Here is a 144,179-nt window from a genome sequence, read left to right on the forward strand (position 1 = left end):
TAAGAGCATGTATATTATGCCCAAACCGGCAGTTCTAGCTGTGGCTAGGGATAGGGATTGTTCGTCTCCAGCTTGTGGAGGGAATGTAGTTGAAGCCCAGATAACAGCGGGTTTAGTCCATGCAGGACTGCTCTTGGTCTGACGTCACACGCCGGGAGTACGTGGATTGATCCATTATACTGCTTGAATACAAGCGTGATCTAAGCGATGCTGTATATGGTCTGCCCTGCTCAGTCCTGCATGGACTAAACCCGCTGGCTAGCTTGCTGTTATCTGGGCTTCAACTACATTCCCTCCACAAGCTGGAGGAGGAAATACACGACTAGGATGGACAATCCCTATCCCTAGCCACAGCTATAACTGCCGGTTGAAAACGATGCATTGACCGACATCGCAGAGACTGTGTCTGACAGCGATAAGTATATGCTGCAGCTGAAGTTCCTCCATATGCTATTGGAGCTATATCGCATAATCAGCACCATATTACGGTCAAATTCTGATGTCTGCTAATGTCGTTTTGGTCGGCACAATTATCGCCTGGGTGGTTCGAACATTCATTACATACCTGCAGCTGATTCGTTACTCATGCTTATGTGGTATACACCAGTTGGATCATTCGTCCCGGTTTCCCCTTTACTGGATGGGATTACACTCAGCCCAACATTTGCATTAGTCATACGTGTTCATATTGGAGTGAGTATTTCTGTATGACTGCAACCTATGTAATTATCTTGGTTGTGATTATATGCAACGTGGTTTGGGCATAATATACATGCTCTTACATGTGGGCTAATCCATTTTTGACCCGGCCGGGTGTGTGACGTCTATGTATGTTTGTGATTCATGTATGTGTTTTGATTTTTGTGTTGTGTCACTTGGTTATTTAGACATAGGACTGCAATTGTTGCTACCTTGTCATATCTAGTTAATCTTGCTAATAAATTTTGATATTTCTATAATTATGCTGAGCCGAGTGCCTGTCTTTCCAGTGGTTATTTTCTGATCTCCCCCCCCCCTTTTTTTATTTTCTCTTTTCCTCTTCTGTTTATTTCATTCTTTGATTATATCATACAGGATATAACACCGGATCAGCACAGGATAAGTAAGGTAATGTATGTATACAGTGACTCCACCAGCAGAATAGTGAGTGCAGCTCTGGAGTATAATACAGGATATAACACCGGATCAGCACAGGATAAGTAAGGTAATGTATGTATACAGTGACTCCTTCAGCAGAATAGTCAGTGCAGCTCTGGAGTATTATACAGGATATAACACCGGATCAGCACAGGATAAGTAAGGTAATGTATGTATACAGTGACTCCTTCAGCAGAATAGTCAGTGCAGCTCTGGAGTGTAATACAGGATATAACTCAGGATCAGTACAGGATAAGTAATGTATGTACACAGTGACTGCACCAGTAGAATAGTGAGTGCAGCTCTGGAGTATAATACAGGATGTAACTCAGGATCAGTACAGGATAAGTAATGTAATGTATATACACAGTGACTCCACCAGCAGAATAGTGAGTGCAGCTCTGGAGTATAACACAGGATGTAACTCAGGATCAGTACAGGATAAGTGATGTAATGTATGTACACAGTCACTCCACCAGCAGAATAGTGAGTGCAGCTCTGGAGTGTAATACAGGATGTAACTCAGGATCAGTACAGGATAAGTAATGTAATGTATGTACACAGTCACTCCACCAGCAGAATAGTGAGTGCAGCTCTGGAGTATAATACAGGATATAACACCGGATCAGCACAGGATAAGTAAGGTAATGTATGTATACAGTGACTCCTTCAGCAGAATAGTCAGTGCAGCTCTGGAGTGTAATACAGGATATAACTCAGGATCAGTACAGGATAAGTAATGTATGTACACAGTGACTGCACCAGTAGATTAGTGAGTGCAGCTCTGGAGTATAATACAGGATGTAACTCAGGATCAGTACAGGATAAGTAATGTAATGTATATACACAGTGACTCCACCAGCAGAATAGTGAGTGCAGCTCTGGAGTATAACACAGGATGTAACTCAGGATCAGTACAGGATAAGTGATGTAATGTATGTACACAGTCACTCCACCAGCAGAATAGTGAGTGCAGCTCTGGAGTGTAATACAGGATGTAACTCAGGATCAGTACAGGATAAGTAATGTAATGTATGTACACAGTCACTCCACCAGCAGAATAGTGAGTGCAGCTCTGGAGTATAATACAGGATATAACACCGGATCAGCACAGGATAAGTAAGGTAATGTATGTATACAGTGACTCCTTCAGCAGAATAGTCAGTGCAGCTCTGGAGTATTATACAGGATATAACCCCGGATCAGCACAGGATAAGTAAAGTAATGTATGTATACAGTGACTCCTTCAGCAGAATAGTCAGTGCAGCTCTGAAGTGGGTGGAGTAGGACGTGTGGAAAGAGCTGCTGAGAATTCCGTGCAGGCCTTGGATCCAGGGACTTTCCTTATCCTATCTGCCCAGGCCTCATACCATCTGCCTGGGCTTGGAAAGTACCCTGAGGGGGGTTCCATCCTAGGATGGAGCCTCAGACCTCTACCTCCCGGAGCATGCCAGCGGGGGGTAGAGGGTCATCCCAGCTGGCTGGGAATATGCAAACGGTCGCGCGGGTGAGGAGATCATCTCGGGGCAAGGCTATCCTGGCTCCCCCCGTGGCTGGAACCCTGGATAAGAGTATGGAGACGCGGTCCGGCATGGTGATAGAGGTGTTGTCGTCTGGAGAGGGACCAGCACTGTCCGGACATTTGGATGACGGTCATGTGGAGGAATGGGGACAGCTGAGGACCGGAGAGATGGTGGAGAACTTCAGCTCCCGTCTGGCTATGCGGTTGGAGGAGTATCGGGACCTCAGGAAGTCGCTGCAACGGCTCCGTGCGGACTTGGCGGTCGCCAGAGGAAGGGCTGCAAAAGCCACAGGAGGTAAGAGGTCCCGATACCGTTTAAATGTGAAATCCTTGTTGGAGGAAATAAAAGAAGTGGAAGAGAGACGTGAGGAGATTTTAGCAGGCGGAGGGGTGTTTGGAGAAAAGTTAAAAAAGGAAGAGAGGTTTGCCGAGATGGCAGCACCTATAAAAATAGAAAGTATGGAGGAAGACACAGCAAAGGAAAATGTGGTGGAGGCAATGGAGCATGAGAATGTAAAGTCTAGAGAAGGCACAGATTCTGAGGCACCCAGGAGCAGTGAGGAGGAAGAGGGTGGACACACAGCTGGGAATAATCAGGAGTGTTTTGAAACTGACAGTGAGCGGCCTCCAGGATTACTCACTCAGATCCGTAATGTGGAGTCGCCTATATCCTTCCAGGGATTTTGTTTTGGTGCTGAGTTACCCGCAGAGGAGGAAAAGGAAAAGAAAAAAAATTTAAGAAGAAAAAAAAGGAAAAGGAAAAAAAATCTGCTAAAGGTTCATTTAAAATGGTGTATACAGCAAGATCCTTCCTGTGCTCTGAGCCAGATGAAAGTCAGGATCAGGGCACAGGTCCCGCAAGACCCCCAGCTCAAGCCTCTGCAGTGGGGCTGGAGCGGGAATGCGGGGAGAGTGTTACGGGTCCGGCAGTAGAACACGTGGTGGTCAAAATGGCGCCGGACGCCAACCCCTGCAAAGGGGGCGGTACTGGTGGCCTGGTGACGCCAGGGGGTGTGTCCCCGTGTCCGGTGAATGGCGAGACTGGGAAACTGGTCTTTGATGCGAGTCAGGGGTCGGGAGAACGGGTAAACCAGAAACCGGATGTGGTGTCTGAAAGCCGGAAGTCTGTCGGTGTCGCTGAAAGCCGTCAGACGTTCCGGACAAGGGCGGTCACAGAGGTGGCTCCGGCTCTGTTGGCCACTCCTCTGTGGGAGGGGGGAGTGGTCCGGCGCCGGAGGCGGCTCCAGTGACGTCAGTGGCTCCTTCGTCCGCATCGCTGAAAAGTGGTGTAGGCGAGGAGGGGGCTGCTGGCGTCGGGGGCGACGGTGGCCCCTTTCCCAAAAATGTTCCGCGCATAGAACAGATGGAGGTTAATGAGGCGGAGGGCACAGCAGGGACACCGCTTATAACATCTGGTGGCGTCCCTGCAAAGGTGCCTGATGATGCGGAGACTGAAGCAATGTCTAATCAAACAAAATGTACAGCAAAAATACATAACATAGAACCAGGCCTGGCCAGAACGATGACTGCAGGGGGACCTGGTGGGTTAAATGAAAAAGTTGCGGCTGTGGATGTGGAAACTGCTGGGGGTATGCAGGTGTCTGTAAATAAAGTTGCTGGAGTGTCTGCTGGTAATGGGGTGTTGAGTGCTGTGTCTGTAGGTGGTGGGGATGGGGTATCAACCAGGGGCAATGGGCCTGGCGCTCCTCTTGCTGTGACTTCCGGCAGGTCTTATGCTGGGGTCGCAGCGGGGGGACAGCGGGCCCACCCATCTTCATCCTCAAGGTCTGGGGACGGTAACTTGCAACAACGTCTCTTGGACGCTTTAAGAGAGGGAAAGCAAACCCTAACCATAGGGGGAGTGCAGAAGGACCTGTCTTTCTGGATAGACAGATATGGTCTAAATGCCTTCCGAGAGCAACGAGGAGATCAGTGGTCGCTCCCAACAGCCGGTCAGGCTGTAGCCAGGAGGAATGTGGTCCGTCTCCGGTGGCGTGGCAATGATGCGTGCCCTCCCAGAAAGAGGGTGGTGGAGCTGCTGCTGGGGATGGGCTTCAAGGCGAGTGACATCTTTGCCTTGATACATCCTCATGGCTCGGTCGAGTTTGACATCAGCTTTGTTCACCTAGGGGGCCTTGAGGTCTTCTGGGGGAACTACGAGCTGATGAAGGACGAGCCTGGCTGGCGAGACTTTGCTGCACAAGCAATTTCTCGCCAAAGTGGTCCCAAGAGAGTGACCGTTCTTACCCGTAATGAGTCACTCTCTTGTATTGATATAATGACCTTGTTGGGAAGGTACGGAGAGGTAGTAGAGATGCCACGGAAGAACATGGATGAGTTTGGCATCTGGTCAGGGGCCTGGACGTTCATGGTTAAATTAAAGCGTCTGGGACAGACGGTGTCCCACATACCATCGTCTGCTTTCCTGGGAAGAGATCGGATCCTTGTCTTCTACCAGGGGCAGCCGAAGTTGTGTCACCGGTGTGGCGACCCCTCACATTTGAGTGCAGGCTGCAAGGTGCAGAAGTGTGCTCATTGTGGGGGGATTGGTCATCTAGCCGCATCCTGTGACCGTATTCGCTGCAACCTGTGTGGTGACTTAGGTCACCCGTTCAGTCGGTGTCCTCGCTCTGTTGTCAATGCTTGTTCCAAACCTGCGGCGGATGAAAGGAGGGAGGCCTCCATGGGTGAGGGTGCGGGCAGGGACGATGGGGCACAGGGGCAAGGGAAGAATGCAAAGAAGGGTCCCCCTTCTCGCCAGAGAAGGGCGGAGAAGCGAAGGAAGGAGAGGATTTGGAGGGCGCTCCAGGAACCTGGGACGACCTCTGATTCGGATCTGGATGCCCCCCCTGAAGCTGATGCCCCTGGGGAGGCCGAATTGAACGGGGAGATGAGGAGGATCCAAAGGGAGCAGAGGGCTGAGGACTCTCAGTCCTCCCACTATGAAAGTGTGGGAGAGGAAGAGAGGACTCAGCCTACAGCAAAAGGGACACCGGGCAAAACCCAAGGGCCAAATACATCTGGCCCCGCCCTGGCCCAGGAAGGTAAATCCTGTACCCCCCTGGTGCGCTCTGCTGATCGATACCATGCTCTCGTGGACATTCCAGCCTCTCATACTAAGAGGGAGGGCATGGTAGGGCACCCTAGAGTCGTTGAGCCTCCCCTGCTGCAGGGGCCGTTGCCCCCAGAGGGGGAGGTTGACCCGGTACTTGGGGATGAAGATGGGAATAGGGTGGTGAATATGGACTCCTCAGTTTGCAAGAAGCGAGGCAAAGAAGGGGGGTCCTCATCAGATAGAGGGGGGGGTGGGAAGAAGAAAGCCGTCTAACTCAAACATCCATGATGGCGGCACCCACTCCGTTGACGCTGGCATCAATTAACGTTGCCAGCATTAAGTCAGATAGGGCGAGATTTGCAGCCTTTGATTTTCTTGGCCGAGTTGAAGCCGACATTTTGTTTTTGCAGGAGACCAGGCTGTCACTTTTGGCAGACGTCGTTAAATCTAGGAGGGAGTGGCGACGTGGGCCCTCCTACTGGTCTCTTGCGGCTGAGCCCTATAGCGGAGTGGCGGTCCTTTTCACCGCACCGGTAACATGCCGACGGATGATTGAGTTAGAAATGGGGAGGTGCTTGATCTTAGATGTCCTCATGAGGGGACAGGAATTAAGACTAATCAATATATACGGACCCCAGAGCAAATGGGACCGTAAAAGTCTCTTCATGAGGATTAAGCCTTTCCTTTTTTCAGGTCGACAAGTTATCTTTGGAGGGGACTTCAATACTGTCATGAGACCCCGAGATAGAGGAGGTTCCGGAGATAAAAAATTGACCTACGATAGTGTAGCATTAAAAAATATAGTTAGCGATGCTCGCCTGGTGGATATCCACATCAGGCATACCCCAGGCCACTCGGGTTTCACCTATCGTAGAGGTAGTTGTAGGTCTAGGATAGACAGGTTTTTTTTGAAGGAGGAAGCCATCTCTTCACCAGTGTCCGTTGTTGAGGTGGAGTTCTCCGATCACTGTATGATTATTTTCTCTTTGAACATTGCAGAGTCCCTCCAGATGGGAAGAGGTATATGGAGGCTGAATTCTACTCTCTTGGAAGAAGCGGAGATAAGACAGGCCTTTGAGGATTTTCTTCAGAGCCAGGTACCTTTGTTGGATCTCAGTGGTACTAAGTCTGAGTGGTGGGAGTTGTTTAAAGTCCGGGTGGCAGGATTTTTCCGCAGGCTCTCGAGCCTCAGGTCCATGAGTAGGTACCGCCTATATCAGGAACTGAGGAGGAAACTCGAACATCTGGTCTCAACCGGGGGTAGTGGGGAGGAGATCTCCGTGGTGAAAGCTTTGCTCAGGAGGTGTCAGTATGATAGGCACACATCTTTAGTTCTTGAGAGGGATTTCGGGAGGTACCGCTCGCCCGACCCCTACAGGAACTGTAAGATGTCAGTGAGTCGTAAGGTTGTGACAGGACTGATTGATAGTACAGGATCTCTGAAGAGATCCAAATCAGGGATCTTGGAGGTCGTCAGATCCTTCTACTCGCACCTCTTGGGGAAGCAAGATCCAAACCGAGACGAGATGTCGGCTTTCCTGGCTGAAACCATCCCTGAGCCAGGGGTAGACCCCTCTCTCGGTGTTTTGATAGATTCGATCAAGGAAGAGGAAGTGGAATTGGCGATTGATGGGCTTGCCCTCAAAAAATCGCCAGGGCCGGATGGCTTAACATCCGAGTTTTATAAGACTTTTAAAGGAACCCTAGTTCCCCTCTTGACTGAGGTGTTTAATGAGTGCCTTTCCTCGGGTACTTTGCCAATGTCAATGAGGAGGTCGGCCTTGATCGTTTTATCGAAGGGTAAAGACTCGACCCGTATTGAGAATTGGCGTCCCATAGCGCTGCTCAATACGGACAGAAAGGTTCTCGCAAAGGTGCTGTTTAATCGGCTGGTGAAGTTTGCATCCCGGCTCCTTTCGCCGGTCCAGCATTGCTCTGTTCCAGGCCGCAGCACATTTAGTGCTGTCCTCAGTGTCAGAGAGGCAGTGGAGCAGGGAAATTCTGGTCGGTGGGAGGGGTACATCCTGTCCTTGGACCAGGCCAAGGCTTTTGACCGGGTGGACCACGAGTACCTCTGGTCGGTCCTTCTGAGGTACGGCCTACCGGGGGGGTTTGTCAATTGGCTACAGACCTTATACACTGGGGCTGAGACTTTTGCGCTGGTGAACGGTTGGGTTGGAACCCCCTTTGAGGTTGGGTCTGGTGTCCGCCAGGGTTGTCCCTTGAGCCCTTTGCTATATGCGTTCGCAATTGATCCTTTTCTTAAAAGGATCGATCGTGGGCCATTGGCGGGAGTCGGGGCCGGCCTGGAGGGGCCGGAGGCCACTCAGAGGGTGGTTGCGTACGCAGACGACGTCTCCATTTTTGTCTCCTCGAGAGGGGAGGCAGAGTGGGTGATGTCGGAAGTGGAGCGTTACTCATTGGCATCTGGGTCCAAGATCAACCGGGATAAGTGCAAAAGTCTCTGGCTGGGAGGAGGAGATCCTGGTTTTGATCTCCCGGACACCCTTCCAGAGCCTCAGGGGTCTGCTAAGATCTTAGGAGTCGAATTTGGCCCGGGTGATTACCCCAAGAAGAACTGGGAGGATAGGCTGAATCTAGTTGCCCAGAAGGTCGACCAATGGAAGGGTTGGTCCTTAACCCTGAGGGAAAGGGTTCACTTGGCCAAGGCCTACCTGGTGCCCATATTGCTTTACCTGGGCAGTGTGTGCATCTTGCCAGAACCTCTCTGGACTCGGGTCTATAGCCTGTTCTTCCAGCTGTTATGGGGGAACAGGCTCAACCTAATCAAGAGGGAGGTTACTTACCTACCAAGGACACTAGGCGGGTTAGGTATGGTTAACCCGGTGGTGTTCCTAGTGAACACCTTTGTTAAGATCAACCTGGCAAACCTCTGGCAAGAGAGGGCTCCTTGGTGGATATCCTCCTGCAGGGGGTGGTTTCGGCCTTTCTTCCAGGAATGGGAGAGAGGAGGGCAAGTGAAAGACCTGCGTACACCTCACGGACATCTCCCGGCTTATGCCACCCTGGCGCTGAAGATTGTTCGCCGGTGGGGTCTGGAGGTGTGGGAGATCAGGACCATGTCGAGAAAATTTCTTGACAGGAGGGTCCTGATGACCCACTTCCAGAAGCCCCTGGCGCTCAAAGACTGCCCAAGTAGTGACCTCGGGGTGGGATTAAAACTTTTAAATTCAGCGAGGATTCCCCAGAAGTTTTGGGATCTGGCTTGGCGTTGCTTCCATGGGAGACTGTATGTGAGGGACAATCTAAAGTGCAGAAGCTCTGATGATCGGGATTGCCCCCGGGAGGAGTGTGGCGGAGTGCTGGAAAGCATGGAGCATTTCCTGCTTCATTGCCCTTTCAATACAGAGGTATACAAAAGGGTGGGAGCCTCCATTGGTTGGCCAGGCCTAACCAGCCTCTCCTATGCTGGGTGGGCCTATGGAGTGTTCGGAGACCTCGGTGGTAGGGACCATTGCACCTTGTTTCTAGTCAGTATAGTGGTCAGGCACTTTATGTGGAATGCACGATGTCTAGTTTCTACCCAGAAGAAAATCCTCCTAGTGGATGAGGTTGTTAGCAATATCATGGGTGACCTGGTGAAGGTGCATTCTTTGGAGGTTGGCAGATTGGGAGCATCCAAAGCCTCTCGTCTTTGGAGGGGCTTTTCCTTTTGGGTGCCTTAATGTGTCTGCCTTCATGAGGGAGGGGGAGTCGTCACCAGTGCTCAACTGGAGGTGGGGGTCTGCGTTCCGCTGAGGCACCAATAAAAAATATAGCGATAGGACTCGGAATAAGGGAAAGGTGAGGGTCAGCATAGGGTCAGCTTTCAATAGGGTCAAGAAAGGGTTAGTAATAGGGTAAGGAGATAGGGCAAGCGATAGGGAGGGTGCAGCGGTGGACGTGGTACCTTGGCCTCTGGGGGGGAGCTGGGGGGGGCTTTCCCTTCTCTCTATCTGGTGATGGGCTAGGTAAGCACTGGAAGATTTTTGTTTTGTTTAGGATTGAAATGGCAGGAAAAAGGTTTACAAGCGACCGAACTTGGTGCTTTCGGGTACGGTGTATTTTGTATATGGTTTGGTATTTGGACAGGTTGGTGACGTGTATTGTATTATAATGTAGAAATGTTGTTAGAATAGGGATAGACTTAAGGGGGTTAATAGATAGGTTGGGAGGGGGTCGGGGGGGGGGGGGTTTGCCTGACCCAGCCCCGGACTATGCGGACATGGGAGGACATGGGGCGGGGGGCTGGGCTGGGGTGTTGGGTGTGGTGGTGGGGGCCAGCATCTGGACTATGCGGACGTGAGATTGGGGTGGTGGAGTTTAGGTAAGAAGGGTAAGGTTAGGGAAAGTCAGGATGTGTATAGTGTGATTAAAAAATATATATAAAAAAAAAAAAAAAAAAAGGATAAAAAAATAAAAAATAAAATTGGGATTAGTATTATTATATTTTGGATTTTTGGGGTTATTATTATTATTATTTTATTATTATTATGTTGTTTTATTATTATTATCATCATTATTATGTTGTTTCTTTAGGCCCTTGGTTGACGCGGGTCGGGGGATTTTCTGTTGGTACTTTGGATTACGTTTATATGATGTTTGTATATATTCTAGTTATTGTTTAGCTTCGGATGAAGTGTAGATGTAAGTATATAAGAGTGGGGTGTATGTGGCCGGGTCTGGTATCGTTTTCTCTTCTCATATACAGAGATGTATATAAGAAAATTTGTTTATAAGAATTGGGTTGTGACTTTTTGGTTATATGGAATTAGTTATGTATTTGTTTTTCAGTTTATGTTTTGTAAATTTATATAAAATAAAGAGATACAGGATATAACCCCGGATCAGCACAGGATAAGTAATGTAATGTATGTATACAGTGACTCCTTCAGCAGAATAGTCAGTGCAGCTCTGAAGTGGGTGGAGTAGGACGTGTGGAGAGAGCTGCTGAGAATTCCGTGCAGGCCTTGGATCCAGGGACTTTCCTTATCCTATCTGCCCAGGCCTCATACCATCTGCCTGGGCTTGGAAAGTACCCTGAGGGGGGTTCCATCCTAGGATGGAGCCTCAGACCTCTACCTCCCGGAGCATGCCAGCGGGGGGTAGAGGGTCATCCCAGCTGGCTGGGAATATGCAAACGGTCGCGCGGGTGAGGAGATCATCTCGGGGCAAGGCTATCCTGGCTCCCCCCGTGGCTGGAACCCTGGATAAGAGTATGGAGACGCGGTCCGGCATGGTGATAGAGGTGTTGTCATCTGGAGAGGGACCAGCACTGTCCGGACATTTGGATGACGGTCATGTGGAGGAATGGGGACAGCTGAGGACCGGAGAGATGGTGGAGAACTTCAGCTCCCGTCTGGCTATGCGGTTGGAGGAGTATCGGGACCTCAGGAAGTCGCTGCAACGGCTCCGTGCGGACTTGGCGGTCGCCAGAGGAAGGGCTGCAAAAGCCACAGGAGGTAAGAGGTCCCGATACCGTTTAAATGTGAAATCCTTGTTGGAGGAAATAAAAGAAGTGGAAGAGAGACGTGAGGAGATTTTAGCAGGCGGAGGGGTGTTTGGAGAAAAGTTAAAAAACGAAGAGAGGTTTGCCGAGATGGCAGCACCTATAAAAATAGAAAGTATGGAGGAAGACACAGCAAAGGAAAATGTGGTGGAGGCAATGGAGCATGAGACTGTAAAGTCTAGAGAAGGCACAGATTCTGAGGCACCCAGGAGCAGTGAGGAGGAAGAGGGTGGACACACAGCTGGGAATAATCAGGAGTGTTTTGAAACTGACAGTGAGCGGCCTCCAGGATTACTCACTCAGATCCGTAATGTGGAGTCGCCTATATCCTTCCAGGGATTTTGTTTTGGTGCTGAGTTACCCGCAGAGGAGGAAAAGGAAAAGAAAAAAAATTTAAGAAGAAAAAAAAGGAAAAGGAAAAAAAATCTGCTAAAGGTTCATTTAAAATGGTGTATACAGCAAGATCCTTCCTGTGCTCTGAGCCAGATGAAAGTCAGGATCAGGGCACAGGTCCCGCAAGACCCCCAGCTCAAGCCTCTGCAGTGGGGCTGGAGCGGGAATGCGGGGAGAGTGTTACGGGTCCGGCAGTAGAACACGTGGTGGTCAAAATGGCGCCGGACGCCAACCCCTGCAAAGGGGGCGGTACTGGTGGCCTGGTGACGCCAGGGGGTGTGTCCCCGTGTCCGGTGAATGGCGAGACTGGGAAACTGGTCTTTGATGCGAGTCAGGGGTCGGGAGAACGGGTAAACCAGAAACCGGATGTGGTGTCTGAAAGCCGGAAGTCTGTCGGTGTCGCAGTAAAGCCGTCAGACGTTCCGGACAAGGGCGGTCACAGAGGTGGCTCCGGCTCTGTTGGCCACTCCTCTGTGGGAGGGGGGAGTGGTCCGGCGCCGGAGGCGGCTCCAGTGACGTCAGTGGCTCCTTCGTCCGCATCGCTGAAAAGTGGTGTAGGCGAGGAGGGGGCTGCTGGCGTCGGGGGCGACGGTGGCCCCTTTCCCAAAAATGTTCCGCGCATAGAACAGATGGAGGTTAATGAGGCGGAGGGCACAGCAGGGACACCGCTTATAACATCTGGTGGCGTCCCTGCAAAGGTGCCTGATGATGCGGAGACTGAAGCAATGTCTAATCAAACAAAATGTACAGCAAAAATACATAACATAGAACCAGGCCTGGCCAGAACGATGACTGCAGGGGGACCTGGTGGGTTAAATGAAAAAGTTGCGGCTGTGGATGTGGAAACTGCTGGGGGTATGCAGGTGTCTGTAAATAAAGTTGCTGGAGTGTCTGCTGGTAATGGGGTGTTGAGTGCTGTGTCTGTAGGTGGTGGGGATGGGGTATCAACCAGGGGCAATGGGCCTGGCGCTCCTCTTGCTGTGACTTCCGGCAGGTCTTATGCTGGGGTCGCAGCGGGGGGACAGCGGGCCCACCCATCTTCATCCTCAAGGTCTGGGGACGGTAACTTGCAACAACGTCTCTTGGACGCTTTAAGAGAGGGAAAGCAAACCCTAACCATAGGGGGAGTGCAGAAGGACCTGTCTTTCTGGATAGACAGATATGGTCTAAATGCCTTCCGAGAGCAACGAGGAGATCAGTGGTCGCTCCCAACAGCCGGTCAGGCTGTAGCCAGGAGGAATGTGGTCCGTCTCCGGTGGCGTGGCAATGATGCGTGCCCTCCCAGAAAGAGGGTGGTGGAGCTGCTGCTGGGGATGGGCTTCAAGGCGAGTGACATCTTTGCCTTGATACATCCTCATGGCTCGGTCGAGTTTGACATCAGCTTTGTTCACCTAGGGGGCCTTGAGGTCTTCTGGGGGAACTACGAGCTGATGAAGGACGAGCCTGGCTGGCGAGACTTTGCTGCACAAGCAATTTCTCGCCAAAGTGGTCCCAAGAGAGTGACCGTTCTTACCCGTAATGAGTCACTCTCTTGTATTGATATAATGACCTTGTTGGGAAGGTACGGAGAGGTAGTAGAGATGCCACGGAAGAACATGGATGAGTTTGGCATCTGGTCAGGGGCCTGGACGTTCATGGTTAAATTAAAGCGTCTGGGACAGACGGTGTCCCACATACCATCGTCTGCTTTCCTGGGAAGAGATCGGATCCTTGTCTTCTACCAGGGGCAGCCGAAGTTGTGTCACCGGTGTGGCGACCCCTCACATTTGAGTGCAGGCTGCAAGGTGCAGAAGTGTGCTCATTGTGGGGGGATTGGTCATCTAGCCGCATCCTGTGACCGTATTCGCTGCAACCTGTGTGGTGACTTAGGTCACCCGTTCAGTCGGTGTCCTCGCTCTGTTGTCAATGCTTGTTCCAAACCTGCGGCGGATGAAAGGAGGGAGGCCTCCATGGGTGAGGGTGCGGGCAGGGACGATGGGGCACAGGGGCAAGGGAAGAATGCAAAGAAGGGTCCCCCTTCTCGCCAGAGAAGGGCGGAGAAGCGAAGGAAGGAGAGGATTTGGAGGGCGCTCCAGGAACCTGGGACGACCTCTGATTCGGATCTGGATGCCCCCCCTGAAGCTGATGCCCCTGGGGAGGCCGAATTGAACGGGGAGATGAGGAGGATCCAAAGGGAGCAGAGGGCTGAGGACTCTCAGTCCTCCCACTATGAAAGTGTGGGAGAGGAAGAGAGGACTCAGCCTACAGCAAAAGGGACACCGGGCAAAACCCAAGGGCCAAATACATCTGGCCCCGCCCTGGCCCAGGAAGGTAAATCCTGTACCCCCCTGCTGATCGATACCATGCTCTCGTGGACATTACAGCCTCTCTTACTAAGAGGGAGGGCATGGTAGGGCACCCTAGAGTCGTTGAGCCTCCCCTGCTGCAGTGGCCGTTGCCCCCAGAGGGGGAGGTTGACCCGGAACTTGGGGATGAAGATGGGAATAGGGTGGTGAGTATGGACTCCTCAGTTTGCAAGAAGCGAGGCAAAGAAGGGGGGTCCTTATCAGATAGAGGGGGGGTGGGAAGAAGAAAGTCGTCTAACTCAAACAATCATGATGGCGGCACCCACTCCGTTGACGCTGGCATCAATTAACATTGCCAGCATTAAGTGTTAGGGATCTGCCAGGTACTTCATCTAGCTATACTCCTGGGATTAATCAATCCACACCTGAGGCCAGACCTGCTCGACTGACACCATCTCCCACCAACCAGGGTGGCAGGCTCAGGAGTGGGAGAGCCTATCGCGGCCTGGTCTCTCGGAGTTAGCTCCGCCCCCTGCCCTTTATTACCTGCCCTGTGCTCTCCCTCAGTGCTTGTAATTCTTTTGGATTCCTGGCCTCTGCTGCTTGCTCCAGCCTGCTTCTGCCGTGCTTCTGCCTTGCTGCAGTTCTGCTTGACCTGCTTGCTTGCCCTGGCTTGCTTCTGTCTCTGTGCCTGCTCGGGTGTACTCACTTCGTCCTGGTCCTGACTGTTCGTTCGCCGCCCCGTTTCCTCGTGGCGTTCCGTGGCTACTGCCCCTTCCCTTGCGTGTTCCCTGTTTGTCTTCCTGTGCACCTAGCCAGCGTAGGGACCGCCGCCCAGTTGTACCTCGTCGCCTAGGGCGGGTCGTTGCAAGTAGGCAGGGACAGGGCGGTGGGTAGATTAGGGCTCACTTTCCCTTCACCTCCTTCCTGCCACTACATAATTACAAGCCCTTACCTAGTCTACCATTTCTCCTACGCTGACGCTATCATGGACCCCCTTGAGACCCTGACCCAGCAGATGCAGGGCCTCTCCCTACAGGTCCAGGCCCTGGCCCAAAGGGTCAATCAGGGTGACGCTGCTTTAGTAGTACCCCTCACCTCACCTCTAGAACCCGACCTCAAGTTACCTGACCGGTTTTCAGGGGACCGTAAGACGTTTCTCTCCTTCCGGGAGAGTTGCAGACTGTATTTCCGCCTAAAGCCCCACTCCTCAGGTTCCGAGAACCAGCGGGTGGGTATCATCATATCCCGACTCCAGGAAGGGCCCCAAGAGTGGGCCTTCTCCTTGGCTCCTGACGCCCCTGAACTTTCCTCTGTTGATCGTTTTTTCTCTGCCCTCGGACTCATTTACGACGAGACTGACAGGACTGCTTTAGCCGAGAGTCAGCTGGTGACCTTACGTCAGGGTAGGAGACCGGTTGAGGAATACTGTTCTGATTTTAGGAAGTGGTGCGTAGCTTCTCAGTGGAACGATCCGGCCCTAAGGTGCCAGTTTAGGTTAGGATTATCTGACGCCCTGAAGGATCTGCTGGTTAGCTACCCCTCGCCTGACTCCCTTGACCAGGTTATGGCCCTAGCAGTACGACTTGACCGACGTCTCAGGGAACGTCAGCTAGAACGCTTCAGTGTGCTCCCCTCTGACTTTTCTGTGATTCCCCCCGAGGTCCCGTCTCCTCGCCCCTCCACGGAGGACTCGGAGGTACCTATGCAACTCGGGGCCTCCATGTCCCCTCGACAACGTAGAGAGTTTCGCAGAATGAATGGTCTCTGCTTCTACTGTGGGGACGACAAGCATCTACTGAACACCTGCCCCAGGCGCAAGAATAAGAAGCCGGAAAACTTCCGCGCCTAAGTGATCATCGGGGAGGTCACTTGGGCGCACAGGTATTTCCCGTTAATGTGAAACGCAATAAAATTTTGCTTCCCTTTCAGGTCTCGTTTGCTGGCCGGTCTGCCACGGGCAGTGCTTTCGTGGATTCTGGCTCATCTGCTAATATCATGTCTGTGGATTTTGCTATGTCTCTAAAGATGCCTTGTATTGATTTACCTTATCCCATCCCTGTAGTAGGAATCGACTCAACCCCCCTTGCTAATGGTTATTTTACTCAGCATACTCCTGTTTTTGAACTCCTGGTTGGCTCCATGCATGTGGAGCAGTGCTCTGTACTGGTGATGCAGGGATTATCGTCTGATCTGGTATTAGGTCTTCCCTGGTTGCAGTTGCATAATCCCACATTTGATTGGAATACTGGGGATCTCACCAAATGGGGTAATGAATGTCTTATGTCATGTCTTTCTGTTAACACTATTTCTCCCCGGGAGGAGGTAAACACGCTTCCTGAGTTTGTTCAGGACTTCGCCGATGTGTTTTCTAAGGAGGCCTCCGAGGTGTTGCCCCCCCATAGAGATTACGATTGCGCTATCGATTTGGTGCCTGGTGCCAAGCTTCCTAAGGGTAGGATATTTAATCTTTCATGTCCCGAACGTGAAGCGATGAGGGTGTATATCCAAGAATGCCTGGCCAAGGGTTTCATTCGCCCCTCGACTTCTCCTGTAGGTGCTGGCTTCTTCTTCGTGGGGAAGAAGGATGGTGGTCTTAGGCCGTGCATTGATTATCGTAACCTGAATAAGGTCACCGTAAGGAACCAGTACCCACTTCCTTTGATTCCGGATCTTTTTAATCAGGTTCAGGGAGCCCAATGGTTTTCTAAGTTCGATCTACGGGGGGCATATAACCTTATCCGCATCAAAGAGGGGGATGAGTGGAAAACGGCGTTCAACACACCCGAGGGTCATTTCGAATACCTGGTCATGCCCTTTGGGTTGTGTAATGCCCCTGCTGTCTTCCAGAATTTTATTAATGAAATCCTGAGAGAGTACCTGGGTAATTTTCTTGTTGTGTACCTTGATGACATACTGGTGTTTTCCAAGGACTGGTCCTCCCACGTGGAGCATGTCAGGAAGGTGCTCCAGGTCCTTCGGGAGAATAATCTGTTTGCTAAGACTGAAAAATGTGTCTTTGGGGTACAGGAGATACCATTTTTAGGGCAAATCCTCACTCCTCATGAATTCCGCATGGACCCTGCCAAGGTTCAAGCTGTGGCGGAATGGGTCCAACCTGCCTCCCTTAAGGCGTTACAGTGTTTTTTAGGGTTCGCCAACTATTACAGGAGATTTATTGCCAACTTCTCGGTCGTCGCTAAGCCTCTTACGGACCTTACCCGCAAGGGTGCCGATGTCCTCCATTGGCCCCCTGAGGCCGTCCAGGCCTTTGAGACTCTCAAGAAGTGCTTTATCTCGGCCCCCGTGCTGATTCAGCCCAACCAAGAGGAGCCATTTATTGTGGAGGTTGACGCTTCCGAGGTGGGAGTAGGGGCCGTCTTGTCCCAGGGTACCAGCTCCCTCACCCATCTCCGCCCCTGTGCTTACTTCTCTAGGAAGTTTTCGCCCACGGAGAGTAACTATGATATTGGCAACCGCGAACTTCTAGCCATTAAATGGGCTTTTGAGGAGTGGCGGCACTTCCTGGAGGGGGCCAGACACCAGGTAACGGTCCTTACGGATCACAAGAATCTGGTTTTCCTAGAATCGGCCCGGAGGCTTAATCCTAGACAAGCTCGGTGGGCACTATTCTTTACCAGATTTAATTTCTTGGTTACCTATAGGGCTGGGTCCAAGAATATTAAGGCTGACGCTCTGTCACGTAGTTTCATGGCCAATCCTCCTTCCGAGAAGGATCCCGCTTGTATTTTACCCCCTGGTATAATCGTCTCTGCCACGGATTCTGATTTAGCTTCTGATATCGCGGCTGATCAGGGTGCAGCTCCCGGGAACGCCCCTGGGGACAAACTGTTTGTTCCCCTGCAATACCGGCTGAGGGTACTCAGGGAAAACCATGACTCCGCTCTATCTGGTCATCCTGGCATCTTGGGCACCAAACACCTCATTACCAGAAACTATTGGTGGCCTGGGTTGCCTAAAGATGTTAGGGCTTACGTCGCCGCTTGTGAGGTTTGCGCTAGGTCCAAAACCCCTAGGTCCCGACCTGCGGGCCTACTACGTTCCTTGCCCATTCCCCAGAGACCTTGGACCCATATCTCCATGGATTTTATCACCGATTTGCCTCCATCTCAGGGCAAGTCGGTGGTGTGGGTGGTAGTCGACCGCTTCAGCAAGATGTGCCACTTTGTGCCCCTTAAGAAGCTACCTAACGCCAAGACGTTAGCTTCTTTGTTTGTGAAACACATCCTGCGTCTCCATGGGGCCCCAGTCAATATCGTTTCTGACAGAGGGGTACAATTTGTTTCCTTATTTTGGAGAGCTTTTTGTAAAAAGTTGGAGATTGATCTGTCCTTCTCCTCCGCCTTCCACCCCGAAACTAATGGCCAAACGGAAAGGACCAACCAATCCCTGGAACAATATTTAAGGTGTTTCATCTCTGACTGTCAATTCGATTGGGTCTCTTTCCTTCCCCTTGCTGAATTTTCCCTGAATAACCGGGTCAGTAACTCGTCAGGTGTCTCCCCGTTTTTCTGTAATTTCGGGTTTAACCCAAGGTTCTCCTCCGTCTCCCCTGGTTGTTCCAATAATCCTGAGGTAGAGGAGGTTCATCGGGAACTGTGCACTGTCTGGGCCCAGGTTCAGAAGAACCTAGAGGCGTCCCAGAGCGCACAAAAGATTCAGGCGGATAGTAGACGTTCTGCTAACCCCCAGTTTGTCGTCGGGGATTTGGTCTGGTTGTCGTCCAGGAACTTGCGCCTTAAGGTCCCGTCCAGGAAGTTTGCTCCCCGATTTATTGGACCTTATAAGATCATTGAAGTCCTCAACCCTGTATCCTTCCGTCTGGAGCTCCCCCCATCCTTTCGCATACATGACGTCTTCCATGCCTCCCTCCTTAAACGCTGCTCCCCGTCCTGGTCCCCCTCGAGGATACCTCCTGTTCCCGTTCTCACCCCTGAGGGGGTGGAATTCGAGGTGGCCAAGATTATGGACAGTAGGATGGTCCAGGGCTCCCTCCAGTACCTGGTCCATTGGAGAGGATACGGGCCGGAGGAGAGGACTTGGGTACCTGCCCGTGATGTTCATGCTGGGGTATTGATCAGGAGGTTCCACCTCCTCTTCCCCACTAAACCGGGTCCCCTTAGTAAGGGTCCGGTGGCCCCTCATAAAAGGGGGAGTACTGTTAGGGATCTGCCAGGTACTTCATCTAGCTATACTCCTGGGATTAATCAATCCACACCTGAGGCCAGACCTGCTCGACTGACACCATCTCCCACCAACCAGGGTGGCAGGCTCAGGAGTGGGAGAGCCTATCGCGGCCTGGTCTCTCGGAGTTAGCTCCGCCCCCTGCCCTTTATTACCTGCCCTGTGCTCTCCCTCAGTGCTTGTAATTCTTTTGGATTCCTGGCCTCTGCTGCTTGCTCCAGCCTGCTTCTGCCGTGCTTCTGCCTTGCTGCAGTTCTGCTTGACCTGCTTGCTTGCCCTGGCTTGCTTCTGTCTCTGTGCCTGCTCGGGTGTACTCACTTCGTCCTGGTCCTGACTGTTCGTTCGCCGCCCCGTTTCCTCGTGGCGTTCCGTGGCTACTGCCCCTTCCCTTGCGTGTTCCCTGTTTGTCTTCCTGTGCACCTAGCCAGCGTAGGGACCGCCGCCCAGTTGTACCTCGTCGCCTAGGGCGGGTCGTTGCAAGTAGGCAGGGACAGGGCGGTGGGTAGATTAGGGCTCACTTTCCCTTCACCTCCTTCCTGCCATTACATTAAGTCAGATAGGGCGAGATTTGCAGCCTTTGATTTTCTTGGCCGAGTTGAAGCCGACATGTTGTTTTTGCAGGAGACCAGGCTGTCACTTTTGGCAGACGTCGTTAAATCTAGGAGGGAGTGGCGACGCGGGCCCTCCTACTGGTCTCTTGCGGCTGAGCCCTATAGCGGAGTGGCGGTCCTTTTCACCGCACCGGTAACATGCCGACGGATGATTGAGTTAGAAATGGGGAGGTGCTTGATCTTAGATGTCCTCATGAGGGGACAGGAATTAAGACTAATCAATATATACGGACCCCAGAGCAAATTTGACCGTAAAAGTCTCTTCATGAGGATTAAGCCTTTCCTTTTTTCAGGTCGACAAGTTATTTTTGGAGGGGACTTCAATACTGTCGTGAGGCCCCGAGATAGAGGAGGTTCCGGAGATAAAAAATTGACCTATGATAGTGTAGCATTAAAAAATATAGTTAGCGATGCTCGCCTGGTGGATATCCACATCAGGCATACCCCAGGTCACTCGGGTTCCACCTATCGTAGAGGTAGTTGTAGGTCTAGGATAGACAGGTTTTTTTGGAAGGAGGAAGCCATCTCTTCACCAGTGTCCGTTGTTGAGATGGAGTTCTCCGATCACTTTATGATTATTTTCTCTTTGAACATTGCAGAGTCCCTCCAGATGGGAAGAGGTATATGGAGGCTGAATTCTACTCTCTTGGAAGAAGCGGAGATAAGACAGGCCTTTGAGGATTTTCTTCAGAGCCAGGTACCTTTGTTGGATCTCAGTGGTACTAAGTCTGAGTGGTGGGAGTTGTTTAAAGTCCGGGTGGCAGGATTTTTCCGCAGGCTCTCGAGCCTCAGGTCCATGAGTAGGTACCGCCTATATCAGGAACTGAGGAGGAAACTCGAACATCTGGTCTCAACCGGGGGTAGTGGGGAGGAGATCTCCGTGGTGAAAGCTTCGCTCAGGAGGTGTCAGTATGATAGGCACACATCTTTAGTTCTTGAGAGAGATTTCGGGAAGTACCGCTTGCCCGCCCCCTACAGGAACTGTAAGATGTCAGTTAGTCGTAAGGTTGTGACAGGACTGATTCATAGTACAGGATCTCTGAACAGATCCAAATCAGGGATCTTGGAGGTCGTCAGATCCTTCTACTCGCACCTCTTGGGGAAGCAAGATCCAAACCGAGACGAGATGTCTGCTTTCCTGGCTGAAACCATCCCTGAGCCAGGGGTAGACCCCTCTCTCTGTGTTTTGATAGACTCGTTTAAGGAAGAGGAAGTGGGATTGGCGATTGATGGGCTTGCCGTCAAAAAATCGCCAGGGCCGGATGGCTTAACATCCGAGTTTTATAAGACTTTTAAAGGAACCCTAGTTCCCCTCTTGACTGAGGTGTTTAATGAGTGCCTTTCCTCGGGTACTTTGCCAATGTCAATGAGGAGGTCGGCCTTGATCGTTTTATCGAAGGGTAAAGACTCGACCCGTATTGAGAATTGGCGTCCCATAGCGCTGCTCAATACGGACAGAAAGGTTCTCGCAAAGGTGCTGTTTAATCGGCTGGTGAAGTTTGCATCCCGGCTCCTTTCGCCGGTCCAGCATTGCTCTGTTCCAGGCCGCAGCACATTTAGTGCTGTCCCCAGTGTCAGAGAGGCAGTGGAGCAGGGAAATTCTGGTCGGTGGGAGGGGTACATCCTGTCCTTGGACCAGGCCAAGGCTTTTGACCGGGTGGACCACGAGTACCTCTGGTCGGTCCTTCTGAGGTACGGCCTACCCAGGGGGTTTGTCAATTGGCTACAGACCTTATACACTGGGGCTGAGACTTTTGCGCTGGTGAACGGTTGGGTTGGAACCCCCTTTGAGGTTGGGTCTGGTGTCCGCCAGGGTTGTCCCTTGAGCCCTTTGCTATATGCGTTCGCAATTGATCCTTTTCTTAAAAGGATCGATCGTGGGCCATTGGCGGGAGTCGGGGCCGGACTGGAGGGGCCGGAGGCCACTCAGAGGGTGGTTGCGTACGCAGACGACGTCTCCATTTTTGTCTCCTCGAGAGGGGAGGCAGAGTGGGTGATGTCGGAAGTGGAGCATTACTCATTGGCATCTGGGTCCAAGATCAACCGGGATAAGTGCAAAAGTCTCTGGCTGGGAGGAGGAGATCCTGGTTTTGATCTCCCGGACACCCTTCCAGAGCCTCAGGGGTCTGCTAAGATCTTAGGAGTCGAATTTGGCCTGGGTGATTACCCCAAGAAGAACTGGGAGGATAGGCTGAATCTAGAAGGGTTGGTCCTTAACCCTGAGGGAAAGGGTTCACTTGGCCAAGGCCTACCTGGTGCCCATGTTGCTTTACCTGGGCAGTGTGTGCATCTTGCCAGAACCTCTCTGGACTCGGGTGTATAGCCTGTTCTTCCAGCTGTTATGGGGGAATAGGCTCAATCTAATCAAGAGGGAGGTTACTTACCTACCAAGGACACTAGGCGGGTTAGGTATGGTTAACCCGGTGGTGTTCCTAGTGAACACCTTTGTTAAGATCAACCTGGCAAACCTCTGGCAAGAGAGGGCTCCTTGGTGGATATCCTCCTGCAGGGGGTGGTTTCGGCCTTTCTTCCAGGAATGGGAGAGAGGAGGGCAAGTGAAAGACCTGCGTACACCTCACGGACATCTCCCGGCTTATGCCACCCTGGCGCTGAAGATTGTTCGCCGGTGGGGTCTGGAGGTGTGGGAGATCAGGACCATGTCGAGAAAATGTATTGACAGGAGGGTCCTGATGACCCACTTCCAGAAGCCCCTGGCGCTCAAAGACTGCCCAAGTAGTGACCTCGGGGTGGGATTAAAACTTTTAAATTCAGCGAGAATTCCCCAGAAGTTTTGGGATCTGGCTTGGCGTTGCTTCCATGGGAGACTGTATGTGAGGGGCAATCTAAAGTGCAGAAGCTCTGATGATCGGGATTGCCCCCGGGAGGAGTGCGGCGGAGTGCTGGAAAGCATGGAGCATTTCCTGCTTCATTGTCCTTTTCAATACAGAGGTATACAAAAGTGTGGGAGCCTCCATTGGTTGGCCAGGCCTAACCAGCCTCTCCTATGCTGGGTGGGCCTATGGAGTGTTCGGAGACCTCGGTGGTAGGGACCATTGCACCTTGTTTCTAGTCAGTATAGTGGTCAGGCACTTTATGTGGAATGCACGATGTCTAGTTTCTACCCAGAAGAAAATCCTCCTAGTGGATGAGGTTGTTAGCAATATCATGGGTGACCTGGTGAAGGTGCATTCTTTGGAGGTTGGCAGATTGGGAGCATCCAAAGCTTCTCGTCTTTGGAGGGGCTTTTCCTTTTGGGTGCCTTAATGTGTCTGCCTTCATGAGGGAGGGGGTGTCGTCACCGGTGCTCAACTGGAGGTGGGGGTCTGCGTTCCGCTGAGGCACCAATAAAAAATATAGCGATAGGGCTCGGAATAAGGGAATGGTGAGGGTCAGCATAGGGTCAGCTTTCAATAGGGTCAAGAAAGGGCTAGTAATAGGGTAAGGAGATAGGGCAAGCGATAGGGAGGGTGCAGCAGTGGACGTGGTACCTTGGCCTCTGGGGGGGAGCTGGGGGGGGCTTTCCCTTCTCTCTATCTGGTGATGGGCTAAGTAAGCACTGGAAGATTTTTGTTTTGTTTAGGATTGAAATGGCAGGAAAAAGGTTTACAAGCAACCGAACTTGGTGCTTTCGGGTACGGTGTATTTTGTATATGGTTTGGTATTTGGACAAGTTGGTGACGTGTATTGTATTATATTGTAGAAATGTTGTTAGAATAGGGATAGACTTAAGGGAGTTGATAGATAGGTTGGGAGGGGGTCGGGGGGGGGGGGGGGTTTGCCTGACCCAGCCCCGGACTATGCGGACATGGGAGGACATGGGGCGGGGGGCTGGGCTGGGGTGTTGGGTGTGGTGGTGGGGGCCAGCATCTGGACTATGCGGACGTAAGAGGACATGAGGCGAGATGCTGGCTGGGGTGGTGGAGTTTAGGTAAGAAGGGTAAGGTTAGGGAAAGTCAGGATGTGTATAGTGTGTTTAAAAAAAAATAAATAAAAAAAAAATAATTGGGATTAGTATTATTATATTTTGGATTGTTTTTGTTATTATTATTATTTTATTTGTTATCATTATTATGTTGTTTGATTATTATTATCATCATTATTATGTTGTTTCTTTAGGCCCTTGGTTGACGCGGGTCGGGGGATTTTCTGTTGGTACTTTTGATTACGTTTATATGATGTTTGTATATATTCTAGTTATTGTTTAGTTTCGGATGAAGTGTAGATGTAAGTATATAAGAGTGGGGTGTATGTGGCCGGGTCTGGTATGGTTTTCTCTTCTCATATACAGAAATGTATATAAGAAAATTTGTTTATAAGAATTGGGTTGTGACTTTTTGGTTATATGGAATTAGTTATGTATTTGTTTTTCAGTTTATGTTTTGTAAATTTATATAAAATAAAGAGATACAGGATATAACTCAGGATCAGTACAGGATAAGTAATGTATGTACACAGTGACTCCACCAGCAGAATAGTGAGTGCAGCTCTGGAGTATAATACAGGATGTAACTCAGGATCAGTACAGGATAAGTAATGTAATGTATGTACACAGTGACTCCACCAGCAGAATAGTGAGTGCAGCTCTGGAGTATAATACAGGATGTAACTCAGGATCAGTACAGGATAAGTAATGTATGTACACAGTGACTCCACCAGCAGAATAGTGAGTGCAGCTCTGGAGTATAATACAGGATGTAACTCAGGATCAGTACAGGATAAGTAATGTAATGTATGTACACAGTGACTCCACCAGCAGAATAGTGAGTGCAGCTCTGGAGTATAATACAGGATGTAACTCAGGATCAGTACAGGATAAGTAATGTAATGTATGTACACAGTGACTCCACCAGCAGAATAGTGAGTGCAGCTCTGGAGTATAATACAGGATGTAACTCAGGATCAGTACAGGATAAGTAATGTATGTACACAGTGACTCCACCAGCAGAATAGTGAGTGCAGCTCTGGAGTATAATACAGGATGTAACTCAGGATCAGTACAGGATAAGTAATGTAATGTATGTACACAGTGACTCCACCAGCAGAATAGTGAGTGCAGCTCTGGAGTATAATACAGGATGTAACTCAGGATCAGTACAGGATAAGTAATGTAATGTATGTACACAGTGACTCCACCAGCAGAATAGTGAGTGCAGCTCTGGAGTATAATACAGGATGTAACTCAGGATCAGTACAGGTTAAAGAGGTTCTGTCACCAGATTCTAAGTGCTCTATCTCCTACATAGTCTGATCGGTGCTGTAATGTAGATAACAGCAGTGTTTTTTATTTTGAAAAATGATCATTATTGAGCAAGTTATTGCAAAGGATCTGCCAGACACAGCTTCTGTGTCGACGCCCGTGGTTAGTCAGTCTGCACCTGCTCCTAAGTCTGATCAAGTAAACAACAAGATGCCAAAGGCAAAAACGACCCTATTTCCCAACTACCATTAAATTGTATTTATAATCTTTAATGTGCTATTACAGCAAACAGACATACAGACAAAACCAACATAAAGGGTAAAATTATCAATGCATGGATAGGGTCAATAGCCGTTCGTGGTTGTGGCAATGTGCATATGTGTATGCCGTTTGTATAGTCCCTGTTGGTGACAGTGTGCCGATTGTATAAACAATAAATGTAGCAGTGACACGTGTGTCTATCGTCCGTGTCTACAGACAGACTGATACAGCAAGCACCGACACCGACAGCGGATTTCTCGGCAGTAAGATAGTTAAGTTGCTAAATAGCCCTAATGCCAGCATGTATTAAAATAGAACAGAGAGCCCCCAACAGTACCCCATGAACCCCTGAGGACGCTACATAGTAGCGAAACATGTCGGGGGGGCTCTCTGTTCTATTTTGTAGGGACTGAGTGGACTTTGTAGGGACTTTGTAGGCAGGGACTGAGTGGCGGGTAGATTAGGTCTCACCTGTCTGTCTCCCTACCCCGGCATTACATAATCATAGGCCCATATACCTTTTCTACCCTGGTCCCTGACACAACTATGGACCCCCTTGAGACTCTGGCTCAGCAAATGGAGGGCCTCTCCCTACAAGTCCTTGCCCTGGCTCAGAGGCGCGACCAGCATTATGCTAGCCTGGTAGTGCCCCCCACCTCACCTCTTGAACCCCACCTCAAGTTGCCTGACCGGTTCTCAGGGGATCGGAAGACTTTTTTCTCCTTTCGGGAGAGTTGTAAGCTCTATTTTTGTCTAAAGCCCCACTCCTAAGGTTCTGAGAGCCAGCGAGTGGGTATAATTATGTCCCGACTCCATGACGGGCCCCAAGAATGGGCCTTCTCCTTGTCTCCCGACACCCCTGAACTTTCCTCTGTTGACCTTTTTTTTTCTGCTCTCGGGCTCATATATGACGAGACTGACAGGACTGCCTTTGCCGAGAGTCAGCTGGTGACCTTACGTCAGGGTAAGAGACCCGTTGAGGAGTACTGCTCGGACTTTAGGAAGTGATGTGTAGCTTCTCGGTGGAATTACCCTGCCTTGAGGTGCCAGTTTAGATTGGGTCTGTTGAACGGCCTGAAGGACCTGTTAGTTAGCTATCCCTCTTCTGACTCTCTAGATCAGGTTATGGCTTTAGCGGTACGTCTTCACCGACGTCTCAGGGAACGACGACTTGAAAGTTTTTGTGCCTCCTCCTCTGGCTCCCCCATGATGGCTCCCGAGGTTCCGTTGCTTCGTTCTTCCACGGAAAACTCGGATGAACCTATGCAACTCGGGGCCTCCGTGTCTCCCCAACAACGTAGAGAGTTCCGCAGGAAGAATGGTCTCTGCTTCTACTGTGGGGATGACAAGCATCAAGTGAATAACTGTCCTAGGCGTTAGAATAAGCAGCCGGAAAACTTCCGCGCCTAAGTGACCATCGGGGAGGTCACTTGGGCGCACTGGTATTTCCCGTGAATATGAAACCTAGTAAGATCTTGCTTCCCTTTCAGGTCTCTTTTGGTGGTAGGTCTGCTACCGGCAGTGCCTTCGTGGATTCAGGGTCTTCTGCTAATATTATGTCTGTGGAATTTGCTATGTCTCTAGCTATGCCATTGATTGATTTGCCTAAACCTGTCCCGGTAGTGGGTATCGACTCCACTCCTCTTGCTAATGGTTATTTTACGCAGCATACCCCTGTTTTTGAACTCCTTGTTGGCTCCATGCATTTGGAGCAGTGCTCTGTACTGGTGATGCAGGGATTATCGTCCGATTTGGTTTTAGGCCTTCCCTGGTTGCAGATGCATAATCCCACGTTTAACTCGAATACTGGGGATCTTACCAAATGGGGTAATGAATGCATGACGTCAAGTTTTTCTGTTAATTTTATTTCTCTCCCTGAGGAGGTGAACACTCTACCTGAGTTTATTCAGGACTTCGCAGATTTTTTTTCTAAAAAAGCATCCGAAGTGTTACCTCCTCATAGAGAATACGATTGCACAATCGATTTGGTACCAGGAGCTAAGCTCCCTAAGGGTAGGATATTTAATCTCTCTTGTCCCGAACGTGAAGCCATGAGAGAGTATATCCAGGAATGCCTGGCCAAGGGTTACATTCGACCCTCTACTTCTCCGGTAGGTGCTGGATTCTTTTTCGTAGGGAAGAAGGATGGTGGTCTTAGGCCGTGCATTGACTAACCGAAACTTGAATTAGGTCACTGTAAGGAACCAGTATCCCCTTCCTTTGATTCCTGATCTCTTCAATCAGGTTCACGGGGCCCAATGGTTCTCTAAGTTTGATCTACGGGGGGCTTATAACCTTATCCGCATCAAAGAGGGGGATGAGTGGAAGACTGTGTTTAACACGCCCGAAGGTCATTTCGAATACCTAGTCATGGCCTTTGGGTTGTGTAATGCTCCCGTGATCTTCCAGAATTTCATAAATGAGGTCTTAAGAGACTACTTGGGGGTATTTCTTGTAGTGTACCTTGATGACATACTTGTGTTTTCCAAGGACTGGTCCTCCCACATTGAGCATGTCAGGAAGGTGCTCCAGGCCCTTCGGGAAAACAAACTAATTGCTAAGACCGAAAAATGTGTGTTTGGGGTTCAGGAGATACCATTTTTGGGTCAAATCCTCACTCCTCATGAATTCCGCATGGACCTTGCCAAGGTTCAGGCTGTGGCTGAATGGGTCCAACCTGCCTCCCTGAAGGCATTACAGTGCTTCCTGGGGTTTGCTAATTATTACAGGAGATTTATTGCTAACTTCTCGGTCATCGCTAAGCCTCACACGGATCTCACTCGCAAAGGTGCTGATCTCCTCCACTGGCCTCCTGAGGCGGTCCAGGCTTTTGAGGTCCTTAAGAAGTGCTTTAGCTCGGCCCCAGTGCTGATTCAGCCTAACCAAATGGAACCATTCATCGTGGAGGTTGACGCCTCCGAGGTGGGAGTGGGTGCTGTCTTGTCCCAGGGTACCAGCTCCCTCACCCATCTCCGTCCCTGTGCCTAGTTCTCTAGGAAGTTCTCACCCACTGAGAGTAACTATGACATTGGCAACCGCGAACTCTTATCCATTAAATGGGCATTTGAAGAATGGCGCAACTTCCTGGAGGGGGCTTGGCACCAGGCTACGGTCCTTACCGACCACAAGAATCTGGTTTTCCTAGAATCTGCCCGGAGGCTAAACCCGAGACAATCTCAATGGGCGTTGTTTTTTAATAGATTCAACTTTTTGGTCACCTATAGGGCTGGGTCTAAAAATATTAAAGCTGATGCACTGTCACGTAGCCTCATGGCCAGCCCTCCTGCGGAGGAAGATCCTGCTTGTGTTTTTCCCCCAAGTATAATCATTTCCTCTGTTGATTCTGACTTAGTCTTCAAAATTGTTGCTGATCAAGGTTCAGCTCCCGGGAACCTTCCTGAGAACAAGCTGTTTGTTCCCCTGCAATTCCCCTGCATGACTCTGCACTATTTGGCCATTCAGGCATCCTGGGTACCAAGCACCTCATTGCCAGAAACTATTGGTGGCCTGGGTTGCTTAAAGATGTTAAGGCCTACGTCGCCGCTTGTGAAATTTGTGCTAGGTCCAAGACTCCCAGGTCCCGACCAGCGCGCTTACTATGTTCTTTGCCCATTCCCCAGAGACCTTGGACCCATATCTCCATGGATTTTGTCACCGATCTGCCTCCATCTCAAGGCACGTCGGTGGTGTGGGTTGTAGTAGACCACTTCAGTAAGATGTGCCACTTTGTGCCCCTCAAGAAACTACCCAATGCTAAGACGTTAGCTACCTTGTTAGTCAAACACATCCTGCGTCTCCATGGGGTTCCTGTCAATATTGTTTCTGACAGAGGGGAACAATTTGTTTCATTGTTTTGGAGAGCCTTCTGTAAAAATTGGAGATTGATCTGTCCTTCTCCTCGGCCTTCCATCCTGAAACTAATGGCCAAACTGAGAGGACTAATCAGTCTCTAGAACAATATTTAAGGTGTTTTATCTCTGACTGTCAATATGATTGGGTCTCATTCATTTCCCTCGCTGAATTTTCCCTTAATAACCGTGTCAGTAAATTGTCAGGGGTCTCCCCCTTTTTCTGTAATTTTGGGTTTAATCCACGGTTCTCCTCCGTTCCACTTGGTGGTTCCAACAATCCAGGGGTAGATGTCGTTCATCGGGAACTGTGCACAGTTTGGGCCCAGGTTCAGAAGAACCTAGAGATGTCCCAGAGCAAACAAAAGACTCAGGCAGATAGAAGACGTTCTGCTAACCCCTTGTTTGTGGTCGGGGATCTGGTGTGGCAGTCTTCAAAATATTTGCCTCTTAAAGTTTGCTCCCCGGTTTATAAAGCAATACAAGGTCATTGAAGTCCTTAACCCTGTCTCCTTCCGTCTGGAGTTACCCCCGTCTTTTCGAATACACGACGTGTTTCATGCCTCCCTCCTGAAACACTGCTCCCCATCCTTGGCTCCCTCGAGGAAACCTCCGGTCCCTGTTCTCACCCCTGAAGGGGTAGAATTCGAGGTGGCCAGGATTGTGGACAGCAGGATGGTCCAAGGCACTCTCCAGTACCTGGTCCATTGGAGAGGATACGGGCCTGAGGAGAGGACTTGGGTACCCACCCAGGATGTTCACGCTGCAGTATTGCTCAGGAGGTTCCATCTTCGGTTCCCCAATAAGCCAGGTCCACCTAGAAAGGGTCCAGTGGCCCCACATAAAAGGGGGGTACTGTAAAGGATCTGACAGACGCAGATTCTGTGTCGACGCCCGTGGTTAGTCAGTCTGCACCTGCTCCTAAGTCTGATCGAGTGAACCCTCCTTCTACCAATCAGGCTGGGAGGCTGAGGAGAGAGAGAGCCTATCACAGCCTGGCCAGACAGAGCTAGCTCCCGCCATGTCTATTTATACCTTCACTTCCTGTTCCTCCTTTGCCTGTGATTCTGTCTGTTTCCTGGCTCTGCTGCTTGTACTTTTGTCCTCTGCTCCATATAGACCCTGGCTTACTGACTACTCTCCTGCTCTGCGTTTGGTACCTCGTACACTCCTGGTTTGACTCGGCTCGTTCACTACTCTCCTGCTCTGTGTTTGATACCTTGTACACTCCTGGTTTGACTCGGCTCGTTCACTACTCTCCTGTTCTGCGTTTGGTACCTCGTACACTCCTATTTTGACTCGGCTCGTTCACTACTCTTGTTTCTCACGGTGTTGCCGTGGGCACTGCCCCGTTCCCCTAGCTACTGTATACCCTTGTCTGTTTGTCTGTCGTGCACATAGTGAGTGTAGGGACCATCGACCAGTTGTACACCGTCGCCTAGGATGGGCCGTTGCAAGTAGGCAGGGACTGAGTGGCGGGTAGATTAGGGCTCACCTGTCTGTCTCCCTACCCCGGCATTACAGTTATGAGCAATTTTAGATTTAGTTTCTTAAAGAGGCTCTGTCACTAGATTATCAAATCCCTGTCTCCTATTGCATGTGATCGGCGCTGCAATGTAGATAACAGTAACGTTTTTGTTTTTTTTAAAACGATCATTTTTGGCTAAGTTATGAGCAATATTATATTTATGCAAATGACCCTTTCTAATGGACAACTGGGCGTGTTTTCTCTTATTTCCAACTGGGCGTGTATTGTGTTTTTAGCAATTGGGCGTGTATACTTCTTTCACTGCACAATCACACTGTGCTGTGGATCATGGTGGGCTGGAACAATGAGAAGTGTAGGACACTGATTAGTCACTGATTGGTCAGCCTCATACACTCCTCTGTACAACACCCAGTTGGTAAAAAGTAAAAACACGCCCAGTTGTCCATTGAGAAACTCATTAGCAAAAATCTAATCTAGCTCATAACTTGCTAAAAAAATGATCGTTTTTTTTAAAATAAAAACCACTGCTGTTCTCTACATTACAGCGCCGATCAGATTATGTAAGAGACAGGGCACTTATAATCTGGTGACAGATCCTCTTTAAAGACCAACTGGGTGTGTTTTTACTTTTGACCAAGTGGGTGTTGTAAAGAAGTGTATGAGGCTGACCAATCAGTGACCAATCAGCCTCATACACTTCTCATTGTTCCAGCCCAGCTTCTTTCACTGCACAATCACACTGTGCTGTGGATCATGCTGGGCTGGAACAATGAGAAGTGTATGATGCTGAGTGGTCACTGGTTGGTCAGCCTCATACAATTCTTTACAACACCCAGTTGGTCAAAAGTAAAAACACACCCAGTGTGATGACGGGGTAGGGAGACAGACAGGTGAGCCCTAATCTACCCGCCACTCAGTCCCTGCCTACTTGCAACGACCCGCCCTAGGCGATGGGGTACTACTGGGCGACGGTCCCTATGCTCATTAAGTGCACGACAGACAAACAGACATGGGTACACAGAAGCTAGGGAAACGGGGAGCTGCCCACGGAGACACCGTGAGCAACGAGAGTAGTGAACGAGCCGAGTCAAACAAGGAGTGCACGAGGTACAAAACGCTGAGCAGGAGAGTGGTCAGTAAGCCAAGGTCAATAACAAGCAAAGGATCAGTAGTTCTAGCAGCAGCAGAGCCAGAAAACAAGCAGAGCAGAATCACAGGCAAAGGAGGAAAAGGAAAGGCAGGTATAAATAGACAGTGGGCCGGAGCTAGCTCCGTCTGGCCAGGCTGTGATAGGCTCTCCCACTCCTAAGCCTGCCATCCTGAGTGGTGGAAGATGGAGTCAGTCTCACAGACATAGGAGCAGGTGCAGACTGATAACCCACGGGTGTCGACACAGAAGCTGAGTCTGGCAGATCTTTTACACCCAGTTGGTCTTTAAGAAACAAAATCTAAAATTGCTCATAACTTGCTCAAAAATGAACGTTTTTCAAAAATAAAAAAACACTGCTGTTATCTACATTTCAGTGCCGATCAGATTATGTAGGAGACAGGGCAATTATAATGTGGTGACAGAGCCTCTATAAGTAATGTATGTACACTGACTCCACCAGCAGAATAGTGAGTGCAACTCTGGAGTATAATACAGGCTATAACCCCGGATCAGTACAGGATAAGTAATGTAATGTATGTACACAGTGACTCCACCAGCAGAATAGTGAGTGCAGCTCTGGAGTATAATACAGGATGTAACTCAGGATCAGTACAGGATGAGTAATGTAATCTATGTACACAGTGACTTCACCAGCAGTATAGTGAGTGCAGCTCTGGAGTATAATACAGGATGTAACTCAGGATCAGTACAGGATAAGTAATGTAATATATATACACAGTGACTCCACTAGCAGTATAGTGAGTGCAGCTCTGGAGTATAAAACAGGATATAACTCAGGATCAGTACAGGATAAGTAATGTAATGTATGTACACAGTGACTCCACCAGCAGAATAGTGAGTGCAGCTCTGGAGTATAATACAGGATAAGTAATATATGTACACAGTGACTCCACCAGCAGAATAGTGAGTGCAGCTCTGGAGTATAATACAGGATATAACTCAGGATCAGTACAGGATAAGTAATGTAATATGTGGGCTGATATATGGGGCCACTATACTGTATGGGGGCAGCTATGTGGGGTATTATAGTGTGGGGGCTGACATGGGGAGCATTATACGTTATGTGGCAGTTATGGGGGGGACATTATACTGTATGGGGCATTATAATGTGTGTGGCAGCTTTGGGAGCATTACACTGTGTGGGGGTATAATACTAATGGGGCTGTTGCACAAGGCGTCTGGGCATAGTGCGCAGGGGTCTGGTGATGGTGGTGTTGGGGAGGGGTAGGGAAGCCCAACCTGAATTCTCTCACCCGGGCCCATGAGCCTTTAGTTACGCCCCTGAACATAATACAGGGTTTGTGCTCACTGCTTGCCGTGTGTATCAGCCCTTAAAGTCATATGGTTCAATTACACTGATTGTAGAGCTGTCATTATTTATTCATTATTAGTCAGGCCGAAAAAGAGAAGAAGGAGGCAGTTCCTTCTAGTGATCGGTGGAGGTCACATCTCATGGACCTGATGACATTATTACCAAGAAAGGTAAGAAGCTTTCCACCACAGAGTCCAAATATATGTCAGAGATGTTTGCTTTGGGCAGATAAGGATATGGTGAGGGATTGAGAAGATCATGGTGGAGCTTGGCATTTAACCACAGGACTGTCAGACTCCTGCACCAGGTGCCAAGACCAGTCTATCCAGTAAAGTGCTCCATCTATGACTTGTTGAGTTAGTTCCTGTTTAACTCACCTGAGACGGGCATTGTGCATGTTGGTATACAGCCGCGGATGCAGCACTTCTGGTCTTTAGGACAGTCGTTGTCCTTCTTGCACTTTCCAGCAGGAAGTGGAGTCATGCAATTCTTATCTGGAGTGGGACAGCTTCCAGGTTTATCTGTAATAGAAGAGGTTGGAGTGTCACAGACTTCTGTCATGGGATGATGCCGCTACTGGCCTCTTACCAACCATGATCCCAAAAGTAAAAAATATCACAAAGTTAGTGAGACTGAGGGCAAATTGTCCCTTCTATGGCCGGATTAACTCTTTATGGCCGGATTTACTCTTTATGGCCGGATTTACTCTTTATGGCCGGATTTACTCTTTATGGCTGGATTTACTCTTTATGGCCGGATTTACTCTTTGTGGACATAACCGGTTCTCCCAGATTTCAGAATCTATTTATTTCCCCTATCTAGGGCAGTAGAGCCTCCACAGCTCTAGCATTGTGGACCACTGCACCCACACACACAATTAACCCTCACTCTTCCATGATGGTCTGAGCTGTCCATTATTTCATTGGCTTCCTCTTAGCTTAGATTGCTCATAGGTGGAGCCATTCTTGATATACAGGAGATAAGACCTTCTAAAGGACGGAGGTGATCGCTCCTGCCCCACTGATGAGGACTGTGAGGTCCCACGGACTGGACTTAGGGTTCATTGAGGTATTGGCAGATGTCCTGTGTTTCGTTTCTAACTATGGGAGACAGGGTTTATTTTATACCAGTGATGACATATTATAAAGGTGTTAGATGGTGGATATAGACTTGGAGACATAGCAGGGTACACGTCAGGATTACATATAATTGTGTAGATAACACATTGATAACCCGGTCTCTGCTGATTGCAGACTACTGTAAATCGCATCCGCAGGTGCACAGACCGGGTTATCAATGTCATCTATCCAGTTTATCTAGAATGGCCGCTCATAATACAGTAGATGCATGAAAACCTTCTCCATAACCTCTGCTTCTTCTCTATTCTCTGAAGCTATTGGGCTGGGCTTACACTGTGCATTTTTCTTGCATTTTTTTACATGCATTTATTGTTGCGGTTGGTAAAGCATGTCTCTCAATGAAAGTTCATCAACCAGAAAAAAAAAAAAAAATGCACGGTGTGAACCCAGCCTTAGGGCAATACAGGATTATAAACCAATGACACACTCATTTATCGCACACGCCGTTTTCCAGTATTATGATTGGTGGCATTGGATGTTACTTCTATTTTAAATGGATTCATAAAAGTGTAGACATCTAGATGTAAGTACAGAAAGATAAGAACAAACCCATAACAACTCTGCCCATCGTAAATCATGGGACGGGGACATGGCATGACTATTATTGAGCCCTATCATAAGAAACGAGCAAAGCTCCTTAAGACTGTATTCACACAGTGCGGTTTTGACGCTTTTTGTGCTGCGAGGTCAAAATAGACACTGACACAATGCAGGCATTTTTACTGCGGTTTCCATGCTAACTTCAAAACTGTGGCAAATCACTGTAAAATTCCATGTTTGTTTTCAGTGCAGTTTTTAGTAGCGCATGTGAATACACCCTTAGACTACAGAAGAGAAGATCGCTTTTCTCACCACCGCCTAGAACTGTTCGTGAAAATTGAAACCGGCCGTACACATGAGATAACTATCACTGACAGCAATTTTCTCCTGACTACACTAATATATTCATGCACACTAAGGGAGAGGCAACTAAGCTGCTGCCTGTCCTCTCCAGACCCCTGACAGCAGCTAATCTACCGCAAGAGCAAAGAAACGAGAAGTCGAAATTCAAACTGACCAATTTCTCATTCCCTAGGAATCAGCCCAACAAAATCATGTACTAGGGCGTTTAGTAGCAGAATAGTGAGTGCAGCTCTGGAGTATAAAACAGGATATAACTCAGGATCAGTACAGGATTAGTAATGTAATGTATGTACACAGTAACTCCACCAGCAGAATAGTGAGTGCAGCTCTGGAGTATAATACAGGATGTAACTCAGGATCAGCACAGGATAAGTAATGTAATGTATGTGTAATGTCGGGGTAGGGAGACAGACAGCTGAGCCCTAATCTACCCGCCACTCATTCCGTGCCTACTTGCACGGCCCTTCCTAGGCGACGGCGTACAACTGGGCGATGGTCCCTATGCTCAATATGTGCACGACAGACAAAAAGACAAGGGTACACAGAAGCTAAGGGAAATGGGTCAGTTGCCCACGGCAACACCGTGAGCAACAAGAGTAGTGAATGAGCCGAGTCAAACCAGGAGTGTGCTAGGTACCAAACGCAGAGCAGGAGCGTAGTCAGTAAAGCCAGGGTCAATATGAAGCAGAGGTCAGTAGTATTAGCAGGAACAGCAGAGCCAGGAAACAAGAGAGAATCACAGGCAAAGACAAGAAGCAAATGAAGGTATACATAGACCGAGGGCGGGAGTTAGAAACGTCATGCCAGGCTGTGATAGGCTCCCCCACTCCTCAGCTTACCAGCCTGAGTGGTAGCAGATCGAGTTACTCTATCAGACCTAGGAGCAGATGCAGACTGATTAACCACGGGCGTCGACACAGAAGCTGTGTCTGGCAGATCCTTTACAGTACCCGCCCTTTTATGAGGGGCCACTGGACCCTTCCTAGGTGGACCTGGCTTATTGGGGAATCGAAGATGGAACCTCTTGAGCAATACCCCAGCATGAACATCCCAAGCGGGTACCCATGTCCTCTCCTCAGGCCTGTATCCTCTCCAATGTACCAGGTACTGGAGGGAGCCTTGGACCATCCTGCTGTCCACAATCCTGGCCACCTCGAATTCTACCCCTTCAGGGGTGAGAACAGGGACTGGAGGTTTCCTCGAGGTAACCAGGGACGGGGAGCAGCGTTTAAGGAGGGAGGCATGAAACACATTGTGTATTTGAAAATACGGGGGTAACTCCAGCCGGAAGGAGACAGGGTTAAGGACATCAATGACCTTGTATGGCCCTATATACCGGGGAGCAAATTTTTGGGACGGAACCTTAAGGCGCAAATTTTTTGAAGAGAGCCACACCAGATTACCGACCACAAACAAGGGGTTAGCAGAACGTCTTCTATCTGCCTGAGTTTTTTGTATGCTCTGGTACGCCTCTAGGTTCTTCTGAACCTGGGCCCAGACTGTGCACAGTTCCCGATGAACAACATCTACCTCGGGATTGTTGGAACTATCAGGAGAAACGGACGAGAACCGTGGATTAAACCCAAAATTACAGAAAAATTGGGAGACCCCTGACAAGTTACTGACCCGGTTATTAAGGGAAAATTCGGCGAGGGGAATGAAGGAGACCCAATATTATTGACAGTCAGAGGTAAAACACCTTAAATATTGTTCTAGAAACTGATTAGTCCTCTCAGTTTGGCCATTAGTTTCAGGATGGAAGGCCGAGGAGACGGACAGATCAATCTCCAAATTTTACAGAAGGCTCTCCAAAACAATGAAACAAATTGTACCCCTCTGTCAGAAACAATATTGACAGGAACCCCATGGAGACGCAGGATGTGTTTGACAAACAAGGTAGCTAACGTCTTGTCATTGGGTAGTTTCTTGAGGGGCACAAAGTGGCACATCTTACTGAAGCGGTCTACTACGCGATCGGTGATAAAATCCATGGATATATGGGTACAAGTTCTCTGGGGAATGGGCAAACAACATAGTAAGCCCGCTGGTCGGGACCTGGGAGTCTTGGACTTTGCACACATTTCACAAGCGGCGACGTAGGCCTTAAAGTCTTTAGGCAACCCAGGCCACCAATAGTTTCTAGCAATGAGGTGCTTGGTACCCAGGATGCCTGGATGGCCAGATAGTGCAGAGTCACGATTTTCCCTAAGTACCCTTAGCCGGAATTGCAGGGGAACAAACAGCTTGTTCTCAGGAAGGTTCCCAGGAGCTGAACCTTGATCAGCCGCAATTTTGGAGACTAAGTCAGAATCAACAGAGGATATTATTATACCTGGGGGCAAAACACAAGCAGGATCCTCCTCCGAAGGAGAGCTGCCCATGAAGCTACGCGACAGTGCATCAGCTTTAATATTTTTAGACCCAGCCCTATAGGTGACCACAAAGTTGAATCTAGTAAAAAATAACACCCATCGAGCTTGTCTCGGGTTTAGCCCCCAGGCAGATTCTAGGAAAATCAGATTCTTGTGGTTGGTAAGGACCGTTACCTGGTGCCTAGCCCCCTCCAAAAAGTTGTGCCACTCTTCAAATGCCCATTTAATGGCTAAGAGTTCACGGTTGCACACGTCATAGTTACACTCAGTGGGCGAGAACTTCCTGGAGAAGTAGGCACAGGGACAGAGATGGGTGAGGGACTTGGTACCCTGGGACAAGACAGCACCCACTCCCACCTCGGAGGCGTCAACCTCCATGGTGAATGACTCCATTTGGTTAGGCTGAATCAGCACTGGGGCAGAGATAAAGCACTTCTTAAGGATCTCAAAAGCCTGGACCGCCTCCGGAGGCCAGTGCAGGAGATCAGCACTTTTGCGAGTAAGATCCGTAAGAGGCTTAGCGATGACCGAGAAGTTAGCAATAAATCTCCTGTAATAATTAGCAAACCCCAGGAAGCACTGTAACACCTTCAGGGAGGCAGGTTGGAGTCATTCAGCCACAGCCTGAACCTTGGTCGGGTCCATGCGGAATTCATGAGGAGTGAGGATTTGACCCAAAAATGGTATCTCCTGCACCCCAAACACACATTTTTCGGATTTAGCAAAGAGTTTGTTTTCCCGAAGGGCCTGGAGCACCTTCCTTACATGCTCAATGTGGGAGGACCAGTCCTTGGAAAACACAAGTATGTTATCAAGGTACACTAAAAGAAATACCCCCAGGTAGTCTCTTAAAATCTCATTTATTAAATTTTGGAAGACCGCGGGAGCATTACACAACCCAAAGGGCATGACGAGGTATTTGAAATGACCTTCGGGCATGTTAAACGCAGTCTTCCACTCATCCCCTTCTCTGACTCGGATAAGGTTATAAGCCCCCCAAAGATCAAACTTAGAGAACCATTGGACCCCCTGAACCTGATTGGAGAGATCAGGAATCAAAGGAAGGGGATACTGGTTCCTTACAGTGACCTTATTCAAGTTTCGGTAATCACTGCACGGCCTAAGACCACCATGCTTCTTCCCTACGAAGAAGAAGCCAGCACCTACCGGAGAAGTAGAGTGGCGAATGTAACCCTTGGCTAGGCTTTCTTGGATATATTCTCTCATGGCCTCACGTTCGGGACAAGAGAGATTAAATATCCTACCCTTAGGGAGCTTAGCTCCTGGTACCTAATCGATTGCGCAATCATATTCTCTATGACGAGGTAACACTTCGGAGGCCTTTTTAGACAAAACATCAGCGAAATTCTGAAAAAACGCAGGTAGAGTGTTCACCTCCTCAGGGAGAGAAATAAAATTAACAGAAAAATAGGACGTCATGCATTCATTACCCGATTTAGTAAGATCCCCAGTATTCCAGTTAATCGTGGGATTATGCATCTGAAACCAGGGAAGGCCTAAAACCAAATCGGACGATAATCCCTGCATCACCAGTACAGAGCACTGCTCCAAATGAATGGAGCCAACAATGAGTTCAAAAACAGGGGTATGCTGCGTAAAATAACCATTAGCAAGTGGAGTGGAGTCGATACCCACTACCGGGACAGGTTTAGGCAAATCAATCAATGGCATAGCTAGAGACATAGCAAATTCCACAGACATAATATTAGCAGAAGACACTGAATCCACGAAGGCACTGCCGGTGGCAGACCTACCCTGAAAAGAGACCTGAAAGGGAAGCAAGATCTTATTAGGTTTCATATTTACGGCAAATACCTGTGCGCCCAAGCGACCTCCCCGATGGTCACTTAGGCGTGGAAGTTTTCCGGCTGCCTATTCTTATGCCTAGGACAGTTGTTCACTTGATGCTTGTCATCCCCACAATAGAAGCAGAGACCATTCTTCCTGCGGAACTCTCCATGTTGTTGGGAAGATACAGAGGACCCGAGTTGCATTGGTTCATCCGATTTTTCCGTGGAAGAACGAAGCAACCGAACCTCGGGAGCCATCATAAGAGAGCCAGAGGAGAAGGCACAAAAATGTTCAAGTCGTCGTTCCCTGAGACGTCGGTCAAGACGTACCGCTAAAGCCATAACCTGATCTGTAGAGTCAGAGGAGGGATAGCTAACTAATAGGTCTTTCAGGGCGTTAGACAGACCCAATCTAAACTGGCACCTCAAGGCAGGGTCATTCCACTGAGAAGCTACACACCACTTCCTAAAGTCAGAACAGTACACCTCAACGGGTCTGTTACCCTGACGTAAGGTCACCAGCTGACTCTCGGCAAAGGCAGTCTTGTCAGTCTCGTCATATATGAGCCCGAGTGCAGAAAAAAAAAAGATCAGCAGAGGAAAGTTCAGGGGCGTCAAAAGCCAAGGAGAAGGCCCATTCATGAGGGCCGTCCTGGAGCCTTGACATAATTATACCCACTCGCTGGCTCTCAGAACCTGAGGAGTGGGGCCTTAGACAGAAATAGAGCCTACAACTCTCCCGAAAGGAGAAAAAAGTCTTCCGATCCCCTGAGAATCGGTCAGGCAACTTGAGGTGGGGTTCAAGAGGTGAAGTGGAGGGAACTACCTGGTTAGCATCATGCTGGTCGCACCTCTGAGCCAGGGCTTGGACCTGTAGGGAGAGACCCTGCTTTTGCTGAGCCACGGTCTCAAGGGGGTCCATAGTAGTGTAGGAACCAGGGTAGAAAAGGTATATGGGCCTGTGATTATGTAATGTCGGCGTAGGGAGACAGACAGGTGAGCCCTAATCTCTCCGCCACTCAGTCCCTGCCTACTTGCACGGCCCGTCCTAGGCGAAGGCGTACAACTGGGCGACGGTCCCTACGCTCAATATGTGCATGACAGACAAACAGGCAAGGGTACACAGAAGCTAAGGGAAATGGTGAAGTTGCCAACGGCAACACTGTGAGCAACAAGAGTAGTGAACGAGCCGAGACAAACCAGTAGTGTACGAGGTACCAAACGCAGAGCAGGAGCGTAGTCAGTAAAGCCAGGGTCAATATGAAGCAGAGGTCAGTAGTATTAGCAGGAACAGCAAAGCCAGGAAACAAGAGAGAATCACAGGCAAAGACAAGAAGCAAATGAAGGTATACATAGACCGAGGGCGGGAGCTAGAACAGTCTGGACATCCTGTGATAGGTTCTCCCACTCCTCAGCTTACCAGCCTGAGTGGTAGCAGCTCGAATCACTCTATAAGACCTAGGAGCAGATGCAGACTGATTAACCACGGGCGTCGACACAGAAGCTGTACACAGTGACTCCACCAGCAGAATAGTGAGTGCAGATCTGGAGTATAATACAGGATATAACTCAGGATCAGTACAGGATAAGTAATGTAATGTATGTACACAGTGACTCCACCAGCAGAATAGTGAGTGCAGCTCTGGAGTATAATACAGGATGTAACTCAGGATCAGTACAGGAGAGGTAATGTATGTATGTAGGCAGTGACTCCACCAGCAGAATAGTCAGTGCAGCTCTGGAGTGGGTGGAGTAGGACATGTGGAGAGAGCTGCTGAGACTTCCGTGCAGGCCTTGGATCCAGGGACTTTCCTTATCCAATCTGCCCAGGCCTCATACCATCTGCCTGGGCTTGGAAAGTACCCTGAGGGGGGTTCCATCCTAGGATGGAGCCTCAGACCTCTACCTCCCGGAGCATGCCAGCGGGGGCTAGAGGGTCATCCCAGCTGGCTGGGAATATGCAAACGGTCGCGGGGGTGAGGAGATCATCTCGGGGCAAGGCTATCCTGGCTCCCCCTGTGGCTGGAACCCTGGATAAGGGTATGGAGACGCGGTCCGGCATGGTGATAGAGGTTTTGTCGTCTGGAGAAGGACCAGCACTGTCCGGACATTTGGATGACGGTCGTGTGGAGGAATGGGGACAGCTGGGGACCGGAGAGATGGTGGAGAACTTCAGCTCCCATCTGGCCATGTGGTTGGATGAGTATCGGGACCTCAGAAAGTTGCTGCAACGGCTCCGAGCGGACTTGGTGGTCGCCAGAGGAAGGGCTGCAAAGGACACTGGAGGTAAGAGGTCCCGATACCGTTTAAATGTGAAGTCTTTGTTAAAGGAAATAAAAGAAGTGGAAGAGAGACGTGAGGAGATTGTGGCAGGCGGAGGGAAATCATGGAGGAAGACACAGCAAAGGTAAATGTGGTGGAGAAAATGAAGAGTGAAAATGTAAATCCAGAGAAGACACAGATTCTAAAGGCACTGAGAAGCAGTGAGGAGGAGGAGGGTGGAGACACAGCTGGGAAAAATCAGAAGAATTTTGAAACTGACAGTGAGTGGCCTCCGGGATTACTCGCACAGATCCGTAATGTGGAGCCACCGGTATCCTTCCAGGGATTTTGTTTCGGTGCGGAGTTACCCGCAGAGGAGGAAAAGAAAAAGAAAAAAAAATTTAAGAAGAAAAAAAAGGAAGAGGAAAAAAAAATCTGCTCAAGGTTCATTTAAACCGATGTACACAGCAAGATCCTTCCTGTGCTCTAAACCAATGAAAATCAGGATCAGGGAACAGGTCCCGCAAGACCCCCAGCTCCAGCCTCTGCAGTGGGGCTGGAGCGGTAGTGCGGGTTGAGTGTTACCGGTGCGGCAGTAAAGCACGTGGTGGTCAAAATGGCGCCGGACGCTAACCCCTGCAAAGGGGGCGGTAATGGTGTCCTGGTGATGCCAGGGGGTGTGTCCCCATGTCCGGTGTATGGGTAGCCTGGGAAACTGGTCTCTGATGCGAGTCAGGGGTCGGGAGAACGGGTAAACCAGAAACCGGATTTGGTGTCTGAAAGCCGGAAGTCTGTCGGTGTCGCAGTAAAGCCGGCAGACGTTCCGGACAAAGGCGGTCACAAAGGAGGCCCCAGCTCTGTTGGCCACTCCTCTGTAGGAGGGGGGAGTGGTCCGGCGCCGGAGGCGGCTCCAGTGACGTCAGTGGCTCCTTCCTCCGCATCGCTGAAAAGCGGTGTAGGCAAGAAGGGAGCTGCTGGCGTCGGGGGCGACGGTGGCCCCTCTCCCAAAAATGTTCCTTACACAGAACAGATGGAGGTTAATGAGGTGGAGGGCACTGCGGGGACACCGCTTATAACATCTGGTGGCGTCCCTGCAAAGGTGCCCGATGATGCGGAGACTGAAGCAATGTCTAATCAAACAAAATGTAGAGAAAAAATGCATAATATAGAACCAGGCCTGGCCGGAAGGATGACTACAGGGGAACCTGGTGGGTTAAATAAAAAAGTTGCGGCTGTGGTTGTGGAAAGTGCTGTGGGTATGCAGGTGTCTGTAAATAAAGTTGCTGGAGTGTCTGCTGGTAATGGGGTGTTGAGTGCTGTGTCTGTAGGTGGTGAGGGGGTGGGTGGTGGGGACGGGGTGTCAAGCAGTGGCAATGGGCATGGCACACCTCTTGCTGTGACATCCGGCAAATTTTATGCTGGTGTCGCAGCGGAGGGACAGCGGGCCCACCCATCTTCATCCTCAAGGTCCGGGGACGGTAACTTGCAACAACGTCTCTTGGATGCTTTATGAGAAGGAAAGCAAACCCTAACCATAGGGGGAGTGCAGAAGTACCTGTCTTTCTGGATAGACAGATATGGTCTAAATGCCTTCCGAGAGCAACGAGGAGATCAGTGGTCGCTCCCAACAGCCGGTCAGGCTGTAGCCAGGAGGAATGTGGTCCGTCTCCGGTGGCGTGGCACTGATGCGTGCCCTCCCAGAAAGAGGGTGGTGGAGCTGCTTCTGTGGATGGGCTTCAAGGCGAGTGACATCTTTGCCTTGATACATCCTCATGGCTCGGTCGAGTTTGACATCAGCTTTGTTCACCTAGGGGGCCTTGAGGTCTTCTGGGGGAACTACGAGCTGGTGAATAACTAGCCCGGCTGGCGAGACTTTGTTGCACAAGCAATTTCTCGCCAAAGTGGTCCCAAGAGAGTGACCGTTCTTACCCGTAACGAGTCACTCTCTTGTATTGATATCATGACCTGGTTGGGAAGGTACGGAGAGGTAGTAGAGATGCCATGGAAGAACTTAGATGAGTTTAGCATCTGGTCAGCGGACTGGACGTTCATGGTTAAACTAAGGCATCTGGGACAGACGGTGTCTCACATATCATTGTATGCTCTCCTGGGAAGAGATCGGATCACCGGTGTGGCGACCCCTCATATTTGAGTGCAGGCTGCAAGGTGCAGAACTGTGCTCATTGTGGGGGGATTGGTCATCTAGCCGCATCGTGTGACCGGATTCGCTGCAACCTGTCTGGTGATTTAGGTCACCTGTTCAGTCGGTGTCCTCGCTCTGTTGTCAATGCTTGTTCCAAACCTGCGGAGGATGAAAGGAGGGAGGCCTCCATGGGTAATGGTGCGGGCAGAGATGATGGGGCACAGGGGCAAGGGACGAATGCAAAGAAGGGTCCCCCTTCTCGCCAGAGTAGGGCGGAGTGGCGAAGGAAGGAGAGGGAGCGGAGGGCGCTCCAGGAAACTGGGACAACCTCTGATTCAGATCTGGATGCCCCCACTGAAGCTGATGCCCCTAGGGAGGCCGAATTGAACGAGGAGATGAGGAGGATCCAAAGGGAACAGAGGGCTGGGGACTTTCAGTCCTCCCACTATGAAAGTGTGGGGAGGAGGAGAGTACTCAGCCTACAGCAAAAGGGACACCGGGCAAAACCCAAGGGCCAAATACATCTGGTCCCGAAGCAAAGAAGGGGGGTCCTCATCAGATAAAAGGGGGATGGGAAGAAGAGAGCTGTCTAACTCAAACATCCATGATGGCGGCACCCACTCTGTTGACGCTGGCATCAATTAATGTTGCCAGCATTAAGTCAGATAGGGCGAGATTTGCAGCCTTTGATTTTCTTGGCCGAGTTGAAGCCGACATTTTTTTTTTGCAGGAGACCAGGCTGTCACTTTTGGCAGACGTCGTTAAATCTAGGAGGGAGTGGCGACGCGGGCCCACCTACTGGTCTCTTGTGGCTGAGCCCAATAGCTGAGTGGCGGTCCTTTTCGCCGCACCGGTAACATGCCGATGGATGATTGAGTTAGAAATGGGGAGGTGCTTGATCTTAGATATCCTCATGCGGGGACAGGAATTAAGATTAATCAATATATACGGACCACAGAGCAAATGGGACCATAAAAGTCTCTTCATGAGGATTTAGCCTTTCCTTTTTTCAAGTCGACATGTTATCTTTGGAGGGGACTTCAATACTGTCTTGAGGCCCCGAGATAGAGGAAGTTCCGGAGATAAAAAATTGACCTATGATAGTGTAGCATTAAAAAGTATAGGTAGCGATGCTCGCCTTGTGGATATCTACATCAGGCATACCCCAGGCCACTCAGGTTTCACCTATCGTAGGGGTAGTTGTAGGTCTAGGATAAACAGGTTTTATTTTAAGGAGGAGGCCATCTCTTCACCAGTGTCCGTTGTTGAGGTGGAGTTCTCCGATCACTGTATGATTATTTTTTCTTTCAAAATTGCAGAGTTCCTCCAGATGGGAAGAGGTATATGGAGGCTGCATTCTACTCTCTTGGAAGAAGTGGAGATAAGACAGGACTTTGCGGATTTTCTTCAGAGCCAGGTACCTTTGTTGGATCTCTGTGGTACTAAGTCTGAGTGGTGGGAGTTGTTTAAAGGCCGGGTGGCAGGATTTTTCCGCAGGCTCTCGAGACTCCGGTCTATGAGTAGGTACCGCCTATATCAGGAACTGAGGAGGAAACTCGAACATCTGGTCTCAACTGGGGGTAGTGGGGAGAAGATCTCCGGGGTGAAAGCTTTGCTCAGGAGGTGTCAGTATGATAGGCACGCATCTTTAGTTCTTGAGAGGGATTTCGGGAAGTACCGCTCGCCCGATCCCTACAGGAACTGTAAGATGTCAGTGAGTCGTAAGGTTGTGACAGGACTGATTGATAGTACAGGATCTCTGAAGAGATCCAAATCAGGGATTTTGGAGGTTGTCAGATCCTTCAACTCGCACCTCTTGGGGAAGCAAGATCCAAACTGAGATGTTGGCTTTCCTGGCTGAAACCATCCCTGAGCCAGGGGTAGACCCCCTCTCTTGGTGTTTTGATGGATTCGATCAACGAGAGGAAGTGGGACTGGCGATTGATGAGCTTGCCCTCAAAAAATCGCCAGGGCCGGATGGCTTAACATCTGAGTTCTATAAAACCTTCAATGGAACCTTAGTTCCCCTCTTGACTGAGGTGTTTAAGGAGTGCCTTTCCTCTGGTACTTTGCCAATATCAATGAACAGGTCGGCCTTGATCGTTTTATCAAAGGGTAAAGACTCGACCTGTATTGAGAATTGGCGTCCCATAGCGCTTCTCAATACAGACAGAAAGGTTAGTGCGAAAGTACTGTTTAATGGACTGGTAAAGTTTGCATCCCGACTCCTTTCGCCGGTCCAGCATTGCTCTGTTCCAGGCCGCAGCACATTTAGTGCTGTCCTCAGTGTCAGAGAGGCAGTGGAGCAGGGAGATTCTGGTCGGTGGGAGGGGTACATTCTGTCTTTGGACCAAGCTCAAGCTTTGGACCGGGTGAATCATAAGTACCTCTGGTCGGTCCTTCTGATTTACGGCCTACCGGAAGGGTTTGTAAATTGGCTCCAGACCCTATATGCTGGGGCAGAGACTTTTGCGCTAGTGAATGGTTGGGTTGGAACCCCCTTTGAGGTTGGGTCTGGTGTCCGCCAGGGTTGTCCCTTGAGCCCTTTGCTATATGTGTTCGCTATCGATCCTTTTCTCAGAAGGTTTGATCGTGGACCATTGGCGGGAGTCAGGGCTAGCCTGCTAGGGCCGGAGGCCGCTCAGAGGTTGGTTGCGTACGCGGACGATGTCTCCATCTTTGTCTCCTCGAAAGGGGAGGCAGAATTGGTGATGTCGGAAGTGGAACGTTACTCATTGACATATTGGTCCAAGATGAACCGGGATAAGTGCAAAAGTCTCTGGCTGGGAGGAGGAGGTCCTGGTTTTGGCCTCCTGGACACCCTTCCAGAGCCTCAAGGGTCTGCTAAAATCTTAGGAGTGGAATTTGGCCCAGGTGATTACCCCAAGAAAAACTGGGAGGGTAGGCTGACTCTAGTTGCCCAGAAGGTTGACCAATGGAAGGGCTGGTCCTTAAGCCTGAGGGAAAGGGTTCACTTTGCCAAGGCCTACCTGGTGCCCATGTTGCTTTACCTGGGCAGTGTGTGCGTTCTGCCAGAACCTTTCTGGACTCGGGTCTACAGCCTGTTATTCCAGCTGTTATGGGGGAGCAGGCTTAACCTAATCAAGAGGGAGGTTACTTACCTACCAAGGACACTAGGCGGGTTAGGTATGGTTAACCTGGTGGTGTTCCTAGTGAACACCTTTATTAAGATCAACCTGGCAAACCTCTGGCAAGAGAGGCCTCCTTGGTGGAAATCCTCCTGCAGGAGGTGGTTTCGGCCCTTCTTCCAGGAATGGGAGACAGGAGGGCAAGTGAAAGACCTGCGTACACCCCATGGACATCTCCCGGCTTATGCCACCTTGGTTCTGAAGATTGTTCGTCGGTGGGGTCTGGGAGTGTGGGAGATCAGGACCATGTCGAGAAAATTTCTTGACAGGAGGGTCCTGATGATCCACTTCCAGAAGCCCCTGGCGCTCAAAGACTGCCCAAGTAGTGACCTCGGGTTGGGATTAAGACTTTTTAATTCGAAAAGGATTCCCCAGAAGTTTTGGGATCTGGCTTGGCGTTGCTTCCATGGGAGACTGTATGTGAGGGGCAATCTAAAGTGCAGGAACTCTGATGATAGGGGTTGCCCCCGTGAGGAGTGCGGTGGAATGCTGGAAAGCATGGAGCATTTTCTGCTTCATTGCCCCTTTAATAAAGAGGTACACAAAAGGGTAGGGGCCTCCATAGGTTGGCCTGGCATAACCAGCCTCTCTTATGCTGGATGGGCTTATGGGGTGTTCAGAGACCTTGGTGGAAGGGACCGGTGCACTATGTTGTTAGTTAGCATAGTAGTTAGGCACTTCATATGTAACACACGGTGCTTAGTGTCAACGCAGAAGAAAATCCTTCTCAAGGAAGAGGTCGTTAGTAACATCCTGGGTGACCTGGTGAAGGTTAAATCTTTGGAGGTCGGCAGATTGGGTGCATCTAGAGCCTCTCACCTGTGGAGGGGCTTCTCCTTTAGAGTGCCCTAATATGTCGGTTTCCATGAGGGGGAAGGGGGTCGTCGCCGGTGCTCCACTGGTGGTAGGGGTCTTAAAGTAAGCAATAAGGTCAGGATAGGGAAAGGGAGGGTCAGCATAGGGTTAGTTTTTCCTGCAAGGCACGATGGAGAGCTAGCAGTAGGGCAAGGCGATAGGGCAAGCGATAGGGATGGTGCGTCGGTGGGCGTGGACCTCGGCCTCCTGGGGGGTGCTGGGGGGACTCCCCCCTTCTCTCTCTCTGGTGGTGGGCTGGCATGAAACACTAGAGTTTTTGTTTTGACTTGACAGGAAGAAAGGTTTACAAGTGGCCGAACTTGGTGCTTTCGGGTATGGATTGGATAGGATTGCTGTGGTAAATTGTATATATTTGTGGTGATTATAGTTTTGTATATAATAAAAACTGTTAGATTAGGGTTAGATGGGGGAAAAAATAGGTTGGGAGGGGGATTGGGGGGGTGGGGTGTGTGCCTAGCCCAACCCTAGACTATGCGGACATGAGGAAGACATGGGGTTAGAGGTTGGGCTGGGGTGTCGGGTGTGGTGGAGGGGCCAGCATCTGGACTATGCGGACATGGGAGGACATGAGGCGAGATGCTGGCTAGGGTGGTGAGGGGTAGATAAGGATGGTTAGGGAGAGTTAGGTAGTAGTTGTGTGGAAAAGAATAAATAAAAAATAAATAAATAAAATGAAAAATAAAAAACAAAATGGAAAGAAAAATAATATAATATATAGAAAATATATGTATATATATATATATATATATATATATATATATATATATATATATATATATATATATATATATATATATACACTACCGTTCAAAAGTTTGGGGTCACCCAGACAATTTTGGTTTTCCATGACAACTCACACTTATATTTATCAAATGAGTTGCAAAATGACTAGAAAATATAGTCAAGACATTGACAAGGTTAGAAATAATTATTTTTATTTCAAATAATAATTTTCTCCTTCAGACTTTGTTTTTGTCGCTCCATTTGCAGCAATTACAGCATTGCAGACCTTTGGCATTCGAGCTGTTAATTTGCTGAGGTAATCGGGAGAAATTTCACCCCATGCTTCCAGAAGCCCCTCCCACAAGTTGGATTGGCTTGATGGGCACTTCTTGCATACCATACGGTCAAGCTGCTCCCACAACAGCTCTATGGGGTTGAGATCTGGTGACTGCGCTGGCCACTCCATTACAGATAGAATACCAGCTGACTGCTTCTTCCCTAAATAGTTCTTGCATCATTTGGAGGTGTGCTTTGGGTCATTGTCCTGTTGTAGAATGAAATTGGCTCCAATCAAGAGCTGTCCACATGGTATGGCATGGCGTTGCAAAATGGAGTGATAGCCTTCCTTATTCAAAATCCCTTTTACCTTGTACAAATCTCCCCCTTTACCCCAGACCATCACATGACCTCCACCATGCTTGACAGATGGCGTCAGGCACTCTTCCAGCATCTTTTCAGTTGTTCTGCGTCTCACAAATGTTCTTCTGTGTGATCCAAACACCTCAAACTTCGATTCGTCTGTCCATAACACTTTTTTTCCAATCTTCCTCTGTCCAATGTCTGTGTGCTTTCGCCCATATTAATCTTTTCCTTTTATTAGCCAGTCTCAGATATGGCTTTTTCTTTGCCACTCTGCCCTGAAGGCCAGCATCCCGGAGTCACCTCTTCACTGTAGACGTTGACGCTGGCGTTTTGCGGGTACTATTTAATAAACCTGCCAGTTGAGGACCTGTAAGGCATCTATTTCTCAAACTAGAGACTCTAATGTACTTGTCTTGTTGCTCAGTTGTGCAGCGGGGCCTCCCACTTCTCTTTCTACTCTGGTTAGAGCCTGTTTGTGCTATCCTCTGAAGGGAGTAGTACACACCGTTGTAGGAAATCTTCCGTTTCTTGGCAATTTCTCGGATGGAATAGCCTTCATTTCTAAGAACAAGAATAGACTGTCGAGTTTCACATGAAAGCTCTCTTTTTCTAGCCATTTTGAGAGTTTAATCGAACCCACAAATGTAATGCTCCAGATTCTCAACTAGCTCAAAGGAAGGTCAGTTTTATAGCTCCTCTAAGCAGCGAAACTGTTTACAGCGGTGCTAACATAATTGCACAAGGGTTTTCAAGTGTTTTCTAATCATCCATTAGCCTTCTAACACAGTTAGCAAACACAATGTACCATTAGAACACTGGAGTGATGGTTGCTGGAAATGGGCCTCTATACACCTATGTAGATATTGCATTAAAAACCAGACGTTTGCAGCTAGAATAGTCATTTAGCACATTAACAATGTATAGAGTGGATTTCTGATTATTTTAATGTTATCTTCATTGAAAAAAACTGTGCTTTTCTTTCAAAAATAAGGAAATTTCTAAGTAACCCTAAACTTTTGAACGGTAGTGTGTATGTATGTATGTGTATATATATATATATATATATATATATATATATATATATATATATATATATATATATATATATATAATAGTTTATATTAGAGATGGTTTCAGTTATTATATTATTATTATTAGTTTATGATTAGTAATGTTGTTGATGTTGTTGTTGTTATTATTATTATTTCTTTCTTGTGTATCAGTGATTGGCCCCTGGTTGATAAGGTCGGTATATGTTTTATTTCTTGTTATAATATGGTATGTTGGTGAAAGAATAACTGATGCGTGGGTTGTGTGTGTCCAGGTCTGGCTTGTTTCTGTGTATAGTAATGTGTATGGTGTAAGGAGTTGTTTTGATTATTGTGGAGCATGATATGTTTTGTACTTTTACATAAAATAAAGAGATACAGAATATAATACAGGGTTTGTGCTCGTTGCTTGCCGTGTGTATCAGCCCTTACAGTCATATGATTTAATTACACTGATTGTAGAGCTGCCATTACTTATTTATTATTAGTCAGACCTAAAACGTGAAGAAGGCGGCAGTTCCGTCTAGTGATCGGTGGAGGTCACATCTCATGGACCTGATGACATTATTACCAAGAAAGGTAAGCTTTCCACCACAGAGGCCAAATATATGTCAGAGATGTTTGTTTTTGGGCAGATAAGGATATGGTGAGGGATTGAGTAGATCATGGGGGAGCTCGGCATTTAACCACAGGACTGTCAGACTCCTGCACCAGGTGCCAAGACCAGTCTGTCCGGTAAAGTGCTCCATCTATGACTTGTTGAGTTAGTTCCTGTTTACCTCACCTGGGACGGGCACTGTGCATGTTGGTATACAGCCGCGGATGCAGCACTTCTGGTCTTTAGGACAGTCGTTGTCCTTCTTGCACTTTCCAGCAGGAAGTGGAGTCATGCAATTCTTATCTGGAGTGGGACAGCTTCCAGGTTTATCTGTAATAGAAGAGGTTGGAGTGTCACAGACTTCTGTCATGGGATGATGCTGCTACTGGCCTCTTACCAACCATGATCCCAAAAGTAAGAAATATCACAAAGTTAGTGAGACTGAGGGCAAATTGTCCAGTCTACGACCGGTTTTACTCTTTATGGACGGATTTACTCTTTGTGCCCGTATTTACTCTTTGTGGACATAACCAGTTCTTCCAGATGTTAAAATCTATTTATTTCCCCTATCTAGGGCAGTAGAGCCTCCACAGCTCTAGCATTGTGGACCACTGCCCCCACGCAAACATTTAACCCTCTCTCTTCCATGATGGTCTTAGCCGTCCATTATTTCATTGGCTTCCTCTTAGCTTAGATTGCTCATAGGTGGAGCCATTCTAGATATACAGGACATAATAAAATCTTCTAAAGGACGGAGGTGATCGCTCCTGCCCCACTGATGAGGACTGTGAGGTCCCACTGACTGGACTTAGGGTTCATTGAGGTATTGGCCGGTGTCCTGTGTTTTGTTTCTAACTATGGGAGACAGGGTTTATTTTATACCAGTGATGACATATTATAAAGGTGTTAGATGGTGGATATAGACTTGGAGACATAGCAGGGTACACGTCAGGATTACATATAATTGTGTAGATAACACATTGATAACCCGGTCTCTGCTGATTGCAGACTACTGTAAATCGCATCCGCAGGTGCACAGACCGGGTTATCAATGTCATCTATCCAGTTTATCTAGAATGGCCGCTCATAATACAGTAGATGCATGAAAACCTTCTCCATAAATTATAAAGGTGTTAGATAGTGGAGAAAGACTTGTGGACATAGCAGGGTACACGTCAGGATTACATATAATTGTGTAGATAATTGAGTGCAGCTCTGGAGTATAATACAGGATATAACTCAGGATCACTACAGGATAAGTAATGTAATGTATGTACACAGTGACTTCACCAGCAGAATAGTCAGTGCAGCTCTGGAGTGGGTGGAGTAGGACGTGTGGAGAGAGCTGCTGAGACTTCCGTGCAGGCCTTGGATCCAGGGACTTTCCTTATCCTATCTGCCCAGGCCTCAAACCATCTGCCTGGGCTTGGAAAGTACCCTGAGGGGGGTTCCATCCTAGGATGGAGCCTCAGACCTCTACCTCCCGGAGCATGCCAGCGGGGGGTAGAGGGTCATCCCAGCTGGCTGGGAATATGCAAACGGTCGCGGGGGTGAGGAGATCATCTTGGGGCAAGGCACAGATTCTGAGGCACCCAGGAGCAGTGAGGAGGAGGAGGGTGGAAACACAGCTGGGAGATATCAGGAGAGTTTTGAAACTGACAGTGAGCGGCCGCCAGGTATACTCACACAGATCTGTAATGTGGAGTCGCCGGTATCCTTCCAGGGATTTTGTTTTGGTGCGGAGTTACCCACAGAGGAGGAAAAGGATAAGAAAAAAAAATTTAAGCAGAAAAAAAAGGAAAAGGAAAAAAAATCTGCTAAAGGTTCATTTAAAATGGTGTATACAGCAAGATCCTTCCTGTGCTCTGAGCCAGATGAAAGTCAGGATCAGGGCACAGGTCCCGCAAGACCCCCAGCTCAAGCCTCTGCAGTGGGGCTGGAGTGGGAATGCGGGGAGAGTGTTACAGGTCCGGCATTAGAATACGTGGTGGTCAAAATGGCGCCGGACGCCAACCCCTGCAAAGGGGGCGGTACTGGTGGCCTGGTGACGCCAGGGGGTGTGTCCCCTTGTCCGGTGAATGGCGAGCCCGGGAAACTGGTCTTTGATGCGAGTCAGGGGTCGGGAGAACGGGTAAACCAGAAACCGGATGTGGTGTCTGAAAGCCGGAAGTCTGTCGGTGTCACAGTAAAGCCGTCAGACGTTTCGGACAAGGACGGTCACAGAGGGGGCTCCGGCTCTGTTGGCCACTCCTCTGTGGGAGGGGGGAGTGGTCCGGCGCCGGAGGCGGCTCCAGTGACGTCAGTGGCTCCTACGTCCGCATCGCTGAAAAGTGGTGTGAGCGAGAAGGGAGATGCTGGCGACGGTGGCCCCTTTCCCCAAAAATGTTCAGCGCATAGAACAGATGGAGGTTAATGAAGCGGAGGGCACAGCGGGGACACGGCTTATAACATCTGATGGCGTCCCTGCAAATGTGCCTGATGATGCGGAGACTGAAGCAATGTCTAACCACACAAAATGTACAGCAAAAATACATAATATAGAACCAGGCCTGGCCAGAAGGATGACTGCAGGGGGACCTGGTGGGTTAAATAAAAAAGTTGCGGCTGTGGATGTGGAAACTGCTGGGGGTATGCAGGTGTCTGTAAATAAAGTTGCTGGAGTGTCTGCTGGTAATGGGGTGTTGAGTGCTGTGTCTGTAGGTGGTGGGGATGGGGTATCAACCAGGGGCAATGGGCCTGGCGCTCCTCTTGCTGTGACTTCCGGCAGGTCTTATGCTGGGGTCGCAGCGGGGGGACAGCGGGCCCACCCATCTTCATCCTCAAGGTCTGGGGACGGTAACTTGCAACAACGTCTCTTGGACGCTTTAAGAGAGGGAAAGCAAACCCTAACCATAGGGGGAGCACAGAAGGACCTGTCTTTCTGGATAGACAGATATGGTCTAAATGCCTTCCGAGAGCAACGAGGAGATCAGTGGTCACTCCCAACAGCTGGGCAGGCTGTAGCCAGGAGGAATGTGGTCCGTCTCCGGTGGCGTGGCAATGATGCGTGCCCTCCCAGAAAGAGGGTGGTGGAGCTGCTGCTGGGGATGGGCTTCAAGGCGAGTGACATCTTTGCCTTGATACATCCTCATGGCTCGGTCGAGTTTGACATCAGCTTTGTTCACCTAAGGGGCCTTGAGGTTACATAGTTACATAGTTAGTACGGCTGAAAAAAGACACATGTCCATCAAGTTCAACCAAGGGAAGGGAAAAGGGAAGGAAAATTTTTTTTGTTCTAGGAAATTATCTAAGCCTTTTTTAAAGCCATCTACTGTCCCTGCTGTGACCAGCTCCTGCGGTAGGCTATTCCATAGATTCACAGTTCTCACTGTAAAGAAGCCTTGTTGCCTCTGCAGCTTGAACCTTTTTTTCTCCAGACGGAGGGAGTGCCCCCTTGTTTTTTGAGGGGGTTTTACAAGGAACAGGATTTCACTATATTTTTTGTATGTGCCATTAATATATTTATATAAGTTAATCATGTCCCCCCTTAGTCGTCTTTTTTCAAGGCTAAATAGGTTTCATTCTTTCAATCTTTCCTCATAACTTAGATTCTCCATGCCACTAATTAGCTTCGTTGCTCTTCTTTGTATTTTTTCCAACTCCAGGGCATCCTTTCTATGAACTGGAGCCCAGAACTGAACTGCATATTCTAGATGAGGCCTCACTAATGCTTTGTAAAGTGGTAATATTACATCCCTGTCCCGCGAGTCCATGCCTCTTTTAATACATGACAATATCCTGCTGGCCTTTGAAGCAGCTGATTGACACTGCATGCTGTTATTGAGTTTATGATTTACAAGTACACCCAGATCCTTCTCAACAAGTGAATCCGCCAGTGTAGCTCCCCCTAGGACATATGATGCATTCAGGTTGTTGGTACCCAGATGCATAACTTTACATTTATCTACATTAAACTTCATCTGCCAAGTGGACGCCCAAACACTTAGTTTGTTTAAATCTGCCTGCAATTCATGAACATCTTCCATAGACTGAACTATATTACATAGCTTGGTGTCATCTGCAAAAATAGAAATAGTGCTATTAATCCCATCCTCTATATCATTAATAAATAAGTTGAATAATAGTGGTCCCAGCACTGAACCCTGGGGTACACCACTTATAACCGGGGACCATTCAGAGTAGGAATCATTGACCACAACACTCTGGATACGGTCCTTGAGCCAATTCTCAATCCAATTACAAACTATATTTTCTAGACCTATAGTCCTTAATTTACCCATTAGGCGTCTATGGGGGACAGTGTCAAATGCCTTTGCAAAGTCCAAAAACACTAAATCCACAGCGGCCCCTCTGTCTAGACTTCTGCTCACATCTTCATAAAAACAGATTAGGTTGGTTTGACAACTTCTGTCCTTAGTAAAACCGTGCTGGCTGTCACTTATAATGCTATTTATTGTCACATAATCCTGTATATAGTCCCTCAATAGCCCCTCAAACATTTTCCCCACGATGGATGTTAAGCTTACTGGTCTATAATTACCCGGGGAAGACCTAGAGCCCTTTTTGAAAATAGGCACCACATTTGCGCTGCGCCAGTCCCTTGGCACTATACCAGTCACTAGAGATTCTCTGAATATTATGAAAAGGGGGACAGAAATAACTGAACTAAGCTCTTTAAGAATTCTAGGGTGTAACCCATCTGGTCCCGGGGCCTTGTGCACATTTATTTTATTTAATTTAGCTTGGACCATATCTACATTCATCCAATTCAGTATATCAACTGATATATTAACAGCCCTGGCACCGGCTACATCAGCTGCTCTTTCTTCAGTTGTATATACAGAGCGGAATAACCCATTTAGTAACTCTGCCTTCTCTTGATCCCCTGTGATCAACTCCCCATTACCATTATCTAGGGGTCCTACATGTTCAGACCTTGGCTTTTTAGCATTTATATACTTGAAGAATTTTTTGGGATTTGTTTTACTATCCTCGGCCACCTGCCTTTCATTTTGTATTTTTGCTAATTTTATTACATTTTTACAGATTTTATTAAGCTCTTTATATTTTACAAAGGCTACAGCTGTACCCTCAGATTTGTATTTTTTAAATGCCCTTTTTTTGTCATGTATTGCCCCTTTCACAGAAGGTGTAAGCCATGTGGGGTTTAATTTGAGTCGTTTATACTTGTTACCTATAGGAATAAATTTTGCACTATAATAACTCAATGTAGATTTGAAAATCTCCCATTTATCATTAGTCCCATTATTTGACATTAGTTCTTCCCAGTCTATATCCTGAATTGCAGCCCTCATCCTGGGGAAATTGGCCTTCTTAAAATTAAATGTTTTTGCCCTCCCAGCCTGCGTTTGTTTTTTACAGTATAGGTAAAATGTAACTATATTATGATCACTGTTACCGAGGTTTTCACGAACATTGACATTCCCAACAAGATCTGCATTATTAGAAATGACCAGATCCAACAGAGCTTCACCTCTAGTCGGGTCTTCCACAAACTGGCCCATAAAATTTTCCTGCAACAGGTTGAGGAAATGTCTCCCCTTTGCAGTTGAAGCCGAACCATGACACCAATTAATATCCAGGAAATTAAAATCTCCCAAGGGAGGTCTTCTGGGGGAACTACGAGCTGGTGAAGGACGAGCCTGGCTGGCGAGGCTTTGCTGCACAAGCAATTTCTCGCCAATTGGTCCCAAGAGAGTGACCGTTCTTACCCGTAACGAGTCACTCTCTTGTATTGATATCATGACCTGGTTGGGAAGGTACGGAGAGGTAGTAGAGATGCCACGGAAGAACTTAGACGAGTTTGGCCTCTGGTCAGGGGCCTGGACGTTCATGGTTAAACTAAAGCGTCTGGGACAGACGGTGTCCCACATACCATCGTCTGCTTTCCTGGGAAGAGATCAGATCCTTGTCTTCTACCAGGGGCAGCCGAAGTTGTGTCACCGGTGTGGCGACCCCTCACATTTGAGTGCAGGCTGCAAGGTGCAGAAGTGTGCTCATTGTGGGGGGATTGGTCATCTAGCTGTATCGTGTGACCAGATTCGCTGCAACCTATATGGTGACTTAGGTCACCAGTTCAGTCGGTGTCCTCGCTCTGTTGTCAATGCTTGTTCCAAACCTGCGGAGGATGAAAGGAGGGAGGCCTCCATGGGTGAGGGTGTGGGCAGGGACCATGGGGCACAGGGGCAAGGGAAGAATGCAAAGTAGGGTCCCCCTTCTCGCCAGAGAAGGGCGGAGAAGCGAAGGAAGGAGAGGGAGCGGAGGGCGCTCCAGGAAACTGGGACGACCTCTGATTCGGATCTGGATGCCCCCCTGAAGCTGATGCCCCTGGGGAGGCCGAATTGAACGAGGAGATGAGGAGGATCCAAAGGGAGCAGAGGGCTGAGGACTCTCAGTCCTCCCACTATGAAAGTGTGGGAGAGGAAGAGAGGACTCAGCCTACAGCAAAAGGGACACCAGGCAAAACCCAAGGGCCAAATACATCTGGCCCCGCCCTGGCCCAGGAAGGTAAATCCTGTACCCCCCTGGTGCGCTCTACTGATCGATACCATGCTCTCGTGGACGTTCCAGCCTCTCATACTAAGAGGGAGGGCATGGTAGGGCACCCTAGAGTCGTTGAGCCTCCCCTGCTGCAGGGGCCGTTGCCCCCAGAGGGGGAGGTTGACTCGGAACTTGGGGATGAAGATGGGAATTGGGTGGTCAGTATGGACTCCTTAGTTTGCAAGAAGCGAAGCAAAGAAGGGGGGTCCTCATCAGATAGAGGGGGGGGTGGGAAGAAGAAAGCCGTCTAACTCAAACATCCATGATGGCGGCACCCACTCCGTTGATGCTGGCATCAATTAACGTTGCCAGCATTAAGTCAAATAGGGCGAGATTTGCAGCCTTTGATTTTCTTGGCCGAGTTGAAGCCGACATTTTGTTTTTGCAGGAGACCAGGCTGTCACATTCGGCAGACGTCGTTAAATCTAGGAGGGAGTGGCGACGCCGGCCCTCCTACTGGTCTCTTGCGGCTGAGCCCTATAGCGGAGTGGCGGTCCTTTTCACCGCACCAGTAACATGCCGACGGATGATTGAGTTAGAAATGGGGAGGTGCTGGATCTTAGATGTCCTCATGAGGGGACAGGAATAAAGATTAATCAATATATACGGACCCCAGAGCAAATGGGACCGTAAAAGTCTCTTCATGAGGATTAAGCCATTCCTTTTTTCAGGTCGACAAGTTATCTTTGGAGGGGACTTCAATACTGTCGTGATGCCCCGAGATAGAGGAGGTTCCGGAGATAAAAAATTGACCTATGATAGTGTAGCATTAAAAAATATAGTTAGCGATGCTCGCCTGGTGGATATCCACATCAGGCATACCCCAGGCCACTCGGGTTTCACCTATCGTAGGGGTAGTTGTAGGTCTAGGATAGACAGGTTTTTTTTTTTGAAGGAGGAAGCCATCTCTTCACCAGTGTCCGTTGTTGTGGTGGAGTTCTCCGATCACTGTATGATTATTTTCTCTTTGAACATTGCAGAGTCCCTCCAGATGGGAAGAGGTATATGGAGGCTGAATTCTACTCTCTTGAAAGAAGCGGAGTTAAGACAGGCCTGTGAGGATTTTCTTCAGAGCCAGGTACCTTTCTTGGATCTCAGTGGTACTAAGTCTGAGTGGTGGGAGTTGTTTAAAGGCCGGGTGGCAGGATTTTTCCGCAGGCTCTCGAGACTCAGGTCCATGAGTAGGTACCGCCTATATCAGGAACTGAGGAGGAAACTCGAACATCTGGTCTCAACCGGGGGTAGTGGGGAGGAGATCTCCGCGGTGAAAGCTTTGATCAGGAGGTGTCAGTATGATAGGCATGCATTTTTAGGTCTTGAAAGGGATTTTGGGAGGTACCGCTCGCCAGACCCCTACAGGAACTGTAAGATGTCAGTGAGTCGTAAGGTTGTGACAGGACTGATTGATAGTATTGATAGTACAGGATCTCTGAAGAGATCCAAATCAGGGATCTTGGAGGTCGTCAGATCCTTCTACTCGCACCTCTTGGGGAAGCAAGATCCAAACCGAGATGAGATGTCGGCTTTCCTGGCTGAAACCATCCCTGAGCCAGGGGTAGACCCCTCTCTCGGTGTTTTGATAGACTCGATCAAGGAAGAGGAAGTGGGATTTTCGATTGATGGGCTTACCCTCAAAAAATTGCCAGGGCCGGATGGCTTAACATCCGAGTTTTATAAGACTTTTAAAGGAACCCTAGTTCCCCTCTTGACTGAGGTGTTTAATGAGTGCCTTTCCTCGGGTACTTTGCCAATGTCAAAGAGGAGGTCGGCCTTGATCGTTTTATCGAAGGGTGCTGTTTAATCGGCTGGTGAAGTTTGCATCCCAGCTCCTTTCGCCGGTCCAGCATTGCTCTGTTCCAGGCCGCAGCACATTTAGTGCTGTCCTCAGTGTCAGAGAGGCAGTGGAGCAGGGAAATTCTTGTCGGTGGGAGGGGTACATCCTGTCCTTGGACCAGGCCAAGGCTTTTGACCGGGTGGACCACGAGTACCTCTGGTCGGTCCTTCTGAGGTACGGCCTACCGTGGGGGTTTGTCAATTGGCTACAGACCTTATACACTGGGGCTGAGACTTTTGCGCTGGTGAACGGTTGGGTTGGAACCCCCTTTGAGGATGGGTCTGGTGTCCGCCAGGGTTGTCCCTTGAGCCCTTTGCTATATGCGTTCGCAATTGATCCTTTTCTTAAAAGGATCGATCGTGGGCCATTGGCGGGAATCGGGGCCGGCCTGGAGGGGCCGGAAGTCACTCAGAGGGTGGTTGCGTCCGCAGACGACGTCTCCATTTTTGTCTCCTCGAGAGGGGAGGCAGAGTGGGTGATGTCGGAAGTGGAGCGTTACTCATTTGCATCTGGGTCCAAGATCAACCGGGATAAGTGCAAAAGTCTATGGCTGGGAGGAGGAGATCCTGGTTTTGATCTCCCGGACACCCTTCCAGAGCCTCAGGGGTCTGCTAAGATCTTAGGAGTCGAATTTGGCCCGGGTGATTACCCCAAGAAGAACTGGGAGGATAGGCTGAATCTAGTTGCCCAGAAGGTCGACCAATGGAAGGGTTGGTCCTTAACCCTGAGGGAAAGGGTTCACTTGGCCAAGGCCTACCTGGTGCCCATGTTGCTTTACCTGGGCAGTGTGTGCATCTTGCCAGAACCTCTCTGGACTCGGGTCTATAGCCTGTTCTTCCAGCTGTTATGGGGGAACAGGCTCAACCTAATCAAGAGGGAGGTTACTTACCTACCAAGGACACTAGGCGGGTTAGGTATGGTTAACCCGGTGGTGTTCCTAGTGAACACCTTTGTTAAGATCAACCTGGCAAACCTCTGGCAAGAGAGGGCTCCTTGGTGGATATCCTCCTGCAGGGGGTGGTTTCGGCCTTTCTTCCAGGAATGGGAGAGAGGAGGGCAAGTGAAAGACCTGCGTACACCTCACGGACATCTCCCGGCTTATGCCACCCTGGCGCTGAAGATTGTTCGCCGGTGGGGTCTGGAGGTGTGGGAGATCAGGACCATGTCGAGAAAATTTCTTGACAGGAGGGTCCTGATGACCCACTTCCAGAAGCCCCTGGCGCTCAAAGACTGCCCAAGTAGTGACCTCGGGGTGGGATTAAAACTTTTAAATTCAGCGAGGATTCCCCAGAAGTTTTGGGATCTGGCTTGGCGTTGCTTCCATGGGAGACTGTATGTGAGGGACAATCTAAAGTGCAGAAGCTCTGATGATCGGGATTGCCACCGGGAGGAGTGTGGCGGAGTGCTGGAAAGCATGGAGCATTTCCTGCTTCATTGCCCTTTCAATACAGAGGTATACAAAAGGGTGGGAGCCTCCATTGGTTGGCCAGGCCTAACCAGCCTCTCCTATGCTGGGTGGGCCTATGGAGTGTTCGGAGACCTCGGTGGTAGGGACCATTGCACCTTGTTTCTAGTCAGTATAGTGGTCAGGCACTTTATGTGGAATGCACGATGTCTAGTTTCTACCCAGAAGAAAATCCTCCTAGTGGATGAGGTTGTTAGCAATATCATGGGTGACCTGGTGAAGGTGCATTCTTTGGAGGTTGGCAGATTTGGAGCATCCAAAGCCTCTCGTCTTTGGAGGGGCTTTTCCTTTTGGGTGCCTTAATGTGTCTGCCTTCATGAGGGAGGGGGAGTCGTCACCGGTGCTCAACTGGAGGTGGGGGTCTGCGTTCCGCTGAGGCACCAATAAAAAATATAGCGATAGGACTCGGAATAAGGGAAAGGTGAGGGTCAGCATAGGGTCAGCTTTCAATAGGGTCAAGAAAGGGTTAGTAATAGGGTAAGGAGATAGGGCAAGCGATAGGGAGGGTGCAGCGGTGGACGTGGTACCTTGGCCTCTGGGGGGGAGCTGGGGGGGGGCTTTCCCTTCTCTCTATCTGGTGATGGGCTAGGTAAGCACTGGAAGATTTTTGTTTTGTTTAGGATTGAAATGGCAGGAAAAAGGTTTACAAGCGACCGAACTTGGTGCTTTCGGGTACGGTGTATTTTGTATATGGTTTGGTATTTGGACAGGTTGGTGACGTGTATTGTATTATAATGTAGAAATGTTGTTAGAATAGGGATAGACTTAAGGGGGTTAATAGATAGGTTGGGAGGGGGTCGGGGGGGGGGGGGGTTTGCCTGACCGAGCCCCGGACTATGCGGACATGGGAGGACATGGGGCGGGGGGCTGGGCTGGGGTGTTGGGTGTGGTGGTGGGGGCCAGCATCTGGACTATGCGGACGTGAGAGGACATGAGGCGAGATGCTGGCTGGGGTGGTGGAGTTTAGGTAAGAAGGGTAAGGTTAGGGAAAGTCAGGATGTGTATAGTGTGATTAAAAAATATATATATATAAAAAAAATAAAAAAAAAATTGGGATTAGTATTATTATATTTTGGATTTTTGGGGTTATTATTATTATTATTTTATTATTATTATGTTGTTGTTTTATTATTATTATCATCATTATTATGTTGTTTGATTATTATCATCATTATTATGTTGTTTCTTTAGGCCCTTGGTTGACGCGGGTCGGGGGATTTTCTGTTGGTACTTTTGATTACGTTTATATGATGTTTGTATATATTCTAGTTATTGTTTAGTTTCGGATGAAGTGTAGATGTAAGTATATAAGAGTGGGGTGTATGTGGCCGGGTCTGGTATCGTTTTCTCTTCTCATATACAGAGATGTATATAAGAAAATTTGTTTATAAGAATTGGGTTGTGACTTTTTGGTTATATGGAATTAGTTATGTATTTGTTTTTCAGTTTATGTTTTGTAAATTTATATAAAATAAAGAGATACAGGCTATACCTCAGGATCAGTACAGGATAAGTAATGTAATGTATGTACACAGTGACTCCACCAGCAGAATAGTGAGTGCAGCTCCGGAGTATAATACAGGATGTAACTCAGGATCAGTACAGGATAAGTAATGTATGCACACAGTGACTCCACCAGCAGAATAGTGAGCACAGCTCTGGAGTATAATACCGGATATAACTCAGGATCAGTACAGGATAAGTAATGTAATATATGTACACAGTGACTCCACCAGCAGAATAGTGAGTGCAGCTCTGGAGTATAATACAGGATATAACTCAGGATCAGTAGAGGATATATAATGTAATGTATGTACACAGTGACTCCACCAGCAGAATAGTGAGTGCAGCTCTGGAGTATAATACAGGATATAACTCAGGATCAGTACAGGATAAGTAATGTAATGTATGTACACAGTGACTCCACCAGCAGAATATTGAGTGCAGCTCTGGAGTATAATACAGGATGTAACTCAGGATCAGTACAGGATAAATAATGTAATGTATGTACACAGTGACTCCACCAGCAGAATAGTGAGTGCAGCTCTGGAGTATAATACAGAACATAATACAGGTTCGGTCCTCGCTGCTTGTTGTGTGTATCCGCCCTTACAGTCATATGGTTCAGTTACACTGATTGTAGAGCTGTCATTACTTATTTTCTATTAGTCAGACCTAAAAAGTGAAGTAGGAGGCAGTTCCTTGTAGTGATCAGTGGAGGTCACATCTCATGGACCTGGTGACATTATTACCAAGAAAGGTAAGAAGCTTTCCACCGTAGAGTCCAAATATATGTCAGATATTTGTGTTGAGGCAGATAAGGATATGGTGAGTGATTGAGTAGATCATGGGGGAGCTCGGCATTTAACCACAGGACTGTCAGACTCCTGCACCAGGTGCCAAGACCAGTCTGTCCGGTAAAGTGCTCCATCTATGACTTGTTGAATTGGTTCCTGTTTAACTCACCTGGGACGGGCACTGTGCATGTTGGTATACAGCCGCGGATGCAGCACTTCTGGTCTTTAGGACAGTCGTTGTCCTTCTTGCACTTTCCAGCAGGAAGTGGAGTCATGCAATTCTTACCTGGAGTGGGACAGCTTCCAGGTTTATCTGTAATAGAAGAGGTAGTAGTATCACAGACTTCTGTCATGGGATGATGCCGCTACTGGCCTCTTACCAACCATGATCCCAAAAGTAAGAAATATCACAAAGTTAGTGAGACTGAGGGAAAATTGTCCCATCTATGGCCGGATTTACTCTTTATGGCAGGATTTACTCTTTATGGCCGGATTTACTCTTTATGGCCGGATTTACTCTTTATGGCCGGATTTACTCTTTATGGCCGGATTTACTCTTTATGGCCGGATTTACTCTTTATGGCCGGATTTACTCTTTATGGCTGGATTTACTCTTTGTGGACATAACCAGTTCTCCCAGATTTCAGAATCTATTTATTTCCCCTATCTAGGGCAGTAGAGCCTCCACAGCTCTAGCATTGTGGACCACTGCACCCACACACACAATTAACCCTCACTCTTCCATGATGGTCTGAGCTGTCCATTATTTCATTGGCTTCCTCTTAGCTTAGATTGCTCATAGGTGGAGCCATTTTTGATATACAGGAGATAATAGGATCTTCTAAAGGACGGAGGTGATCGCTCCTGCCCACTGATGAGGACTGTGAGGTCCCACTGACTGGACTTAGGGTTCATTGAGGTATTGGCCGGTGTCCTGTGTTTCGTTTCTAACTATGGGAGACAGGGTTTATTTTATACCAGTGATGACATATTATAAAGGTGTTAGATGGTGGAGATAGACTTGGAGACATAGCAGGGTACACTTCAGGATAACACATTGATATCCCGGTCTCTGCTGATTGTAGACTACTGTAAATCACATCCGCAGGTGCAGAGACCGGGTTATCAATGTCATCTATCCAGTTTATCTAGAACGGCCGCTCATTATACAGTAGATGCATGAAAACTGTGCTGCTCATAGGTGTAATGTTATAGACTGAGATTTGTGACGTTATTTTCTATGCAAGTAATTAGTGCTCCATGTGCCATCTAGTGGCCAGTGTTAGTAATTTCCTCCTTTGTAATTTCTTGTTTTCCCCACCCATGAGCAGGTGAAAAGCATTCTGGGAAGAAGAAGGGCAGTCTCTTCTATATCTGCTCAGAGAGAGGACCATTTTGATTCATTCCATCCCTCTCGTCCAAGTATAGTCGGTAAGCAGATAGATGGTTTATATTACTGGCTGTCAGCAGCCACAGGAATACTGTTAGGACAGTATTCACTCTGTTACATGGGACTGTAATATATCAGTTGGTGTAGTTGTGAAGCTCGGCCTAGCCTCATGGTCGGCCATGTCTGGTCCTATACTGTATTTGTACTGCCATACACTGTTCATACTGTACTATAACTTATCTCTACTGTTTACTTGTATATAGGCTTAATATATGTCAGCCTGTTACCTGTATATGTAGTACATTTATTCAATGTGCCTTGTTCTTATGTATTGCTGTAATCTAATGGCATGAATATTCTTGTTTGTTCCTCAGTTTTACCCTAATCCTACGACCAGTTAATAAAGCTACAGACTTTCAACCAGTCTCATTTATTGGCTAGTAGGAGGGTGTTTAGCTGCCTGTCGAGCTCCACATAGACCCCGGGGGTGCGTGAAGTGGGGGCAGGACAAAAACCTTCTCCATATCCTCTGCTTCTTCTCTGTTCCATGAAGCTATTGGGCTGGGTTCACACTGAGCATTTTTCTTGCATTTTTTTACATGCATTTATTGTTGCGGTTGGTAAAGCATGTCTCTCAATGGAAGTTCATCAACCAGAAAAAAACAAAACAAAATGCACGGTGTGAACCCAGTCTTAGGGCAAGACAGGATTATAAACCAATGACACACTCATTTATCGCACGCCGTTTTCCAGTATTATGATTGGTGGCATTGGATGTTACTTCTATTTTAAATGGATTCATAAAAGTCTAGACATCTAGATGTAAGTACAGTAAAAAATAGTCTAGTACCGTGTTAGCCAGAGACAATATGAAATGTTAAATACTTTTGTGTCAAAAAAGACAAATGTATAATAGGTCTGATACCTTTATTGGCTAACCATAAAAGTTCTATATGTGGCTTTCAGAGCACAGAGGCCCCTTCTTCAGGCAGTTTACAAATGAATGACTTAGAAAAAAGCACAACATTTAGATGTTACACAAAGACAATTAGTACATGAAGTGATACATCATTAAGATAAGCCTGGGCCATAAAACTGAGGTTGTAGGGGTGATGACTTAGGAGTTAAGGCATCTGGAGTCAGTCTGATGGGGGACGTGACGTGTGTCCATGTAGTGGCTCATAAATCCTGGTGTTAGATTGAGGCCTTGTGTCAATGACTGGAATTTTATCATCATCTTGAATTCCCAAATTTTTCTTTCTCTGTTGTTTTTAAAATGACCCTTCAGAATGAGTACCTTTAAATCTGCCAAACTGTGATCAGGTCCAGAGAAGTGTTTTCCCCCACGGGTGTATCCACCTCCTGTTTTATTGTATGTCTGTGAAGATTCATCCTGGTTTGTAGTTTTTGTATTGTTTCTCCAATGTAGATTCCTTTATTGATGCCCCTTGTACACCGGATCATGTTCACTACATTGGAGGATGTACAGGAGAACGTGCCAGTGATTTTATAGTCCTGCTGCGTGTTTGGTATCTGGATGGTGTTTGATGACCAGATGTTGGTACAGGTCTTGCATTTTCTACTGTTGCAGGGAAAAGTGCCAGTCTCTGATGGTGGTGAGAGGGCACTTCTGACCAGGAGATTCCTTAGGTTTGGTGGTTGTTTGTAGGCAAGGAGTGGTAAATCTGGGAATATTTCCTTCAGTTTATTGTCTTTGTTGAATACAGGTTGGAGATCAGCAGCAATTTTCCTCAAGATGTTCATTTGTGGGTTGTATATGTGTGTTGTATAAAATTCCAGTCATTGACACAAGGCCTCAATCTAACACCAGGATTTATGAGCCACTACATGGACACACGTCACGTCCCCCATCAGACTGACTCCAGATGCCTTAACTCCTAAGTCATCACCCCTATAACCTCAGTTTTATTGCCCCGGCTTATCTTAATGATGTATCACTTCATGTACTAATTGTCTTTGTGTAACATCTAAATGTTGCGCTTTTTTCTAAGTCATTCATTTGTAAATCAGCCTGAAGAAGGGGCCTCTGTGCTCTGAAAGCCGCATATAGAACTTTTCTGGTTAGCCAATAAAGCTCTCATACCTATTATACATTTGTCTTTTTTGACACAAAAGTATTTAACATTTCAGATGTAAGTACAGAAAGATAAGAACAAGCCCATAACAACTCTGCCCATCGTAAATCATGGGACGGGGACATGGCATGACTATTATTGAGCCCTATCATAAGAAACGAGCCAAGCTCCTTAAGACTGTATTCACACAGTGCGGTTTTGACGCTTTTTGTGCTGCGAGGTCAAAATAGACACTGACACAATGCAGCCATTTTTACTGCGGTTTCCATGCTAACTTCAAAACCGTGCCAATTGCTGTAAAATTCCATGTGTGTTTTCAGTGCAGTTTTTAGTAGCGCGTGTGAATACACCCTTAGACTACAGAAGAGAAGATCGCTTTTCTCACCACCGCCTAGAACTGTTAGTGAAAATTGAAACCGGCCGTACACATGAGATAACTATTCCTGACAGAAATTTTCTCCTGACTACACTTATATATTCATGTACACTAAGGGAAAGGCAAATAAGCTGCTGCCTGTCCTCTCCAGACCCCTGACAGCAGCTAATCTACCGCAAGAGCAAAGAAGCGAGAAGTTGAAATTCAAACTGACCAATTTCTCATTCCCTAGGAATCAGCCCAACAAAATCATGTACTAGGGCGTTTAGTAGCAGAATAGTGAGTGCAGCTCTGGAGTATAAAACAGGATATAACTCAGGATCAGTACAGGACTAGTAATGTAATGTATGTACACAGTAACTCCACCAGCAGAATAGTGAGTGCAGCTCTGGAGTATAATACAGGATGTAACTCAGGATCAGTACAGGATTAGTAATGTAATGTATGTACACAGTAACTCCACCAGCAGAATAGTGAGTGCAGCTCTGGAGTATAATACAGGATGTAACTCCGGATCAGTAATGTAATGTATGTATACAGTGACTCCACCAGCAGAATAGTGAGTGCATGTAATGACCGGGGGGTAGGGAAACGGACAAGTGAGCCCTAATCTACCCGCCACTCTGTCCCTGCCTACTTGCAACGACCCGCCCTAGGCGACGGGGTACAACTGGGCGGCGGTCCCTGCACTCAGTAAGTGCACGACAAACATACAAGGGAATACAAGCAAGGGAAAGGGGCAGTTGCCCACGGCAACACCGTGAGCAACCAGAGTGGTGAACGAGCCGAGTCAAGCCAGGAGTGTGCGAGGTACCAAACGAAGAGCAGAAGAGTAGTCAGTAAGCCAGGGTCTGTATGGAGCAGGAACAAAGTAGAAGGAGCTGTAGCTGGGCCAGGAAACCACACGAAAAAGAATAACAAGCAAGGAGGAACAGGAAATGCAGGTATAAATAGACAGAGGGCGGGAGCTAGCTGAGTCTGGCCAGGCTGCGATAGGCTCTCCCACTCCTAAGCCTGCCAGCCTGAGTGGAGGAAGCTGGAGTCAGTCTCAGGGATGAAGATTCAGGTGCTGACTGATTAATTAAGGGAGTTAACCCCGAAGCTGTGCCTGGCAGATCCTTTACAGTGCAGCTCTGGAGTATAATAATGTAATGTATGTACACAGTGACTCCACCAGCAGAATAGTGAGTGCAGCTCTGGAGTATAATACAGGCTATACCTCAGGATCAGTACAGGATCAGTAATGTAATGTATGTATACAGTGACTCCACCAGCAGAATAGTGAGTGCAGCTCTGGAGTATAATACAGGGTGTAACTCAGGATCAGTACAGGATAAGTAATGCAATGTATGTACACAGCGACTCCACCAGCAGGATAGTGAGTGCAGCTCTGGAGTATAATACAGGATGTAACTCAGGATCAGTACAGGATAAGTAATGTAATGTATGTGTAATGTCGGGGTAGGGAGACAGACAGCTGAGCCCTAATCTACCCGCCACTCAGTCCCTGCCTATTTGCATGGCCCATCCTAGGCGACAGCGTACAACTGGGCGACGGTCCCTACGCTCAATATGTGCACGACAGACAAACAGACAAGGGTACACAGAAGCTAAGGGAAATGGGGCAGTTGCCCATGGCAACACCGTGAGCAACAAGAGTAGTGAACGAGCCGAGTTAAACCAGGAGTGTACGAGGTACCAATTGCAGAGCAGGAGCGTAGTCAGTAAAGCCAGGGTCAATATGAAGCAGAGGTCAGTAATATTAGCAGGAACAGCAGAGCCAAGAAAAAAGAGAGAATCACAGGCAAAGACAAGAAGCAAATTAAGGTATAAATATACAGAGGGCGGGAGCTAGAATCGTCTGGCCAGGCTGTGATAGGTTCTCCCACTCCTAAGCCTACCAGCCTGAGTGGTAGCAGATCGAGTCACTCTATCAGACTGATTAACCACGGGCGTCGACACAGAAGCTGCGTCTGTCAGATCCTTTACAGTACCCTCCTTTTAGGAGGGGCCACTGGACACTTCCTAGGTGGACCAGGTTTAATGGGGAACCGAAGATGGAACCTCCTGAGCAATACCCCAGCGTGAGCATCCCGGGCGGATACCCAAGTCCTCTCCTCAGGCCCGTATCCTCTCCAATGGACGAGGTACTGGAGGGAGCCTTCGACCATCCTGCTGTCCACAATCCTGGCCACCTCAAATTCTACCCCTTCAGGGGTGAGAACAGGGACCGGAGGTTTCCTTGAGGTAACCAAGGACGGAGAGCAGCATTTAAGCAGGGAGGCATGAAACACGTTGTGTATTTGAAAAAGACGGGGGTAACTCAGGCCGGAAGGAGACAGAGTTAAGGACCTCAATGACCTTGTATGGCCCTATATACCGGGGAGCAAATTTTGGGGACGGAAACATAAGGCGTAAATTTTTTGAAGAGAGCCACACCAGATCCCCGACCACAAACAAGGGGTTAGCAGAACGTCTTCTATCTGCCTGAGTCTTTTGTATGCTCTGGGACGCCTCTAGGTTCTTCTGAACCTGAGCCCAGACTGTGCACAGTTCCCGATGAACGACATCTACCTCGGGATTGTTGGAACCATCAGGAGAAATGGAGGAGAACCGTGGATTAAACTAAAAATTACAGAAAAAGGGGGAGACCCCTGACGAGTTACTGACCCGGTTATTAAGGGAAAATTCGGCGCGGGGAATGAAGGAGACCCAATATTATTGACAGTCAGAGATAAACCACCTTAAATATTGTTCTAGAGAATGATTAGTCCTCTCAGTTTAGCCATTAGTTTCAGGATGGAAGGCCGTGGAGAAGGAGAGATCAATCTCCAACTTTTTACAGAAGGCTCTCCAAAACAATGAAACAAATTGTACGCCTCTGTCAGAAACATTATTGACAGGAACCCCATGGAGATGCAGGATGTGTTTGATAAACAAGGTAGCTAACGTCTTAGCATTGGGTAGTTTCTTGAGGGGCACAAAGTGGCACATCTTACTGAAGCGGTCTACTACAACCCACACCACCGACTTGCCTAAAGATGGAGGCAGATCGGTGATAAAATCCATGGAGATATGGGTCCAAGGTCTCTGGGGAATGGGCAAAGAACATAGTAAGCCCGCTGGTCAGGACCTGGGAGTCTTGGACCTAGCACAAGTTTCACAAGCGGCGACATAGTACTTAACGTCTTTAGGCAACCCAGGCCACCAATAGTTTCTAGCAATGAGGTGCTTGGTACCCAGGACGCCTGGATGGCCAGATAGTGCAGTCATTATTTTCCCTGAGTACCCTTAGCCGGAATTGCAGGGGAACAAACAGCTTGTTCTCAGGAAGGTTCCCGGGAGCTGAATGTAATGGCAGGAAGGAGGTGAAGGGAAAGTGAGCCCTAATCTACCCACCGCCCTGTCCCTGCCTACTTGCAACGACCCGCCCTAGGCGACGAGGTACAACTGGGCGGCGGTCCCTACGCTGTCTAAGTGCACAGGAAAACAAACAGGGAACATGCAAGGGAAGGGGCAGTAGCCACGGAACGCCACGAGGAAACGGAGCGGCGAACGGACAGTCAGGACCAGGACCAAGTGAGTACACCCAAGCGGGCAAGGAGACAGAAGCAAGCCAGGGGCAAAGCAAAGCAGGTCAAGTAGAACTGCAGCAAGGCAGAAGCACGGCAGAAGCAGGCTGGAGCAAGCAGCAGTGGGGCCAGGAATCCAAAAGAATTACAAGCACTGAGGGAGAGAACAGGGCAGGTAATAAAGGACAGGGGGCGGAGCTAACTCCGACAGACCAGGCCGCGATAGGCTCTCCCACTCCTGAGCCTGCCACCCTGGTTGGTGGGAGATGGTGTCAGTCGAACAGGTCTGGCCTCAGGTGTGGATTGATTAATCCCAGGAGTATACCTAGATGAAGTACCTGGCAGATCCCTAACACTGAACCTTGATCAGCCGCAATTTCGGAGACTAAGTCAGAATCAACAGAGGATATTATTATACCTGGGAGCAAAACACAAGCAGGATCTTCCTCCGAAGGAGGGCTGGCCATGAAGATACTCGACAGTGCATCAGCTTTAATATTTTTAGACCCAGCCCTATAGGTGACTAGAAAGTTGAATCTAGTAAAAAACAACACCCATCGAGCTTGTCTCGGGTTTAGCCTCCGGACATATTCTCTAGGACACCCAGATTCTTGTGGTCGGTAAAGACTGTTACCTGGTGCCTAACCCCCTACACGAAGTGGCGCCACTCTTCAAATGCCCATTTAATGGCAAAGAGTTTGCGGTTGCCCACGTCATAGTTACTCTCAGTGGGCGAGAACTTCCTGAAGAAGTAGGCACAGGGACCGAGAAGGGTGAGGGACCTGGTACCCTGGGACAAGAAAGCACCCACTCCCACCTCGGAGGCGTCAACCTCCACGATGAATGACTCCATTTGGTTAGGCTGAATCAGCACTGGGGCCGAGATAAAGCACTTCTTAAGGACCTCAAAAGCCTGGACCACCTCCGGAGTCCAGTGGAGGAGATCAGCACCTTTGCGAATAAGATCCGTAAGAGGCTTAGCGATGACCGAGAAGTTAGCAATAAATCTCCTGTAATAATTAGCAAACCCCAGGAAGCACTGTAACGCCTTCAGGGAGGCAGGTTGGACCCATTCAGCCACAGCCTGAACCTTGGCAGGGTCCAGGCGGAATTCATTAGAAGTGAGGATTTGACCCAAAAATTGTATCTCCTGTACCCCAAACACACATTTTTCGGTTTTAGCAAGGAATTTGTTTTCCCTAAGGGCCTGGAGCACCTTCTTGACATGCTCAATGTAGGAGGACCAGTCCTTGGAAAACACAAGTATGTCATCAAGGTACACTACAAGAAATACCCACATGTAGTCTCTTAAAATCTCATTTATGAAATTCTGGAAGACTGCGGGAGCATTACACAACCCAATGGGCATGACGAGGTATTCGAAATGACCTTCGGGCGTGTTAAACGCAGTCTGCCACTTATTCCCTTCTCTGACTCGGATAAGGTTATAAGCCCCCCGAAGATCAAACTTAGAGGACCATTGGGCCCCCTGAACCTGATTGAAGAGATCAGGAATCAAAGGAAGGGGATACTGGTTACTTACAGTGACCTTATTCAAGTCTCGGTAAACAATGCACGGCCTAAGACCACCATCCTTCTTCCCTACGAAGAGGAAGCCAGCACCTACCAGAGAAGTAGAAGGGCGAATGTAACCCTTGGCCAGGCATTCCTGGATATACTCTCTCATGGCTTCACGTTCGGGACAAGAGAGATTAAATATCCTACCCTTAGGGAGCTTAGCCACTGGTACCAAATTGATTGCGCAATCGTATTCTCTATGAGGAGGTAACACTTCGGAGGCCTTTTTAGAAAAAACATCAGCGAAATCCTGAATAAACTCAGGTAGAGTGTTCACCTCCTCAGAGGGAGAAATAAAATTAACAGAAAAACAGGATGCCATGCATTCATTACCCGATTTAGTAAGATCCCCAGTATTCCAGTTAAACGTGGGATTATACATCTGCAACCAGGGAAGGCCTAAAACTAAATCGGACGATAATCCCTGCATCACCAGTACAGAGCACTGCTCCAAATGCATGGAGCCAACAAGGAGTTTAAAAACAGGGGTATGCTGTGTAATATAACCATTAGCAAGTGGAGTGGAGTCGATACCCACTACCTGGACAGGTTTAGGCAAATCAATCAATGGCATAGCTAGAGACATAGCAAATTCCACAGACATGATATTAGCAGAAGACCCTGAATCCACGCAGGCACTGCCGGTGGCCGACCTACCCAGAAAAGAGACCTGAAAGGGAAGCAAGATCTCATATTTACAGGAAATACCTGTGCGCCCAAGTGATCTCCCCGATGGTCAATTAGGCGCGAAAGTTTTCCGGATGCTTATTCTTACGCCTAGGACAGTTGTTCACTTGATGCTTGTCATCCCCACAGTAGAAGCAGAGATCATTCTTCCTGCGGAGCTCTCTACGTTGTTGGGGAGACACGGAGGCCCCGAGTTGCATTGGTTCATCCGAGATTTCTGTGGAAGAACGAAGCTACGGAACCTCGGGAGCCATCATGGGGGAGCCAGAGGAGAAGGCACAAAAACGTTCAAGTCGTCATTGTAAAGGATCTGCCAGGCACAGCTTCGGGGTTAACGCCCATAGATAATCAGTCTGCACCTGCTTCTATGTCTGTGAGACTGACTCCATCTTCCACCACTCAGGGTGACAGGCTTAGGAGTGGGAGAACCTATCACAGCCTGGCCAGACGGAGCTAGCTCCCGCCCTCTGTCTATTTATACCTTCCTTTCCTGTTCCTCCTTTGCTTGTGATTCTTCTCGTTTGGTTTCCTGGCCCTGCTGCAGCTTCTTGTACCATTGTCCTTGCTTCATATTGACCCGGCTTGCTGACTGCTCTTCTGCTCTGCGTTTGGTACCTCGTACACTCCTGGTTTGACTCGGCTTGTTTACTACTCTTCTGCTCTGCGTTTGGCACCTCGTACTCTCCTGGTGTAAAGGATCTGCCACAACTTCTGTGTATACGCCCATAGGTAATCAGTCTGCACCTGAGTCTATGTCTCTGAGACTGACTCCAACTTCCACCACTCAGGCTGGCAGGCTTAGGAGTGGGAGAGCCTATCGCAGCCTGGCTAGACGGAGCTAGCTCCCGCCCTCTGTCTATTTATACCTGCCTTTCCTGTTCCTCCTTTGCTTGTGATTCTTCTCGTGTGGTTTCCTGGCCCAGCTACAGCTTTTGTCTATTTGATCCTGCTCCATACTGACCCTGGCTTACTGACTACTCTCCTGCTCTGCGTTTGGTACCTCGTACACTCCTGGTTTCACTCGGCTCGTTCACCACTCTTGTTGCTCACGGTGTTGCCGTGGGCAACTTCCCCATTTCCCTTAGCTTGGTGTACCCTTGTCTGTTTGTCTCGTGCACTTACTGAGCGTAGGGACTGCCGCCCAGTTGTACCCCGTCGCCTAGTGCGGGTCGTTGCAAGTAGGCAGGGACAGAGTGGCGGGTAGATTAGGGCTCACTTGTCCGTTTCCCTACCCCCATCATTACATAATCACAAGCCCATATACCTAGTCTACCCTGGTCCCTGACTCTACTATGGACCCCCTTGAGACCCTGGCCCAGCAAATGCAGGGTCTCTCCCTACAGGTCCAGGCCCTGGCTCAGAGGGTCAACCATCCTGACGCTACCATGGTAGTGCCTCTCACCTCACCTCTTGAACCCCACCTCAAGTTGCCTGACCGGTTCTCCGGGGACCGGAGGACTTTTCTCTCCTTTCGGGAGAGTTGTAGGCTCTACTTTCGCTTAAAGCCTCATTCCTCAGGTTCTGAGAGCCAGCGGGTGGGTATAATTATGTCCCGGCTCCAGGAAGGGCCCCAAGAGTGGGCCTTCTCCTTGGCTCCTGACGCACCTGAAAGTTCCTCCGTTGATCGTTTCTTTTCTGCTCTCGGACTCATTTATGACGAGACTGACAGGACTGCCTTTGCCGAGTGTCAGCTGGTGACCTTATATCAGGGTAAGAGACCTGTTGAGGAGTATTGTTCTGAATTTAGGAAGTGGTGCGTAGCTTCTCGGTGGAATGACCCTGCCTTAAGGTGCCAGTTTAGGTTGGGTCTGTCGAACGCCCTGAAAGACCTGCTAGTTAGCTATCCCTCTTCTGACTCCCTAGACCAGGTTATGGCTTTAGCGGTACGACTTGACCGACGTCTCAGGGAACGACGACTTGAACGTTTTTGTGTTTTCCCCTCTGACTCCCCCATGATGCCTCCCGAGGTCCCGTTGCTTCGCTCTTCCACGGAAGACTCGGAGGTACCTATGCAACTCGGGGCCTCCGTGTCCCCCCGACAACGTAGAGAGTTCCGCAGGAAGAATGGTCTCTGCTTCTATTGTGGGGATGACAAGCATCAAGTGAACACCTGTCCTAGGTGTAAAAATGAGCAGCCGGAAAACTTCCACGCCTAAGTGATCATCGGGGAGGTCACTTGGGCGCACAGGTATTTCCCGTAATTATGAAATGTAATAAAATCTTGCTTCCCTTTCAGGTCTCTTTTGGTGGTAGGTCTGCTACCGGCAGTGACTTCGTGGATTCAGGGTCTTCTGCTAATATCATGTCTGTGGAATTTGCTATGTCTCTAGCTATGCCTTTGATTGATTTGCCTAAACCTGTCCCGGTAGTGGGTATCGACTCCACTCCTCTTGCTAAGGGTTATTTTACACAGCATACCCCTGTTTTTGAACTCCTTGTTGACTCCATGCATTTGGAGCAGTGCTCTGTACTGTTGATGCAGGGATTATCGTCCGATTTGGTTTTAGGCCTTCCCTGGTTGCAGTTGCATAATCCAACGTTTGACTGGAATACTGGGGAGCTTACCAAATGGGGTAATGAATGCTTGACGTCATGTTTTGCTGTTAATTCTATTTCTCCCCCTGAGCAGGTGAACACGCTACCTGAGTTTGTTCAGGACTTCGCTGATGTTTTCTCTAAGGAGGCCTCCGAAGTGTTACCTCCTCATAGAGAATACGATTGTGCTATCGAATTGGTACCAGGAGCTAAGCTCCCTAAGGGTAGGATATTTAATCTTTCTTGTCCCGAACGTGAAGCCAATAAGAGAGTATATCCAGGAATGCCTGGCCAAGGGTTACATTCGCCCCTCTACTTCTCCGGTAGGTGCTGGCTTCTTCTTCGCAGGGAAAAAGGATGGTGGTCTTAGGCCATGCATTGACTCCAGTAACTTGAATAAGGTCACTGTAAGGAACCAGTATCCCCTTCCTTTGATTCCTGATCTTTTTAATCAGGTTCAGGGGGCCCAATGTTTCTCTAAGTTTGATCTACGGGGGGCGTATAACCTTATCCGCATCAAAGAGGGGGATGAGTGGACGACTGCGTTTAACACGCCCGAAGGTTATTTCGAATACCTCGTCATGCCCTTTGGGTTGTGTAATGCTCCTGCGGTCTTCCAGAATTTCATAAATGAGATTTTAAGAGATTACCTGGGGGTATTTCTTGTAGTGTACCTTAATGACAACTGGTGTTTTCCAAGGACTTGTCCTCCCACATTGAGCATGTCAGGAAGGTGCTCCAGGTCCTTCGGGAAAACAAACTGTTTGCGAAAACCGAAAAATGTGTGTTTGGGGTACAGGAGATACCATTTTTGGTTCAAATCCTCACTCCTCATGAATTCCGCATGGGCCCCGCCAAGGTCCAGGCTGTGGCGGAATGGGTCCAACCTGCATCCCTGAAGGCGTTACAGTGTTTCTTGGGCTTCGCTAATTATTACAGGAGATTTATTGCTAACTTCTCGGTCATCGCTAAGCCTCTTACGGATCTTACTCGCAAAGGTGCTGATCTCCTCCACTGGCCTCCTGAGGCTGTCCAGGCTTTTGAGGTTCTTAAGAAGTGCTTTATCTCGGCCCCGGTGCTGGTTCAGCCCAACTAAATGGAGCCATTTATCGTGAAAGTTGACGCATCCGAGGTGGGAGTGGGGGCTGTCTTGTCCCAGGGTACCAGGTCCCTCACCCATCTCCGTCCCTGTGCCTACTTCTCCAGGAAGTTTTTGCCCACTGAGAGTAACTATGATATTGGCAACCAAGAACTCTTAGCCATTAAATGGGCATTTGAAGAGTGGCACCACTTCCTGGAGGGGGCTAGGCACCAGGTAACGGTCCTTACCGACCACAAGAATCTGGTTTTCCTAGAATCTGCCCGGAGGCTAAACCCGAGACAAGCTCAATGGGCGCTATTTTTTTTACCAGATTCAACTTTTTGGTTACCTATAGGGCTGGGTCTAAAAATATTAAGGCTGATGCACTGTCGCGTAGCTTCATGGCCAGCCCTCCTTCGGAGGAAGATCCTGCTTGTATTTTGCCTCCTGGTATAATCATTTCTTCTATTGATTCTGATTTAGTCTCTGAAATTGCGGCTGATCAAGGTTCAGCTCCCGGGAACCTTCCTGAGGACAAGCTGTTTGTTCCCCTGCAATTCCGGCTAAGGGTACTTAGGGAAAATCATGACTCCGCACTATCTGGTCATCCAGGCGTCCTGGGTACCAAACACCTCATTGCCAGAAACTATTGGTGGCCTGGGTTTCCTAAAGACGTTAAGGCCCACGTCGCCGCTTGTGAGGTTTGTGCTAGGTACAAGACTCCCAGGTCCCGACCAGCGGGCTTACAACGTTCTTTGCCCATTCCCCAGAGACCTTGGACCCATATCTCCATGGATATTATCACCGATTTGCCTCCATCTCAAGGCAAGTCGGTGGTGTGGGTTGTAGTAGACCGCTTCAGTAAGATGTGCCACTTTGTGCCCCTCAAGAAACTACCCAATGCCAAGACGTTAGCTACCTTGTTTGTCAAACACATCCTGCGTCTCCATGGGGTCCCTGTCAATAATGTTTCTGACAGAGGCGTACAATTTGTTTCATTGTTTTGGAGAGCCTTCTGTAAAAAGTTGGAGATTGATCTGTCCTTCTCCTCTGCCTTCCATCCTGAAACTAATGGCCAAACCGAGAGGACTAATCAGTCTCTAGAACAATATTTAAGGTGTTTTATCTCTGACTGTCAATATGATTGGGTCTCATTCATTCCCCTCGCCGAATTTTCCCTTAAACCCTTTTTCTGTAATTTTGAGTTTAATCCACGGTTCTCCTCCGTTTCACCTGGTAGTTCCAACAATCCCGAGGTAGAGGTCGTTCATCGGGAACTGTGCACAGTCTGGGCCCAGGTTCAGAAGAACCTAGAGGCGTCCCAGAGCGTACAAAAAACTCAGGCTGATAGAAGACGTTCTGCTAACCCCTTGTTTATGGTCGGGATCTGGTGTGGTTATCGTCTAGGAACTTGCGCGTTAGGGTTCCGTCCAAGAAGTTTGCTCCCCGGTTTATTGGGCCGTATAAGGTCATTGAAGTCCTCAATCCTGTCTCCTTCCGACTGGAGCTGCCCCCATCTTTTCGAATACACGACGTGTTTCATGCCTCCCTCCTTAAACGCTGCTCCCCGTCCTTGGCTCCCACGAGGAAACCTCCTGTTCCCGTTCTCACCCCTGAGGGGGTGGAATTCGAGGTGGCCAAGATTGTGGACAGCAAGATGGTCCAAGGCTCCCTCCAGTACCTGGTCCATTGGAGAGGATACGGGCCTGAGGAGAGGACTTGGGTACCCTCCCGGGATGTTCACGCTGGGGTATTGGTCAGGAAGTTCCACCTTCGTTTCCCCAATAAACCAGGTCCACTTAGAAAGGGTCCGGTGGCCCCTCATAAAAGGGGGGTACTGTAAAGGATCTGCCAGGCACAACTTCTGTGTATACGCCCATAGGTAATCAGTCTGCACCTGAGTCTATGTCTCTGAGACTGACTCCAGCTACCACCACTCAGGCTGGCAGGCTTAGGAGTGGGAGAACCTATCGCAGCCTGGCCAGACGGAGCTAGCTCCCGCCCTCTATCTATTTATACCTGCCTTTCCTGTTCCTCCTTTGCTTGTGATTCTTCTCGTGTGGTTTCCTGGCCCAGCTACAGCTTCTGTCTATTCGATCCTGCTCCATACTGACCCTGGCTTATTGACTACTCTTCTGCTCTGCGTTTGCTACCTCGTACACTCCTGGTTTGACTCGGCTCGTTCACCACTCTTGTTGTTCACGGTGTTGCCGTGGGCAACTTCCCCATTTCCCTTAGCTTTGTGTACCCTTGTCTGTTTGTCTCGTGCACTTACTGAGCGTAGAGACTGCCGCCCAGTTGTACCCTGTCGCCTAGGGCGGGTCGTTGCAAGTAGGCAGGGACAGAGTGGCGTGTAGATTAGGGCTCACTTGTCCGTTTCCCTACCCCCATCATTACACCTGGTTTGACTCGGCTTGTTCACTTCTCTTGTTACTCACGGTTTTGCCGTGGTCAACTGCCCCTTTCTCCCCCTAGCTCTGTGTACCCTTGTCTGTTTGTCTGTCGTGCACTTATTGAGCGTAGGGACCGTCGCCCAGTTGTACCCCGTCACCTAGGGCGGGTCATTGCAAGTAGGCAGGGACTGAGTGGTGGGTAGATTAGGGCTCACTTGTCTGTCTCCCCACCCCCGTCATTACAGTCGTTTCCTGAGACGTCGGTCAAGACGTACTGCTAAAGCCATAACCTGATCTAGAGAGTCAGAAGAGGGATAGCCAACTAACAGGTCCTTCAGGGCATTCAACAGACCCAATCTAAACTGGCACCTCAAGGCAGGGTAATTTCGCAGAGAAGCTACACACCACTTCCTAAAGTCATAACAATACTCCTCAACGGGTCTCTTACCCTGACGTAAGGCCACCAGCTGACTCTCGGCAAAGGCAGTCCTGTCAGTCTCGTCATATATGAGGCCGAGAGCAGAAAAAAAAAGATCAACAGAGGAAAGTTCAGGGGCGCCAGTAGCCAAGGAAAAGGCCCATTCTTGAGGGACGTCCTGGAGCCGGGACATAATTATACCCACTCGCTGGCTCTCAGAACCTGAGGAGTGGGGCCTTAGACGGAAATAGAGCCTACAACTCTCCCGAAAGGTGAAAAAAGTCTTCCGATCCCCTGAGAACCGGTCAGGAAACTTGAGGTGGGGTTTAAGAGGTGAGGTGGGGGGTACTACCAGGGTAGCATCACGCTGGTCTCACCTCTGAGCCAGGGCTTGGACCTGCAGGGAAAGACCCTGCATTTGCTGAGCCTGGGTCTCAAGGGGGTCCATAGTAGTGTAGGAACCAGGGTAGAAAATATATATGGGCATGTGATTATGTAATGTCGGGTTATGGAGACAGACAGGTGAGCCCTAATCTACCCACCACTCAGTCCCTGCCTACTTGCAAGGCCCGTCCTAGGCGACGGCGTACAACTGGGCGACGGTCCCTACGCTCAATATGTGCACGACAGACAAACAGACAAGGGTACACAGAAGCTAAGGGAAATGGGGAAGCTGCCCACGGCAACACCGTGAGCAACAAGAGTAGTGAACGAGCCGAGTCAAATCAGGAGTGTACGAGGTACCAAACGCATAACAAGAGCGTAGTAAGTAAAGCCAGGGTCGATATGATGCAGAGGTCAGTAGTATTAGCAAGAACAGCAGAGCCAGGAAACAAGAGAGAATCACAGGCAAAGACAAGTAGCAAATGAAGGTATACATAAACCGGGGGCGGGAGCTAGAACCATCTGGCCAGGCTGTGATAGGTTCTCCCACTCCTCAGCTTACCACCCTGAGTGGTAGAAGCTCGAGTCACTCTATCAGACCTAGGAGCAGATGCAGACTGATTAACCTCAGGCGTCGACACAGAAGCTGTGTCTGGCAGATCCTTTACAGTATGTACACAGTGACTCCACCAGCAGAATAGTGAGTGCAGCTCTGGAGTATAATACAGGATGTAACTCCGGATCAGTATAGGATAATTAATGTAATGTATGTACACAGTGACTCCACCAGCAGAACAGTGAGTGCAGCTCTGGAGTATAAAACAGGATATAACTCAGGATCAGTACAGGATAAGTAATGTAATGTATGAAGACAGTGACTCCACCAGCAGAATAGTGAGTGCAGCTCTGGAGTATAATACAGGATATAACTCAGGATCAGTACAGGATCAGTAATGTATGTACACAGTGACTCCACCAGCAGAATAGTGAGTTCAGCTCTGGAGTATAATACAGGATGTAACTCCGGATCAGTAAAGGATAAGTAATGTAATGTATGTACACAGTGACTCCACCAGCAGAATAGTGAGTGCAACTCTGGAGTATAATACAGGATGTAACTCAGGATCAGTACAGGATAAGTAATGTAATGTATGTACACAGTGACTCCACCAGCAGAATAGTGAGTGCAACTCTGGAGTATAATACAGGATGTAACTCAGGATCAGTACAGGATAAGTAATGTAATGTATGTACACAGTGACTCCACCAGCAGAATAGTGAGTGCAACTCTGGAGTATAATACAGGATATAACTCAGGATCAGTACAGGATAAGTAATTTATGTACACAGTGACTCCACCAGCAGAATAGTGAGTGCAGCTCTGGAGTATAATACAGGATGTAACTCAGGATCAGTACAGGATAAGTAATGTAATGTATGTACACAGTGACTCCACCAGTAGAATAGTGAGTGCAGCTCTGGAGTATAATACAGGATGTAACTCAGGATCAGTACAGGATAAGTAATGTAATGTATGTACACAGTGACTCCACCAGCAGAATAGTGAGTGCAGCTCTGGAGTATAATACAGGATGTAACTCAGGATAAGTACTTGATAAGTAATGTAATGTATGTACACAGTGACTCCACCAGCAGAATAGTGAGTGCAGCTCTGGCGTATAATACAGAACATAATACAGGGTTTGTTCTCGCTGCTTGCCGTGTGTATCAGCCCTTACAGTCATATGGTTCAATTCCACTGATTGTAGAGCTGTCATTATTTATTCATTATTAGTCAGACCTAAAAAGTGAAGAAGGCGGCTGTTCCTTCTAGTGATCGGTGGAGGTCACATCTCATGGACCTGATGACATTATTACCATGAAAGGTAAGAAGCTTTCCACCACAGAGGCCAAATATATGTCAGAGATGTTTGTTTTTGGGCAGATAAGGATATGGTGAGTGATTGTGCAGATCATGGTGGAGCTCGGCATTTAACCACAGGACTGTCAGACTCCTGCTCCAGGTGCCAAGACCAGTCTGTCCGGTAAAGTGCTCCATCTATGACTTGTTGAGTTGGTTCTAGTTTAACTCACCTGGGATGGGCACTGTGCATGTTGGTATACAGCCGCGGATGCAGCACTTCTGGTCTTTAGGACAGTCCATGTCCTTCTTGCACTTTCCAGCAGGAAGTGGAGTCATGCAATTCTTACCTGGAGTGGGACAGCTTCCAGGTTTATCTGTAACAGAAGAGGTTGGAGAGTCACAGACTTCTGTCATGGGATGATGCCGCTACTGGCCTCTTACCAACCATGATCCCAAAAGTAAGAAATATCACAAAGTTAGTGAGACTGAGGGAAAATTGTCCCGTCTATGGCCGGATTTACTCTTTATGGCCGGATTTACTCTTTATGGCCGGATTTACTCTTTGTGGACATAACCAGTTCTCCCAGATTTCAGAATCTATTTATTTCGCCTATCTAGGGCAGTAGAGCCTCCACAGCTCTAGCATTGTGGACCACTGCACCCACACACACAATTAACCCTCACTCTTCCATGATGGTCTGAGCTGTCCATTATTTCATTGGCTTCCTCTTAGCTTAGATTGTTCATAGGTGGAGGCATTCTTGATATACAGGAGATAATAAGATCTTCTAAATGACGGAGGTGATTGCGCCTGCCCCACTTATGAGGACTGTGAGGTCCCACTGACTGGACTTGGGGTTCATTGAGGTATTGGCAGATGTCCTGTGTTTCGTTTCTAACTATGGGAGACAGGGTTTATTTTATACCAGTGATGATATATTATAAAGGTGTTAGATGGTGGAGATAGACTTGTAGACATAGCAGGGTACACGTCAGGATTACATATAATTGTGTAGATAACACATTGATAACCCGGTCTCTGCTGATTGCAGACTACTGTAAATTACATCCGCAGGTGCAGAGACCGGGTTATAAATGTAATCTATCCAGTTTATCTAGAATGGCCGCTCATAATACAGTAGATGCATGAAAACCTTCTCCATATCCTCTGCTTCTTCTCTATTCTCTGAAGCTATTGGGCTGGGCTTACACTGTGCATTTTTATTGCATTTTTTTACATGCATTTGTTGCTGTGGTAGGTAAAGCATGTCTCTCAATGAAAGTTCATTAACCAGAAAAAAACAAAGCAAAAAACATAACGAAATGCACGGTGTGAACCCAGCCTTAAGGGAAGTCAGAATTGTAAACAAATGACACATTTATCGCACACCGTTTTTCACTATAATGGTTGGTGGTGTTGGATGCAACTTCTATTTTAATTTCATTCATAAAAGTGTATCCAATTACCCTTTGCGATCAGCTGTGATCTGTGGGGAAACCTGGCAGTAAGTGTTCAGTTTCTCTGCAGCGCCACCACAGGAGAAATGAAGTATTGCACAGTGTCCATTCAAATCAATGTGTTGTGTGTTTAATATAGTACAAGATAGGCCCTCCAGAGAGAGAGAGAGAAAGAGACGCTCTATGTAGCTTCTCTCCACTTTGCCCATGAACAGAGGACCCCTCTGCTATTACCTCACAACTCCCTAATTGGGGTGTATGACCATGAGTTTTATACACCAGACAATCCGTATAAGAATACCTAAAGGGGTCATCGAGGATTAGAATCATGTTGCTGCTTTTCTCAAAATACAGCGCCACACCTGACCATGGGTTGTGTCTGGTATCGCAGCTCATCTGCATTGAAGTTAATGGTGGTGAGCACACATCCAGTGAACGGGTGTGGCGCTGCTTTTTCTAAGAAAGCAGCAACGTGTTTATAATCCTGGATCACCCCTTTAAGACCCAAGAAAACGTCATAATATTGTTCAAATGGGAAACAAGCTGGACACCTTGGGGCTCCTTCACATACATCCAGATTTTTTCCCCCTCTAATTTAGTACAAAAACTGACGATAAAACTAATCCTCATTTTCTATGGGGTCATATTTGCCTCTGTGGCATTAGTTATGCTGCGAGACATCTCCCTGAGCTGCACAGAGAACATTACATGCAAAAAAACAACTGGCGGGACATAAATGTTATATGTGAACCCGTCCTTAGATGCCACCAGGAAAGTTCTGCATTAATACATGTGACTTACCGATAGGTTTACCAGGTGGGTTACCAAGTGGGTTACCAGGTGGTTTAACAGGTGGTTTTACAGGTGGTTTGACAGGTGGTTTGACAGGTACTGCGTATTCTTGAAAGTTGTTTGCTGAGGTTCCTAGACAGCACAGAATGAGTAGAATGAGAGAGCCGGTCACTGGAGCCATGTCTGCTGAGTACTGGAGATATGAGGGACACGCGTGAGGGACTCACTATTTATAGGGATGAAGAAACGAGGGAGGAGAAGGTCCAGGACACAATGTGCTCCTACACAATGCTGGATTTCCCGATTTATGGCCTCACTTAAAGACATTGCAGCATATAATTAGGACTGACAGATCGGACTGACGTGCCAACTCTAGAAGAACATTCCCACTGATATCCATAAACATGAGACATGAAGGTGGCTACAGGCACGACATAGATGTCAGTTCACAGAGATTATTTCCCATGATTCCCATGTGCCTTTTCTTTCATCACCTGGACTCACCTTTCTAGGGTCAGGTACGATGTCCATGTTCATGAAGGAAATACAGGTGTAGACCTGGAGATTATCCGCAGGAGAGTGATCTCCAGTGATACCACACCAGGTTCCACAATATCAGCAACTTCTGGAGACATCTTCATTTTCCAATTATTTTGACAGCTGTAAAAGACGATAAAACTTAGCAGACGTGTCCTCGCTTTAACCCTATCAGTAAGGTTTATGTGTCTTCACATAGAAACGACTGAGCCTCTAACTATTACACGAACACCACACTCTGTAGCCAATCCTGAATCATGTAAGTGCTGGGACTTACAACCTGCTCGGTGGAGGAGCCTTACCCTCCTCTTACAGCACAGCAGCTTGTTGTCACCATACTCTTCATTGTCATCTATACACTGACTATATGGGTGTGGAGTCCACTGGCTGGAATAAGTATGGGGTACATTTATATCTATTTTTATATATCTAACGGTCATTAAAATTAAGGATTATCTCCACCCAATCATGAAAATTTGTAGGTGAAATCTATTATGGCCAATATTTGTCTTTACCTATGTCACACTCACCCAGGCTCAGGAAGCTCAAAAATGTGGGTATATGTTTGTAGGAAGTTAACACGGTGGAGCACCTGCATCTGCCCCTGAGATGTGGACACCAAGATCACTGAAGATGTTATTACCTCGTGAAAATAAAGAGTCAAAGAAGAGAAAAATGACTGTGCCCCCAATGTTATAGCAGCAGAGGTAAAGCTGTAGCATCGCAACAGTGTAAGGGGGGATTCACACGAGCGTGATTTTCGTGCGTGCAGGCCGCGTATTTTTTGTGCGCCACGCACAGCCCTATAGAAGTCAATGGGGCAGTTCAAACAGTGCGTGATTTGTGCGCAGCGTTTGTTCGCTGCGTACAAAACGCGACAGGTTCAATATCTCCGCGTATTTCGCGCATCACGCACCCATTGAAGTCAATGGGTGCGTGAAAACCACGCAGGTCGCACGGAAGCACTTCCGTGCGAACCGACTGAAACAGCGCACCAGCTGTCAAAAGGATGAATGTAAACAGAAAAGCACCACGTGCTTTTCTGTTTCCAAACATCCAAATTGAGTGTCTTTGAGATGAGCAAACCCGGACAATCGAACCGAACTTCACCGGGTTCGGCCGAACCCGGCAAAAAAATTTCCGGTACGCGACGTCAGGAGATAGTCACTGTCAGGGGTGCTGAAAGAGTTAAACTATTTCAGCACCATGGACAGTGACTACACATGAACCTGTAAAAAAAAACGAAGTTCTGACTTACCGATAACTCCCGGCTTCTTCCTCCAGTCTGACCTCCCGGGATGACAATTCAGTCCAAGTGACAGCTCCAGCCAATCACAGGCCAAGCACAGGCTGCAGCGGTCACATGGACTGCCGCTTCATCCAAGGAGGTGGGGACCGATGTCAAGAGAGGCGCGTCACCAAGGACGCGTCACCAAGGCAACGGCCGGGAGGGAAGTTCTCGGTAAGTACGAACTTTTTCTTTTTTTTTAACAGGTTTCTCGATATTGTGTTCGGCATTCACTGTCGAGGGTGCTGAAAGAGTTACTGCCGATCAGTTAGCTCTTTCAGCACCTTGGACAGTGCCGGGCGTCGACTAGCCTCATCTCTATGATGGCGGCTGCGCGAAAATCACGCAGCCGCGCATTATACACGGATGACACACGCAGCTGTCAAATGGTTTGCGCGCGCAAAACGCTGCGTTGTTTGCGCGCGCAAAAATGCAACGTTCGTCTGAATCTGCCCTTAGGACCATGAAAAAAACTTCACAAGTCTCACCTCCCTGAACCAACGTGATTGGGGCTCACTGCAGTCACAGCTGAATTTTCAGGTTTTAATAAAAGTTATTCTGTAACCATTTTACTGGTCAGATACTAATATTATGAAGCTGATAAGTGATATATGTCTATAGGTCAGATACTGATATGATGAAGCTGATAAGTAATATATGTCTATAGGTCAGATACTGATATTATGAAGCTGATATGTGATATATGTCTATAGGTCAGATACTGTTATGATGAAGCTGATTAGTGATATATGTCTATAGGTCAAATACTGATATGATGAAGCTGATAAGTGATATATGTCTATAGGTCAGATACTGATATGATGAAGCTGATAAGTGATATATATCTATAGGTCAGATACTGATAAGATGAAGCTGATAAGTGATATATGTCTATAGGTCAGATACTGTTATGATGAAGCTGATAAGTGATATATGTCTATAGGTCAGATACTGTTATGATGAAGCTGATAAGTGATATATGTCTATAGGTCAGATACTGATTTGATGAAGCTGATAAGTGATATATGTCTATAGGTCAGATACTGATATGATAAAGCTGATAAGTGATATATGTCTATAGGTCAGATACTGATATGAAGCTGATAAGTGATATATGTCTATAGGTCAGATACTGATATGATGAAGCTGATAAGTGATATATGTCTATAGATCAGATACTGATATGATGTAGCTGATAAGTGACATATGTCTATAGGTCAGATACTGATATGATGAAGCTGATAAGTGATATATGTCTATAGGTCAGATACTGATATGATGAAGCTGATAAGTGATATATGTCTATAGATCAGATACTGATATGATGAAGCTGATAAGTGATATATGTCTATAGGTCAGATACTAATATGATGAAGCTGATAAGTGATATATGTCTATAGGTCAGATACTGATATGATGAAGCTGATAAGTGATCTGTGTCTATAGGTCAGATACTGATATGATGAAGCTGATAAGTGATATGTGTCTATAGGTCAGATACTGATATGATGGAGCTGATAAGTGATATATGTCTATAGGTCAGATACTGATATGATGAAGCTGATAAGTGATATATGTCTATAGGTCAAATACTGATATGATGAAGCTGATAAGTGATATATGTCTATAGGTCAGATACTGATATGATGAAGCTGATAAGTGATATATGTCTATAGGTCAGATACTGATATGATGAAGCTGATAAGTGATATATGTCTATAGATCAGATACTGATATGATGAAGCTGATAAGTGATATATGTCTATAGGTCAGATACTGATATGATGAAGCTGATAAGTGATCTGTGTCTATAGGTCAGATACTGATATGATGAAGCTGATAAGTGATATGTGTCTATAGGTCAGATACTGATATGATGGAGCTGATAAGTGATATATGTCTATAGGTCAGATACTGATATGATGAAGCTGATAAGTGATATGTGTCTATAGGTGAGATACTGATATGATGGAGCTGATAAGTGATATATGTCTATAGGTCAGATACTGATATGGTGAAGCTGATAAGTGGTCTGTGTCTATAGATCAGATACTGATATGATGGAGCTGATAAGTGATATGTGTCTATAGGTCAGATACTGATATGATGAAGCTCATAAGTGATATATGTCTATAGGTCAGATACTGATATGATGAAGCTGATAATTGATATATGTCTATAGGTCAGATACTGATATGATGAAGCTGATAAGTGATATATGTCTATAGGTCAGATACTGATATGATAAAGCTGATAAGTGATATATGTCTATAGGTCAGATACTGATATGATGAAGCTAAGTGATATGTGTCTATAGGTCAGATACTGATAAGATGAAGCTGATAAGTGATATGTGTCTATAGGTCAGATACTGATATGATGAAGCTGATAAGTGATATATGTCTATAAGTCAGATACTGATATGATGAAGCTGATTAGTGATATATGTCTATAGGTCAGATACTGATATGATGAAGCTGATAAGTGACATGTGTCTATAGGTCAGATACTGACATGATGAAGCGGATAAGTGATATATGTCTATAGGTCAGATACTGATATGATGAAGCTGATAAGTGATATGTGTCTATAGGTCAGATACTGATATGAAGCTGATAAGTGATATATGTCTATAGGTCAGATACTGATATGATGAAGCTGATAAGTGATATATGTCTATAGGTCAGATACTGATATGATGAAGCTGATAAGTGATATATGTCTATAGATCAGATACTGATATGATGTAGCTGATAAGTGACATATGTCTATAGGTCAGATACTGATATGATGAAGCTGATAAGTGATATATGTCTATAGATCAGATACTGATATGATGAAGCTGATAAGTGATATATGTCTATAGGTCAGATACTAATATGATGAAGCTGATAAGTGATATATGTCTATAGGTCAGATACTGATATGATGAAGCTGATAAGTGATCTGTGTCTATAGGTCAGATACTGATATGGTGAAGCTGATAAGTGATATGTGTCTATAGGTCAGATACTGATATGATGGAGCTGATTAGTGATATATGTCTATAGGTCAAATACTGATATGATGAAGCTGATAAGTGATATATGTCTATAGGTCAGATACTGTTATGATGAAGCTGATTAGTGATATATGTCTATAGGTCAAATACTGATATGATGAAGCTGATAAGTGATATATGTCTATAGGTCAGATACTGATATGATGAAGCTGATAAGTGATATATATCTATAGGTCAGATACTGATAAGATGAAGCTGATAAGTGATATATGTCTATAGGTCAGATACTGTTATGATGAAGCTGATAAGTGATATATGTCTATAGGTCAGATACTGTTATGATGAAGCTGATAAGTGATATATGTCTATAGGTCAGATACTGATATGATTAAGCTGATAAGTGATATATGTCTATAGGTCAGATACTGATATGATAAAGCTGATAAGTGATATATGTCTATAGGTCAGATACTGATATGATGAAGCTGATAAGTGATATGTGTCTATAGGTCAGATACTGATATGATGAAGCTGATTAGTGATATATGTCTATAGGTCAGATACTGATATGATGAAGCTGATAAGTGACATGTGTCTATAGGTCAGATACTGACATGATGAAGCGGATAAGTGATATATGTCTATAGGTCAGATACTGATATGATGAAGTTAAGTGATATATGTCTATAGGTCAGATACTGATATGATGAAGCTGATAAGTGATATATGTCTATAGGTCAGATACTGATATGATGAAGCTGATAAGTGATATGTGTCTATAGGTCAGATACTGATATGAAGCTGATAAGTGATATATGTCTATAGGTCAGATACTGATATGATGAAGCTGATAAGTGATATATGTCTATAGATCAGATACTGATATGATGTAGCTGATAAGTGACATATGTCTATAGGTCAGATACTGTTATGATGAAGCTGATAAGTGATATATGTCTATAGGTCAGATACTGATATGATGAAGCTGATAAGTGATATATGTCTATAGGTCAGATACTGATATGATAAAGCTGATAAGTGATATATGTCTATAGGTCAGATACTGATATGATGAAGCTGATAAGTGATATGTGTCTATAGGTCAGATACTGATATGATGAAGCTGATTAGTGATATATGTCTATAGGTCAGATACTGATATGATGAAGCTGATAAGTGACATGTGTCTATAGGTCAGATACTGACATGATGAAGCGGATAAGTGATATATGTCTATAGGTCAGATACTGATATGATGAAGTTGATAAGTGATATATGTCTATAGGTCAGATACTGATATGATGAAGCTGATAAGTGATATATGTCTATAGGTCAGATACTGATATGATGAAGCTGATAAGTGATATGTGTCTATAGGTCAGATACTGATATGAAGCTGATAAGTGATATATGTCTATAGGTCAGATACTGATATGATGAAGCTGATAAGTGATATATGTCTATAGATCAGATACTGATATGATGTAGCTGATAAGTGACATATGTCTATAGGTCAGATACTGATATGATGAAGCTGATAAGTGATATATGTCTATAGGTCAGATACTGATATGATGAAGCTGATAAGTGATATATGTCTATAGATCAGATACTGATATGATGAAGCTGATAAGTGATATATGTCTATAGGTCAGATACTAATATGATGAAGCTGATAAGTGATATATGTCTATAGGTCAGATACTGATATGATGAAGCTGATAAGTGATCTGTGTCTATAGGTCAGATACTGATATGATGAAGCTGATAAGTGATATGTGTCTATAGGTCAGATACTGATATGATGGAGCTGATAAGTGATATATGTCTATAGGTCAGATACTGATATGATGAAGCTGATAAGTGATATATGTCTATAGGTCAAATACTGATATGATGAAGCTGATAAGTGATATATGTCTATAGGTCAGATACTGATATGATGAAGCTGATAAGTGATATATGTCTATAGGTCAGATACTGATATGATGAAGCTGATAAGTGATATATGTCTATAGATCAGATACTGATATGATGAAGCTGATAAGTGATATATGTCTATAGGTCAGATACTGATATGATGAAGCTGATAAGTGATCTGTGTCTATAGGTCAGATACTGATATGATGAAGCTGATAAGTGATATGTGTCTATAGGTCAGATACTGATATGATGGAGCTGATAAGTGATATATGTCTATAGGTCAGATACTGATATGATGAAGCTGATAAGTGATATGTGTCTATAGGTGAGATACTGATATGATGGAGCTGATAAGTGATATATGTCTATAGGTCAGATACTGATATGGTGAAGCTGATAAGTGGTCTGTGTCTATAGATCAGATACTGATATGATGGAGCTGATAAGTGATATGTGTCTATAGGTCAGATACTGATATGATGAAGCTCATAAGTGATATATGTCTATAGGTCAGATACTGATATGATGAAGCTGATAATTGATATATGTCTATAGGTCAGATACTGATATGATGAAGCTGATAAGTGATATATGTCTATAGGTCAGATACTGATATGATAAAGCTGATAAGTGATATATGTCTATAGGTCAGATACTGATATGATGAAGCTGATAAGTGATATGTGTCTATAGGTCAGATACTGATATGATGAAGCTGATAAGTGATATGTGTCTATAGGTCAGATACTGATATGATGAAGCTGATAAGTGATATATGTCTATAAGTCAGATACTGATATGATGAAGCTGATTAGTGATATATGTCTATAGGTCAGATACTGATATGATGAAGCTGATAAGTGATATATGTCTATAGGTCAGATACTGACATGATGAAGCGGATAAGTGATATATGTCTATAGGTCAGATACTGATATGATGAAGCTGATAAGTGATATGTGTCTATAGGTCAGATACTGATATGAAGCTGATAAGTGATATATGTCTATAGGTCAGATACTGATATGATGAAGCTGATAAGTGATATATGTCTATAGGTCAGATACTGATATGATGAAGCTGATATGTGATATATGTCTATAGATCAGATACTGATATGATGTAGCTGATAAGTGACATATGTCTATAGGTCAGATACTGATATGATGAAGCTGATAAGTGATATATGTCTATAGATCAGATACTGATATGATGAAGCTGATAAGTGATATATGTCTATAGGTCAGATACTAATATGATGAAGCTGATAAGTGATATATGTCTATAGGTCAGATACTGATATGATGAAGCTGATAAGTGATCTGTGTCTATAGGTCAGATACTGATATGGTGAAGCTGATAAGTGATATGTGTCTATAGGTCAGATACTGATATGATGGAGCTGATAAGTGATATATGTCTATAGGTCAGATACTGATATGATGAAGCTGATAAGTGATATATGTCTATAGGTCAGATACTGATATGATGAAGCTGATAAGTGATATATGTCTATAGATCAGATACTGATATGATGAAGCTGATAAGTGATATATGTCTATAGGTCAGATACTGATATAATGAAGCTGATAAGTGATCTGTGTCTATAGGTCAGATACTGATATGATGAAGCTGATAAGTGATATGTGTCTATAGGTCAGATACTGATATGATGGAGCTGATAAGTGATATATGTCTATAGGTCAGATACTGATATGATGAAGCTGATAAGTGATATGTGTCTATAGGTGAGATACTGATATGATGGAGCTGATAAGTGATATATGTCTATAGGTCAGATACTGATATGGTGAAGCTGATAAGTGGTCTGTGTCTATAGATCAGATACTGATATGATGGAGCTGATAAGTGATATGTGTCTATAGGTCAGATACTGATATGATGAAGCTCATAAGTGATATATGTCTATAGGTCAGATACTGATATGATGAAGCTGATAATTGATATATGTCTATAGGTCAGATACTGATATGATGAAGCTGATAAGTGATATATGTCTATAGGTCAGATACTGATATGATGAAGCTGATAAGTGATATATGTCTATAGGTCAGATACTGATATGATGAAGCTGATAAGTGATATATGTCTATAGGTCAGATACTGATATGATGAAGCTGATAAGTGATATATATCTATAGGTCAGATACTGATATGATGAAGCTGATAAGTGATATATGTCTATAGGTCAGATACTGATATGATGGAGCTGATAAGTGATATGTGTCTATAGGTCAGATACTGATATGATGAAGTTGATAAGTGATATATGTCTATAGGTCAGATACTGATATGATGAAGCTGATAAGTGATATATGTCTATAGGTCAGATACTGATATGATGAAGCTGATAAGTGATATGTGTCTATAGGTCAGATACTGATATGAAGCTGATAAGTGATATATGTCTATAGGTCAGATACTGATATGATGAAGCTGATAAGTGATATATGTCTATAGATCAGATACTGATATGATGTAGCTGATAAGTGACATATGTCTATAGGTCAGATACTGATATGATGAAGCTGATAAGTGATATATGTCTATAGGTCAGATACTGATATGATGAAGCTGATAAGTGATATATGTCTATAGATCAGATACTGATATGATGAAGCTGATAAGTGATATATGTCTATAGGTCAGATACTAATATGATGAAGCTGATAAGTGATATATGTCTATAGGTCAGATACTGATATGATGAAGCTGATAAGTGATCTGTGTCTATAGGTCAGATACTGATATGATGAAGCTGATAAGTGATATGTGTCTATAGGTCAGATACTGATATGATGGAGCTGATAAGTGATATATGTCTATAGGTCAGATACTGATATGATGAAGCTGATAAGTGATATATGTCTATAGGTCAAATACTGATATGATGAAGCTGATAAGTGATATATGTCTATAGGTCAGATACTGATATGATGAAGCTGATAAGTGATATATGTCTATAGGTCAGATACTGATATGATGAAGCTGATAAGTGATATATGTCTATAGATCAGATACTGATATGATGAAGCTGATAAGTGATATATGTCTATAGGTCAGATACTGATATGATGAAGCTGATAAGTGATCTGTGTCTATAGGTCAGATACTGATATGATGAAGCTGATAAGTGATATGTGTCTATAGGTCAGATACTGATATGATGGAGCTGATAAGTGATATATGTCTATAGGTCAGATACTGATATGATGAAGCTGATAAGTGATATGTGTCTATAGGTGAGATACTGATATGATGGAGCTGATAAGTGATATATGTCTATAGGTCAGATACTGATATGGTGAAGCTGATAAGTGGTCTGTGTCTATAGATCAGATACTGATATGATGGAGCTGATAAGTGATATGTGTCTATAGGTCAGATACTGATATGATGAAGCTCATAAGTGATATATGTCTATAGGTCAGATACTGATATGATGAAGCTGATAATTGATATATGTCTATAGGTCAGATACTGATATGATGAAGCTGATAAGTGATATATGTCTATAGGTCAGATACTGATATGATAAAGCTGATAAGTGATATATGTCTATAGGTCAGATACTGATATGATGAAGCTGATAAGTGATATGTGTCTATAGGTCAGATACTGATAAGATGAAGCTGATAAGTGATATGTGTCTATAGGTCAGATACTGATATGATGAAGCTGATAAGTGATATATGTCTATAAGTCAGATACTGATATGATGAAGCTGATTAGTGATATATGTCTATAGGTCAGATACTGATATGATGAAGCTGATAAGTGACATGTGTCTATAGGTCAGATACTGACATGATGAAGCGGATAAGTGATATATGTCTATAGGTCAGATACTGATATGATGAAGCTGATAAGTGATATGTGTCTATAGGTCAGATACTGATATGAAGCTGATAAGTGATATATGTCTATAGGTCAGATACTGATATGATGAAGCTGATAAGTGATATATGTCTATAGGTCAGATACTGATATGATGAAGCTGATAAGTGATATATGTCTATAGATCAGATACTGATATGATGTAGCTGATAAGTGACATATGTCTATAGGTCAGATACTGATATGATGAAGCTGATAAGTGATATATGTCTATAGATCAGATACTGATATGATGAAGCTGATAAGTGATATATGTCTATAGGTCAGATACTAATATGATGAAGCTGATAAGTGATATATGTCTATAGGTCAGATACTGATATGATGAAGCTGATAAGTGATCTGTGTCTATAGGTCAGATACTGATATGGTGAAGCTGATAAGTGATATGTGTCTATAGGTCAGATACTGATATGATGGAGCTGATTAGTGATATATGTCTATAGGTCAGATACTGATATGATGAAGCTGATAAGTGACATATGTCTATAGGTCAAATACTGATATGATGAAGCTGATAAGTGATATATGTCTATAGGTCAGATACTGTTATGATGAAGCTGATTAGTGATATATGTCTATAGGTCAAATACTGATATGATGAAGCTGATAAGTGATATATGTCTATAGGTCAGATACTGATATGATGAAGCTGATAAGTGATATATATCTATAGGTCAGATACTGATAAGATGAAGCTGATAAGTGATATATGTCTATAGGTCAGATACTGTTATGATGAAGCTGATAAGTGATATATGTCTATAGGTCAGATACTGTTATGATGAAGCTGATAAGTGATATATGTCTATAGGTCAGATACTGATATGATGAAGCTGATAAGTGATATATGTCTATAGGTCAGATACTGATATGATAAAGCTGATAAGTGATATATGTCTATAGGTCAGATACTGATATGATGAAGCTGATAAGTGATATGTGTCTATAGGTCAGATACTGATATGATGAAGCTGATTAGTGATATATGTCTATAGGTCAGATACTGATATGATGAAGCTGATAAGTGACATGTGTCTATAGGTCAGATACTGACATGATGAAGCGGATAAGTGATATATGTCTATAGGTCAGATACTGATATGATGAAGTTGATAAGTGATATATGTCTATAGGTCAGATACTGATATGATGAAGCTGATAAGTGATATATGTCTATAGGTCAGATACTGATATGATGAAGCTGATAAGTGATATGTGTCTATAGGTCAGATACTGATATGAAGCTGATAAGTGATATATGTCTATAGGTCAGATACTGATATGATGAAGCTGATAAGTGATATATGTCTATAGATCAGATACTGATATGATGTAGCTGATAAGTGACATATGTCTATAGGTCAGATACTGATATGATGAAGCTGATAAGTGATATATGTCTATAGGTCAGATACTGATATGATGAAGCTGATAAGTGATATATGTCTATAGATCAGATACTGATATGATGAAGCTGATAAGTGATATATGTCTATAGGTCAGATACTAATATGATGAAGCTGATAAGTGATATATGTCTATAGGTCAGATACTGATATGATGAAGCTGATAAGTGATCTGTGTCTATAGGTCAGATACTGATATGATGAAGCTGATAAGTGATATGTGTCTATAGGTCAGATACTGATATGATGGAGCTGATAAGTGATATATGTCTATAGGTCAGATACTGATATGATGAAGCTGATAAGTGATATATGTCTATAGGTCAAATACTGATATGATGAAGCTGATAAGTGATATATGTCTATAGGTCAGATACTGATATGATGAAGCTGATAAGTGATATATGTCTATAGGTCAGATACTGATATGATGAAGCTGATAAGTGATATATGTCTATAGATCAGATACTGATATGATGAAGCTGATAAGTGATATATGTCTATAGGTCAGATACTGATATGATGAAGCTGATAAGTGATCTGTGTCTATAGGTCAGATACTGATATGATGAAGCTGATAAGTGATATGTGTCTATAGGTCAGATACTGATATGATGGAGCTGATAAGTGATATATGTCTATAGGTCAGATACTGATATGATGAAGCTGATAAGTGATATGTGTCTATAGGTGAGATACTGATATGATGGAGCTGATAAGTGATATATGTCTATAGGTCAGATACTGATATGGTGAAGCTGATAAGTGGTCTGTGTCTATAGATCAGATACTGATATGATGGAGCTGATAAGTGATATGTGTCTATAGGTCAGATACTGATATGATGAAGCTCATAAGTGATATATGTCTATAGGTCAGATACTGATATGATGAAGCTGATAATTGATATATGTCTATAGGTCAGATACTGATATGATGAAGCTGATAAGTGATATATGTCTATAGGTCAGATACTGATATGATAAAGCTGATAAGTGATATATGTCTATAGGTCAGATACTGATATGATGAAGCTGATAAGTGATATGTGTCTATAGGTCAGATACTGATATGGTGAAGCTGATAAGTGATATGTGTCTATAGGTCAGATACTGATATGATGAAGCTGATAAGTGTTATGTGTCTATAGGTCAGATACTGATATGATGAAGCTGATAAGTGATATATATCTATAGGTCAGATACTGATATGATGAAGCTGATAAGTGACATGTGTCTATAGGTCAGATACTGACATGATGAAGCGGATAAGTGATATATGTCTATAGGTCAGATACTGATATGATGAAGCTGATAAGTGATATGTGTCTATAGGTCAGATACTGATATGAAGCTGATAAGTGATATATGTCTATAGGTCAGATACTGATATGATGAAGCTGATAAGTGATATATGTCTATAGGTCAGATACTGATATGATGAAGCTGATATGTGATATATGTCTATAGATCAGATACTGATATGATGTAGCTGATAAGTGACATATGTCTATAGGTCAGATACTGATATGATGAAGCTGATAAGTGATATATGTCTATAGATCAGATACTGATATGATGAAGCTGATAAGTGATATATGTCTATAGGTCAGATACTAATATGATGAAGCTGATAAGTGATATATGTCTATAGGTCAGATACTGATATGATGAAGCTGATAAGTGATCTGTGTCTATAGGTCAGATACTGATATGGTGAAGCTGATAAGTGATATGTGTCTATAGGTCAGATACTGATATGATGGAGCTGATTAGTGATATATGTCTATAGGTCAGATACTGATATGATGAAGCTGATAAGTGATATATGTCTATAGGTCAGATACTGATATGATGAAGCTGATAAGTGATATATGTCTATAGATCAGATACTGATATGATGAAGCTGATAAGTGATATATGTCTATAGGTCAGATACTGATATAATGAAGCTGATAAGTGATCTGTGTCTATAGGTCAGATACTGATATGATGAAGCTGATAAGTGATATGTGTCTATAGGTCAGATACTGATATGATGGAGCTGATAAGTGATATATGTCTATAGGTCAGATACTGATATGATGAAGCTGATAAGTGATATGTGTCTATAGGTGAGATACTGATATGATGGAGCTGATAAGTGATATATGTCTATAGGTCAGATACTGATATGGTGAAGCTGATAAGTGGTCTGTGTCTATAGATCAGATACTGATATGATGGAGCTGATAAGTGATATGTGTCTATAGGTCAGATACTGATATGATGAAGCTCATAAGTGATATATGTCTATAGGTCAGATACTGATATGATGAAGCTGATAATTGATATATGTCTATAGGTCAGATACTGATATGATGAAGCTGATAAGTGATATATGTCTATAGGTCAGATACTGATATGATGAAGCTGATAAGTGATATATGTCTATAGGTCAGATACTGATATGATGAAGCTGATAAGTGATATATGTCTATAGGTCAGATACTGATATGATGAAGCTGATAAGTGATATATATCTATAGGTCAGATACTGATATGATGAAGCTGATAAGTGATATATGTCTATAGGTCAGATACTGATATGATGGAGCTGATAAGTGATATGTGTCTATAGGTCAGATACTGATATGATGAAGCTGATAAGTGATATATGTCTATAGGTCAGATACTGATATGATGAAGCTGATAAGTGATATATGTTTATAGGTCAGATACTGATATGATGAAGCTGATAAGTAATATATGACTATAGGTCAGATACTGATATGATGAAGCTGATAAGTGATATATGTTTATAGGTCAGATACTGATATGATGAAGCTGATAAGTAATATATGACTATAGGTCAGATATTGATATGATGAAGCTGATAAGTGATATGTGTCTATAGGTCAGATACTGGCAAAGGCAAAGGATATCACGTCCCACCACATGCTCCACCCTGCCTCTAACCATAACACTGACCCCCTCCATTTGAACTCTCTTTGAACTCCACAATGAACTCCTAACCTACTCCCTCCTAAGCCTGTCATGGAGGCCTCCCCTTGCTGTCTTTTAGGAGGCAGTGCGGCCTCTGCTTTCTGCCATTTTTTTGTGATATCATCATCTGGGAAACCTGGGATGACATCCAATATGTCCACCACTAGAGCCTCTACTGGTCCTTCACTGCACATCTACCTAGCAATGCAGCAATATGGGGGGGGGGGGGGGGGTGACGTTTATGACTTGTATACAGTCCGGTAATTACAATGACTTCTGAAATGACGCTGCCACCGACTATTTTCACCTGCTTCGGACAACAATGTCCCCACAACTGTAACTCCACAACAGATCTATGCTCCCGAACATGTCTGTAGAAGTCAATTAGGGTCTTCTTACTTGGCCCGACGTGGGCCGTGTAAACAATTACCGATCAACAAGACAGCTTGTTGATCGGCACTCGTTTGCTCTTTTAACAAGGAGCTATGCTCATTACTACTATCGCTCATCCCCCATACAGTATTATCATGTCGGCAGCGCGTCTCCGTTTACACACCAAGATGTGCTGCCGAAAACGATGATATTTTAGACTGCTTGAACGATACAATCAGCCGATGAACAAGCGTTTATTGGCCCATGTAAAAGGGACATGTCAAGTAAATTTTCCTGGAAGATAAAATGAAGCTGTTGATGCAGAGATGTTACCTCTACAATGTTTTTTTTTAACCTTCTTTTTATTGAAACATTTTTTTCAAACAGCTAAGTCTGTTGGGAAAACAGAAGGAAAGAAGGGAGGGGGAACACTGCAATACAATCAGCAGTCTTGAGGATCATTTAAATTTACAGTAAATACAAATTAGACTTCATCAAGTAGTTGTAATGTCCATGGCCGGGGGTCATCGTTCAGACTTACCCCTTGACGTCCCCGGCCATGAACATCTCTCTTCACGGCGTCAACTCCCTCCAGGGAGATGCCGGCACTCACTTCCGGGTCCTCAGACTGATTCCCGCAGGGCACGCGCGCCCCACGCGTGCACAGCCTTAAAGGGCCCGTACGTGTCCAGCTGTCACCCATCAATTATTAGCCCAAATAGCTGCTGGACTATAAAAAGGGGCTCTGCCCACTGGTTCCTTGCCTGATCATTGTTGTATACCTAAGTTTGTCTTGCAAATGGTATCCCAGTGTTTTCCAGTTCCCAGTGTTACCCGTTCCTGCTGCCTGTACCCTGTATCCCGTGCTTCTATCTACAGTGAAAGTCAAGTCGAGTCTTCCACTGCATCCACGGTGCTACCTGCTGAGAAAGACAAGTCACGTCTTCCGCTGCATCATTGGTGTCACCTGCTGTGAAAGTCGTGCTCCCGCTACTGTCTACATTGCCTCAGGTACCCGTTCTGAACTTTAGACATTGTTTTGTACCTTGTTGGCCATCTGCTACCCCGCTACGCGGTACGGCCCAGTGGGTCCACACCCCACGCCGTGACAATAGTTAACCTAACTGGTCAAGTCGGGTAGGTAGAGCAGGGTTGGGGAAGGGAGGAATGGTTGAGGAAAAGAGAAAAGAAAACAAAATAACTTTAATTTTTATCTCGATGTGCTTTTGAAAGAAACAATGAAGATGAAACATTCACATTTTTAAATTGTAAGCAATTTCCCCATCCCCATTGAATTCTAATAAAACATAAACAGGGATGGAGATGCCCGCAGGAACCGGCTGCACATCACCACCCCCGTCATAACAGTGCTCATCGTATATATGCGGGGACAGGAGAGAATTAGAAGGACATAAAGAATAAGCATGGATCTCGCTCACACCAGAAAACCATCAGGATCCTGACCACATCTCACATGGGTAAATTCCCCAGGAGCACCTGTTCTTGGAACCAGACCGTTGGTTCAAAGCATTTCTTTATTTGCATTTGAATGTTTTGTGGGAGCAATGAAATGAAAGTTTCCCATGTTTAAAACATTTTTTGGACCTGTAATTCCTTCTGGAGAGAGGCCTCTACCCAGTCCATTGTTAGTAGATAGGATAATTTATCCAAGAATAATTTAAAAGGTGGGGGCTGATTGGCAAGCCAGGTTTGTAATATGGCTTTTGCCCCTGCCGCCGCCACGTAGTGCCACAGTTTGTGTGCTCCAGGGGTACATCTGTGAATTTCAGGGTCCATGTACCCACACACTGCCCACTGTATCGTATCAGAGACAAAGGCTGCGAGGTGAGTAGTAGTGAATGTGCGTATGCGGGACCAAAATGTACGAAGGTGAGGGCACGACCACAAACAATGGTAGAGTTTGGCTGCAGGTGCTTGACATTGAAAGCAACACGATGATTCATAGATACCAATTTTATGTCCCACTCTCGGGGTCAAATAAGACCTGTGGGCAATCTTAAGTCGCATTTCCAGGAAACGAGCAGGGGGAAGAAATGTATGTGCCTGTTCTAGAGCCGCAATATTGTGGTGTGGGTTAGGGTCCGATCATCATTCTGCATTTAGTTAGAGGAGTCTGGGATTGTGACTAATAAAGGGGAACATAAAGGAATTGGTAATTTCTAGATATTTGGCCCTTTGAGGAGTTTGAACTGGAGAAGTTTAGGCGCAAATAAGGATTCCATTCCAGGTCTGGTTGTATATAATTGTTGACTTGAAGAAAACTAAAGTAGTCGATGGGGAACTCTGAATATTTAGAGCGGAGTTCTGAAAATTTAATTGTCCTACGGTCATCCTTATGTACAAGCTGTTTTAGGGTGGTGATACCTAGCATGTGCCATCTGTGGAAAATTGCCCATGGATTACCATCTTGAAAATGGTTATTACAGATTAGTGGTAAGTAGAAAGATAACAGAGGAGAAAGCTGGTGATGGCGCCTGACTTTTTGCCAAGTGGCAAAAAGCAGCGAGTTAGCTCTAGTCTCGACAGATAAACCCTCATATGGAAGGTACAGGAGACCCGACAAAGCCCGTCAAGAAAATTATCTGTAGTCCAGAGTGTATGAGGAATAATGAGAGGTGTTCCCAAGCCAGTCCGAGACATAACGGAACAAGGTCGTCAGGTTATAATGTCTAATTTTGGGGAAATTAATGCCCCCATTGGCTCTTGGTTGATGTAAAATCTGGTAAGCAATGCGGGATCCCCCCCCCCCCTCACACACACAAATGTCCTGTATAGGTAGTTAATACATCTTTTGGGGTGAGCTATATTGGGAGGGTGTGGAAGATATATAGGAGACAAGGGAATTCCGTCATCTTAAGAAGATTGGCCTTCCCTAGGTATGAAAGGGTGAAATGTTTCCAATTTGAGAGAGTCTTTTCTAATTCCTCTATATAACATGCTCTATTAAGTCTGTCAAGTTGAATCGCCTGAGTGTTCCATTGAAATGGAAAGGTGGCTGCCCAAAGGGGTTTAGAAGGCCTATTAAGATAATATTCCGATAATCGGCCCACCCGGTCTAGTTCTTCAAGGAGGGAAGTTAATGTCCGTTTAGGGCCTGTGACTACCAACATGATATCATCTGCAAAAGCGGCTACTTTTAGTTCTAGGTCCCGTATAGTAAGGCCCTGAAAAGTCGAGGTCTTGGAAAGGTGACGTAGGAAGGGGTCAATAGAAAGATTAAATAGAAGGGGGGAGAGGGGGCATCCCTGCTTGGTACCTCTAAAAATATCTATAGGGGGATAATTATGCCCATTGACCGCCATACAGGTCGCCACCCCCACTCGAAGGGACTGGATGAATCGGGTAAAAATAGAACCCAACCCCGTACGAACCAGCACCACATCCAACAAAGGCCATGCCACCATATCAAATGCTTTCTCAGCGTCGAGACTTACTAACATAGTCACTGGTTGTGTAGAGTCCTGTGCCAAGACCGTAGCGACTATTGCAGATCTGATATTTTTTATACAAGTCCTACCCCGTGTAAAACCAGTCTGAGTATCAGACAGAAGATCAGGAAGGAAGCATTGCAACCTATCCACCAGTATTCTGGCCAGTAGCTTATAGTCATGGTTAAGTAACGAGATAGGATGGTATGACTGAGTCCAGGAAATATCGTTGTGAGGTTTTGGTAAAAGCACTGTGTGCGATTCCGTTAAGCGGTCAATGAGCATGGAATGCAGAAACGCTTGATTGTATGAATTGGTCAGAAGAGGAACCAGCTGAGGCGCCAAGATTTTATAATATTCTGACGAAAATCCATCTGGACCCAGAGTTTTCCCATTGGAGGCTGTCGAAATAGCTTGTCTCACCTTTTCCTCCTGTATTTCTGCATTGAATAAAGCTTGTTGCTCTACCGAGAGGGAAGGCAAATCAACCGTGTCCAGAAAGGAGTTAATGTCTGGGGGAGAGGCCGGGGCCGCCCTATAATGATCTTCATAGTAATCAGCAAAAATGTTGCTATTTCTATTGGGTCAGTAGAGACATTTCCTGTAAGGGGGTTACGTAAGGACATAATAGGTTTATAGGGATGCTTCTGTTTTGCGAGGGTCGCAAGTAGTTTACCGGATTTATTGCCCCATCTGTAAAATCTGTTATCCGTGGATTTAACCTGCCAATTTGATTCTGTATGGATAAAAGTGTCTAACAAACGTTTTGCAGTTTGGTAAATCTGTTGGTCGAGTGGGGTGGAATCATCTATGTATGTTCGTTGGGCCACTAGTAAATCCTTGTACAGGGCATCAAAACGGGTTTTCCATATTTTCCACTTACGGAACAGATATCCTATAATATGCCCTCTCATCACTGCCTAGGACGTTGCGGTATATTTTCCACATGGGGGAGTTATCATCTAGGTAGTTGCACCAATGCAGGCGGAGATATTGTTTGAATTACCTCAGATTCTGCCAAGGTAGCGGGAAATCGCCATATTCTAGTCTTTGGTGAGGAGTGTGAGAGTGATAGTGTCATGGTGATCGGGGCATGATCACATATGGTGATGGGGCAAATCCGGGAGGAAGAATGGGAGTCGAACAAGGACGTTGAAATCAGAAAATAATCTATGTGAGAGAATGAATTGTGAGCAACCGAGTGGCAGGTGTTTTCACGCGCTCCCTCATCCAGTACTCTCCAGGGATCGCATATGTTGAGCAAATCCATGAAGAGCGCAAGTGAGGAAGTGGCAGACTGGGATTGAGTGGTGGAGGGGGACCTATCCATGTTGGGACATTGTACCAAGTTGAAGTCGCCCCCGATAATTAGGCTATGTCTAGGAAGACCCAATATCAGTTGAAGAATTTCTGGATAGAATGCCTGCTGGTCATGATTTGGAGCATAGATATTAACCAACAAATAAGGGATATCAGCTATATTTACATGTAAAATGAGGTATCTACCGTGGGAGTAACTTATTGAACTTATACCGCTTGCCCTTTTTAAAGAGGATTGCCACCCCCCTTGAAGTGGAAGAATGTGAAGCCGAGTAGCAATCAGATAACCAAGGGGCCATCAATCTGCTCTGTGTGCCCGATCTCCAATGAGTCTCCTGTAAAAAGAGAATGTCGGGTGAGAGCCGTTTAAGGTGATTGAGCACCTTCTTCCTCTTCAAAGGTAAGTTTAAGTTATCCACATTCCAGGAGAGGAATCGGATATGGGGGGAGGTGTGATATGTGTCAGGAAGGTGTGCATGCTGGGTACTCATCCCATGTCTCGAATCTGGATCCAGGTCAGATTACAAAACATCCGGCTGCACCCCGTGGTACCAGCAAGCCGCGTTCCAAGCCTAATCTCAATGGTGTGTTTAGTGGCGAGAACCATGCCCTTAGTCATCTGCAAGAGAAAGGAGTTTAGCACAAGCGAAAATAGTAAATACAAAATAAACATGTAAACAGCATCGATAGCGAATCCGGGTTTGGGTAGCAACATATTCATCATCAAAGATATAGAACAGCTATAAGTAACAATTTTAAACTATATAAATAGTAAGCACATGTCCATATGCCACGTAGGCGAGCATTCTCTTTCCAGAGATGTGATTCACTCTGCACCATTCTCTTCCAGGCGAAGTCTTCTTCTAGCCTGTGCGGGGTCCTCAAAGATGAGTGTGTGGTCACCATCCTGCACCTTCAATTTGGCTGGGAACAGGAGTTGGAACCAAGTGTTCCTGTCGTACAGTATATGACAGATAAGGGCAAAAGCTTTGCCTTTCTGGGCGACGACTGCAGAGTATTCCTGGAATATTAGGATCTTATCGTCATGGATGAGTAAGTCCCTCTTTTGTCTGTAGGCCATTAGGACTTTCTCCTTTATCGCCCAGTGAAAGTATTTGGTCTGTTATCCCCCGCAATTTGCCCAATTCTTGGAGGGCCCAATCTGTGTGCCCTTCCTATCATGAGTGGGTCACCGCCAAGCTCAATATTCAGAGAATTATGGAGGTCTTTACAGAGATAGTCCAGCAGTTTTTTTCAACGGTCACCTTCTCCGGGATGCCCACGATACGCAAGTTGTTTCGTCTATCCCCGTTCTCCAGGTCGTCCAAGTTGTCTCTAAAATCTTGATTAGAGGCTTGAATTCGTCGTACATTTTCCTCCAGTACTGACATTGAGGTGTCTGATGTTACAAACCTCATTTCCAAATTCGCAATGTTTTGAGAATGCAACATAAGTTGTGCCAGAGCCACATTAATGGAAGTGTGCAATACCTCCAATCTTTTGTCAAAAAGCGGCAACAATATTTTAGAGACCTCTTGAGCTACCAGGGTGGCTTGGTGGTTGTCCATCTCGCCGCTGTGATGTGGACTATATTGTGGAGACAATCTTGGTGGCATAATGTCCCCACCTGTCCGCAATTCTGGTGAGAACTGTGATCGTGATGAAGATGCTTTGGCAGACGAGGATTTGGGAGCCTGCTTGTCCCCTTTGGTGCTGCTTTTGGACTTTTACATGGCGATAGGATGGGGAAGTCCGATGACAGAGAAAGCTGAGATCGGGTGTATCTCCCTTCTGTATGTTTCGTTAGGAATTTGTCCATGATACAGTCCCCAAACCATGGGGAGAAGTGAGTCCGTCTATGGAGCTCTGTAGGTGCAAGCAGAGGGCTATGATGGGGAGGCTATCCAGTAATGTGTCACATATTTATTGAGGCATTAGGAACAGAGTGCTGCGATCCTAAGCATGTGAAATCATGGTGAATACAGGAGGGCCGCGCAGATCCACCAGCGAGTTATAGTAAGAAAAATGAGCATACGTTCAGCAGTGTCTACAATGTTTTTTATATCCATTCATAGGAAGCAAATCAATGATCCATACTGAGCCATCCATAGGATCATCCACTAGTTTACTTTTAAAGCTCAACACATGCATATGGTTTAACTCCTTGGACACGCAGCCATTTCTCAGAATTTTATTTTTGTTTTCTACTCTCTGCCTTCCAAAAGCCATTATTTTTTCCGTCGACATAGCCATATGAGAGATTTTTATTTTTTTTTTTCAGGACAAGTTGTCGTTTTTCACCCGGATTATTTAATGTGCTATATAATTTACTGGGCAAATGGAAAAAAATATTTGTGGATGGAATGGGAAAAAAACAACATTCTCACCTTTGTTTTTTGGGTTTCGTATTTACGACCAACATCCATCGATAAAAACGGGATCAGAAGTAGCGCCTCTGAGCTATTTGTCGCCATTTTCTGAGAGCCATGACTTTTTTATTTCTCCGTCGATTGAGCGGGGCGAGCTGTAGTTTTTATTCGTACAATTTTAGGGTACATGAGACTTTTTAATCACTTTTTATTCCATTTTTTTTTTGGAGCTAAGTTGACCCTAAAACAGCAATTTGGCAGTTTTAATTTTGCATTTTTTTTCTTACAGCATTTGCCGATATATTGTAATAGTCCAGACATTTATGGACGCAGCGATACTAGTTATGTTAATTTTTATATTTTTTAACATTACTTTAGAGCAGGGGTCAGCATCCTGTGGCATCAGTGCCAGAGCCGCCACGTGGAGCATGATTTGCTGGCACACTTTCCTCCCCCGGTGTTCAGTGCCATTATGTGCTTGTCAGCGTTGAACACAGGGAGAAAGAGCAGCACTTTATTATGTGCTTGGCAGCCCTGATTACCAGGAGAGAGAGCTAATCTTCATTGTGTTTGTCGCTACTGAACATTTGGCAAGCACACAATGCAGCACTGCTCTCTCTCTCTCCATGGGATCAGCGTAGTCAAGAGCATAATTAAGCACTGCTCTCTCCTGGTGGTCAGCGCCACTTGGATAGAGTTCAGTAATTGCTCTGTAAAGGGAAAAGTTAGCAAAAGTTGGTAGCTTTCTCCAATGTGGTCCCCCTACCTCAAGCTGGTGTTTAGTAGCCACGGTCTCTCCTATGTGAACTCCCCAAACTGATGTACAGTAGCTGCTCTATCTCCTGTGTGCAATTCCCCCTAGCTGGAGTTCAGTAGACGCTATCGCTCCTGTGTGCAATTCCCCCTAGTTGGTGTTTTGTAAAGAAAGTCAGGGACAAGAGTCACACATAAATTTAAGTTTAATTAACTGATTAATTGGTTTATGTCACAAATGTGGTAATAGTTTGTCTTATATGACTTTCATGTTTGCATGGCACACAGAGTACTTCATCATTGATTTTTTTTTCTATCGGCACGCCATTCAAGAAAGGTTGCCTACACCATCTTTAGAGAAAAAAAAAATATTTGTACATAAAAATAAAATACATTATTTAACTCTACTTTACTTTTTTTTTATGTCACCCTAAGGAAATTAAACCAGCGATTCTTGGAGGATCACTTGCATAATGTACTGCAATACTAATGCATCACGATACTGACAGTGTCCTGTGAAGCCCTGCCGGAGGCTTCATGGGGGCACAAAGATGGCAGACTTGGGAGCCTTCATTAGGCCCCTAGGCTGCCCTAACGACCATCAGCACCCTGGGGCACCACGTCGGAAGGGGCCACCCCCTTATCTTAATGGCTTAGATGCCACAGTTGCTATTTACCATGGTTAAATAGGTGGAATCAAAGTGTTCTTCATTTCTGCCCGTTGCAGTGGGGTGTCAGCTATAACATACAGCCGACACCTGCTCAGTATGGAGTGTGTTCAGCCTGTGAGCGCACACAATACTTCCCCTTGGTGGCTGTCAGTTACGTGAGATGTAGCCAAGGGGTTAAAGGAATAATCCGGAAAAACTGATACATTGTGTTAAGCATAGTGCAGGGTATGAGGGGGCGCAGAATGACATAGGGATTCATAGAACACCAAAGAACCCATATTACCAAATGTAGCTACACTGCTATACAAGAGACTTCCTCTCCACGCTGCACAGACTTGTTGAGGATGAGCATGAAAATATTCTATGAAATGCACAGAACGTTAGGATTAAAAAGAAAACAATATAGATGGGGGTGCAGGGATAAGAAAGATGGGAAGTTCTGTGCTATCTGCACTGATAGGGAGGGACATGGTGTAACCATCAGAGATTTGTTGACATATTTCTACTACTACAGTACCTGAGAGCACCCCCTCCCTCGTCACATCCTCTGTGGACTCACGGCTTCATTCAAAAATACTCTTCTGTGTCTATTCTCATGCGGTTGAGTATGTTCCGTAGTTCATGGGAATTTACAGTATATGGCTGGAGCATCGGTTTCCCTATAACATGTCTTCTATTCTGTCACGTAGGGTTCGTGGACCCACAGGGCCGTACCGCCTTGACGGTATGGCAGCTGGCCAACAGGGCGCAGGTCAGAGTCTATAGTTCATATAGGGTAACTGTGGCAGCTCGGACAGTAGCAAGGCAGCCTTGGCTGGAACTAGGCAGCAGGTAGATGTCAGGCATGGAGTAGCAGGACAGGTGTGGTATACAGCACAGCACGGCAACAGCTCAACACGGCACTAGATCAGGATACAGGTTACAGGATACAGTAACAGGGAACACTGGGAGCAGGAAACACTAGGGGACCATTTGCAAGACAAATTTAGGATACGACAACAACGCTCAGGCGTGGGAGGAATGGACTGAGACCTTTTATAGCCCAGGGTGCTCTGGGAGCAATCAGCTAAATCTCCCACATGCATGTGCTCCCGCTTCTTGAGTCTGGACTGAGCTCGCGAGCGTACCCTGGTGGTCACTGTGGAACAGGACAGCCAGATGTGCAGACATCTCTGGATAGAAGGGAGTCGACTGGATGGAAGGAGTTCGTGATCAGCAACCACGGACGTTACATATTCATAGATGAGGTCGGACATGTGTGAATCTCATAACAAATCCTAAAGTGGATTAATGGAGTAAGGATTTCAGAATATTTTTCTCACAAGGATTTGGTAATGGCCCGTACAATGAATGTTTCTACAGTTCTTATATTATAAGCTAAGGCTTTGTACAGTTATAGCTACACAACAGTCCGGCATATCTTTACCTAAAAAACCTATTCTTATAGTTTACTAAGAGCTCTCGACTATTCCTCTCGGGCCTCAGAAGTATGATGTAACATTTGGGGAGGAAGATGCAGCTCAGAAGTCCAGCGCCGGAAGCCAAGATGGCAAATATCTGCACGGCTACAGTGTATTTTCCACTGGTGCTGAGATAGGCCGGGAGGAACGAGATCCAGACACAGCAGAAGACCAGCATGCTGAAGGTGATCAGTTTGGCCTCATTGTAGGTTCCTGGAAGGTTCCTTGCCAGAAAGGCTACTAAGAAACTGATTATTGCCAAAAAGCCCATGAACCCGAAAGACACGTAGAAGAATAACTTATGTCCTTCATTACACTCTAATATTATCTTATGGTTTTCTAATTGAGTGTTTAATGTTGGGAAAGGAGGAGACTTGTGAAGCCAAACAGAACAAATTACAATCTGCAGCCCGGAGCAAAGTCCTACAACGTTACGTGGGATGGTAGGTCCCAACCATTTCCTCAGAGGACTATTCAGTCTGGTGGCTTTAAATGCCAGGATTACCATGATTGTCTTAGCCAGGACTGAGGAGATGCTGATGGAGAATACCACACTGAAGAATGTTTGTCTCAGGAGGCAGGTTACTGTAGATGGTTGACCTATGAAGACCAAGCAGCAGAGGAAGCAGAGAATGAGTGAGACCAACAAGATGTAGCTGAGCTCCCGGTTAGTGGCTTTGATGATTGGTGTTTCTTGATGTTTAGCAAACATTATTAAAATGCAGACAGTTAAAACTGAGAAGATGACAACTATCATGACCAACATGATCCCCAATGGTTCCTCATATGTCAGAAATTCTATCACTTTTGGGATGCATCGATCCTTCTTATCACTGGACCACTGGTCAGGAGGGCACTTAAGGCATTCACTGGCATCTAAAATAAATTAAGAAGTCCATTCAGATATAGATAAAATTAAAGTTTGTGATGTGGGTAGAAAATCAGTGCATTTAATTTGCCTTCATATGAGTATTACAGGAAAAGTAGAGGAAAAAAACTCTTTATTGGGGCGCCCCCGTGCTGATATGGATTCATAGTCAGTTTTCAGGAACAAATATTTTATTCATATTGTCTAAAATCAAACAATGTGAAACGCGTTTCGACTCCACAACGGCATTTTCCTCAGGCATATAAAATTGTCTAAAATCACATCTCTATAAATACACTCTCATAATTAAATTGACGCCCAGTTAAAATGTGAGGGGTAAGGGTTCATTGTGGGTGTGTTTGTAAAAATTGCATTTGTATTATTTTAACTCATTTTGTTTCTTGGCAATTTGCATTTTAAAAATTAAAAAATTTTATAATTTATTTTTGTTTTATTTGAGTATTGAAACTTGAAACTGCTTCATGAGGTTCATACAACTATGGTTTGTCTAAATTTCTTCCATTGTTCCTTCAGATCAAGTTAGCAAACACATGAGTATATAATGGAGCAGCAGATGTTACCTGTGTCATTGGCTACCTCACCCACAGAACAGGGGAGACAGTCATAGCAGCAGACAGGCTCTCCTTGTCGTGGCATCTTCCTGTGCCCGGGCTGGCACTGGACACTGCAGACAGAACTAGGCAACTAGAAACAGTAAAGCTCAGGAGATTATTGGATGGGAAAAACCATGTCAATATATTTTTTTATTAGTTGGTATTTTTATGACTAAAAAAAACAACAACAAGACAAGATCTGTGGTGCTGTCATTAGTAGAGGGATGGAGCAATGACAGAGGAGGATGGAGCAACCTGGCAGGCCTTGGAAGAGCCTAGTATGGGCAAGTGAGAGACAGAAGGAAACCATGCACCAGCATGCCGTTAGGAGAGAAGCCAAAGAGCTCAGATAAGTGGGTGTTTTGGCGCTCATGTGAGAAGAACAGGAAAATTATGTGGGGTGCAGAAATATTTGTTATTAAAGATCCGTTGATCAAGGCGGGCTTGCCTTTTGCGATAAGTCAATAGATGGCTTCTGAGGTTGGGTGCCATAAAGTGACATAGGTCTGTGCAGAGCGGAGGCAAAGACTGCTGTGGTGTGTAGGGCAGGGGTAGGCCGGTGTAACAAAGCAGATGGTGAGAGAGATCACACTACACATATAGTCTAGTCTAGTGAGTACAAGCAGGGCATCCCTGAAGTGGTGCTGGTGTCAGAGAATTTTGCTGAAGTGGTTACTCTGGTAAAGTCTGCAAGGAGCTGTGGAAATAGTCAGCCTGGTAGTGGGTACTAGGAGCGAATGAGCGGTACTGTGCTCAAACCCAGGGAAAGTCTGTAGTGGGCCTAGTAAGGGAGTTTGGAGTGTTCCGTGAACAGGTGGGGTTGGAAGGAAGCTATAATAGGTCAGGGTCTGCCCTGGAGGCCTATCATGTGGCCTGGTAATTCTAATCCTAGGAAAGGCTAAACAACTGAATAGCCATAGTATTAGGTAGTGGTAGGTGACCCTTGAAAGCAGGGCCCCAAGGCTAACTGGATCCTCTCGTGAGAAAAAGTGTGTAGGGCTGTGAGAAAGAGGGTAGGGCTCTAAGAAGGAGCGTACGACTCTTAGAAGGAGGGTAGGGCTCTGAGACGGAGGGTTCTGCTGTGAGAAGCAGGATAGGGCTGTGAGAAGGAGGGTAGGGCTGTGAGAAGGAGTGCAGGGCTCTAAGAAGAAGGGTAGGGCTAAGAGATGGAGGATAGGGCTGTGATAAGGAGAGTAGGACTGTCAGAAGTAGGATAGGGCTGTGAGGAGGAACGCAGGGCTGAAAAAAGTAGTGCATGGCTGTGAGAAGCAGCGTAGGGCTGTGAGAAAGAGGGTAGGGTTGTGAGAAGGAGTGTAGGGCTAGGAGAAGAAGGGGAAGTCTGTGAAAAGGAGAGTAGGGCTGGGAGAAGGAGGGTGGGGTTGTGAGAGGAGTGTAGGGCTGTGAGAAGGAGGGTAGGGCTGTGAAACAAAGGGTATGGCTGTGAGAAGGAGCTTTGGGCTGGAAGAAGGAGGGCAGGGATGTGAGAAGGAGGGTAGGGCTGTGAGAAGGAGCGATGGGCTGTGAGAAGGAGGGTAGCACTGTGAGTAGGAGGGTGGGGCTGTGGGAAGGAGTGTAGTGCTGTGAGATGGAGGGTAGGGCTGTGAGAAGGAGGGTAGGGCTGTGAGAAGGAGGGTAGGGTTTGGAGAAGGAGGGTAGGGCTGTGAGAAGAAGGGTAGGGCTGTGAGAATGAGCTTTGGGCTGTGAGGAGGGTGGGGCTGTAATAAGGAGCGGAAGGCTGTGAGAAGGAGCATTGGGCTGTGAGAAGTAGGGTAGCACTGTGAGAGAAGGAGGGTAGGGCTGTGAGAAGGAGGGTAGGGCTGTGAGAAGGAGGGTAGGGCTGTGAAAAGGAGGGTAGGGCTGTGAAAAGGAGGGTAGGACTGAGAGGGAAGGAAGGGCTGTGAGAAGGAGCGTTGTGCTGGGAACAGGATGGTAGGGCTGAGAGAAGGAGTGTAGGGCTGTGAAAAGTAGGGTTAGGCTGTGAGAAGGTGTGTTGGGCTGGGAGAAGGTGGGTAGGATTGTGAGAAGGAAGGTATGGCTCTAAGACGGAGGGTTTGGCTGTGAGAAGGAGGGTATGGCTGTGAGAAGGAGCGTAGGGCTATGGGAAGTAAGGTAGGGCTCTCAGACGTTGGGTTTGGTTGTGAGAAGGAGGTAAGGGCTTTGAGAAGCAGGGTAGGACTGTGAGAAAGAGAGTAGGACTGTGAGGAGGGTAGGGCTGTGAGAAAGAGGGTATGACTGTGAGAAGGAGCATAGGGCTCTGAGAAGTTGTGTAGGGCTATGAGAAGGAGCTTAGGGCTGTGAGGAGGAGTGTAGGGCTGTGAGAAGGAGGGTAGGGCTGTGAGAAGGAGGGTAGGGCTGTGAGAAGGAGTGTTGCACAGTATGAAGGAGGGTAGGGCTGTGAGAAGGAGGGTAGGGCTGTGAGGAGGAAAGGGCTGTGAGGAGGAGGGTAGGGCTGTGAGAAGAAGGGTAAGGCTGTGAGAAGAAGGGTAAGGCTGTGAGAAGAAGGGTAAGGCTGTGAGAAGAAGGGTAAGGCTGTGAGAAGAAGGGTAAGGCTGTGAGAAGGAGGGTAGGGCTGTGAGAGGGAGTGTTGCGCTGTGAGAAGGAGAATAGGGCTGTGAGAAGGAGGGTAGGGCTGTGAGAGGGAGCATAGTGCTGTGAGAAGGAGTGTTGGGCTGTGAGAAGGAGGGTAGCACTGTGAGTAGGAGGGTGGTGCTGTGAGAAGGAGGGTAGTGCTGTGAGATGGAGGGTAGGGCTATGAGAAGGAGGGTAGGGTTGGGAGAAGGAGGGTAGGGCCGTGAGAAGAAGGGTAGGGCTGTGAAAATCAGCTTTGGGCTGTGAGAAGGAGCGTAGGACTGTGAGAAGGAGCATTGGGCTGTGAGAAGTAGGGTAGCACTTTGAGAAGGAGGGTAGGGCTGTGAGAAGGAGGGTAGGGCTGTGAAAAGGAGGGTAGGACTGTGAGAAGGAGGGTTGGACTGGGAGAAGGTGTGTAGGGCTGGGAGAAGGTGGGTAGGGCTGTGAGAAGGAGGGTAGGACTGTGAGAAGGAAGGTAGGGCTGTGAGAAGGAGCATAGTGCTGTGAGGAGTGTAGGGCTGTGAGAAGGAGGGTAGGGCTTTGAGACGGATGGTTTGGCTCTGAGAAGGAGGGTAGGGCTATTAGAAGGAGGGTAGGGCTGTGAGAAAGAGGGTAGGGCTGTGAGAAAGAGGGTAGGGCTGTGGGAAGGAGTGTAGGGCTGTGAGAAGGAGCATAGTGCTGTGAGGAGTGTAGGCCTGTGAGAAGGAGGGTAGGGCTGTGAGAAGGAGCGTAGGGCTGTGAGAAGGAGCGTAGGGCTGTGAGAAGGAGCATTGTTCTCTGAGAAGGAGGAAGAGGGCTGTGAGAAGGAGGGTAAGGCTGTGAGAAGAAGGGTAGTGCTGTGAGAAGAAGGGTAAGGCTGTGAGAAGGGGGGTAGGGCGTTGAGAGGGAGTGTTGCACTGTGAGAAGGAGTGTAGGGCTGTGAGAAAGAGGGGAAGGGCTGTGAGAAAGAGGGTAGGGTTGTGAGAAGGAGTGTAGGGCTGTGAGAAGGAGGGTAGGGCTGTGAGAAGGGTAAGGCTGTGAGAAGGAGGGTAGGGTAGTGAGAAGGAGCGTTGCGCTGTGAGAAGGAGCGTAGGGCTGTGAGAAGGAGCGTAGGGCTGTGAGAAGGAGGGTAGCGCTGTGAGAAGGAGCGTAGGGCTGTGAGAAGGAGCGTAGTGCTGTGAGGAGCGTAGGGCTGTAAGAAGGAGGGTAGTGTTGTGAGAAGGAGTGTAGGGCTGTGAGAAGGAGGGTAGGCTGTGAGAAGGAGCTTAGGGCTGTGAGAAGGAGCGTAGGGCTGTGAGAAGGAGGGTAGCGCTGTGAGAAGGAGCGTAGGGCTGTGAGAAGGAGCATAGTGCTGTGAGGAGCGTAGGGCTGTAAGAAGGAGCGTAGTGCTCTGAGAAGGAGGGTGAGGGCTGTGAGAAGGAGGATAGGGCTGCGAGAAGGAGAGTAGGGCTGTGAGAAGGAGGGTAGGGCTGTGAGAAGGAGTGTAGCGCTGTGAGAAGGAGCACAGGTCTTTGAGAAGGAGTGTAGGGCTATGAGAACGAGCACAACCTTGGAGTGGTTTCGGGGAGACAGACAGATCTGTGGAAGGAAATAGTCTGTGAAGAAGATCTGTGTGACTGTTTAGTAACGTTTTAGAGTCCAAACCACTTTGTGTTGTAACCGTTACGCTTGTAGAGCCTCATGAAGAGGATGAAACTGTATGTTATGTGTCACTGGATCAGCAGTTGTGTTCAGTAAATTATCTTAATCAACTTTCATTTGGTTTGGGTTTCTCTTTTAAAGGGAAACCACTCGAGAAACCTCACATTACAGAGATCTACACAAGGGTTGTGGATCTACAGATAAGATCTGAATAAGGGGCTGTGGAACAACAGAACAAGGCTGCTCTGTCCTTTACCTATACTCTGCTTTTGCTCTGTGCCCGGTATATGAATAATGGAGACTCTTATTTAAGGAATATCACCGTCTTGCCTCTGGCCCTGTTTTCCTCCTTCTGATCGCATTGTCCCCATGTAAAAGCTCCAAAGCCAGACTTATGTATCTGATGCCCTGAGGGGATGGAGAAAAGTTTCGTGAAAATAAATAAATAAATAAATATATTTACTTGTAGATGAGTGTGAGTCATTCAGAAGGTGCTCTAGCCTTTGGTAGAAGCAGGTGACATAAGTCTATGGGAGCCACGCACATGGCAGAGCCACTGTATTACAAAGATACTCTCCCCTACAAGCAATGCTTCCTTGCATCTCCGTCAAATGGCTTCCGATGCCACATGGCCCCATTTTTTTCTGTTGGACTCTGTGTGAACCTAACAGAGAAACCTCCATATGTCTCTGTATAGAGGGACGGTAGGACTCCATTGACTGCTGTGAGTGCCGGAGGTTGTCCAGAGCTGTAATATGCCAGTGAGAGGCCTTACTGGTTGTATGGTAATTGTTGGTGTATTAGGTGCAGGGCCATAACCTTCACCCTGGTATTTCGGACAGCTGTGTATATAGTTCTAGGCTGGACCTCCGGAATCTTTTATGTTGTGTGTCCCTCATTTGAAGGATCTCTACGATTGTAGACTGAATTTCACGTGTACCTGCTGCTATGAGGCAGTCTACCCAAGGAGACTGTGATCCCGTTGCCATGAGGTTACCCAGCCCCATGATCATACATACATAATACTTCTCCTGGACAGCATATTATTATACATAAAGTAGATAAACCATAAAAGTCAAATAATGGAAATAATATTCAGCTTAACAGATCATGTTCTCAGCCTTGGTCGTACTCACGTGTATAAATCGATGATTCCACAGAATGGTGCTGATATTCAATGTGATCTTGTCCCCCCCTTTGGCTTCTGGGTCGAATCTTCCCACTTTCACCAGATTAAAGCTGTTTTGAAGAACCTGCACATTGATGACATCATAGGAAGCTGGGAGGTCCCCATCAGGATTAAATGTTATCACCTCCCCTGACTTTGTACTGAATGTCGTTTTCTTGAGGTAACGAAGCACCTGGAAATTTTGGATATGATCAGTAAATAATACAGAATCCACAACACGACCTTTGCTCCCCATTCTGGCCATTGTGTAGACATGACCAGCGCTCCGAGCAAGTCATTAAAGCCTCAGCATTGCTCATTAGCTGTCACTTCAACCAGTAACCAGTCAAGTAGCTGGAACCAAATCAGGATCTGGTCCCTTCAATCACCCGGGGTGTAGCAGGGGGAGGGGGTGGGTCCTTCCTGATGTGATCATTAATATTCAGCATTCAGTCACTGAAAATTCTGAACCTTACTGGTGAAAAAACTAAACGGCAAAACACATTTTACGGATCAGGATTCTCCTCTGCCTTGTAAGATGGATCTGTAGTCTCACCATTGACTTCTATGAGAGAATTCTGATCCATAAAGCACTTTCTTCGGTTGTGGAATTACCACCATGAGAACCCACGTTTTCTGATTTTGTAGATTTGGTAAAGCATTTTGGACCAAATATGACACTGTCACGCAATAAATAGGCACAAGTTATTGGACGTCTTCCATGGTCTTGCCCTGCACTGTAGATACAAGAGTTCCTCAGTAAGTTAAGCCACAACCGGACCCAATGTTGACAGATGAATCCCACCCTTATCTGACAATAGCTTCAGCATTGCATGACCACCATCTGTGAACACAGCGTGGAACATCAGGTAAATTGTTCCCCGCTGGGGCCGCGTGACATCACTCAACACTTACGACACATAGCACTTACCCTCCAGGGTTGTACATCGCTAATTTTATCACATAGTCCATGATGACACTCGAGAAGCCAGTGCAATGCATGAGCATAAGCATAGACCGCTAGGTAAGCATGGTAGGTATAACTGAGGTCATTGGTCTCAAATAACAATGCCATCATCTCCCCGAACTCCTCTACTCCTGAGCAGCGCACCGTGTCATTTATATCAAGGATAACTGAGCTTTGCCATTCCATGTCTCCATTAGTCCACCTACAGTTGAACGCTTTCTCCCAGAAAAGTCTGATCAATGGGAATGAAGAATGATTAGATGGACGCAGTGTAAGAAGAAAGTTCTCGAAGCCCGGCATATCTCCTGTATTTGGAATCAACCCAATTGTGCCGTTCAAAATCTTCCAAGCTTTTTTAGAAAAAAGTCCTGGAGTAATTCCAAAGGAAGCTGAAGTCATGAATATCTTCCCAGTTACACCCTCGTCAAATAGGGAATCAAGCAGAGCTTTCACATGGACCTCAGGACTGTGCAGAATGATCACATTGGCTGAACTTTTTTTAATAACCTCCACCACACTCAAAATCTGTCTGGCGGAATAGCTCAGGTGAATTTTTTCTCGGAAGGCTATACAACCTCCGCTTCTCTCTATGCCGGCCTGGAGAACTTGTCCACCCTGCTGACCCACATCATTGTCTACAACAATCATTCCCATCCATGTCCAGCCAAAACGGCCAACCAGCTGAGTAAGAGCGATGTTCTGAAACACGTTGCTGGGTACAGTACGGAAGAATGATGGGAAGATTATCTTATTACTGAAGCTGGACAGCGTTGACCCATGGCTGATCTAGGAAAAACACATTCTCAGTTTTAGGACCAATTTATTTTCCCACCAAGTGAAGTCTAAGAATGATAAAAGACAATTATATAACAATGTATTATAAAAGCTAAGAGTAAAACCACGTGTAAGGGTCAGTGAGGTTACCTGGGGGTAATGGAGGACACCAAGGATCCGAGCTATCGGAAGAGATAAAGCAGATACAAGATCCCCAACTATTCCAGCCGTGACAGACTGGAGGTGACAATCATATCCTGGAATGGGGTTCAAAGCTCCCGAAATCAGGGACAGGACCCCTCTGACTGCTCTCACTTCAGACATACACGAATCAATAAGACTTAAGCCCAAGGTGACATTAGGTAGTAGGTCTGGAGATTGATTAACTTCATTTATCGCAAACATGAGGCCTAAGACATCCCGGTAATAACGAACATGGAACCTGTGAGAAGCAGAAGATAACGGAGGAGAACGTGAGGAATCGACATCATAATAAACAGTCACAGCAATAAACGTGAAGGAGACCTCCTCAGTAAAGGCTCAGACCACACAGGGAATATTGGGGACTATTGTGGGCACCGGTGTATAAGAAGGACACAGCAGAACTTGAACGGGTGCAGAGGAGGGCGACCGACGTGATTAAGGGAATGGGTGGATTGCAGGACCAAGAAACGTCATCAAATTTGGCGCTATTCGGATTTGAAAAAAGACGTCTTAGGGGCGATCTCATTACAATGTACAAATATATAACTGGACAGTACAGAGAGCACTCTTATGATCTTTTTACACCTTGGCCGGTAACAAGGACAAGGGGGCGACCACTACATCTAGAGGAAAAAAGGTTTCACCTCCATCACAGGTGCAGATTCTTTACTGTAAAAGCAGTGAGACTATGGAGCACTCTACTGTAAGAGTAGTCACACTATGGAACTCTTTGCCACAAGATGACGTGATGGTTGATTATTTGAACAAGTTCAGGAAGGGCCTTTATGCCTTTCTTGAAAAATATAATATTACATGTTATGAGTACTAGATTCTAATGAGACAATTAGCATCAACCACTTGGGGTTTTTGCCTTCTTCTGGATCAAGACGATAGGATTATAGGTTGGACTTGATGGACCGGTGTCTTTTTTCAACCTTATCATCTATGTAACTATGTAATTCCCAAGTACAAAATGAATAACAACCAATGTGATGAGGAGCAAGGTGAACGGTCGCATCCAATTCACTTTGGGCTATGTACTTTCCAGTGGTCTGTAGGATCACACACACCGCTCCTAATCCCTAGACTTAGAAACATCAAAAGAAGTTAAAATAACCCAGAACCTACCCAGTGCACAATATCGGCTTTGGTAGCTCCTGAAAAGTTGGTAGTTGGAAGTCAAAGCCAGAGTGGACGACAAAAGCTCCACCAATAATAATATCTCCGTTCTGAAGGAAGGAATCCATGGTCCAACCCTGGAGGCTGCAGCCAAACTGGGACTGTTCTTCACTCACAGAAGACAGAAGAAGAAGTATCTGAAGGAATCTCCTCATGGAGCCTGAATAGTCGTCCTAGAAGAACCAGGAGTGTCCTGCCGGCCGGGAATCAGATGAGGCTTCTGTTACTGAATCAAAATGAAACAAAAAAGGGAATTTCTATAGTTAATCAAAATATCTCATGTGCCACCGAATTATCATCATCATACAATTCCAAAACGACAAGAATAAATGCAAAAATGGTGCAGAAAATGTGGGAAAAAGTAAAAAAAATATTGGGATATGCAGTTATATTAAATTTACGCCAATTTGGGTGAATTCATGTTTTGGTTTTGGGAAACTAGTGAATAGTCCGTTGGCTAAAGAGACAAACATTCTGTATATTTATCAATTCATTGAACAGGAGAATATTAAGGGCTCGTCCACAAGCTCCGGAATTGCCGCGGTTTTTTTCGGGTGGTAAAAACGCTGCAGAATACAGTAGCAGCAAAATGGGTGAGATTTAACATATCTCATCCACACGCTGCGTAAGATTTCCAAGTCAAAATGGACCGCGGTGCGTATTTTTCTGACCGCAGCATGTCAATTCCTGCTACGGAAAGTCGACTGAATTGCTGCGTTTTTCAGAGGAAATGTCTCCATCTCCTAACATTGGGAAAAATGCAGCAATTTCCACACCATTTTCTGCCGTAAAAAAACCCCCACAGGAAATGGTGTCTTTTTGCCGCAGTGGAAAGTTTTTTACTTTCAACAGAATTGCATTGCATTTTTTTTTATGCACCAGTATATCCTGCATTAAGAAGATGTAAGTTAAGGGGAATTTCAGAGCTGCACAGTACAAAGATATGATTTTTTTTACAAGTTACTGGTACTAGGAAAACAGCAATCTCGAAAGTTTATATCTGTCTAAAGAAAGCTGCTGGGAGTCCAAGTTTAGTGTTATCGTATGCCAAGTGGCAAGAGTCCTTGGGCGACCTGTCGGAGCCCAACTGGATTGATCCTCTTAATATGGCGGTGGAGACTACTAGGAATATGTCATAGAGGATGTCACAGTTATTTGTGATACATATGGTGTACTGGTCTCCTAAATAGATGTTTGGGATCAGAGTCGACTCTTGCTGCCAGAGATGTAGGGACCCGGATGCTGATTTGGTCCATCTGATATGGAGTTGCCCAAAGCTACATTGGTACTGGCAATTTATAGTGGGGAGATTGAACAGGTCGTTTCATATTGAGATTCCTTTTGAAGGAGTTCATATATTATGGGGTAGTAAAATGGATATAAGGGGGGGAAGATTAAATAGACTGATGAGTTTAAAGGGGTTACAAATTGCAAGGAGATTAATTGCCCAAGAGTGGAAGAACGAGGAGCCTCCGAGTGTTAAATGCTGGGTGACCGGGAGGAAATGGCTGTTTCCTGCAGAAAAATAGGATATGGACCAAAGAGGTGAGGGGTCTCGTCTCCGGCAGATTTGGCAGTATTGGGAGGATAATATAGGAACTGGGGCCGAGTGAAATTCTCTCGGTAAGAAGGCATCTCTACAAGGTTAAACGCTCCCATGCAGTGGTGTTCCTTTTTTTTGTGCAGGTTAGGGAGGGGGGTGGTTCTGGGGTTATTAGTTTGTTGTACTTGTATTAGTGTATTGTTCTGTTTATAATAAAAAACAATTAAGAAAAAAAAAAGAATACATGCGAAATGTGTAAAAAAGCTCGGGGAAAACTTCATCTTCGAGGATTTCATGTTTGATATTTTTAATAATTTGTTTGCAACTCTCATCCTCTCTGGTGTTTATCATGGGATGATCATGAGGAGGCTCAGTCTCCATATTTACAGAGGGTCGAAGGATGGTTCCCTGTTATAAGCTCTACGTAACTTTATATATTGTAGGAACATATAAGGTTAGAGAGGAATCTTTCAGGTAACCCAACGTTGCCATCAGATTTGTACATGTAGAGTGTGATTTATTGTAGTAGTAATGTTCAGAGTTATATTGATGTGGGTGTGGGTGACACTGAATGAAAAGTCTTTTGAGCTGACTGCATTTCGTGTTTTTAGTGTCTTCTCATGTGGCCAGGGTTTGAAGTTTCTTGCCGTGTCTGGATGGAATGTGGGTCACACGTCTGTTTTGCCTCTTGTACCTCATTGCATTTGTGGGCCGCCTATGGGTGACAAAGGGAACCTCCTCCCTCTGTAAACCACATAAATTCTGCAGTTGCTATTGACCGCAGCATTTAAGGTGTTAAACAGCCACGATCGAAGGAAACTTTGATCGCTACCATTAGAGAAGGTGCCCGGCTGTCATCAGACAGCTGATCACCCGCTCCAGTCTACACAGCATTCCCGTGCAGGACTTAGACAAGGCTGCCGTGAAAAGGCGGCGGCCTAGCCTAAGGCCCCTTACTGACTGCCGTGAAAGGGCATATTGGTGGTCACTAGGGAGTTAATCCGTTGTGTGGTTTGGACTGTAAGAGGATTAGGGTTGACCACTCTCGTTGTTAGGTGGCAGTGGACTCGCTCTTGGCAGTGCTCCACATCCCTCACCATCTCTCTGTAGACACGGAGGACACTCGGACCTCTTTGATGAGCACTTGACTCCCCCACATCATGCCAAACAAGTGTCCAGGATTCAGTAAGACAGTCAAGGATTCCCGACGCTGTCCTGGATCGTCATACATTTGCTTTGATAGAAAGGATTAAATTAAGATGAGTTCAATTTCAGAGGATTTTTAAGTGTTGAATTTGGCACGGGAAAAAGATTACGACAGAACAACTGCCCAGATGTAAGTTGCGGTTTGTGGAGAACTCAGGACCATGTAGCACTGCTATATGGCACAATGTTTGTGGTTATTCTCTGTGGATCCTAGTACTATGTTGGCACTATTATTTATAGCTGAACTATTGTATGAGCATCGCAGTCTGGAATATCTCCATGGTGGCACCACTCTGCCATCAACATTACCATCTGGAACATTTCTGGGGCATCACAGTTGCTTATAGAACGATATTAGATTTGGGCTTGGACTTGAGCGCTTCTATGTTTGGCGGCTAGATATTATTGCTGCTCTCAAAACGCTATTAACCGCTCATCCCTGATTTATAGAGCCTGCAATGGAAGAAAACTGACTCCCTAGGGTCACCAATATATATATATATATACTAGTCCTTCTCAATGAATTAGAATATCATAAAAAAGTTAATTTATTTCAGTAATTCAATTCAAAAAGTGTTTCTCATATATTCTATAGATTCATTACACACAGAGGGATCTATTTCCAACATTTTTTCTTTTAATGTTGATGATTATGGGAACAGTTACTGAAAACCCAAAATTTAGTGTCTCAGAAAATTAGAATATTATATAAGCCCAAGTTCAAAAATAATTTTTAATACCGAAATGTTGTCCTACTGAAATATCTGTCCAGTATCTGCCCTCAATACTTGGTTGGGGCTCCGACACTGCATGAATTACTGCATCAATGCGGCGTAGCATGTAGGCGATCAGCCTGTGGCACTGCTGAGGTGTTATCAATGCGGCGTGGCATGGGGGTGATCAGCCTGTGGCACTGCTGAGGTGTTATCAATGCGGCGTGGCATTAGGGTGATCAGACTGTGGCACTGCTGAGGTGTTATCAATGTGACGTGGCATGGAGGTGATCAGCCTGTGGCACTGCTGAGGTGTTATCAATGTGGTGTGGCATGGAGGTGATCAGCCTGTGGCACTGCTGAGGTGTTATCAATGCGGCGTGGCATGGAGGCGATCAGCCTGTGGCACTGCTGAGGGGTTATCAATGCAGCGTGACATGGATGTGATCAGCCTGTGGCACTCCTGAGGTGTAATCAATGCAGCGTGGCATGGAGGTGATCAGCCTGTGGCACTGCTGAGGTGTTATCAATGCAGCGTGGCATGGAGGTGATCAGCCTGTGGCACTGCTGAGGTGTTATGGAAGCCCAGGTTTTATGATATCGGCCTTCAGCTCGTCTGCATTGTTGGGTCTGGTGTCTCTCATCTTCCTCTTGACCATACCCTATAGATTCTCTATGGGGCTTAGGTCAGGCGGGTTTTCCGGCCAATCAAGCGCAGTGATACTGTGGTTATTACACCAGGTGTTGGTGCTTTTGGCAGTGTGGGCAGGTGCCGAGTCCTGCTGGAAAATGAAATCAGCATCTCCATAAAGCTTGTCAGCAGAGGGAAGCATGAAGTGCTGGGAAATGTCCTGCTAGACGCTGCGCTGACCCTGGACTTGATGACACCTCACCGCATTGATAACACCTCAGCTATGCCACAGGCTGATCGCCTCCATGCCACACCACATTGATAACACCATAGCAGTGCCACAGGCTGATCGCCTCCATGCCACACCACATTGATAACACCTCAGCAGCGCCACAGGCTGATCGCCTCCATGCCACGCCACATTGATAACTCCTCAGCAGTGCCACAGGCTGATCACCTCCATGCCACACCGCATTGATAACACCTCAGCAGTGCCACAAGCTGATCGCCTCCATGCCACGCCGCATTGATAACACCTCAGCAGTGCCACAGGCTGATCGCCTCCATGCCACGCCGCATTGATAACACCTCAGCAGTGCCACAGGCTGATCGCCTCCATGCCACGCCGCATTGATGAAGTCATTTATGCAAAGTTGGAGCCCCGACCAAGTATTGAGGGCAGATACTGGACAGACTTCTCAGTAGGACAACATTTCGGTATTAGAAATCATTTTTAAAATTTGGCTTATATAATATTCTAGTTTTCTAAGAGACTACATTTGGGGTTTTCAGTAACTGTTCCCATAATCATCAACATTAAAAGAAAAAAATGCTGGAAATAGATCCCTCTGTGTGTAATGAATCTATAGAATAGATGAGACACTTTTTGAATTGAGTTACTGAAATAAATTAACATTTGATGAGTTTCTAATTCATTGAGACGGACCTTAATATAACTAGATACCCTGTTAATCAATGTGACACTTGAAAGACCATTAAACTCCGGTCAAACCAGGACCATCCATCGGAAATAGCTCTGTAGGTTGGGGGCGCCTGTGGGAGTTCCAGGTGAGGTTATAATGTCCAGATATAGAGACGGGAATCAGGTTTACTGTTTTGTAGAATCACAGACCCCAGTATAGAATAGTAATGGATAATAATCAATTCTCCTGGGCACGTCACACTTGATGATAGTAATATATATTATATTAAGATTACAGACATGAAGCCTCGGATCACATAAGGAGAGGAGTCAGTACAGGATCAGCACTTACCTGCTCTCCTCTATGGTGGAATATCCATCACAGACCAGCAGAAGACCATCCGTCCAGACATATCGGGGGGAGGTCTTCATCAGCTCCTCCTGTCAAACAGAAGTTCCTCCAACTTTCTTAATCTTAAAGGTTGATTTTGATTGTCTTACATAAAACTCCCCTGATGTGGTTACACGTGTGGACTCAGCAAACAGGATCAGGTTATTGTGGTCTTTCCACAGATCAATAGATGCAGAGTAAATAAGATAATACTAAAGAAGGAGGTTCACATGCAGCAGAGGTAGTGGAGAGGATGAGGATGTATAGATGTATACAGCGAGGTGATGATTATATGTATATGATGAGGAGAGGTGTGTATATATATATATATATATATATATATATATATATATATATATTTATATATAATGTGTGAGCCTATGTATCTGATATGAGGGTCTATATATGTGTGTGTATATTTATGACAGAGAGATATATATGAAGTTGGGATAAATATATATGTGTGATGTTGTATCTGATATGCGGTTGTATATGATGTCGGTATTGTATTATGGTCTATGAGGGTATATATGTTGGGGTATATATCACATGGGGTGAGTATATATATCGGATATGAGGTTGTATATGATGTGGGTGAGTATTATGGTGTATAAGGGTCTATGAGGGTGTATATATATATATATATATATATATATATATATATGAATATGACAAGGGGTGAGTATATATATCTGATATGAGGTTGTATATAATGTAGGGAGGTTGTATATGAATATGACATGGAGTGAATATATATAAATGATGAGAAGATGTACCTGTCAGTATTTATAGCTATGACGGTAATATCTGGAGGAACATCTGGGGACGTCTTACTCTGAGGACATGGATCACTATAATTAGAGATTTGCTCTTGTGAAGGTCTCAGAGGGTCTGGAGAACGTGCTCCTGAGGAGTCAGCAGAATCTCTACTAATGAAGACTTTGCTGATTATAGAGTCATGTAATGACAGGCTCTCCGCCCCGGGGTGTAATATGGGGGTTGTGATGGAATCTGCACACTGCCGGATACCTGGCTCAGGGATTGCTGCTATTTTCCAATCACACATTATCCAGAAGACGTCCATGGACATAGGGCACTTTACATGAATGTGCTGATAATGGGGAGAATTATATCCCTAGAGAAGAAAGCGGAGCAAATTGTTACAGTGGAGAAGAAGATTGGTTAATTGATCTTGTGAAAAGCTGGAGATGGTCATAGATGACCAATTATGGATCGGGTCAAAGATCATAAGGACTATGAGGACTGAACCAAGGGTATTATGACTGTACATAAACCTGACTAGAACATTCATACAAGTACAACTAAAAGACGAAAACAAAATTAACAAAAAGTTCCATAGGAGCTTAACTTCTAGAGGGATTCGGTAATATTGGTGAGGACCTCTCAGAAGACTAAAGGGGGGCAGATGTTTCCACACACCTGCCTGTCTAGTAAAACACAAAGGGGGGTGGTAAACGCTAAGCGTGCTCTGGATTTATCGGAGGTTGGTGAAGTTTCTGGCTTCCCAGGTGGTTAATATTCTTCCAACATAGAGCTGTAGAGATGCCACCGGGGCAGGATAGGCGATACTGTGGTCAAGGGCCACCACCCACTTGCTAACCGTTCCAAAGTTTAATTTATAAAATAAATCACGATGGGCAAACCCAACATGGTGCTCTTCGTTTCACATATTGCCCCAATTAGAATTATATCCCTGCTGCCCCATGGACCTACTACATTGATGATGATAAAATTCCAGTCATTGACACAAGGCCTCAATCTAACACCAGGATTTATGAGCCACTACATGGACACACGTCACGTCCCCCATCAGACTGACTCCAGATGCCTTAACTCCTAAGTCATCACCCCTATAACCTCAGTTTTATTGCCCCGGCTTATCTTAATGATGTATCACCTCATGTACTAATTGTCTTTGTGTAACATCTAAATGTTGTGCTTTTTTCTAAGTCATTCATTTGTAAACTGCCTGAAGAAGGGGCCTCTGTGCTCTGAAAGCCGCATATAGAACTTTTATGGTTAGCCAATAAAGGTATCATACCTATTATACTTTTGTCTTTTTTGACACAAAAGTATTTAACATTTCATATGGTATGAGCTTGAAATACTGCACACAGACTCCCAACCAGCAAGTCCAACCTTCGAGACATTCCTATCAATGAGCATCAACCAAAACCATGACATCCCTTAACTATTTAGAGAGGGAGGGCGGACGAGAGACGGCTACAGGACTTTGCTGAGAGAGAAGGATTAAAGGGTTAAGAGAAGGTCATTGGTAAAAGAGAGATAATTAACAATCTGCTCCTCTCAGGTCCTCCAGATTGACCCCTGTGGTAACTGAACTTCGATTTCTGATCATTTTCCATGGAGTATTTGGTGCCCATGTTCTATATTGCTGTATGGAGCTAAAACAGAACAAAGGAGCCTCAGATTACTCTGAAGCTATCATGTAGATTTTATTAACTTCTCTTGGGTCATGTTAATAACAGCTATGGCTGCGCTGTATGGCGTGTACACGGTGGCTGTACTGTATGATGTGTATACCATGGCTGTGCTGTATTAGGTGTACACAGTGGCTGCGCTGTATGAGGTATACACTGTGGCTGCACTGCATGGGGTGTACACTGTGGCTGCACTGTATGAGGTGTACACTGTGGCTGCACTGCATAGGATGTATACCGTGGCTGTGCTGTATGAGGTGTACACTGTGGCTGCGCTGTATGAGGTGTACACTGTGGCTGCACTGCATAGGGTGTATACCGTGGCTGTGCTGTATGAGGTGTACACTGTGGCTGCGCTGTATGAGGTGTACACTGTGGCTGCACTGCATAGGGTGTATACCGTGGCTGTGCTGTATGAGGTGTACACTGTGGCTGCACTGCATGGGGTGTACACTGTGGCTGCTCTGTATGAGGTGCACACTGTGGCTGCACTGTATTAGGTGTACATGGTACACCCCACACACTGTGGCTGCACTGTATGACGTGTACACTGTGGCTGAACTGCATGGGGTGTACACTGTGGCTGCACTATATGAGGTGTACACTGTGGCTGCACTGTATTAGGTGTACATGGTACACCCCGCACACTGTGGCTGCACTGTATGAGGTGTACACTGTGGCTGCACTGCATGAGGTGTACACTGTAGCTGCACTGTATGGGGTGTACACTGTGGCTGCACTGTATGAGGTGTACACTGTGGCTGCACTGTATGAGGTGTACACTGTGGCTACACTGTTAGAGGTGTACACTGTGGCTGCACTGTATGAGGTGTACACTGTGGCTGCACTGTATAAGGTGTACACTGTTGCTGCACTGTATGGGGTGACACACTGTGGCTGCATTGTATAAGGTGTACACTGTGGCTGGACTGTAGCATCCATGGCCGCGGGTCATCGGGTTTACTCACCTCCCGACACCCGCAGCCATGGATCCGTGAGCTCACTTCCGCTCCGTTCTGCTGTGTCCCGTAGAGTGTGCGCGCACGCTCGTGCCCGGCCTTAAATAGGAAGTCGTCATCATCATCGACTGCCACGATTTCCTGGTCTGTAAGAAGGCCCCAGGCCTTCTAATCCTTGCCTGAGCATTGTTAGTCTTTCCCAGTCTGTCTCGCAAATGGTCCCTTAGTGTTTCCCGTTCCAGTTGTTACCCGTGCCCTGTTACCCGTTCCTGTGTTCCGTATTGTTCTTGTTCCTGTGCCTACCAGTGTTGGAGTCGTGTCTACTGCACCTGCTGTCTTCTGCCACGTCCAGTGTCTTCTGCCACGTCCAGTGTCTTCTGCCACATCCTGTGAATTCTGCCACATCCAGTGTCCTCTGCTACATTGGATACTGCCCGCCACGTCTGGCGCTACCTGCCACACCGGCCTCCATCCGTGCTGAAGCCACAGCCACCGTCTGGACTAGTTCAGGTACCCAAGCATTGCTATCTGCTATTGACTTTCGTATAGACTGTAACCTGGTCAGCTGCCTACCCGCTACGGCGGAGCGGCCCAGTGGGTCCACATACCCTGTGTCCGTGACAGTCATACCCAGTGTCCGTGACAGTACACTCAGGCCATGGAACCCGCTGGCCAGCACAAGACCACAGTAGAGAAGATACAGACGGAGATGCATGACCTACGCATACGTCAGGATCAACTCCTTGACGCTGTGAATGCTATCCTGGTCCGCCTGGATCTACTCACTGTTCCACCCCCGGTTCTTCCTCTTGAGGCTGTTGCTGTGCCACTGCCCGTTGCTCCTCCTGTTTGTTCTGGATCCACAGTTCCCCTGTCTCTTCCTCCTCGCTACGACGGTGATCCCAGAGCATGTAGAGGATTTCTTAATCAATGCACGGTTCATTTTAGGCTGCGGCCTCATCTCTTCCCCTCCGAGGAGGCCAAAGTGGCGTTTATTATCTCCCTCCTCGCTGGCAAGGCCCTCGCATGGGCGAACCCAATCTTGGAGCAACAAGGACCTGTATCCTCGGACCTAGCCTTGTTCCTGCAGTCCTTTCGTGCCGTGTTCGAGTAGCCGGGTCGAACATCCTCTGCCACAGTTACTCTGTTGACCCTCAAGCAAGAGAGCTCCACAGTAGGGGAGTATGCTATCTCCTTCCGTACCCTAGCAGCCGAGCTTGCATGGAACAATGAGGCACTGGTGGCGACCTTCTGGCAGGGACTGTCCTCTCACATCAAGGACGAACTGGCCTTCTAATCCTTGCCTGAGCGTTGTTAGTCTTTCCCAGTCTGTCTCGCAAATGATCCCTTAGTGTTTCCCGTTCCAGTTGTTACCCGTGCCCTGTTACCCGTTCCTGTATTCTGTATTGTTCTTGTTCCTGTGCCTACCAGTGTTGGAGTCGTGTCTACTGCACCTGCTGTCATTTGCCACGTCCAGTGTCTTCTGCCATGTCCAGTGTCTTCTGCCACGTCCAGTGTATTCTGCTACATCAAATACTGCCCGCCACGTCTGGCGCTACCTGCCGCACCGGCCTCCATCCGTGCTGAAGTCACAGCCACCGTCTGGACTAGTTCAGGTACCCAAGCATTGCTATCTGCTATTGACTTTTGTATAGACTGTGACCTGGTCAGCTGCCTCCCCGCTTTGGCGGAGCGGCCTAGTGGGTCCACATACCCTGTGTCCGTGACAGTCATACCCTGTGTCCATGACATACAGTGTTTGGGGTGACACACTGTGGCTGCACTTTATAAGGTGTACACTGTGGCTGCATCGTATCGGGTGTACACTGTGGCTGCACTGTATGGGGTGACACACTTGTCCTTACATTGTCACACAGACCCATAAATCTGTACCTTCGAATATACAATCTGGTATTACCACATATACAGGATGCTATCCCGACACAAAAACAGGAATACAAGCTGGTGCCTCTATGGGATCTACAACAACTGGCCATTGTCTCTCCTCTTTACCATCTCAGGGTGGAGCACCAACAATACTATGAAACTATAGATGGAACACAGACTCCCTGAATCAACCTTAAAGATCAAATACGACTCAATATCTCTTTCCTTTTTTAGCCCCACCTGGGACACAACTCAGGGCAGGAACCGAGTGACTACAACAACAAATAGAACCTCGAGGGTCCCTATTCTAGACTAGTGAAGAGGAGATTCTTGTTATTGACTTGTCATCTCTGATTAAGTCCATCATAAATCCAATTATTATCATTTACCCCTAAACCTAATTTTGACCATTTCACCTGGTGTAAGGATATATACCTGTTTGCTGGGACACTGGCTTGGCATAAATATTATGGTCAGTCTGATTTGGATACTAGACTTCTACATAGGATGGATGACTTTACAATCAGGGTTCCTTGATGAATTAGAGAGGGAAAGCGAAAGGAGACCTAGTGAGCTGCAAGCTCTATTTTCCAAGATCAATGGACACACCTCAGTATGCAAATATAGAGACATTTATAATTTGGTCAGTCAAATTAAAACCTAATAAGTTTCAAGTCGAGTCTAGTTTAAGTCCACAAGAAAGTCAATCTCTGCATGAGCTGTGTAATAATGACCAAATAGTTGTGAAACCCTCGAACGAAGGAGGAAAAATAGTCAACCACGAAAAGATGGATTATATTAATATGGTGCGTAGACTTCTAGATGAGAGAGAGACACAGAGTACAGGATAATAAGACAACTGACCATTTCCTGAGGGACAACTACTCACCGATGATAAATGCCATAAACTGATCCCCGAGGATTAATTCAAATATCGCTTTAAACCCACATCCATAATTGGAACCTTTTACACCTTAACAAAAGTCCATAAGAAAACTCGCCCCATCCCCGGCAAACCCATGACTTAAGGTATGTTTGATGACTTTCGCTATCTATGACCTTACACCCCAAACCCCAATAAGAGACCACACATGAATTTTGGTGTAAAGGCCACAGCAGCCATTTATTAAACACACACCTTTTTATGCGATAAAATAGCATAACCATAAAACATCATAACCCTCCATAATAAACATCCTGCTCTATTTCCAACAGTCTCCAGATAAAGGATCCTTGAAGGAACTTCAGTCATTAAATAAAAAACTCTATTGTTTCCTTGTTAGGTCTGGACTTCTTGCCCTACAGCCGTTCTGCACCTGACCCGAGGGCACCAATCATGTCCAAGACCTCTCTCTCCCTTCCTGGGGACCCTGCCCATCAGGAATATATGCCATATCAGCTGGGTAACCACTCCCCAGCCCCTCCAATACTATCCAGGGTTAAACGCCCCGAGTTCTCTTTCAACAATCTCCATTGTTGATTCTTCTTCTTGCCATTACGTGCCTCCAAAGACCCCTCCTCCTACCGCCATCGCTACTGTGACAAAAACCCAACCGTCAGATTCCCATAAACAGGAGAAAAAATGTTGGGAGGGAGGGCGGGACAAATATTTTCTCCTGTTGTCCAGCGGGAAAGAGGGCTGCCTCTTCCCCGCATGGTCTTATATACTTTACTCTCCACCCACCACATATAGATACATTTTGCCCCATGCCCCTTTCACTTAACCCTCTAATCCCTATAAAATAGCCTAAAACGTAGTAGCCTAAAACCCCAAACACCTAGTCATGCGCTTCCTTCATTACAGCTGTGCCTACATTACGCTGGGCTTACTTGACTTAAGGTATGTTTGATGACTTTCGCTATCTACGACCTTACACCACAAACCCCAATAAGAGACCACACATGAATTTTGGTGTAAAGGCCACAGCAGCCATTTATTAAACACACACCTTTTTATGCGATAAAATAGCATAACCATAAAACACATCATAACACTCCATAATAACATCCTGCTCTATTTCCCACATTCTCCAGATAAAGGATCCTTGAAGGCACTTCAGTCATTAAATAAAAAACTCCATTGTTTCCTTGTTAGGTCTGGACTTCTTACCCTACAGCCGTTCTGCACCTGACCCGAGGGCACCAATCATGTCCAAGACCTCTCTCTCCCTTCCTGGGGACCCTGCCCATCAGGAATATATGCAATATCAGCTGGGTAACCACTCCCCAGCCCCTCCAATACTATCCAGGGTTAAACGCCCCGAGTTCTCTTTCAACAATCTCCATTGTTGATTCTCCTTCTTGCCATTACGTGCCTCCAAAGACCCCTCCTCCTACCGCCATGACAATCATGTGTGACCCCTTACACATGATTGTCCCTCCACAACTGCAGGGCTGTCTCCATGCCCTCCTTGATGTCCAGGGTCCACATATCTAGACCCACCTCGTTCAAATGAACGCCATCCGCCCTAAGGAAACCGACCTCTCTGCCCTCCAACTCTTTGTGCCGCACCACAACACCACCATTGCGTGCCACAAACCTGCCAACCACCTTATTCACCTTCGCTCTTGCTTTATTCAGACTATGGACGGAACGGGCCTGACGCCACACCTTGCGAGCCACAATATCCGACCAGACGATCACCAATCCTGGAAAAGACGACCACAACCGCAACAGATCGATCTTTACATCCCGCACTAAATCCCTGGACGACCGTATGCCTAAATCGTTGCCACCAAGGTGCACCACCAGAATATCCGGCGCCCTGTCCAAACCTGCATAGAACTGTAGCTCTGGTAACAATCTACACCACAGCATGCCCCGCAGACCCAACCATCTGACCTGAAACTCTTAATGATCCAGGCCCAACTGCCGTCCCAAACATCTGCACGCACACCTCCCCAGTGCACGTAGGAGTGCCCAATGATCCATATCAAGCAGGGACCTGCACCTAAAACAACACAAAACAGCAATGTAACTACTCCATATCCACCTCCAGCACATCTTATCACCACCGCCTCAAAGCAAGTGAGGCCGCACATACAACCTATATCGGTCTGACTCCCACCTACCGATCTTCTTAACCATCGCCGGGGATAAACACCACCGAGCTGCTTCCGTAGCTGCGCCAATTCTAAAAGAGTGAGAGCTAAAACCTGCTCCACCTCTGCCAGACAACAGGATACACTTTTTGAACACTGTGAAAACTGGAATTTTGACAAAGACAAACCATCTGAATGAACCAACAAGGATGCCGGCCCCCCAGGCCTCACTGCAACAAACTCCCGAAAACAGTGAACCGGGCACACCCGCGACCCTGGTAACTCATACAAGCGCACCACAAAACCTCTCCCCTCCTGATCTGTCTTTGATCTACGAAGCAAACAAGAAAGGCAGGAGCCATCCAATTCAACATCCGCGTACAATAAACCCCCTGCCACACTCTTACTGGCCGACACCAACTCCGATATCCTGAACGCCCCGAAGAACGCCAAAGAAAAGGCCAGTGTAAATAGCCGCGCTTCAAACGCCGAAACACAAACATCCCCCAATAAATCACAAATCGCTACCAACAGCCCAAATGACACCGGCTTCCTGTGGTCCCTAACTGCGGAACCCCTCCTGAAACCCTTCATTGCCTGCCGGACCAGAAAGGACTTAGTCACGTCCTCCTCACCTTTTTTCTTTAACCAAAACGCCAAGGCCGACAAACTCTGAGCGACCGCTGCTGCAGACGCCCCTTCACTGTACGCATTTCCTATATAATACAACAAACACGCCGTCCGATCTGCAATACCTGCCTGCGCATTTTCCAACAACGCCTCCCATACCTGCCATACCGCACTGTACCTCTGCCACGTAACCGCACTAACAGACCTTTCCACGAGCGACATCGCCATTGTCACACCACCTTCCACAGATGCTCTGGACAAGGCAGACCATGAGACTCCGCCCCCGGCGCCAGCAGACGAAACCTGTCCCACTGTTGACGAGAAAGGGAATCAGCCACAGAATTAAGCACCCCAGGAATATGCACTGCCACAAAATGCGCATTCAACATCAAACCTCTCAAAACTAAATGCCGCAATAGTCGCACGACTGGCGGAGAATTAGCTGTCTGCGCATTAACAGCCTGAACCACACCCAGATTGTCACATACGAAACAAACCCTCCGGTCCCGCAGACAATCCCCGCACAACTCCGCAGCCACCACAATCGGGAACAGTTCCAGCAGAGCCAAGTTACGGACAAAACCACATTCATGCCATGCATTTGGCCAAACTCCTGCACACCACTGCCCCTGGAAATAAGCCCCAAATCCGCATGCACCTGATGCATCAGTATACTGCTCCAAATCCACACTAGACACCGGCTGGTACATGAGCACCGACCGCCCATTGTAGCTCTGCAAAAACTCCCCCCAATCCAACAAATCCGCTTTCAACTCCGCCGACAACCTAATAAAATGATGGGGAGAATGCACCCCTGCGGTAGCACCAGCCAACCGCCTGCAGAACACCCGCCCCATGGGCATAATCCTACATGCCAAATTCAAATTCCCCAACAAGGATTGCAAGTCCCGCAACTGTATCTTCTTCCTGCGCAGCGCACTCGCCACCAACTCTCTCAACTCCAGCAACTTATCATCAGGCAAGCGACACTCCATATTATTTGAATCAATCATGATTCCCAAAAACTTAATGACCGTCGTGGGTCCCTTAGTTTTCTCAGGCGCCAGAGGTACCCCAAAATCCTGTGCCACTCTCTCCATAGTGTGTAGCAATCCTGCACACACATAGGTACCCGGCGGCCCGATAAACAGGAAATCATCCAGATAATGCAGGGCGGATTGCACCTGCGCCTCCCGACGGACCACCCACTCCAAAAACGTGCTAAACATCTCAAAATAAGCGCATGAAATGGAGCAGCCCATCGGGAGGCAACAATCTACAAAATATTCCTCCTGCCAATAACATCCCAGCAAACAAAAACTATCCGGATGCACCGGCAATAAACGAAAAGCGGCCTCAATGTCAGTTTTCGCTAACAGAGAGCCCTTCCCGTACTTGCGAACCTAAACAACCGCCACATCAAAGGAAGTGTAACTGACCGCGCACAAGGCCGGATCAATGCCGTCATTCACCGACTCGCCTTCCGGATAAGACAAGTGATGAATAAGGCAGAATTTATTCACCTCCTTTTTAGGAACCAAACCTAACGGGGAAACCCGCAAACTAGGAACAGGCGGGGAGGAAAACGGACGCGCCATGTGGCCCAAAGCCACCTCGTTCAGCAGCTTATCTGTAACCAGATCAGGCCGCGCCAAAGCAGACGACAAATTACGGACTACCCCATCGCGTCCAGCCGACGTACAAGGAATCCGAAAACCTTCTGAAAAACCTAACAACAACAACTCTGCCACTTTCCTATTTGGATACCCCCTTAAAAACGGGAGCATCCTTTCCACCCTCACCGGCGTCGCCCCTCTTCTGCTCAGCATCTCCCTGCCTGCCCTTATGCTTCTTGAAGCATCTGGACAAACCATGGGCGCCTCCGCAACCGGAGCACTCGTGCTTGTACCTGCAGTCTGAGCCAAACTTGCAATGCCCCTCATTAAACTGCCAGCAACACCCCTTTCCTGAGGATCCTGACCGACCCGCTGCTGACCCCTGACCGCCGGCCGCATCCCGAAAGGGCTACTGCCCCTGTTTTGGCGCAAACATCAGACACATCCACAAACTGATATCCTTGTGATCCCATCGCAACGACGGGCGCACCGACTTCCGCTGACGAAACTGTTCGTCATACCGCAAACACGCATTACCACCGTATACACGATACGCCTCCCCTACTGAATCCATATAACAAAATAGCGCCGAACAATTCTCCGGCGCCTTCTCACCCACCACGCTAGCCAAAATAGCGAAGGCCTGCAGCCAATTCGCAAAAGTCTGAGGAATCAAGCGATAACGCCGCCGCTCCTCCTCCTCCTTCTTCTTACTTTCATCCGGTTTCCACCGGTCCAAATTAAACTTCTCCAAAGGCAGTAAAGAAAAAATCTCCACATATTCATCTTTCCAGATCTTTTCCCTAATCTCCACCTTCAAATGTGCCCCCAGCTGGCCCTCAAAGCACACATAAACCTCACCTTTAGCCGCGTCAGCCAAAGCATCCTACGAAGGCAAGTGCGCCGAAATGGGCGTCGAGGTGGACGCCAATCCATTGCTCTACTTTTGTACTCCGCTACGGGTCAGTGTGATTATCAATTATTCTATACACACGAGTTTGTGGTTTGGTCATCTTCTTCTCAGTGTCTGTGGACCTTTTTAATGTATATTTATGTCTTAGATTTGTCAATGAAGATGGTTTCATATTTTTTGATACGACAAAGTTGCATTTTGCATCTTTCCTTGTTTTTGGTTTTTCTATAGGAATAAGGTTTACATCTGAGCGTCACCAGAAATAAATACATTTTCTTGATTTGAAGATTAACCTGGAGCCTGGGGGTAACGTCCATACCTCGATATATCGTAAAACCACAAGTAGCTTCCTACACTGGGACTGTTGGGATCTGCCTGGTCTTAAAAGAGGGATTCCAGTAGGACAATATCTGCGGGCCAGGAGAAGTTGCTCTGAGGGCTCAAGTTTTGAGAAGGAACTCATCACTCTCTATAATAGACTTTTAGCGCGAGGATACCCTAAGAAATCCTTACACAGGTGTCGGGGCGTGGTGACTGATCGGAAAATGCTATTAATAGCTAAACCTAGAATGGATTTGTGAAAGGTGGGCAGGTGTATTGGCACATATGACACAGTCATCAACAGTAAACAATATCTTACCGAGATATTGGCCGAAACTCCGAGCTGATACTCCGAGCCGATACAGACATACAACAGGTCCTAAATGATTTTCTATCTTTCACGTGCCGTAGAGGTGAGAATCTACACCAAATGCCAGTTCACAGTCATTTTAATAACCAAAAAACATTAGTGGGCGATGTAGAAGGTTCTCATCCTCGTGGAAGATGCGCCTGTGCCCCTTCATGTCTACTAAAAAACTTGCATCAATCCAGCAGATGAGAGACAGTATACTATTAAGGCCTCATGCACACGAACAATTCACCCCCAAACAATTAAAGGGGCCTGTGGGTGAATTGCGGCCCCATTCATTTTAGTGGGCGCATGCACACGACCGTGGTTTCCACGTTCCGTGCATTTCCCAGGAGCCTGGACCGCAAAAAGATTGGACATGTCTTATTACGGACGCATTTTGCGGTCCAGGCTAGTTGAAATGAATGCACACAGCAATGTGCACGGCCCGTGATTTGCGTGCGGCCGTGGGTGACACTCTGCGACCATCCGAGCCGCAAAACATGGCCCGTGCACACCACTACGGTCGTGTGCATGAGGTCATAGCAGTTTATGAAGTACTGGGAGCAAAGTCTACCTGCCCTGAAGTATATAAAGGAAACACAGAGGCATATCTGGAAACATTAGCTCTATAAATAGACGGGCAGATACCCCTCAATACATAATAATCCATAAATACGCGGGCAGATACCCCTCAATACATAATAATCCATAAATACACGGGCAGATACCCCTCAATACATAATAATCCATAAATACACGTGCAGATACCCCTCAATACATAATAATCCATAAATACACGGGCAGATACCCCTCAATACATAATAATCAATAAATACACGGGCAGATACCCCTCAATACATAATAATCCATAAATACACGGGCAGATACCCCTCAATACATAATAATCCATAAATACACGGGCAGATACCCCTCAATACATAATAATCCATAAATACACGGGCAGATACCCCTCAATACATAATAATCCATAAATACACGGGCAGATACCCCTCAATACATAATAATCCATAAATACACGGGCAGATACCCCTCAATACATAATAATCCATAAATACACGGGCAGATACCCCTCAATACATAATAATCCATAAATACACGGGCAGATACCCCTCAATACATAATAATCAATAAATACACGGGCAGATACCCCTCAATACATAATAATCCATAAATACACGGGCAGATACCCCTCAATACATAATAATCCATAAATACATGGGCAGATACCCCTCAATACATAATAATCCATAAATACACGGGCAGATACCCCTCAATACATAATAATCCATAAATACACAGGCAGATACCCCTCAATACATAATAATCCATAAATACACAGGCAGATACCCCTCTAGACATAATAATGCATAAATTCACGGGCAGATACCCCTCAATACATAATAATCCATAAATACACGGGCAGATACCCCTCTAGACATAATAATCCATAAATACACAGGCAGATACCCCTCAATACATAATAATCTATAAATACACGGGCAGATACCCCTCAATACATAATAATCCATAAATACACAGGCAGATACCCCTCAATACATAATAATCCATAAATACACGGGCAGATACCCCTCAATACATAATAATCCATAAATACACGGGCAGATACCCCTCAATACATAATAATCCATAAATACACGGGCAGATACCCCTCTAGACATAATAATCCATAAATACGCGGGCAGATACCCCTCTAGACATAATAATCCATAAATACACGGGCAGATACCCCTCAATACATAATAATCCATAAATACACGGGCAGATACCCCTCAATACATAATAATCAATAAATACACGGGCAGATACCCCTCAATACATAATAATCCATAAATACACGGGCAGATACCCCTCAATACATAATAATCCATAAATACGCGGGCAGATACCCCTCAATACATAATAATCCATAAATACACGGGCAGATACCCCTCAATACATAATAATCCATAAATACACGGGCAGATACCCCTCAATACATAATAATCCATAAATACACAGGCAGATACCCCTCTAGACATAATAATCCATAAATACACGGGCAGATACCCCTCAATACATAATAATCCATAAATACACAGGCAGATACCCCTCAATACATAATAATCCATAAATACACGGGCAGATACCCCTCAATACATAATAATCCATAAATACACGGGCAGATACCCCTCAATACATAATAATCCATAAATACACAGGCAGATACCCCTCTAGACATAATAATCCATAAATACGCGGGCAGATACCCCTCTAGACATAATAATTCATAAATACGCGGGCAGATACCCCTCAAGACATAATAATAATTATATAGGGGGATACACTTTGGTTGGCACTGTATGGCAGGACATACTGGGCCTGGCACTGTTACCACTATATGATGGAAATCCTGTGTCCGAAACTGTAGGGGGTGGACACACTGGGACTGACACTGCATGGGGGGCACACTTTGGTTGGCACTGTACGTAGGGACATTGTGTTTGGCACTGTATGGGGAGACACTGTGGCTGCACAGTATAGGGGGACGCTGGGGCTGGTAATGCATGGGACATACTATGGCTGGCACTGTATGGGGAAACACACTGTGGTTGGTGCCAAATTGGGGCACACTATGGATGCACTATATAGTGGGACACACTGGGGCTTGCACTGTTTGGGGGGCACACTGTGGTTGGCACTGTTTGGGGGGCACACTGTGGTTGGCACTGTATAGGGGAATGTAATAAGTAGCACACTAAGTAGGGTTGTGTAATAGACAGAGGAAAAACAAATGCCAGAGGCAAAGAAGCCCTATTTCCCAGCTACCATAGAAATTGTTAAACCCTAAGATCCAGCATGTATTAAAATTGAAAGGAGAGCCCCCCCGACATGTTTCCGCTACGTATGTAGCCAGGGGCGTAACTAGGAAAGACTGGGCCCCATAGCAAACTTTTGACTTGGGCCCCCCTCCCCTGGGTGTCACACAACCCCCCCCCTTGTAGATAGTGCCTTTTTTACAGCCCCCCCTGTAGATAACGCCATACAGCCCCCTCTCTGTAGAGAACGCCATACAGCCCCCCTGTAGATAACGCCATACAGCCCCCCTGTAGATAACGCCACACAGCCCCCCTGTAGATAACGCCATACAGCCCCCTGCAGAGAACGCCATACAGCCCCCCCTGTAGAGAACGCCATACAGCCCCCCACTGTAGGGAACGCCATACAGCCCCTCCCCTGTAGAGAACGCCATACAGCCCCCCCTGTAGGGAACGCCATACAGCCACCCCCCCCCTGTAGGGAACGCCATACAGCGTCCCCCCTCCCAAAAAAATGCAACCTACAGTGTGTCCTACAAAATACATGTATCCCCTCTCCACAGGATCTCCACAGGATCTCCACAGGAGAGGGGATACATGTGTGATCGCTGGCAGCGATAGGGAGAACGGGGGACTGAAAGTCCCCTGAACTTCTCCATGACAAACCTTTGACTTCCGGCGTCTGCGCAGCTCAATAAAAATGAAAGGAGCGCCAGTCACGCATGCGCACAAGCACGACCGGCGCTCCATTCATTTCTGCGGAGCTGCCGACACAGACCCCGGAAGTCCGAGGTTTGTGATGGAGAACTTCAGGGGACTTTCAGTCGGGATACATGTCCTGTGGAGAGGGGATACATGTCCTGTGGAGAGGGGATACATGTCCTGTGGAGAGGGGATACATGTCCTGTGGAGAGGGAATACATGTCCTGTGGAGAGGGGATACATGTCCTGTGGAGAGGGGATACATATCCTGTGGAGAGGGGATACATGTCCTGTGGAGAGGGGATACATGTCCTGTGGAGATCCTGTGGAGAGGGGATACATGTCCTGTGGAGAGGGGATACATGTCCTGTGGATATCCTGTGGAGAGGGGATACATGTCCTGTGGAGAGGGGATACATGTCCTGTGGAGAGGGGATACATGTCCTGTGGAGAAGGGATACATGTCCTGTGGAGATCCTGTGGAGAGGGGATACATGTCCTGTGGAGAAGGGATACATGTCCTGTGGAGAGGGGATACATGTCCTGTGGAGAGGGGATACATGTCCTGTGGAGAGGGGATACATGTCCTGTGGAGAGGGGATACATGTCCTGTGAAGAGGGGATACATGTCCTGTGGAGAGGGGATACATGTCCTGTGGAGAGGGGATACATGTCCTGTGGAGATCCTGTGGAGAGGGGATACATGTCCTGTGGAGAGGGGATACATGTCCTGTGGAGAGGGGATACATGTCCTGTGGAGAGGGGATACATGTCCTGTGGAGATCCTGTGGAGAGGGGATACATGTCCTGTGGAGATCCTGTGGAGAGGGGATACATGTCCTGTGGAGATCCTGTGGAGAGGGGATACATGTCCTGTGGAGAGGGGATACATGTCCTGTGGAGAGGGGATACATGTCCTGTGGAGATCCTGTGGAGAGGGGATACATGTCCTGTGGAGAGGGGATACATGTCCTGTGGAGATCCTGTGGAGAGGGGATACATGTCCTGTGGAGAGGGGATACATGTCCTGTGGAGAGGGGATACATGTCCTGTGGAGAGGGGATACATGTCCTGTGGAGATCCTGTGGAGAGGGGATACATGTCCTGTGGAGATCCTGTGGAGAGGGGATACATGTCCTGTGGAGAGGGGGGGGATACATGTCCTGTGGAGAGGGGATACATGTCCTGTGGAGAGGGGATACATGTCCTGTGGAGAGGGGATACATGTCCTGTGGAGATCCTGTGGAGAGGGGATACATGTCCTGTGGAGATCCTGTGGAGAGGGGATACATGTCCTGTGGAGAGGGGGGGGATACATGTCCTGTGGAGAGTGGGGAGGGGGATACATGTCTTTTGCTCTATTTTGCACCTTCAGGACCAGACACCGTTTAGCCATTTTTAGCACGTGTTTGTTAAATGGCTATAACTTTTTTATTTGTTGGGCTAACGACGTGATTTTTGCGACCTTTTTTCCGTAGACAATGCAGGTTTCGTTTTTTATCGTTTTTATACACATCTTTTTTGCTATTTTAGAATTTTTATTCATAAAGTTTGAAAATAATAGTAAAAAAATAAGCTTTTTTACATTTCAGCTATTTTTTTGGTAATAACATAGTTTTACCCTAAAATAGACCTTTTATTTGTGATCGCCATCGTCTACCGTAATTTTTTATATATTACATGTCTATATTAGGGTAATTGGGTCAGCGCTAGCGTTACAACGATTGGCGGGGGGAACGTTTTTTTTTGGGGGTGGGTATTTTATGTGTATTTATTATTTTAATTTTTTTTGCACTTTACGTTATTATTTTTTTATTACTATCGTCTGTCCCTCAGAGGTCAAAGAAGACCTTTGGGGAACTTTATATATATTTTTCTTTCTTTTACACCATGTTTTTCCACTGTAACTGGAGCTGCACAGCAGGGAGATCAGCCCTCTCATAGTGACGATTGTCACTAATAGGGCTGTGCTGGGTCTAGTAAGACCCAGCAGCAGTCTGCCACTAACGGCACCCGGCGATCATGTGACCAGTCACATGATCACCGGGATGAATAGAGACAGCGCCGCTGCTGCTGTCTCTATTCCTGTACACAGCGCACATTCAGCGCTGTGTACAAGTGATCAGAGAAGACAGAAGCAGCGAAAGCTGCTTCTATCCTCTCCTCAGGGTCCCCGGCAGTCACTGACAGCTGGAGACCCGACATTCAGCTGCCCGATCGCGCGGGCAGCAAGTTAAAACCCGAGCCGTAGAAAGTCAAAGGCTCGGGTTTTAAGGACCCTGACCGCAGGCCGTAAAAACACAGCCAGCGGTCGGGAACCAGTTAATGGCAGAGCGGGGAGATACCTCCCTGCTCTGCCGTAGTGTTCAGTGGCGTCCCGCTGTAGCAGCCATAGCGGCTGCTAGCGGAGCCTCCGGCCATGGTGGGGGCCCGTGCCGGCGGGCGACACGGGCCCCCTCATGCCGCGGGCCCCGTAGCAGCCGCTACTGCTGCTACGGCGGTAGTTACGCCACTGTATGTAGCCCCGTGAACCCCTGAGGACGCTGCATTCGTAGCGAAACATGTCGGGGGGGCTCTCCTTTCAATTTTAATACATGCTGGATCTTAGGGTTTAACAATTTAACAATTTAACTGCTCAGGAGTCCATTGTTGCTATCAACGTTCTCCAGACTTTGCCGGTCTGCAGATATAGACGGTAAATACACGGGCATACTGACACAACCACTAACGGTTCCTGACCCGATCCCTGCACTGAGAATTGTAACCATTTATGTTGGTCTGTTTGTCTGTTTGCTGAATTAGCATAATAAAGATTACATTTTACAATTTAACATTTTCTATGATAGCTGGGAAACAGGGCTTTCCATTGTTGTATGTGGCCTGCCAGTTACCGAGGGTCCAAACCATATCTTCGTGTAATAGACAGACACCCCCCTGAAGCTCCGTCCTGCAGTTTTCTTCAACAGAGAATTCCCAACGACCATCAGAAGAAAACATGTCAGGAATCCATCAGCCGCCACCCAAGGTCGATCCGACCTCTACCCCAGGTGCAGCTGTATGAGGAACGGGGCGGGCTGCATCCTGGACTGGAGTGATGAGCTTGTCATTTTACTTTTAACGTTTGACCAGGTGACACGAACCTGCACCGCCAAACCCCCGCGCCCCCACACCTCCGCACCACGGCTCACGCGCTCCCCACACCCCCGCACCTCCACTCATCCACACCCCCGCACCTCCGCTCACCTACACCCCCGCACCTCCGCACACCTGCACCCCCACACCCTCGCACCACCGCATCTCCGGCTCACACGCACCCCACTCCCCCGCACCTCCACTCATCCACACCCCGCACCGCCGCTCACCTACACCCCCGCACCTCCGCACACCTGCACCCACGCACCTCCGCTCACCGACACCCCCACACCTCCACTCATCCGCACCTCCACTCATCCGCACCCCCATACCTCCGCTCATCCGCACCCCACACCCCTGCACTCCCGCACCTCCACTCATCCACACCCCCACATCCCCGCACCTCCGCTCATCCGCCCCCCGCACCTCCATTCATCCGCACCCCACACCCCCGCACCACCGCTCACCTACACCCCCGCACCTCCGCACACCTGCACCCCCGCACCTCCGCTCACCGACACCCCCACACCTCCACTCATCCGCACCTCCACTCATCCGCACCCCCACACCTCCGCTCATCCGCACCTCCGCACCCCCGCTCATCTGCACCCCACACCCCTGCACTCCCGCACCTCCACTTATCCGCACCCCCACATCCCCGCACCTCCGCTCATCCACACCCCACACCCCCACACCTCCGCTCATCCACACCCCACATCCCCCGCTCATCCACACCCCACACCCCACACCTCCGCTCATCCACACCCCACATCCCCGCACCTCCGCTCATCCACACCCCACACCCCCACACCTCCGCTCATCCACACCCCCGCGCCCCCACACCTCCGCACCACCGCTCACGCGCTCCCCACACCCCCGCACCTCCACACCCCCGCACCTCCACTTACCCACACCCCACACCCTCGCACCTCCGCTCACCCGCACCCCACACCCCCGCACCTCCGCTCACCCACACCCCCACACCTCCGCTCATCCACACCCCACATCCCCGCTCATCCACACCCCCACACCTCCGCTCATCCACACCCCACACCCCCGCT

General features: G+C 46.7%; 1 protein-coding gene across 1 annotated transcript; it reads right to left on the reverse strand.

Annotated features, from left to right (window-relative positions):
* Positions 1–33,133: 33,133 nt before the first annotated feature.
* On the reverse strand, positions 33,134–118,945 carry LOC142758995 (vomeronasal type-2 receptor 26-like). The gene is made up of 13 exons (XM_075860767.1): positions 118,809–118,945; positions 117,627–117,918; positions 116,667–117,488; positions 115,704–115,928; positions 110,347–110,470; positions 108,873–109,773; positions 100,846–100,862; positions 83,453–83,575; positions 81,424–81,567; positions 62,989–63,132; positions 50,849–50,992; positions 33,373–33,516; positions 33,134–33,213 (listed from the first exon to the last, which is right to left on the reverse strand). Exons 1-13 carry the CDS (start codon positions 118,925–118,927, stop codon positions 33,134–33,136), a joined length of 3,279 nt encoding a protein of 1,092 aa, XP_075716882.1. The 5' UTR covers positions 118,928–118,945.
* Positions 118,946–144,179: the final 25,234 nt, after the last annotated feature.

Source organism: Rhinoderma darwinii, chromosome 4, assembly GCF_050947455.1.
Source record: "Rhinoderma darwinii isolate aRhiDar2 chromosome 4, aRhiDar2.hap1, whole genome shotgun sequence".
NCBI lineage: Eukaryota > Metazoa > Chordata > Amphibia > Anura > Rhinodermatidae > Rhinoderma > Rhinoderma darwinii.

Coding starts and splice junctions, on each gene's coding strand:
- LOC142758995 (XM_075860767.1), bottom strand. CDS start 118,927: ATGGATTCCTTCCTTCAGAACGGAGATATTATTATTGGTGGAGCTTTT. Junction 115,929..116,666: donor GCGATGTACAACCCTGGAGG/GTAAGTGCTATG, acceptor CAAAATTTCCAG/GTGCTTCGTTACCTCAAGAA. Junction 109,774..110,346: donor TGAGGTAGCCAATGACACAG/GTAACATCTGCT, acceptor AATTTATTTTAG/ATGCCAGTGAATGCCTTAAG.